The sequence below is a fragment of the Neopelma chrysocephalum genome, unplaced genomic scaffold (genome assembly GCF_003984885.1).
Source record: "Neopelma chrysocephalum unplaced genomic scaffold, ASM398488v2 Primary Assembly neopelma1_66, whole genome shotgun sequence".
Lineage (NCBI taxonomy): Eukaryota > Metazoa > Chordata > Aves > Passeriformes > Pipridae > Neopelma > Neopelma chrysocephalum.
The window spans coordinates 4,807,279-4,951,457 of NW_020897725.1; the positions used below are offsets into that span (position 1 = coordinate 4,807,279).

A 144,179-nucleotide genomic window follows, 5' to 3' on the forward strand; every position below is an offset into this window, starting at 1 on the left:
TTTGATAAGTGCATGCATGAAATTGCACCAGTGTAATGATTACCCCGTATGGCTCACATTTCTTCGCATTCAACACAGAAAACAAGAAATTAATCAAGACATTAATCTTCCTTAACATCTTTTAGTGAATAAAGGAAGTCTCTACTTCCTTATCTCTTCACCCTGAATGCTGATACTTTTGTCTGAATACTAAAGCAAGCCACTGAAAGTTGTATTTTCTACTTAATTTTGAGAGGTTTATATATGTGTAATTACAAAAACTTTGTAGTTAATAAATTATGCCTAAGTCAATAAGCAAAAGTACAGGAACTCTACATTTCATAAAATCCTCGAGGCTAGCTGCCATAAGCAAAGAAAACACCTTTCAGAAAAGTAATTAATACTCCTGAACTGGTTTTATTCTAGTTCAAGTAGAGCCCGAAAGTTATTGTTTTAATTAATTCTGCAGACTCAAAGGCTGGCCTGAAATAATAAGCAGGAAAGCAGTTAGGGAAACATAAGCATTTTGATGTATTGTTTGTTTGCATGATTCCCAGTCCTGAACTAATAATACACTGCTCCCATGTCTCATTTGCTCTTTATCTTGGTGGTTTTTAAGGGTACGTGGCAGCTGGTTTGTTACTGTGGCTTAGTAACACTGTGCCCCATTTGAGCTGTGATAACTGTCCTTGTCCAAGCACTTAACCTATAAAAAAACATGCAAAATAATTTGACCTGGTCTACTGTAACAGCACTGCAGCAAATTATAACTGCAACATACTTGTAGTTCAAAAAACCTCACACCAAGAGTTCCCACTCAGCTGATGTGTTTCAACTTACGTGATGCAGAACATCTTGCCTCTGAACTTCAGATTATTTTCGTGTTTGGGGCTGCTAAACCCAAAATCCAGTTTGCCCTATGTATCCTCTGGATGCTTGCTTTCATGTTTTTGCAAATCAGGATGTAAGTCATATTCACCAGTGTACATTTATAGTTTACCCATTATCCATCCATACTATAGAATAAGCACATAACATAACATACCATAATAACATTATGTATTATAAGCATATAATCCATCCATTTTATGTGCTTATATTACCCACAGGATTGGGGTAAGACAACACTGATGTGGTTGCAATTCCTTGGTGATAGAACTGCTTGTAGTATTACAGCATTTGCATGATGGATATCCCTGGGCTACCACAGAACTTAGCTTGGGTACAAATGCTTGTCCAAATTCACAAACTCCCTTTTCCAAATTCACAGTTCTCCCTTCGGATTTGTCTTCTAAATTTGTTTTCTAATGCCTCCCATTACTTACATGTGCACAGAAATTCTGATGAAGGAAAAAAGCTAATCCCACGTGGGAAAAAGGTTATCACCTTTGTTAAAATGTTTTCCCCGTCAAGCTTTTAAATTAAACTTTTGCCCTAGTTAATCTAGGGGTCATTTATATCAAGCAGGCTCAGTTTCTCAAAATTTTGCTAGCATATTATTAATATCTGCTCTTTAAAATCAAAGTCATCACTGAATTCAAAAGTGTCCATTTTAGATACAATTCTCAATTACTTTATAGTAATAATATACACAGTGTGTATATATTACTATGTAATATTATATAAGGGCGCGGGGTCTTCTGCCCCCCCGGCGTGCAGTGCGGGCGGGCATGGGCAGATTTTGGAACGCTTAGGTTGTCCCCCCAAGTTCCTTAAAATGATCATCTCACTCCATGAGGACCAACACGGCCAAGTCAGATATGGCAATGCACTTTCTGAGCCCTTTCTAATAACTAATGGTGTGAAACAAGGCTGCGTTCTTGCACCAACTCTATTCACAGTCTTTTTCAGCATGATGCTCCAAAGGGCCACAGCAGACCTCGATGATCAGGACGGTATCTATATTCGATACCGTACTGATGGAAGCCTATTCAACCTAAGGTGACTGAAGACCCACACCAAGACTTTAAACCATCTTGTCCGGGAGTTGCTCTATGCTGATGACGCCGCCCTTGTTGCCCACACAGAAGCGGCTCTGCAGCGTTTAACATCCTGCTTTGCAGATGCTGCTGAGCTCTTTGGGCTGGAAGTCAGCTTGAAGAAGACAGAAGTTCTCTATCAACCTGCACCTCAGGAAGTCTTCCATCATCCCCACATCACCATCGGCCAATCAGACCTCAAATCAGTTCAGCAGTTTAATTACCTAGGCAGCCTCATCTCCTTGGATGGTAAGATTGACAGAGAGATAGACAACAGGTTAGCAAAGGCATATAGTGCTTTCGGAAAGCTTCATAAAAGAGTTTGGCGAAACTAACACTTGAAGGAAAGTACAAAGATCAGTGTTTACAGAGCCATAGTGCTGTCTACGCTCTTATATGGTTCCGAATCATGGGTCATCTACCGCCACCACCTGCGCCTCCTAGAGCGCTTCCATCAGCGCTGCCTCCGTACAATCCTTAACATCCACTGGTCAGATTATGTGACCAATACATCTGTTCTAGAACAAGCAGCAATCACAAGTATTGAGGCCATGTTGCTCAGAACACAGCTGCGCTGGGCAGGACACATCTCAAGGATGAAGGACCACCGCCTCCCTAAGATCCTGCTTTATGGTGAACTTGCCACTGGCTGCCGCATGAGAGGAACCCCGAAGAAAAGATACAAGGACTCTCTGAAACAACATCTCAGCCTTGGCCATATTGATCATCATAACTGGTCTACTCTGGCTTCCAGTCGGGAGGTCTGGAGACACACTATCTTCAACGCTGCTGATGCTTTTGAGAAAGCACGCAGGATCACCCTTGAGGAGAAAAGACAGCGCAGAAAGAACCGTGCCTTGCAGAATATACCTCCTACGGAGGCCTTCTGCTGTGCCTTTTGCAACCAGACGTGCCTGTCTCATATTGGCCTTTTTAGCCACCAGCGCGCTTGTAACAAACATGGGTAGAGCCCTCCTCAAATCTTCGTTCGCAAAGCCTAGCCATGATGATTATATATATATCACACACTCTATTAATGGTCTCTATAGTAAATAGCCTCGCTAAACATCAAATTATAAACCTGCCAGTTCGACTTCTATGAAAAATAAGATAAATTTGGAAATCAGTGACAGTCTAATGATCTGGAGCACATAATTTGTTTAGGCTCTGATTTTGCTTCCACTGAAGAAAAAGAAACTCCCAATTAACTTTTAAACATGGGTAAGAGGACAATGAGAACTCCTCCAGATGGAATCAGATCAACCTCTCCTTCCAATCAGCAGTGCTTCCAAATGCAAAGAGCTGGATGGAGTGTGCTCCCATGTCCTGTGGGAAGAAGGAATACTAATCTTCTGCAGAGAGAAAACACTTGTTTCGTTATTTGCAAAAGACCAATTCTAATGATGTTCACGGTAGTGATTTACTTGGTAGCACATGAAGAGTTGTGTTCTGATTTATAAAGTGCTTCAAGTGAGATGCTAATTCCATTTGAAGAGCAGGACTGTTAGGAAACACCAGTATGCTTCCCTGAACGCAATCAAATCAGCTTTATTTTCCTTTTTCTTTTTAACAAACACTTTATATCACATTTTTCCAATGACATTTATGTTCCAATACGTATCCAGATCTCTCTAATGGTGAAGCTGCTATACAAACTTTCTGATCTGACTGTTCAATTTATAGTCAGTATTTTGTGAAAAGAGTGAGACTGGAATATTCCTTTTTTGGATTTCCATGAAGCTGGTCTGTTATACCTCAGGTCAGACTGAAAGAACAGGCTTAAATTTCCAGTTAGGTTTTCTATTTAGGCCACTAAATTAAGAGTTTAAGTCAAAAGGAAGGAAACCATCTTTTTTTCTATAACTGTTCATAAGAGAAACACGGCACATGTTGACCTCAGTCCTTGAATGCAGAAGCTTGAGCAGAAATTTCTTTTATTTTTTATGACTTCTGTAACTGCCTAGTGCAGTATAAGCAACAGAGAAAGTACTGTAACTTCAGCAGAGGAGTCTGAATGACCTGCCCTGGAACATCCCTGTGAGCTTTCAGTTTTTTTTTTAATTTCAAATTTTTAAAAGTCATTCCATCAATGCAATGAACAGTTCTCTCAAGTAACGGAACTCTTAACAAAAGAACTGAAGTTTAAATGTATTTTTCCCCAGCCCAAAACCAAAGAACAGCCTTCCAAATAGTTTGTCTGGGTACAAAGTAAGCTCACCTCACAAAAATCCAATAAATGACTTTATTAAATATATTCTTTTCCTCTAAAATATAAATATTCACTATACTCTTATAAATGTGGAGTAGGTCCATATTTAATTTGTCTATCCCATCCAAATATGAATCAGTTCAAAATCTGAAAATGAAGAAATAGCATCTGTAATTATCATTTATTTTTTCTATAAATATATATATGAATCTTCTTTGCAAACTGCTTAGTTATTCACTTAGACTTCATATAGTACTGAGCACCTTAGATTACATTTTGTGTCATTTATTTGTTGGTACTAATATAGGAATTTGTAATATTTACAATGCACATACGTGTTAAGGAAAACATTCCAGTGATTTTTAAGTGTTAAAGGAGTAAGGAAATAGTGCAGTATAGTTTACAGATGTATTTAACCTACCCCACAGAATGCAAGTTTTCACTTTAACCTCTGGAACTTTTATAGGAGCCCAGGTCCAGATTTTTAAATCATACTTTGGAACAGTGATCAAAATGTTCTGAATCGCTTTTTAAAACCTTCACTGTTTTAAAACCTACACAACTGTTGTAACAGTTTATTTGATCATGTGACATGAGTTCCTACCCGAGGACCCGTCCCCCTGCGTACCGACTGCTCTCAGCTTCTGAGATGCTCTTCTAGGAGCCTCCAAGCCAAAGGAGGCCCACGTAACTGCCCACAGAACGTTGTGTGAATGGCAGTGGTCACTAAGTGAGAAATGTCCATCTGGAAATTATTGGTAAGTTACGTAACATGTTACTTTCTTGTAACATGTAACATTCACTACCTTGTGAATTTACATGAGGAATATATTTTTAAGTGTAAGTACCGTGACTGTAAAAACAAAGTTCACAGCAAGGTGAATCCCCTCCCAGGTGTGCTTGTGAGTGGTGAGAGGTGCTGGCAGAGGGGCTGCTCTTTCAAAGGGGCATTTGGGTGTTCTTCAATGACTGTTTTCTGTATTTATGAATTCAGCCTATCATCCTAAATTTTTAGTTAGTTTTTATGATTAAGATACCTATGGAAACCAAAATGAACTAATTCTTACGCTGTGAATAAACAGCATGACTTACACTTAACTCTCAAACTTAGCTTAAAAACAATATGGAGCCAAACTGTGTTTTTAATTTTCCTCTTTGCCAGCCAAGTGATGCTAAGTTGAAATTTACGTGCTTTCTCAGGAATAAAAGAAATGTTGTAATATGACAACTGAACGCCCACAAACTTTGGATTTATTACTTCCTGTACACGTCTTTCAAAGTGTGAATTTAGGGCAAAACTCTAAAAGCAGACAAAACCTCGCCCCTGTGTGAAGCAGTTCTGTTTATAAAGGAAGAGCAACATAAGTGCCATCCCTGTTCTGCTTCTTCCTATTTCTATTACTTCCAGGTGCAAGCTGTGTCTGCATCATTTCTGATGATGAAGGTCAGCGTTCCTGCCTGCTTTGTGCTGCCCAAGGTAATTGAATAAGGCTCAAACTCAATGAATTGCATACTTTGACTAGAAGCAGTAAGTTGTGGTGCAAAACAAGAACTAGTAAGTCAGGGACATGGAGGTGAACGTCTTACGTTTCACCAGCAAGAAACCTGGACTTGCCAAGTCATGCCCATAGGAGCAGTTCCATGTTAAGGAGTACAGCTAATGTTCCACCCTGGTGCATTTTTCCTCACTGTTGTGGAGCTGCTTGAATAACTTTTCTGAAAACTCTCATAAAATCAAGTCCTCTTCCTTCACCACATTTGTTCTTCTATGAAGACCACACCACCACACCACTATGAAAACACCACACATCTTGTCTGAGCAGAGAGGGTGACACAGTAGGGGTAGGACAGGAAGCTTAGCATGGCCTTCTTTTGGAAAACTGCTATGGAAATACGCTGGCAGAAGCTTCCATCATGCTTCAACATGGATTCAGGTACCTTTTACCTGAGCTGGGAATCACAGATAACTGAAACTCATTAAGCTATTCTGGGAGGTCACTATAAAAATGCATCTCTAATGTTCATTCATACAGGACAGTCCTACCTGTGCCCACTGACAGCCGGCTCTCAATACATCCTAGAGTTGGTCTTACTTTGGCTCCATCGCTAGGAATGTACATGTAGCACGTCTTTATTGTTTAATTTGAAACTGCCCTGGGCAGGGGCCCTCCAGGTGTTCCCTGACCACAGCTGTATTGCTTTAGAGAGTCCAACCAAAGGTGTGTATTTGAATGCTCTGCTGGGCATTCATGCAACGGGTTCTGACAGAGCTCCAAAATAAAAATTTTCTGTAAGTGGTACACAGGTTACAACCAAAAGAATCTTTTACTTTTGGGTGCTGGGACAATCTTGTTCGGAGAACTTCTCCTCAGCCAATCTTGAGTTTGCATTACAGCCAACATGCTCTTGTCTGCTTAGCCCTTTACTTATTCTATATAAACAAGTACATTGAAATAGGCACAATTTATGATTCTGAAACATTTACACGTACGGTACTACACGCTTTTACGGTCTCATATGGGATTTTAAAATCTCATTATTTACAATGAAATCCCCTGTCTTCCTTGTCATGCCATCTCTTTAGCTGATCAAAATGAAACCTGGGCCTTGGAAGACTGCAGAAATGACCTAGGCCCAGTGCTGAACCCCAGGCTGGTGTCTGCTGCTAGCTGGGATGGGCTCCTTCTGTTGACTGTACTTCAGATGAGCATGGTTGCTCCGTCTCTCTTTGAAGAAACAGATGGATCCCACTTATGCCACCAAGCCCAGTCTCGTGATCTTTGCTGACAGGAAGGAATGAATGATGAAAACAATTGGTTTTGGACAGGAATGGAGGTCCAGTTGCTGAAAGTACAGAAAACAAAAAATCAAGTTGAGAATTATTAAGATTAGATTACAGCTCAAAGAAGGAATAATTTATGAAGTACTTGATGAACTGCTGTCTGGTATTTTGAACAGGCTTCTATTAATAACAGCCCTTCTCTACAACATATTGCTTTTCTTTTGCATACAGCTGCAAATATTTAGGTTATTCAAAGCAAGTAATAAGCATCTTGAGAGCAGATGAGATCCTGGTGCCTCTGGCCTTGCATCCACCTGGGTGAGCAGCAGAAAACTGAGACAGATGCTGCAAGCAGTTTTCCAAGAGGCTCAACCCCTCCTGTCTTTTCAGGCTCTGTTTCTGACCAGGGATGGTGGTGGGACTGCACTGTCTGATACCCAGTGCATCTGCTGTTGTTCACAGCTGAAGCACCTTCAGCTGGTCCTGCAGAGTTGCTCCTCTGTTCTCACAGCCAGCAGTGACACTGTACTGAGTCTTTTTTATTACACAGTTGTGGTTCAGATGATCTCACCACACCCTTGCTAAGCATGACAAGCTTGTCAGTGTAGACAGCAGGTTCAACAATAGGGTCACATCAAAAGAAAACAAATTTGCCTTTCCACCGGTATCAACTTTACTGAGAGCTTGTAACAAACTCCTTTCTGAAAGCCTGACAATAAGCAGTTTGCAAAGTGTTAACAGAAATTATGTGAAGAATTAAGCACCCAACATGACCAGGAACTGCTGAAAAAATTTGTGAGGGAAGACCATGTTTACATTCATAATTTATGATATTTAAACTGCTAATTGGAATATGTGCCTTATATTTAGGCACTGTGACAGCTCAGAGGCCTAAGCAGACAGTTTGCACTATATCTGTAGCCTTAATTGTTTTTTTCAACAACTACATGTTCAAAAATGTTTAAACACAGCTTGTTGTCATAACATGAAGTCCCTAAGGGACACTGGAATTAATAAGATCTCATTTTTACGTTCCTTCACCCTTGATCATTTAAAAAGTGAAGTGCATACATATAAAAATTCTAATATCTGGCTATTTAGAGGTACAATTTGTTCTTGAATGTAACAAATCTTTCATCCCTCTTTGCATGGTTTTATGATTTTAACTGTCTTTTTAGTTCATCTCCTTCTATAACCAGATTGTCATGCTGTACTTGAAAGCATAGCATCTAAATACTGGTACTGGAACCTGGCACTGGCCAACTGTTGTGAATAGAACAGAACAGAATAAAGTATTTCAGTTGCAAGGGACCTACAGTGATCATCTAGTCCAACTTTCATTAGTGTTTCTCCATGCCCAGAGCCTTTAGGACCACAAAAGAGATGGTAACATGCATCCCTCTTCTAAAAGTAGTACTTACAATTTCTCCATCTTTTCCTCCAAAGTCTAAATAAAGCATCCTTATCCCATCATCTGAAGACATTTTCAGTTTTTCGTAGGGATATTGTGCAATTTTCTTGGAGAAGGCACCATCTTGTGGTTCAGTTGTAAGAGAGAATCCATGTTCATAATGGATGGTCAGGCGGCACTCCTGGCTTTTGTATGTGCAAGCTGCAGAAGAAATCAAAATTTAGTCTGTAATGTTCCTAAAAGCGCCAAATTCCATTTGGCTGCAGATACCTGCATTTGGCATTTGATCTCAATGCTATCTTGTGGAAAACTAACCTTTCCTGAAACTGGGCTAATCATGCTCTAACTGTCAACCTCTATCAACCTGCAGGTTTGGAAAAACAACAGAAATCCTGTTGTGCAAGGTCCAAGCAAAGTTATGGTGTAAACATAACAGACTAAAACTGCTCAGCAGTAGCAGGACTGATGTCATCCTTTCAGTTACTCACTTCATTCTTCATGTTGCAGCAAACATCTACCTGCTGACAAAAAAACAGTGCACTGAAATTTAAGAAGGCTTAGATTGGTGTTTCCTCCCTTCAAACCTTGACAAAGTCACAGCTACTCTTCTTCTTGTGCCTGACAGACACAGCCAAAATCAATAAATGCGGCGCACAATGCACGAGAGAATTAGAAGCTGTAAAGGGTTTCCCTAAAGTATTTTGGCAAAGATGAAGGCACTCCTGAGTCCTCATTAGTGTCGTGGTAATTGAAAAAGGGCCCAGATAATTGTATATAATAGCTATTGCAGCAGAAAGTCTGCATCTTCCTCTCAGCTCAGAAACAGAGGCCATGATCCAAATTAGAAAATGAAGAGTTTTGGTGTTCACATCCCAAATTCTCTATTCCATCACTTTCCTGTGACCAATTCTGTCAAGAAGGTCACTGGCACTGAGATAAAAGCACTGTGATAAAAGAAGGGGCTGATGCTCTCCTTCTGCTTTTGGAAAGACTGGCATCCATGTCACTGTGCTGAGGAGACGGACGTGTCCCCCTGAGCACTCTGGTTGGTTTCTCTGTCAGGGGCCCTCCCAAAGCAGCCTGAGCTCCCTGTGCCTATGGGCCCGAATCCCTGTGCTCAGCAGCACGTGGCTGTACCTGATGCTTCAAGAAACCAGAACTGCCCCCTGTTGTGGGTGGATTTGTGCTTTGGCTCCTGCTCTGACATTTTTAGGAAACGAGTGGAGATAACGTTCAATATTAACGGCCCTGCCAGCTGTAGAGTGAGCAGGGAAAGGATTGCAAATCCTGGGGGCATTCAGGAGAAGGGCACAGCCTCAAAGCCACAGAGCCACCCTAGGCCAGCAGATACCCGGCCAGACAGGGCATCACTCCAGAGCATCTGCAGCTGATTACTTTTATTCCAGTCGATTTTGCATGTACAAAGTACTGAGAAATGACATCCTGATGTTCAGGGAGGGAAATGACTACCCATCAAAATGTGGCTATTGAGCTGGTGTTTTTTTTTTACTCAAGTGTACAGAGCTGGGTGAATAAATGACCAATTCACACTTGTGAATGTGCCAGTCCTCCTCTGCCTCCTCCCTCTGAAGGAGAAACTCCTGCCAGACTTGCAGGAGTCTCCTGAATCTCAGAAAAATGCTCTTTTTTGTGGTTTCTAGACAAACCTCTGACCATCATTCCTCCGTGACATGAAAGCCTACATGGCTGACTACAGACTTTTGTCTAAAACAACATGCTGAAAACAAAACCATAAGTCAGCACCATAGTGACTGGCCACAGGTAGCACACCAGCTGGGACTCACTCAGAAACCAAGGGGACAGTATTTTAAACATGCACATTTTTAAATTAATCACATCAAGCAGAAGAAGCTCCAACTGCCACGAGTGTCACGAGAAGGGTGTGGGGACAGCGCTGCAGGTGTTACTCACATGTGGTGATTTCTGTGATGAGCTCTGCAGAATTGTGGCAGCCCTGCACCACACTCCTCGTCCACAGTGAGAGGTCTCGACTAGTCTCCGTCCTGAACAGATGAGTTTCAATCCCTTGCCTTGTGCCGGTACGGGTTGCAAAAGACAAATCCATCCCTGACTGTGGTGAGCCTTTTCCTGGGCCAGAATGAACCAACCTGCAATTGGATTTAATACACATCAGGGAATTCTAACAATGACACAGAGCACTACCCCAAAATACCCACCTGAGCACAGCTCTGCTCTGCACATTCCTAAATGCACATGGTTGGGAGCATGGGAACTCACATCTCTTCTGTATTCACTCAGAAGAGTGAAGGTCCAAGCCAGTGAGCACAGAAGCACCTGGACATGCAGGTGATGACATGGATGTCCCAAAATTTCCTAATAAATTGTACAAAACACCCCTTTGGATGAGGAACTGAGAGAAATCACTGACTGGTCTGTGATGATGGAGTTTGGTCCACAGATACAAGTGCTCACTCAGATGAGGCAGCTGAATCCATCTTTCACTGTGAAGCAACATTTGCCCTAAACCTTAAACATCTGCAGACAAACTCAACGATAAATACTGTTGGATAAAATATGTGTATGTATATGCATATGTAAAATATGCAGATGCCAAGTACTGTCTTGTACTTACTTTTCCCATAAGAAACCTGTAAAATGCAAAATGTTGCAGCTACTTGTAATCTCAAATTCTCTCACATTTGTCTGCAATTAACATTTTTTTGCCCAGCTGATCTCCTGTGACCAGGAAAGGTTTGTTCATCTGGGCAAACACAAATCACACAGAATAGTTTTGAGTGAGAAAATCAATACTTCATAATTATTAATTTTTCTTTAAGACTGCCCTTTTGTGTTGGGTTTTTTTCCCTGCAGAAGCGTGGACCATCAATATAGAATTCACTCAGAAACATAACGCTGATTCTTCTGGAACGAATAATCCAGAGGAACTCATCACTCTTTGAGATTCAGAGACTAACCCTCTGAGGAAATCACAAAATGAAATTCTTCTGAAAAGCTTTCTTCTGTCTTGTGTCTCCTATTTTCCTTTCTATAGGCAAACAATATACTTCATATGACACTATAAAGTATGTAACATGGTAGTAGAACACTTGTGCTGAAGGATAAAACATTAGATTATACTAATCATCTACTGAATGCTAATTTACCCTCCAATTACTGTTTTGCGTCTACAAGAATAGTTGCCTGTTAGCTGACACTGTAGGAGTATGCCATCAAACAGGGATGTTTTAATAGGAAAAGAAAAAGCAGAAAGGAAAGAACAAACAAAGCACAACTTTAGCTTTTCAGCTGCTGAAACACTAATCACAGGGTAACTGAAATTTTCCTCAGTTCCCTGACGGTCTGTGCTGGCATTTGGGATGCACACGGTGCCAAACAGATGTGCCCCTTTTACATACCCTGCTGGAAGGTTTGCAAGATTTGTTCATGCTCAGGTTCATGGAAACTTTCTTTGGATTTTGAGCATCCCCCTTGATTTTATGGTCCCAGGAGCTCCTGGGAAGCGAAATGCAGAGCATCCTGGTCAGAGCTGCCCTGCCCTCTGTCTGGGCAGGCTGGCAAGGCTGTTTTCCCTCTAGAAGGGCTGAGTTAATGCCCCACTCAGCTTTGATATTCAGGGCCTCCCAAGTGCACTCTGGGCAGATTTTGCAGTCGGGGAGTGAGTTGCAAGCCAACAACCCAAAAACTTGAATTCCCTTTCATTTGGCGTGAGAGGGTGCAAGCTCTGAGCAGAAGCTGCATCTTGATAATTAAGGCAGGAGCCAAGGAACTGAAATCTCTAGTGACATCTGCTTGCTGCCTGTCCCCAGCCAGTCACCCAGCCACAGGCATGGCCACCACTTTTATGCTGCCTTCTGCTACCAGGCTGTGGGAAAGAAGCCTAGAAAATCACATCAAGTTTGTCAGTAGAAATAAAACTATTCCAACTTTTCCCTGGGTCATTCCTTCTCTTGTACGCAGTACTCATCAGCTGTGCTAAAAATTTTCCTCATACTTACGACACTGAATGCAAGACAAACAGATGATACCAATGTTTAATTTCCTCTAAAAATACACACCACCCCCATACCTTCATGCTTTATCCATACCACTGGCATTGTAGGTTTTTCAGCATATGGATAGAATGAAGATATACTTTACAAATTAAAGTATGTAGACATCCAACATGAACATTTGTTCTTGCCAGCCTTCTCTTACTATCCCCTCATTATTAAAAATCGAGTCTCAGTATTTAAAAAACCTTTTCTATCGTACAACTACAGATAGTGCTTTGTAAAGTCATGCACTTAAGCATGAACTAGACAACCATGCAGGGGAACATTTGATAGTATTTATGTACCAGGTGTCAGTACTAATGTATTTGGGCACAGATCAAAGGATTCCCAAGCTTTAATAAAGTTGCATTCGTGTGAGATGTTTCGTTTACAGGGAAGACATTTTATCCTAAAGACCACAAAACTACCTTAAAAGGCAAAAAATATCCTTAGAAACCTCACAGAAGGCTTCCCCTCGCCCCCGCCTCCCATCACCGAGCACTGAGCGCTGATCGCTCCTCCCGGCACAGCGAGAGCCGCGAGAGGGCAGGAGAAGGCTGGTCACGACCGAGGCTCCGCACAGAGCACAGGGAACTGGAGCGGCTGTGAATGCCACTCTTGGTGCGCTCCAGGGAGCCAGGGAGACACTTCTGATCTTCTCTCGTTTCTACTTCTAATATCCTCTCATTTCTCCCTTGTCTCTCTACGTTCCGGGGACCTTTTAAGCATTATTTGTTGTGAATGTGTGATAGCAAGATGGATAGGATCCAACATGAAGCGCTGGTGTAGGCTGAGATGCACTGGGACCTGCTTCTCATCCTAATGCTATGGAAAGAGCTTCAACAATGTAGTGCAACAACCAGATCTAGAGGCCTCTTCAGAAAGGACAGTGAAACCAGCACTGACATTCAAAGGAAGCCTTCAGCTGCTCACTCACTCAAGATTTATCTCAGAAGAGACCATGCTACACGTGCAGACGCTCACGCAGCTCTGCTGGTTAGAACACCACTATCACTGATCTTTCTTATGTGACCCTGACTTAGCATTTGAAACCTGCTCTGGAATGGCTGTACTCTTTGGAAACCTATGCACATGCTCTCAATTCATCTGCGTGGAGGGAGCCACAACCACCCTCACTGCCTCTGGAAGACAAGCAGAGAACTTGCAGGGCACCTCATACACCTTCTCAGCGTTCTCAGGAAACCCAATGCTCTCTGCCTGTCCCTTTGCCCGCTTTCCCAGATAACTAATCAGTGCCCAAATCCCTTCCCCAAGTTTTTATGTCATTAGCTATCAAACTGCTTTAATAATTTCTGATTACAGACCTCAGCTGTACACAAAAGCTACTTACCTGATCTTTAATCAGAGCCCAACATGGACTGCACTTTTTTCCCCTTTCATTTCATATCTGGCTATGATAGATAACGGAATTTGATGGCAAACATTTAAGATGTAATTACTTAAGCCCCATTCCCATGCTAGAGGGAGGCACTGTTATTCAGGCATAAGGAAACACTGAAACAGAGATTATGACAAAAAGGTCCTTGGAGTCAGGGCTGTGTGCCAGCTTCTGTGCCTCCTGGTGCAGAGATTTAAAGGAACAACTTAAATCTGATCTCAGTTTTATTTGAGCTATTACTTATATTCCACACAAAGCTGGAAAAGACTGTCTGGAAAATATTTTTAGGTCTTAATAGCATCCAGAGGTTGAAGGCAAACTTATCAACAAACAAAAAGGGCATGCTGAAATTCTGCTGTTAAAGGACTGTAAGAAGATTGTAATCCTTCTACCACTTTCCAATTTTCTCTGCTCATTATGTCTTGGGTAGATTAAGCATGACTCTGTACAGTATCTGGCACTGAAGTTTTCCAGTTTCAGCAGCTTTTCAAATATGCATTAGCTAAGCAAAAATGTTTTTCCAAGGACTCATAAAAATCTGAAAGATGGAAGCAGCCAAGATTACAACATGGACTCTGCAAACTTTCCAGGTGAAAAGTTCTAAATTGCACTGATCAATGCACAGAGGGGATTAAAAAACTTGTCACGAAGAGGGTAATCACTGACTGAGAATGAACACAGCAGTCAATACCAACAGCAAACCCACTCTATTTTTTTGGTATAACTGTACTCAGTGTGACAGGTCATAAAAGCAGGACCCTGCAGGGTTTTAATCAGAATCATCCAAAACAATAGGGGTAATAATTTAGGGAATCTGTCCATTTATGTAATCTGCTCACCTTGAGGATTCATGTATTTATATGTATTTATCACATTGTGACTCCATTCTGAATGCCAGTTTCTGTATAGTTGCTGCCTTTTTACCTGAGTGTTAAATTCACAGTGATATTAGTAAAAAATCACAGAAATGGGGCTGGAGTGGTTCTCAGGAGGTCACCCAGCAAATCCCCCTTCACAGAGCAGGGCTAACTGTACTGACACACTGCTGTGTCACTCATCCTTCAAAGTCCCCAGTGATGAGAACTGTGCACCTTTCCTAGGGAATCTAATCCAGTACCTCACCTGCACACAAGTTTTTCCCCAGGACCTACTCTAAACCTCTTCTGCCACAAGTGCAGTCAACGACGTCCTGTTGTATCCAGGACGGATGTAGAGAAGATGCTCCCCTGTAGGGAACATGTCCCGAGGTGCAACAGGTAGGCACCGAAGCTAGGGGACATGCGCAGAGCCAGACCCTCCTATTGGTTAAGAGTCACGTGGGATCAAGGTATAAAGGACCGCGAGCTGTTTAAATAAATCTCTTTGTTTACCACCTCACAGAGAGTGTGCCATGATTTCTTTATTATATAAAGGCAGTGCCACATGCACGCTACACTCCCCTGTCCTACTTGTGTCTCATCTTCATACCTGAAAACTATTGACATGTTTTCCATGGACTTCTCTAGATTAAACAACTAAGGTTTCTTAAGAATTCCCCTACTGAAAGTGTTTCTATATATTTGCATTGATTTCTTCTAGACCTGCCACAGTTAACTGGCACTCTTTGGAAGTGCAATGCCTGACATGAAGGTGGTGTATCACCTCAGGTTTTACTCATGGTCTCTAGTTAGGTATGATTATTACGTCTGCCCAACATGCAACATTTCTGCTATAACCCAAGATGATTGTCTTTATTATCCCCTCTCAAAAACATAATACCTTAGATTTAAGTAGTTTTGCCACACTGTCCAGGTGCTTCCTGGCAGAGCAACTACTTTGTCACTCATACTCCACCCCACAAAGGTGCAGCAGATTATTCCCCAGCACTGAACTTTACACTTGCCCTTTCTGAACCGCATACTGGTTTTCTTACAGATCATTTCCCCAACCTGTGAAGACCCTTCATCAGCCTGACACACATGTGCTGTGCAACTTCTCATTCTCCTCCATCCTGAAGACCAGTGTTTCTCAGGCAGGTATCCCACCGTACAGGGAGATGACTATTCCCAGCCAAGGCAATGTTATCAAATCAAGGTCTGTTATCAAATGTGACCTCTTGAGGAAAAATAATCAACTAACGGGCCCTCCAAGATGAGGACTTAGATTGTTGAATGCAGTAATCTGGAGGTCACTGATGATGAGGGCTGGCAATACTCACCAAAGAGTCATCTTTACACATGACAGCATGTGGGCAGAAAGGGACAGGATGCACTACAGGATCTCCAGTCACTTTAAGGAGGACTTGAGTCCATATAAAAATGAAACCCCAAAACAGTGGGGAGGAAATGCATCATCTTCTGCTGGGGTACTCTTGCTTCTCAAATTGTAAGGCTTAGTGACACACCTGGACACAGCCTCTAGCTCCAACACTACCCAGTTTTCACTGGGACTTGTCACCTGGAATTGTCAACATTCATCACCACACCACGCAGCAGGCTGCAAGCTGCAAAGCTTGTGTCTCTTGCCTCATGTTACAGTAACAAAGGGTGAGTCAGAAGCTGGATTCTCAGGAAGTCTGAAAACTCCATCATGGGTAGGTAGACTGGGACAAACAACCATCAGTGTAATTCACTGAGTCTCATTTCATTTTTTTAATATAATGACTAAGTAGCAAAGTTTCAGTTCATTTGAGGAGACAACTAAGAGACAGAGAACAAAAATTAACTAATGAGAGTGCAGTGAGAGACCCACTGCTTTTGGCCATGTGCAACCAGCCCTTCTGAATGAGAACTCATTGAAAATGGTATAATAGAGGCCTGTAGCAAGGCCAAAACAATGGAACAAGAGCTCTTTCTTAAGCCCTTTGACTATACTGGCAGAGAAACGTGATTAAGATTCACATCAAGAAGCACAGACAGTTTCCACTGCATAACGATGACCATGGGAAAGCTCTCTCTGAATTAGTGTTGATGGATACCTTCGAAATAATGCAAATGGTTATTTCCAACCTCACTTCAAGAATGTGTCTTCCAAGCTTACCATTTTAAGCTAAAAAAAGCCAGGAATTCATTTGTTAGAACAGGAAGAGAAGCTGTGCTGAAAGTGTCTCCAAAAGCCCCATACTGGTGGTGCAGAACTGCCACACCAGCACGTTCAACTTAGGGCCAATTTCACTTTGCTTCAGTCTGGAGGAGCAACTAGAAATCGAAGTGCTTCTGCTAAGCCCTAAGGTCTGCACACTGAGATAGAAATCTCAGGAGATCAAGCTCTCAGCTTTTTCAGCACTCCCGCCTCTGTATCCAGGCCAAGTGGTCACATCATAATCCTGGTGTGCTCCTGGCCACCAGCCTCGGCCAGAACTTGAAATGGAGGAGAAGAGGGGAGTTAAGCTCAGCCCATCGGCCCATTGAAGAACCTGCTTCTCAAACCACAACATTTCAAATGTGAAATACAGCTGTGCACCAGCTCTACCTGTTCCTGCCTGACTCAGCTGTTCCCACTGCTCTTGAAGTGGTCATAATAAAAAGGCACAGGTACCTGGTGGCTAGCAGGGGGTAGGTATGCAGAGGGCTGAACCAAGCTTCCTTCATCCGGGGCATGCTCTCATATATTAAGAGGTCTTTCTCTGTCAAAACCACTAACACTGGCTTCCAGCGCTTCTCGTTGTCTCCTGGCACCTGAAAAAGAGAAAAGTCTCTATGAAGCAACAAGAAAAAAAGCTACCATCATGCAAAGCCTGACCAAAGGACATGTTGAGTCCTGGGTGAGAAAATTAAGAAAAGGGAGTTTGACTTCTTTGGCTTTTTGACATCTCCCCCATGGATTTATAACCAGATGCAGCAGCAATGGAGTAAAGTGCAATGTCATGTGCTGCTCCCATTAGCACTGCCATTTCCAGCCTTCCCTTACCATGGGTTACTTGATAAATGCAGTAGTGGAAGAACACTGAGGTGGAGCTGGCTGTTACTTAGCTGCGGTATGCATGAAAGGACGTTTAATGTATATTTATAATGTGCACCATTCACATGTATCTGGCACATTAATCTGAATGCTGGACGTTGCTGCTGCTGTTTGTATTTTCATGAGTGAAAAAAAGCTGCAACGTCATCACTATTAAAGAGTGACAGGTAGTAAAACCTAGTGCTTTGGGAGCAGATCTTTTTTCCTCAAGAGTTCATGTTTGCGTTGCTTCTCCTTTTTTCATACCATTCTTCCAGTTTCACAAGTGCCTATTTGTAAGAGATCCAACCTAAACACGGGGATGATCTCAAGCATTGACTCAGTGATGGATCTGCTCCGCGTTTCAAACCCATATGTCGAAGATGTCTAAAGACTGAGACATCAGAGCCCTTTACTCGCTGCAGAATCCAGCTGTGGAATTACATTTTGCAGGTTAGACGTGTGATAGTCCACATGGCTACACAATTACTGCTATGAGGACCAAGTATGGATTCTGGTTTCTACTTATTCTACTCTGGCAGCATAGAAGTGTCTTAAAATAGATGAGAATATGAAAGAACCTTAGTTTCAAGTAAGAATGAAGCTCTTTCACAGACAATCACTTTCCATTTGGTAAACATAAAGAAAAAGAAGCCTGAGCCCACAGTAACACAGCCGTGCTTTCAAACTCAAACGTCTTGGCTGGGTACTAAAGGGAATGAAACAAATTCTGAGATTCACCAGAGAATCTGGTTGTCTACATGACTCCTCCATTAAACCCTCCCTGAGACACAGAAGCAGCTGTCTGTGTGGGTTTATGGTTGATGCCAGCCTACTTGCCATGGGTATGTGTCACTGGGCACATTGTTGGGTGGAGAAACATATAAAAGGGATCAAAGTTTGGGCAGAATGGGAGTGGCACAGCCAGGAATGGTAGTTCAGATCCTTAAGTATGATGTGCTTTATGTAATAGATTCAGATTGAGAACCACATTTGAAACACGTGTATTTTATACAAAGACAAGGTCCCACAAATTTCTAAACTTTTAAGGGCTTTCAAGACCGTATAAGATAACTTCATACCAGAACACCAATGCCCAAAGCAGATCTTAAACTAAGATTTTTATCTTACATAATTTTCAAGATGTATTTTTCCCTCTGAATGATGCTTTTCCAATAATCATTTTCCTGTTTACAGCATTACTTGCCCATTGGCTGGTCACGAATCAACTTAAAGTCATCAACATAATTGAAATTGAAATCTCTTCAATTTCTTCAGAACCCTCAATACTTATTTACAATTTTCTTGTGGTGACAGTTTCTTAAAACACAACCTTTCATTTTCAAATAGGGCTGAACAGAGAAGCCAAATAATTTACACACCTATTAAGACACTCCAGAAAGAATGCAAAATCCAGAGTTCTCAGAGCCCATGTAGTATGGAAATATTCACATTAGCAAAAAGCATCCTCGGTTTCCTAATGCCACAGCTATTAACTACAGTTAACACTCTAGTTCCTAGCATGGGAATATAGAAATGAGTGTTACAGTTAATGTTAACACTAAATAAATGTTATGGTTAATGTTAACATTTAATTTTGGAGCACCTGCCTGTGCTCTTTAAATAGAAAGTAGTACATACTTTTGAAAATTTCCAGAAAACAAAAAGGAAGATAAATATGAAATCTCTCACAGGATAAAACAGCAGGATGTTCAGATCCACTCTCTGGAAAAGTAAGCAGGCAGTCTACTGGGGTCTTACTTCTTATTTTTTAATTCTCTGACCACAAGCAATCCAAAGACTATGGGAAGCTGCTCACAGCTTTTCTGCAGAACCACTCTGCCTGTGTAGTATTTTCAATCACAAGCTTTGCTATCAAGTGGCTGGTCAGTCAACTGTGAGTGCAGAAACTTTGGCAAACACTGTTCCCTGTAAAGCAACCACAAGAAAGAGCCCAAAACTCATTTTGCCAGCTGGTCCCACAACTGTTTGCTGGACAGCTGTAAACATTAGGAGGCAGAATTTTCAGCGTGTATCCTGAGGTTACCACCTGCACAGTGAATCCCACAGCTTTGCTCCAGTTCTTCCCCATACCAGGGTGACTGTGGAGAAAATGTGGCTTGGTCATAAGGTATTGAAGATTTTTTCTCAAGAAAAGTGACCTTTTATTACCTCTCCTTCTAAGGTGTATTCCATGTTTGTAGGATGTGTACTGGAAAGAGGAGAGGAGGAGAATTATGTTTGTCTGTGCCCTGCTGTGAAGCCCACCTCAGCGAGAAGGGCCACGCAATACACACACACTTTTAAACACATTTTTTAAACCTTGCTGGGACCATAGCTGCCTCACTGATGAGGAATGCTGGTGTAAGCAATACTGCTGCTATTTCAGACCTGAAGAAGGATTTGTGTGCCTGAAAGCCTGTCTGGTTTTTTTTCCAACTGTAACAGCTGATCTAATAAAAGATACTGCCTTTCCTTAAAAAACCTTGAATTGCATTATTGTTCCCTTATTTCGTTGGGGTTTGGATCAGGCTGTAACAGCTGATGCTGTGCTGTTCAACAGGCAGTTGGCACTTCTGGGAGGTGTGTCAAAAAGAACACGCTGTCCCATAAATGGTAATAGCAGATTTTACAAAGGAAGAAGAGAGGCTGCAAATATATCATTAGCCTACAGGGCACATTCAGCACAAATCAGCATGGGAAATTAATCCAGATCAAGCAAGTGTCATACCAAGCAGGAGTATAATAGCAAATTACAAAACAAAAGCAAAACAACATACTGCTTATGGGCGGCTAAGTGAAGGATTTGCTCAAGTGTTAAAGGTTTTAAAATCTGACATATCATAAAGATAATATGAAATACTTCTGTAAGAATAAATTTATGTATCATCTGAGCTACCTTTTAGAGGCACTCTTTTAGATAACGATTAGGGGCAGCTTCTTAGCCAGAATTTTGCAGAATTCTGGAACTTACACTACAGTTTCTTTGCTCCAGTTCTCACTTGCACATGTAAAATTCCGAGTGCATTGATCTTTGTTGCAGACAAATCACCATCCACTCTAAAAAACCTTTCAAACTCAACCGTTTTTCAAAGTCAAAATTGTTAGGTCAAATCTAGATGAACTATGGAAAAGAAAAATCAGTAGTCCAGAAAAAAATTAATCAGTAAACATTTTGCTGGTCTTCTGGGCACTGTTCAAGTACCTCTAAGCAACAAGTACCAGTGTTTCCTCTCCCTGTGTCACTGAGGTCACTGCTTATATTCCCAGAAGAAATTCCACTTCAAGTCAATGAAGCTGTAAATGTTTATACCAGAAGCAAACTTGATTTCTTTCTTTCCTAGACACATTGTGCCTCTAGATCAAACTCTTCAAGCACCAACCTGAAAAGGGAGAACATATTCTAAGAAAAAAACCCAAGTGCAGTGAAGAATCCTTTTTGCTACTCCAAACCTCTTTGCTGCTCATTTATTTGCCCCATTAAGTGCAAACGCCACTTTTTCCCATATGCACCTCTCTGGTTTACCTTTCCAAATTCAGAAAATATTCCATGTATGGCAGGGATGAAATCTAAGTTTTTGGTGTGTAACAACATGATGGCTGGGCCTGGAATGACTCCAGAGGAGACCTCTGTCCATGACTTGCTCAGCCACAGGTTTCCTCTGCAAAGGCAGCCTAAATGTGTGTGTTTCCGTACGGACACTGCAGTTTCTGCTGGGGTGTCAAGTGCTCCTGTAACGCACACGGTAGGAACAGATGTAAATGTGGAGGCAGACAAAAAGTGTGCAAGAACAGCTGCTGTATTTCAAGCAGCTACATGGAGACTTGGCCATCAGCCTTTGGCTGACACAGGAGCAAACGTGCTCTGATGCAGAAAGCAGGCGGCTCACGCAGGGTTAGGACACACCAGGCCCCACCGAGCAGCTCCTGCTGCCTCTGGATGCCTTTGCAGAGGTGGGGCAGCATTGCTCCAGGCTTTGCTTTAGGGCCAGATCTGTGGTGGGAAGGACTAACTGCACATGATGACACAAGCTCAATGCCACCTGTAGGACTGCTCCTGCTTGTTTTCTGGTAACTGCTCACATGCTTAAGGCCACTGCTCACAATGTACCCTTATAAAGAATAACTCCTCTGATACATAGCAAACAGTATTTCAGAGAAGCCAGCTTGTTTTGCCTGCAGCGATGGGGACCCCTGTCCCCTTCAATGGGGATCACAGCTCCAAACATTTAACAGTTTTCACATATAATTTGTTGCCATAAAGACAATGGGCATCTCAGTGGAGATAAATCCTTTTACAAACTGTTTAGCCCTCTGCTCTTTCATCTGCCAGGTCTCCTTTTCAAAAGGGTTTTCTCTGAATTTCAGTTATTCATCTATTTCGGGCTGCCAGGCATGGATGAAAGAATCTATGAGGCTCACAGATAATTAAATTAGAGGCCTTGGTCTGCTCTGAAAAGCTGTTTTATATTTTCATTACCTCAAAAGGGACATTGCAATTACATTCCTTGTTTAGTAAACAAATGATAAACTGCAGCAAGTGTCCAGAATTTGCCTTTTCAGACACTGTGAAGGTAGCAAGTTTATGTTTATAGTGAGTGGTTTGTTTAAACCCCTTTTCCATCACCTCCTCCCAAATTCCAGACCTACACTATTCCCTTACACAGAGCACAGGAAGAGCAACCAAGAAAGAATTTTCTTGCTACTTTCCCTCCTCCTTTATTTAAAATCTTTCCGTGCTGACAAGCCAGCTTTGACACAGGCTGGGATATGTTCTGCTATGTATTTCTTGCCTTTTCATTGTCTTTTGATGAAGGGTTACATCCATGTTCAGAATAAATTTGATTAATTTACAAAGAGCTACTTGGCAGTTCCTGAAAATAACAGCTGGGACTGAAAAGGATTTTTGCAAGATGAACAGCAGGGATGCAGAAATACATCCTGCAAACCCCAGCATATGCCACAACACTGATATTTCTGTGAGCTCATTTGATGGGAGGCAATTTGCAATGCAGCAGTGGGTGTAAGTGACAGCCGTAGGCAGGGGATATCAACATCTTCCACACCACATGCAGATAAAATGTGTTTTGCTGCTAAACTTTGTAGTTTTAAACAGGAAATAATGTTCACAGTGTTTAGGGATAAAGAAAAAAAAGGCTAATGAAAATGTGTCTGGTTTTGTTCTTCTCTGTCTTTGACCTAAATGATGGGTCAAAGGTGCCATTATCAGATATAGATTAGAGTCAATGCACACATAAAAATCTCCAAAAGGGTACAATATTTGCCTCCTGTAAGCAGTGAGCAGCAAGTGATGCACATGCGGCCATAGTACCACTGCTATGCAAGCAGCCAGAGCCACACAGATCAGGTGGGGATCATGCAGATCCAACTCTTGTGCTATCCTGAGCAGAGCCCAGGGATGCATTGACAGCCTCAGTTACGAGCACTGCTGAGCACAGACAAGACACACATTCTCAAGACAGATCTGTTCAAGTCTGAACTCCTAAATATCCTTCAGAATGACAGGACAAAAGTCAACGTTTCTCAAAGTTAACATAGTCAACCACATCAACATTTTCATGCCAATGTCCTGACTCGCTGGACTAATGGGATTTTCAAACAGCTCGGGCTCATATCCAAATACCTCTAAATGCAAGAGAAGCACCTTAGTACTCTAGACTCACCCACGCAGGAATGGCAGGTGATCTGAGACCTTTCCTGCAGCCAAACAAGAATGCCTGATCCCAGTTTTGCAGTAAAGGTTTGTTCCAGAGTTTGGTGAAGTCAGCTGGAGCTTTTCTAGTAACTCTTTTGTTTCAGACTAGGCACTTGCAAACAAGCCTGGAGGGCTGCATGTCTCCCATGCTACAGAGAATTCTTCTCGGAGGTGCAGAGTGAGAGGATGGCATTCAATATACACAAACTGAAGCAAGGGGAATTTGATTTGATATTCAGAGAAACTTTTTCAGTGTGTCATCGTGGTCGAATACTGGGACAGACTGTGAAATAGCCACCCCTTGAGATACTCACAACACGACTAGGCAAGGCCCTAAGCAAGCTGGTCTAGTTGGCTCTGTTTAGAGCAGAGGGGTCGAAGCCCAAGTACTCCCTTCCAACTGATATTATTCTGTGAGTCTATAAAACAACAGAAAAAATGGAAGAAGTCCAGATTTGGATCAGACTGACATCATTTATGCTGCCCCTGAGTTAAAACTGGTTGTATAATTATTCTGTACACATGCAGTTTTTCATACATGTGTGTTGCACAGATGTTGTGTCAGTATGAATGCAGTAGTCATATAAAACAGTTATTGCACTTAAGGGTTTGCAGGATGATTTGCAGTTACCTTGAACCTTAAATCCTCTAGAACTGTATAAGATGTACATCCTTGATCCTTCTGACTTGACAGAGTCTAACACACTGCATTTCCTTTGCCTTAGATTACTTGCCAAAGATAAAGAATGTAAGGGAGTGAAAAACCCAGCATCATAAAAAGTTTATTCACTTTAAGTAAAAATATATTACACAACAACATGAGAAAATTTTAAAATCCACAGAAACTGTTTAACTAAATACACAGAAATCCAAGTCCAGGGGACTCGAAAAGGGACAAAATGGTAATACACCTATTTTAGATAGCTCTACCATGACCCATGAGCCTTTTGCTATGCATAAAGTTGAGATTTGAAGGTCCATAAGTAAGAGCTATTTTGCTGTGAGACAGGAGACTCTAACTTTTTGATAATGTCAGGAGTCTTTCCAGGGAAGAACAAACAGGCAGGATGCATAGGAGATGGCAAAAGCCCCACACCATTTGTTAAGACACTGATTGCTTTTCATCTTAGAGAAGGTGACTATTGTGTTTTAAGAAGTATGCTGGTGCTTCCTGTGTAAAACACATTTTCTTCTATAGCAGAACCTTCAGACCATGAGAGCACTCTCTGAAATTAGAGTCATGGTCTACTCCTGAAAAGATCCAGTGTTGAATTAAATGATTTCTGTAGAAAAACCTGTGCGCTGCTTTTTTCTTCTCTTTTTTTTTTTTTTTCCTCCCCATTTTTATTGCTTCTCAGAAATTGCCAGGGAGAGCAGAAAAGGGAAGAGGACTTTTCATCACTCATGGGCTGTGGCAAGGAAGACCTGCCCAACCTGTAAGTCACCAGGACAGAAACAAAAGGCAAGTCAGACACAGAGGAAGGTCAGCACAGCCCAGCTCCACTAGCCACTGAGGCTCACCAAGAGATAGTGGACAGCTGAAGTTCAACTGACCTCCAAAGAAAGCTTGACTGGGAACAAACCTGGTCTGGAAGAGGTCATATTTTTAGTACTCAGAGGTCTCTTCCAACCTGGCTGATTCTATGATTGTACTTCCCTTCAAAATGGAGCAGTTCCCTTCCTCCAGAAAGCCAGACTTGCCATGGGAAAAACTAAGAAGGAGAGCAGCATGGTTGTCTGTCTTCCATTTCAGTCCATGGAGCTGTTTTGCACATGAGGATCAGCCACAGAAGAAGAAAGGTCATACCTGTGAGTGGCTTTGTGTAGGAGGCATGACAACAGATGGGGAGCTTTGGAAGCTCTACCACATCTCCTATACAACTGCTCAAGATATTGTTACTCTGTGGTGGGGGAAATGGGTATGTTCCAGAATAGCAAGAACAACCAATAATCATTGCTATGACCTGCAGGTCATATATATGCTGTGCATATACTATGCTATATATATATATATATGCTATATATACTCCAGCATATACTATATGCTGGAGTTCTGCTGTGAGCAGAGTTTTCTGTTCAGGCCAAGGTGAAGCATTTTTTGAGGGAGCTCATCACCATCACTGAGGCATAACAGTAATTGTACAGCAGCAGAATCCATGTACAGACACCATAGTTTAAACTTAGTGTCTCTGAAGAGACTATAATTTACAATTGAGTCTGACCTCTGCTGATCAAATGGGTACCACAATAGAAAAAATGAGTAATAATACCCATTGCCTCAAAAGATACACGCGTGTCATCTTTCAATTCAGTAAAACTCTGTGGATTTCGGAACATCATCTCAAACCCACTTTTCAACAGCTTCCAATCAAATATGAACGCTGGAGGTGGACTTTTGATTTGAAAGCAGTTTGCAGTTTTTAATGATGGCTGAAACATGAAAAATGCAATTTGAAATTATTACAGTGTCTGTTTGGTGAAGGACACATAATCATCGATGTCTACATTAAAACTACAGTGACGGAAATCTGTCCCACGAGATGTTCTGTGCCTTTCTCTATCAAATTGTCTTTCCTAATATTCCACCTCAGAAATAATGGTCCATCATGACTGGTACCTTTTGAAGACTGACAGATATGACTACTTTACTCAAGGGTCATAATAAATCACAAGTGCTTGAAGAAAAATAGTAGGGGAGCAATACAGAGAGAACAAGATGTTTCATTCTCATTGTTATTATGCTGCCTGAAGAACAGTCCAGAATACTGTGTCATTTCAGTCTGTGTGTCATCAATCAATATTCAGTAATACTGATAGACTTCAATGCAACTAATGACCTCAAGCAAATGAGTGAGTTCACTACACGCCTGGCACAAAAACATATTATCTTCAAAAACCACTGTTAAAATCTGTATGCTGTGCTTCATCACCTGGAATTTTGAACTTGCTGAGAAATATTTGGAAGCCTTATTGAAAAAGCAAAAATTCAATTAGAATCCTTAATAATTTGGTTTAATTTTGATAAAAATGTGGAACAGCCACAGATGTCTGAAAAAATTGGTGAAAATCAGTTACAATTTGAAATCCAATTCTACTTATTTAGACGCTTAAGTAAATAATTACCATTAAAAAATTCAATATTTTTTATGATTTATTTACCTGGTTGTCATTTTCAAAGCCATTCAATTATTTGGGACCTCTTTTATTACCTTTTTTAAAAATGGCTAGAAATTCTGTATCTTCACCAGCACAACAGACCTCCACAAGCTATCTAAGATACTCAAGCAACATATCTGCTTTTTGGGGAGGGGCAGGGGGCTTGGAACTTAAACACATAATTTCCATTTTAATTTCTCAAATTCAAAATTTTCTGATGTGCAGAATGATTTTTTTTTCCCCAGAAACCCAGCTGAGCTCCAAGAGACCTCTGCTCACCAAACAGGTTTGCTACACCTTGGCAACAAGCATGGAGAGCTGGGAGACCATCCAGTAGGTCTTCATGGTGGAACTATGCATTAGTGGATCCCAGGGTGCCAGTAAAGGTAGGAAATGAACAGCTATTTCATTTAATGTCCAATTCACTTTCTTTCATTCCTTAACCAAGACAAAACTGAATTTAAAATTTCTGCCTTTTCAGAGAGTTCTGTTTGATTTGGCATCTGTTAGTTTTCTAAGGGATCTGTAAAGAAGACAAATAGTATCTAACGAAAAGTACCACATGCCCCACTGAAAAGCTGAGAATATTGCCTTTCTGCCTTCCAAGATGGCTTAAGCCAATCACTGGTTCAGAAATATGAATGCCTACATTTATAGGAAGAGGGCTGAAGATAGAATCATGGAACCATAGAACTGTTTTAGTTGGAAAAGACCTCTAACATCATTGATTCCAACCATTAACTCAATTCAGGGGGTCAGTACGCAAAAGAACAACTGGCCTTACTATTAAAGACTAAGAGCCACCTCCTCATCCTTTGTCACTATGCTTCCTTACACATCCAATAAAGGCTGGAGATTCTCCTTAGCCCTCCTTTTTTTGCTGATGTATTTATAGGAACATTTTTAATTGTCTTTTACAACAGTACCCAGATTAAGTTCTACGTGGGTTTGGCCCTTGTAATTTTCTCCCTGCATAACCTCAAAACATCCTGGTAGTCCTCCTGAGTTGTCTGCCACTTCTTCCAAAAGCTGTAAACTCTCCTGTTTTTCTTGAGTTCCAGACAAAGCTCCCCATTCAACCAGGCTGGTCTTCATCTCCACCATCTCATCTTTTGGCACATGGCAATGGCCTGCTTCTGCGCCTTTAGGATTCCCTTCTTGAACACTGTCCAGCCTTCCTGTACTCCTCTGCCTTTCAGTCCCATGGGACTCTCTGAACCAGTCTCCCAAAAAGGCCAAAGTCTACTCCCCGGAAGCCCAAGGTATGAGTTCTGCTGACTCCCCTCCTTCTCCAAAAATTTAAAACTCATTTCATGATCACTGTGCCCAGGATGGCCTTCAGCTATCACATCACCGACCAGTTCCCAAATGAAAGGTCCATGAGGTGCCTTCCCGAGTTGGCTCCCTCAACAGCTGGGTCGGGATGTTATCTTCCACACAACTCCAGGAACCTCCTAGATGACTTGAAAGATGAACTCTGCTCAGGAGAGGACAGACTTTATTTCCAAGATTTGCCTAGACTGTTCTGTAAAACCTTCCCTGACAGAAATCCCCAGCTACTCTATCGTAGTCCTTGGCCAGTCTCACCATTAGGAAATTGTTGCCCATCCTAGAGCACACACCACTGTGGTCCTGGGGATACTGTGAGTTTAGGTATCATTACATGCTTTGGGAGACTAACAGAAAACTGAAATCTGTTTTTTTAGCTAAATGTAGTTTTAAGATGGTCATTACTCTAATCCTGCCAAAGTAATTTCAGGAGAGCAGTGGCCACAGAGGAAAGGGGCAAGTGGGAAGAATGCAGGAGAGAAAGTTCAGAGCCAGAGTATAACTCCAGTTTGTCACTGGTCTGTGATTTGCTGGACAGTTGTCATCACTAACTATCTGGTACATGAAGAAACACACACACATACCTAATGTTGCAAAAATAACTGACAAGGCAGCTTTAATAGGAAACCACTATTACCAACTCTAGCCAGACAAAGCTCCCTTGGGGATGTCAAGTGGGGCTTGAAAATCCGTCTGAGGTTTGCTTGGTATTTAAAATACATTTTTAATTCTTGCTGATACATCAAGCCTTTTTGCTTTGCTGACATGCCATAGTTTCACGCTTTTCTCTGTGGCTAGGAACATATAATAAAAATGAGAGCTCAGCTTTCATAAAGCCTCATTATTTCAGAAGATGCAGTAGAAGAAGTATCCCTAAAGTAAAAGCATTCAAGATATGAGGTTTGCACCTACGGTCAGGATGTGAGCTGACACTTCTCAAGAGGCATCATTTTCCCAGATCTGATACTGTTTATATTTTAAGACCTGACAAGATCACAGCCCAGGGATTTATGGTGACAACTCTTTCAGTTAATCTACTATGTACGACAAAAAAAAAAAAAGGCAAATATCGAAGGACATGTGTTAATAGAAACTATGAATACTCAGCAGAGCCACATAAGGAAGACAAATAAAGAATCTTCTACTCGGCAGTTACCTATGCTGAGCTTTAAATTAGCCACACAGGACAAATGGATTTAGTACTGTGCCATGTTATGACATCCAGATTACTAAAAAATACACAATTAGGGCCATCAATCTACAGATCCAAATCCTACAAATATCAGCAAATCACATGCTATAAGCTATGCAATTTTGAAAGCTAATGCTCTTTATCTGGTTCTAACTCTCGGTGCTTCATATTTTTTAAGTAATTAGAGCATTTAACTACTCACAGGAAATTCTACTGAGAACTGAACATTCTTCTAGAAGAAAAACTTCAGAGGAATAAAGTTAATTTCCAAAGTTAGTATAACCAGATTGCATGCTACAGGTTATCTACCTGGGGCCAGGATGGGAAACTAAAATTTCAGATTTAAGAACTATTCCTGGAATACCTAATTTAATAAAATTAAGAACTTCCTGGTAACAGCAAATAGACTTTTAGATCTCTTAACAAACATATCACATATCCAAAGGGAAAGTATTTTTGGCACAAGAGACATACAATCTCATGAACCAACTGATTTGATCAATGGAAGTTTCTTTCCTTCTGTGGGCTAATAAATCACCCTAGCCAGCAAGTGCCAGGCATTTACAAGATGAACTGGCTGAGGATAACACGAACATCATAGAGCTGCTATTACTTCTGCACCTACAAGAAAGTGGAAACTCCAAGAAGACAAATACGTGTGAATATTACCAAGTGACTGCACCTAATTCCACCCCTGGTGTTAGAAATGTACTTGCCCTGAAGTCTCTGGGAAATTTTACAAATTATTTCTCTCAGTTTTATTCCTAAGGTAGAGATAAATATTTATCTTTTCATTGAGACCTCTTTTGTAGTTTGTACTGGCTTAACATCTTACATATACTTGTATAAAAAATTTTAAGTAATTCAGTTGAGTAACACTGCAAAAAGAAAATTAGAAACTGTATTTCATTATATCATCATGGCTAGGTGTCATGGTTTCAGCAAGGTCCAAAATCCAATTCTGATTCCTAGCCCCCCTCCCACATCTCAACCCCATGTGAGATGGGTTTTCCAGACAAAAACACGAGACTCAATATGGGGGAAGGAATATATTACAAAGACTATACACATAAATAAATACTATAATACACTGCATACAATCTTAACTCTATATCTATCTCTACCATGACAGTAATATTTACAATGGGCCAAATCTCTTCTCTCTCCAAATAAAAGTCCAGGAGAGAAGAAGAAGAAAAGACCCCTTCCAGTCTGTCAGCAGCAGGTCTTTCTCTCTCTCTAGGCAGTAGGCTTTCTGTGTCTTCTCTTCTAGGCAGCAGTAGTAGTTGCTGGCTCTCTGCCAGCACACACGAGGGAGGTCTTCCAAGCCTCTCTCGGCCCCCGTCTTCAAACAGGGGGTCTTTCCATGGGCTGCGTAACCCCAGACACGGCCGTTCCACCACGGTCATATCACGAAGCACGGGGGTCTTCGTGACAGTCTGGTATCTTCAGGGGAAATCAAGCCCCTGTGCAGAGCTCCCATGCTCTGCCTCAAAGATGGCTGCCAGCTTCTCTGAAGCTGGAGCAGGGGGGGCCAAGGTCACCCCCCACACACACACATTCCTTCGGCCATCCTGGCTGAGCTCTCAGGAGGCCGGAGCTTCTTAGCTCCTCTCTGTAGTGCATACTGCACTTTAGGACTCCACTCAGTCCACCACCCCCTCCTCTTTCTCAGAGGGGTCTCTGGCGAGTTTTGGGGGTTTTGGTTTGTCCAGTTCTTACCCTCCGAAACTCTCTTCCTGCTGCTGGCTCGGGTCTCTTGTCCTGTTGCTGCTTTTCCTTCTCCTCAGACAACTCTGTGTCTGCTTCAGTTGCATACCGGCATCTGCTGCTTCTCTTGGTTCTTATCAGTTGGCTCTTTGCCACTGCTCTTCGGACACTGCTGTTCTGCTGCTGCTCCGTCGCTGCTCCCAGCGTCTCCTACTTCTATTTACAGGGAAGAAACTCCCCCAGCTCCTAGCTACAGGCACTCAGTCCAGTCTGACACTGTTCCAAGTCCCTGCAGCCCCCCAACTTGGGGCTGGGGGGGGGGCAAAGGCCCCCAAGGGGCCGGAGCCCCTTCTCCTCGTGGCTCACCACAACATGGCCACCTCTTCTTCCCACAAACAAGTACTACTGCCTCTTTTCCGGTCTCCAGAGATATGTTTATATTTTGCAGGAGCACTGATTGGTCAAGCCCCAAGGGTCACCACCCCCTGGGGGTTACCACTTTTCTTAGTTTCAGGGGGAAAACCTGGCTCAAACCACTACTTCGCGAACGAAGATCTGGGAAAGGCTCTATCCACATCTGTTACAAGCACGCTGGTGGCTAATAAGGTCAATACGAGATAGACATGTCTGATTGCAAAAGGCACAGCAGAAGGACTCCTTAGGTGGTATATTCTGCAAGACACAGTTCTTTCTGCGCTGTCTTCTCTCCTCGAGAGTGATCCTGCGTGCTTTCTCAAAGGAAGCAGCAGCGTTATAGATGGTGTGTCTCCAGGCCTCCTGACTGGAGGTCAGAGTAGACCAGTTATGATGATCAATATGGCCGAGGTTGAGATGTTGTTTCAGGGAGTCCTTGTGTCTTTTCTTTGGGGCTCCTCTCTTGTGGCAGTTCACCATAGAGCAGGATCTTAGGGAGGCGGTGATCTTTCATCCTTGAGATGTGCCCTGCCCAGCGCAGCTGTGTTCTCAGTAACATGGCCTCAATACTTGTGACTGCTGCTTGTTCTAGAACAGACTTATTGGTCACATAATCTGACCAGCGGATGTTAAGGATTCTATGGAGGCAGCGCTGATGGAAGCGCTCTAAGAGACGCAGGTGGTGGCAGTAGATGACCCATGATTCGGAACCATATAAAAGAGTAGACAGCACTATGGCTCTGTAAACACTGATCTTGGTACTTTTCTTCAAGTGTTTATTATGCCATACTCTTTTATGAAGCTTTCCGAAAGCACTATATGCCTTTGCTAACCTGTTGTCTATCTCTCTGTCAATCTTACCATCCGAGGAGATGAGGCTGTCTAGGTAATTGAACTGCTGGACTGATTTGAGCTCTGACTGGCCAATGGTGATAAGGGGATGATGGAAGACTTCCTGAGGTGCAGGTTGATAGAGAACTTCTGTCTTCTTCAAGCTGACTTCCAGCTCAAAAAGCTCAGCAGCGTCTGCAAAGCAGGATGTTAAACGCTGCAGGGCTGCTTCTGTGTGGGCAACAAGGGCGGCGTCATCAGCGTAAAGCAGCTCCCGGACACGATGGTTTAGTGTGGGCCTTCAGTCACCTTAGGTTGAATAGGCTTCCATCAGTACGGTATCGAATGTAGATACCATCCTGATCATCGAGGTCTGCTATTTAATAATCCAGAAATTTTGGTATGAAACTGCTGGTATGATATCCAATGCAATCCCATTTGCTATACTTCTAAAATGGGTTATGTGAATATTAGCATATGACCATATAATGAAATATTATGAAATATGAAATGTGACTGGATATCATACCAGCAGTTTCATACCAAAATTTCTGGATTTTTAAATAACATGTCCTCATTGGCTTTTTTATTTCCTTAGCTATATGGAAAACAGTCAGGCACAATTAACTATTCATCAGAAAACAATCTATTAATTAACACCATTCTGGGTGAATAGGTTGAAAATCATGTTCTTTGCTTGCCAAAAAGCTTCCATTCCTGCCTCATGTTTGTGCTCTGAACTAAACATAGTTACAGATACATGGCTTGACACAACTGACCAAGGCAAGAAAGAACAACTGCTGCCACGGTTGTTCAGAACCAGCAGCCAGCAAGGTTTTCTAAAGATAGGTAGGGGGTCAGCAAGGCTTCACCTCTGCATCTCCTAAAATTCCCTACTGACAGATCCTTGATTAAACTCGGCAGAAATAGATGAAATCCCAATTAAGATATTTAAATTTGTGGCAGATCTTGAAAGAGAAAAGAAAGAAAAGTGTGTGGGGGGGGAAGGAAGTTACAGCATTTTTTAGGCTTAACCTTAAAAATATAGGATCTGACTTCAATTATATTTATATCCTTTCAATTCTACTGACGTCAATAGATTTACTCCTAAATTATGCCAGATGGAAATCAGGCTAGCTATTACCACATTTTCATGCATACAACTAGCATCCCTTTAAAAGCACCATTTATTCAAAATCACATCCCTCAGACAGCAGGGATGCTCGCATAACCCAGCTAACATCAGAGGAAGGGGCAGACAAGTGATGGGGAATGCTGAGGCAGAGCTGCGTAGTGATAGAAGGAGAAAAGAAAGAAGAGATCTGGAGCAAACTTCATTTGCTGCTATCTGCTCATGCACATAACCTTCACTGCTGCTGAATCCTGGGCACTACGCTGATAACCTCTGGGGCTGACACAAGGAAACATGGTGGTTATTTGCTTCCCTGGTAGAAAAGCAGTCTGAGATCTGTGTTACTTCTGAGACTGGTATTCTTACATTGCACTTCTTAGCAGAGCAGCTTGTAACGCTATTGTTCCCAAAACTGTGAACCCCTTTTCAGGTCCACACAGGGCTACAGGTGTGTAACCACTATTAGTTAGTGTTTGTCTCCTTGTCACTGTTTTTCAGAATTGTTCACTCACTTGCATGTGATCCTGTACACACAACCCATTCCTTCTGCTTGTATTATATTCTTGCAAATATCCAAGCAGCTGTTTTCAGTTATTTGAAGGGGCTAGAAAATGAAGTTTTACTTGATGTGTCCAGGCTAATGGAAAATGATGAGGTACATGACCTTTGATGAGTGCAGACAGCCCCCTTTATCCAATCTGAAGGGCAAGAAGACAGAGAAGCTAATTCCTCTCTTTGAGATCTCCTTGCAGCTGTGAAGAATTAATCTTACAGAGTTATGAAAGGTACTGTCCCACACTTCCTTTCTCCCAGGCTCTAATTCATCTTTCTGCACTCATCCACTTGGCTTATGTCCCACAAGAACAAAAATCACAGCAGAGACACATCATCTGATATGTGGTTCCATGTCTCCTCTTTCCTCTCCTTGCCTACTCACATGTTTATAGTTTGCAGCAGATTCTGCAAATACCATTTATGCTGCAATCTCACACCATGGCATTCCATGTTTGGCTATTCCCTAGCCATTATTATACTAATGTATTTATTAATATTATATTATTAACCACAACATTCACCCCTAGAATCAGTGATGCTCTCTTCCTTGTTTCAAACTCTTGCAACAAAAAAGAATCCAACAGCAAGTCAGCTTATCCTCAATAGCCGGCTTTCCCAAAACCCACCAAAACAGGGGGCATCCAGACAAAAACATCACATAAAAGGTTCTCACACTACCCCATGCAGCTATGCAACCCCTCACCACACTTCTCTCTGCAATACTTCCAGCTTCTTCCACTTTTTTCCAGTTGCCTTTGCCTTGTAAACACCTGCCTACAGTTTTGGGAAAGCAGATTTAAACCTCTGTTTTGAAATTTTACGTGGGAGAATGTTAATGTAGTCTTTAATCCTGTGATTCAGAGATCCAAAGAACATATCAATAATAAGCATTTTTTAAGTGGAATGAATACACGTGTGTGTTCAAACATGAAGTTTTAATGTATTCCCCAACCTGAAGAGACCAGTGCTAAATCTCTCAGGGTGAAAGAAGCCAGAGACAACACCATAAAACGCTTCTTTTCATAATAATGTACAAGCTTTTTATTTTACAAACCAATAGGTATGCTTTTATTCCCATAGCATAACTTTCTACTCAAAGTGAACCTTTTAGAGCCATTTCCATAAACATCACTGGCATTTCCAGCATGAAGTACAAAAAAGCAGCTATAGCCACACTACATATCGGCAGCTACTCTGGCCAATGTCTGAAACTATTTTCAGCACAAGATCAACAAATGAATGTTTGCACAGCAGCATTTGCTCAGCAGAAATGTATAAACAAAAGAAACTCCAACAATAACACGATGCGTTCACACAGTTTTGGGAATGTTCACTATGGGTAACAGTCATTAGTGATTAAAGCCCAGGTGCTTCCTTCCAGAAGGGCTACTGTTACTGTAAGAGCACCTGAAATGCAGGGAATCCAAATAACATCTGAGGAAAATCTTTGGTAAGTTCATTTGTCTTCAACAGCAGCATCATCACATTGAGAGCAGAAGGCCCAAACTCCCATACAGTCCTTCAGACATACACCAAAAGAAACAGCCACTTTGGCTCCAGACCCCCTTTTCGTACCCTGACTCTTGAACAGGCATGCTGTACAAACCAATATGCCCTTCTAAAGGAGGGAGTGGAAATCCCTGTACTTAAAAAAAGTGTGCCAGGGTATCCACCTCGGTCTCCAAGATGGTCCTCAACAATCCTGCAGATGGAGCTGGTGAGAATGGCTGTGCTTTTGCTGAAGTTGCTGCAGCTGCTGTAAGAGTGTGACATCTAGGTACTACCACCTTTAGCAATGACTCTTCTGATTCCCATCTCAAAAAAGTTTAACTTCTATCGCTTGCTATACCTGTGACTCCACTGCTGTTGTCTGACTTTTCTGAAAAAAAGCTGTTAGAAGAGAAAAATACTTCATGACACTATTAGACCAAAAAAAAAAAAGTGATTTCACGGGATCTTTCAGCAAGCACAGCTCTAAAATCAACCGCAGAGCCTTCTATGGATCCTATTGAGTGGTTATTACGAAGGATGGTGTACCACATAGCTGTTGAAATTTCATGACTTCTGTGTGCCATGCTAGTGTTCGAAAAAATCCAGTATAATTCCAGCAGGTTCTTCCATGAGGTCAGGTGTGACAGGACAGTATCTAATTTCTCTAATCCCCTTGTATGTCTCTCAGAGAAGTCCTCAATGCCTCATGTGAGTGTGAGGCTGCTTCACTACTTTCACATCCACCCTCTCCAGATCACAGAAATGTTTCACGTTTGGGGAGCTCTACCAGGAACAATGCAAGGATGGGGCAGTTTCTCATACCTCTAAAGAACTTTGCTCTTCTAGTAGATTCTGTTTTGGATACTCCTACCCACTGATCCCCTTCTCACCCTGTCCCTTTCATCTGTTTCCTATCTTTCATCCAAAGTCTAATGTGAACACCAAAGATTGCATCTCTCTGTACTTTGGGGTTTTTTCCACTTGATTTCACTGGATTTTCTATTTGAAGCAGTAATGGTCTTTCAGCCTTATTGATCAGTTTTCATTGCACAAAGAGGAGGACACAAAATTGTGTGTGATCTGTAGAAATCAAATTTATTCTGTCTCTATTTCTCTGGGCCCTGCAACTGGTTGTTTAGGGCTTACCCTAAAATTGAAAATGTTGTTTCCTTATGTAGTAACTGACCAACTCTTTTGTCCTTTCCTAATCCTTTAAGTGAGGAAAACAGTCAGGAGAAGGATATTGTGGACATTGGGTCTATGGTCTGTCTCTCCATGAGCATAATTTCTGTCTCTCCCTAGATTTACAATTGTAAAATGAGGTCAAAATCTGGTCCTTCAAGAGAAATGTTACTTTTTGAAATCATTAGAAACAGTGATGCTGGCTGTTTGTGGTAATTCAACCACTGGTCTCAGGAATTTTACTTGTAAAGAAAGGAGAATTTTTCTAAACTATTGCTAAATAAGGGATCTACTAATAAAATAAAAAAATATCAATGCTCCCAAATTCCTTGCAATGCTATGATAGTCAATAGATCGTAAGCTCTGACAAGGTTAAATCTAATGTCATTCAAAGGCTGTTCCCTGAAGTAGATTCCCTTTAGGTAGTAGAATCATTGTCTTACTGTTTAAACATTCAGGCTTTCCTCTCTATTTCACAGTTCATAAAGCACCTTTATGGTGTTGAGGGTGTTTTTTTTCCAAACAGAGAGAAGGCAGTTTGTTTTTCCAGCTTTGATTAAATCCTACATCCCACAAGCAATGAACCTGTGATACTGTTCTACTGTTTTTAATTGTCTCCTTCTATTAAGATGCCAGCACTGTAAGTCTTTCCTGCAGCCCCAGCACAGTTTTGCTCTGTGCCTGGCACAAGCTCTGCCGGGTCTGAGGTTAATGTGTACACAGTACAACTCATTAGCCGTGCATTGCTATCTGAGCCAAAAATCAACATGATTGATCCAACAATATGTTTGGGCTTGGGACTAAGACTCAAATGAGGTCTCACCAAAAGCAAAGGTCAGCAACTTGGCACAAATTTCGCTGTGAACAGAGAAAGCTTTTCTTCCAAACTATTCATCAGGGAAGGTACAAATGACAACTAATACAGGCCTCATTAAAAATGAGTAGAGGAAATCCCTTGGAGAAGGTAAGGAGGCTCCCTCACTATCAATTTTTTTTTTTTTAGCCCTTTCCTAAAGCTTAGAGGTAGCTGTGGGGTTTGGGGTTTAGGAGACTCATTAGACTAATTATCGTGATGTGCACTATCAATTACTGTCCATTTAAGCAGAAGGAATAATTCTGCAGGCAGAAATAAATCTTCAGAACTGAAGAATCTCGGAGAAGGAAATAAATGGAGTTTTTTTTTAATCAGCACTATTATTTCTTTTAGTTAAAACTCCATTGTCAAAACATTTCCCATCTTAAAATAACTAAAATAAAACAATCATTAGTTTAAGAGTGGGAGAGAGGAGAGGAAACCTTTTCAATTGTGGATTTGTTTCAACTACAGTTATTACAAGGATTTTACTCATAACTCAAGCACTTATGCCACAGTCAGGCCCTGAAATCAGAACTTCAAAATATACTATTTTACATATGGTATCAGCATTTTTTTTCTTCCCCAGTAACCAATGGTGTTGAAAATGCTATTGATACAACAATTAGACTGTAAAAGAAATACCTCCCTGCAGTCTACAGAGTTGCTGTGTTGCAATATAATTGTCTAATGGCACATTTTTGTAAGGGCTGTCATGGTATTATGGGTATAATTTTATTTTTACAGGATTTGATAATAAGGTAAAAGGCTGGTATTAATAGCCTTAGGAACTTATTACATAAACAGAGGTTGAGTATTAAAATTGAACTGGATTTGTAGAGGTTGCATTGAGTGAATGTCTTGCCAGGTTGAAAATCATAACACATATAACTTTTCCTCCTTCACTATTTTTTTAAGCTCTCTTATTCTTCCAAAGGTCAATCCCTCTTTCCAACAGAGAACACAACTTCTCCTCAAGATATATTTAGAAAATCTGTTTATTTTTCTCTGTTAAAAGTTGTTCAGCAAAACAGCATACAAGGCATATGCTACTTCTGCTTGTACCAGCAGTGATACTCTGCTCTTCTGCAACACCCCTCGAACATTAATCAGCTCATCTGTCCTAAAAGCACTTGTGGGTAGAGACAGCACATCTCTGATTGCAAGCTGAGTGGGTGAGCAGGATGGGGCAATACTATGCAAAAAGATAGGGAAAAAACCCAAATGTTTCCCTCTAAATTAGAATATTTTTACTAAGAATAGCTCCATTTTTGCCAGAAGTTTTCCCTGGGGAACAGCTTAGGGACCTGGGGAAAGAATGGCTGCAGGGCAGAGAGAAGAGGCTTTTTTATGGCCTATTCTGCTGCTTTCTGATCTATTTATTCATGCCATTAATCAAAAGCTGAAATGGGAGTATTGTTGTGCTAGAAAAAAAACAAAACGATGACTGGGGTGAGAGGAATTCATACTGGGCAAAGCCTGAAGGTCAACACACCCTAATGGGCCCCTCCATTCCCCTGAACGTGATTTTTAACTTCAGGAGACAAAACCAGCAAATGAGAACAAGGTAACTTTGAACACAGAAAATTCAGCTTGATGGGAATGTAATGTTTGGAAAATCTAGGATTTTCTAAGACAGACAATCCCCTTCCTTTCAAGCTTCTTACATGCAGCCTGTAATCACAGAAGTGCAGACAAATGAGCAAATAGACAGAGTGCAAGGGCACAGCTCTTGCAAAACTGTTTCCCAGCACCCCTCATATCGCACTGATACATACTCAGGGTAGATCAGCCCTGGGAATGTAAGAGTAAGTCTGCCTGTTCCATACAAGTGAAGTGGGATGTAGGGGTTGAAGGATGTCCATAGGGCTGCTTGGGTCAGTGCAGTCAGTGGGGTCAAGGCTCAGGGCTTTCCTCTTGCTCAGGCTGTGTTTGCCTTGCTCATTGTTTCAGCTGAGTTTGCCCCAAAGCCTTTACAGAAGCCTCCTCGCCCTGGACAACCACCCCACAGCGTCTCCAAACACCCAGGATGAGCTCCACACCTTCCTCAACTTCATGCTGGTCTGCCTTCTCCCACCCTGCATCCCACAGCTGGGCAAGAACAGGTGCTCCCCTTTTCTGACCCACCACTGCTGACATCCTACTTGCATCAGTGAGAGGAGGCAGAAACACACTGGGGCAGAAGCAGACCAGTTGTTTTGGTACTTAAGTGCTTAAAATAATTGGGAAGGGCACCCTCTGCTCCCCACTGACAGCAGGGCTGGATTTGGGTTCAGTAGAGGTCTCTGCTTCCTTATGCAACAAGTGTTTTATTAAGGGGATCATGTTGCATTTAAATCACATTTGAAAACCAAGGAGCATCACTGTCTCCAATTTCTTCACTGTCTTTCTTGCAATATTTTCTGTCAGAGGCTGAGAGAAAAAAGGAAGCCTTTTCCTGGCTCTGAAGGAAGGGGATCAAAGCCTTCCTTCACATCATACCTATACCTTCGCTGCTTTTTTTTTCCAATGAACTTTACTGCAAATACGTTCGAACACAGACTTTCAAACCTGTGAAGCCCCAGAAGGTGAGCTGACCCAATATGTGAGCGAGGGAAGATGGACCCTTTTGGACAAATCCAATTGCAGCTGCCAAAGCAAAAGATGGAGAGGCCCAACATCCTGAAAATTTAGCAAGATCTAGGAATAAAATTCCTCATCTACCAAAATCTAGAAAGCACCTTGTCCAGCAAAATCCAGCCCAGCCAAACAGCAGTTCCAGTTTGGGTTATCTAGAAGAAAGAGCTAAATATTCATGCCATGGCAGCCACAATGTTAAAACAGCCAGTGCTCAGGACCACATCAGGATGTGTTCTGGACCACACTGGGACGTGGTCCCACCACCTTACCATGCTAAAGAAAGCAAGACAAACAGCTCCCACATCCCAAGGAGGCACTGAACTCCCCATTTCTTTTTGGCATCCTCTCCTCCATCCAAGCTACAGCCTATCATTTCCCCTCTCAAACCCTGCCCTGGGTTTGCTGACCAGACATCTGCAGAGGTCCCTCTCACAGCATAGCCACAGGCCACCATGGGTCCCACGTGTGGTTCATGTCCCCCTGCCTGCACAGGCACATGTGCCAGAGCAGGAGCCACATCTCTGGGCTCAGAATTCCTCCTGATGCAGGAAGGGAGAAGTTAAATAAAGCTTCAGGGCGGGATCACTATAAAAAGGAACTTTCTCATCATTCCTGGGGTTCATAGGAACAGCAATAGCAATACACTGTATTTTATGGAAAAAGTTAAGTCAGCCATAAGGATGGTTAGATTAAAACTGAGGCAGAGGGAGTATGGGAAGGGTGTGATTACCTCTGCTGGGATACAACTAGAACTAATGCAGCCCTCATGGGAAGGGCAAGAGGATAGGGCCCAGTTTAAACTGCAGCTCAGTTTTGCAAGAATAATCTCACACCTGAAGGCTACCACAGGCACAGGAGTGCTCACTTGCTATTTAACTGTGCTCCATAATTATCTAATAGAGGGGTTTTCCTTCACTGTAACAGCCAACTGTACTGCAGAAATACAGACTTTCAAGTTCACGTCTTTCATGCATTTACCATCATTTTCCTATAATTCTTCATTATTTACTTATTCTTCTTTCCAATTCCCTTGCAGCATGTCCATCTGACTTAATTTTATGATTTGCTTGTCAATCACTGGCATGGGAAAAAATAGCATGTATATTATGGATAAAGACTGGCAAAGCCTTTAAAACAATACAGTGAATGAAAAGGCTGTTTTCAGCCTGAGCTTTCCTTAATGTAGCCATTTGCTGAAGGCACCTAAAGCCAAGAAGAGAACGATGTCGCTCCTGATAAAAGTGGCCTGTGGAGGAACCTCGCTGAAGCTGAAGAGGAAATTACTCTTCATGCTATTTCAGGTTTACGTCTTTCCTAAGAACAGGCTGATTGTTATCCCAGATAATGAGACTGTTAATGTAATTAAGAGCTCTGTTCTGGTGTTTTACAAAACAAACAAATAAGTTCCGGTATTAATAGGCTGCAAGGTTAAGTGACATGGGAAAAAAGCAGGATTATTCACTTGGATGTAGGTGCTCCACAGCGAGTCATTAGCTGCTATTTAGAAGTGCAATTTCTAATTTAGGACACAATTTTCCAATTTGAGGTAGGTATAATCTCCAAAAGGTCAGATTAATTTTAAGATTATGACCAGATATATATTATCAATACGAGAAATTGCATCCTTCTTTAACTACTGACAACAGGAGGCCAGGGCCAAATTGCCTTGCTCTTCTTCCTGGGCATTATAGGTGGGTAATACTTTCAAACCTGCCCAGATCATCAGTAAAGAAAACAGGGATTTATAGAAAAGAGAAAAAAAAATCCTGTAGAGACTAGACATTTCAAAGAAGACCACCTTACAGGAATGTGTAATTTATTTGCAAATAAGTTAGGCACTTCAGTAATAAGTTTTTGACCATATACCCATGTTTCTAGCAGGCTATTTATCTGGTTAAATCATACACTGATTTGTACTGGGTTAAGAACAATACAACCCAAAGCTTGCTGCAATCTCAGCCTAAACATGCACAGGTATTTTCCAGGCCCAGAAAAAAGACCTGGGGATTAGTATAACGTGGATTTTATTCCTGAAAATGCTGCTGTTTCAGATTGCGCAGCCTGACGAGGCAGCCACCCCACAGGAAGAGTTACACGCTGCCTAATGAAGCAGCAGTTTCCCGATCCCCTTCTCTGGGCCACAGGTTCTCACGACTTGTCTTGCACTGGGACCTGCCTTTGTCATAAAATCTGCAGAAAGCTAATGGTGTCCCTCCGAAAGTAAGGAGTTTTCTACCAGCACTGCCGGTAGAATGATGGAAGAACTGAGAGTGCTAAGGAGAACCAGCTACAACCACAGACATGGCTCTGCCATGTTTTTCAAAATGCTGCCTAGCAGATGCTGTGCTTCAAGAGAAGGTGGTTGAAGTCAGATATAAATAAACAAAATCGGATAAAATCAGATTCATAATGTTAAATAATGGCAAAATATTTTAACTATGTGGTGGGCTGGTGGTTTTTTCATGCAAAGACATTTTAAGCTCACTTTTACAATTTGGAAATTATATAAAACTTTAAAACTGAAGATCTTCTCCACTTCTTTGAAAAGTCATTTGTCTGTGATGAGAATAACAATGCAGCTCTGTTACTGTCTACTTATTTTGCTAACCAGTGAACATGCTTCCAAAGAAAACGGTAAAACAGAAACATTTTCATTTCACAGTGGGGAAAAAACCAACCTCAAATACACTTCTGTGTCGTTTGCCTAAATCTTGTTTGGACAGCTTGCACGTCTCACAATATTTCTGTTATCACTAACTCCTCTGAATTAGAGTGAGAGCAGGAAGATAAATATAATACTGCAACATACAGCTCGATACAGAAGATCACTCTGCTGTGATGCGCCTGCACTTCAGTGCTAACACAATGATATGGTTATCTAAGATTTGAGGAGACTGAACAGCCTGTAATATATTAACACACTTTTCATTTTGGAGATAGTGTCAGGAGCTGAAAAACAACTCCAATGCACCGTGCTGATTTGCTTATTTCCCCTCCAATATCAGGTCTTTTCTTACCTCTAAAAGCCACACCAGATCTGAGGGAGCAACAACATGCTTGCCCTGCCCAGGCAGAACAACATGAACAGGAACTAAGTGCTGGGGTTAAGATCTAATGAGAAAAGCCCATAAGAGCCTTTTTTCTATAGCTTCAAAAATTAACATTCTAAAAGACAACTTGCAGCATTTCCTATTTTTAAGTTTCTCAAACGAGCTTTGAGATAATTTTTAAAAGTCCACTGCCTGTAACACATTTGACCTCCAGAGAAGAAAAGAGTCTCTGTCTGCAGAAGCACTTTCTCCTTCTTCCAAACCTACATTTAAAGTGTCACTGGCTCAGAGAGGACAGGGAGAGATGCACAGCTCAGTGTTTCATTTAGGGTTTGTTTTTTTTTAACTGACCCAGCTTGAAGCTGGCGCCTGGCTACAGCTTCAGCTGCCCCTGAAGCCAGTAATGCTTTTGCTTGTGTGGCTGACTGCTGAATTGGCAAAAGCTACCTTTGCAAAACCCCTTTTGCCAGAACACCTTTTTGTGTTTGCATTAAAGAGGCAAAAATTTAGATAAGGCTTTTGTCAATGATATCTTGGTCTATTGGAGCAGACGTTAGAGAGTGATAAAATAAACTACAATTTCCTCAGTGTTTTAGCTCTCCTCAGAATTTGCTCCTCGTGAAGGAACTCAGTGGAAGGTGGATAAGCATAAGGAGAAAAGCAGCAATCCTGCTTCAGCTCCTCTATAAGTCATAAGATGTCCAGAAGTATTTTAAAAAGGGGGAAAGAAAGCTGGAGAAGACATTTCTACAAGGCTTGAAAGCATTTCTGGAAAGAAAAGGAACAATTAACATACACATGGAAAAGTTCCTCAATCTGGATGACATTACTAACTTGCTTTTTTTAAATTTAGGTACTAAATGTATCTTTATAGAGAGCAGTAAAAAAAGAGCCTGGAAATATTAAAACCCACATGTAACTGTTCCCTCATGCTTTGCACAACTGTTAATTGCACAGGTCTTGCTGAAATGTAAAAACAAATACAGAAAATATAAGGTGATGAGGAGTGCACACACTTCATTACAAACCAGTACTTGATATTTCTCTTAGTTACAAGAGAAGTTTGAGGACGCTGGTGACTAATACAACTCCCTAGTCCTTGGTCAGCTTTAGAAACCCTCCTCATAAGGTCAAGGTCAGGACAAGGTTACTTCCTTAATAAAAAGAGGGAATATGGCATCTCTAATGATTGCTTCTGGCTGTTTTTCTCCTTATCTATAAGAAGGCCACAGTGAGCATTTGGTTTCTTAAAGTGATGCAGAGCTCTTTGCTTTACCTGCAGACGAACTCTCGCTGCCCACCCCAGGGTACAGCCAGGGACCTGAAAGTGGATCTGCAAGATGAATGTTTCAGGCTGAAGATCACAAATTTAGGGCTGCCTTCACAGGGAAGTTCAGTTAAGGTGGTAGAATCCCGTTAGCATGCAATTACTTAGTACCTTAGATAACCTACTATTTATTTTAATGTTACCCACTGAGGGAGGCTCCCCTAATGAATCTATTTTTGTAGTATCATGAAGGTTGAAGTTTAGAGCTAAGTTTAGAGCAGAGTCATATAAAAAATGTCAAACCAGGAAATAGCTTAATGAAAGAAGAGAGTAATCACAGCAAATTACAGTGAAATATCTATGGGATTACATTTTGCATTCCCTAAACAAGCAGAGGAATTCATCTCACTTACAGTCGTTCCATTTTGCTGAGAATTCACTGTAAGGAATGTATGTCAGTAACATAATATGATGCCATAATAACTGTCTTAAAAGTTGCAGTCTAGGATGCTTTTTTGACTCTGTGGGAAGCCCATGCTGGAGCAGGCTCGTGGCAGGACCACTGGCCCCATGGAGAGAATAGCCCACCCTGGAGCAGGTTTCCTGGCAGGACTTGAGACCCCCATGAGGGATCCACACTGGAGCAGTTTGTGAAGAACTGCAGCCCATGGGAAGGACTCATGTTGGAGAAGATCATGGGGGACTGTCTCCTTGGGGAGGGAGGAGCAGCTGAGGGCACTTGTTCTGTTCAGCCTGGAGAAGAGGAGGCTGAGGGGAGACCTCACTGCAGTTACAACTTCCTTATGAGGGGTAGAAGAGGAGCAGGCACTGATCTCTTCTCTGTGGTGACCAGAGACAGGACCAAGGGAATGCCCTGAAGTTGTGTCAGGGTAAGTTTAGGTTGGATATTAGAAAAAGGGTGGTTGGGCACTGGAACAGGCTCCCCAGGGAAGTGGTCACAGCACCAAGCCTGACAGAGTTCTAAAAGTGCCTGGATGATACTTTCAGGCGCATGGTGTGACTCTCAGGGATGGTCCTGTGCAGGGCCAAGAGCTGGACTCTATGATCCTTGTGGGTTCCTTCCAACTCAGCATATTTTGTGATTTTGTGACCCCATGCTGGAGCAGGGGAGGAGTGTGAGGAGTCCTGCCCCTGAGGAGGAAGGAGCAGAATAGACAATATGTGAAGAAATGACCACAATCCCCATTCTCATCCCCCAGTGCCACAGGGAGGGGAGAAAGATAGAGAAAATCGCACATACAGTTGAGTCTGGGAAGAAGGGCTGGGCAGGGGGAAGGTGTTTTTTTAAGTTTTGGTTTTATTTTCTCATTAGCCTTTTCTGGCTTGTTTGGTAATAAATTCAATTAATTTCTCCCCAAGTCGAGTCTGTTTTGCCCATGATGGCAAGTGGTGAGTGATTTCTCCCTGACCTTATTTCAACTCATGAGCCTTCCTTTTATTTTCTCTTTCCTACTCAGCTGAAGATGGGGAATGGTAGAGCAGCTTTGGTGGGCACCTGGCGTCCCACCAGGGTCAACCAACCACACTGGTATTCATGGTGTGCTCCCAAAAATCACTGCAGAATTTAATCCCTCTCTGCTGACAAACCCAGGTTTCACACAAGGAGCATCTGTAGTCAGCACATCATCTAGCTGCCTTGAACATCTCCTCTGAAACAGTATATAAAGAGTTTTCATATATACAGGATATGCACCTTCTTCTCCCACCCTGCAGGTTATCACTCTTTCATCCAGGCTTTCCAGCCCACAGTCCAGTTGTAGCACTAACAAGAGAAAAGGAATTTCACATTGCTTTTTGCCATATGTAGGAATTTTCTCTACTTTTCAACAGGTGTCCAACATGAGAGAAGGGTGGGAACTTTTGACCCCACTCCATTACTACTGCACAGCTCTGGAGGGTTTTTAGTGAGAAAAACATGTTGGATTTTTAGTAACAATGTCACTGTAAATCTCTCAAGGCTAATTTTTGGTGACAGCCACTGTAAATGCCCTGGAACATGCACAGAGCCACAGCATGACCTTAATAAAGGCAAACCAAGTTTCACCATTAAATTTCATCAAGACCTTGAAATGGTCTATAATGAGTAACATGAAATAAGATTTCAGTCTACAAAATAAAAAAAAAGCAGAAAAAAACATGTGAATGGGATATTGTGTATTAACAGTAAGAAGAGGAAATTCATAAACCAGAAGCATGCCATGTGTCCATTTAAGATGATCTGTGAAAATTATATTTACAAGATCTATGTGATCTGCTACAAAGCAGTTACCCTTTCAGAGGAGAGGATTTTGCAACAGGAAAAGCCTCTTATATTCAGCTTTTCATAAGTTTATAGAAATACAAAAGGGAAAACAAGATTAAAGATTCCATGGCTGTACAGTTCAATACTGTTAAAATTTACTTACCAATTCTTTGGTGCTTTAACACCAAATTATTTCCCCACATTTTTACATTTTTTACAGCACAAAGCCACAGAGTTGTGCTGTCATCCCCATTCTGCAAGCCTGGAGGGAAGGACAGGAAAACATACAAAATCTGCCTGAAAAGTTTTGTAATCTTTGTGTCACTGCAAGTGGCGTGGACTGACCTGTGTTTTGCTAACAATTAATGGTGTGCCTTCTTAAAGGACACTAGATAGAAATACGGCGCCTGTGCCTGTGGCTTCCATATTTTCATCTACAAAATCCAAAATGGAGTTAAAACACACAATAATTTTTTCAGGGCAATTGCAGTCATTTTTCCACATCTGTCCTGGATGCATGGGTTGAAAGGGCAGTGTGTATATAGTGGCCATTTTTCCACACACTCCAGTTGGAGAGGCACAGATGCTCTGAACAGCTGCCCAGGCAGTAGCTGGATGGGAATTATTTCTAGGCACAATTCTAACACTGTTACTGAAGTAATTCCACATTTATCAGTTGGTACAGTGCCTAAAACAAATTCTGAGACTACTGATTTAAAACCAGATCATTTCATACTGATGCATTCATTGGGTGGTCTTTCCACAGCCCTAGAGATCCCAAACTACTTTTGAACTGAACACCAGGTTTTCCCTGTGGCATAAAACATTTTGATACTCAAACTTTGCAAGATGGGTGAAAGTTGCCATTGCAAGCTCAGCCTTCTACAACGCTCAGCTCAAACACAGGATTGCAATTAAAGAACAAGCTCCTAGGCTTAATGGGGACACCATCTCCTGCTCCAGACCACGCCCAGCTCCTGTGGCCAGGCACAGCAGAGGTAGACCATGGACCAAGTAAGTGGGTACTTCCCAAGCTGGGAGCGGGAAGGTGACAACTCATATACATCATGGGACTCATAACAGCAGGTGAGCTTGGGGCTGGTCAGTCTTTGTGACTCATGTCCCATACCTGAACTTGACATGACACTTTCTGATCTCCTGGGAAAGTCTTTGCTAATTGGCATACAGAAGCAAAGACTATGGGGACCTTCTAGTTTTCTATTTGTTTGGGTTTTGTAAAGCACAAAAACTGGAATGTTAAGAAAAGAAAGGTCTTCAAGGAAAGCTAAATCAAACCCCAGAATCTCATTTAGTCTCTCCACTTCCAGACACATCTGAATTCAGGAACAGAGTGCAAGAGACGGAGAATTTAGAAAAGAAAAGAAGAATGTTTTCATTACCTTTTCTGCAAGCCAGCCTAGATGCCTAATCTCTCGACTTCCAGCAATCCCTGTTTTACCCAGCTGGTCTCTGACCTCTGCAATCACCCTGGGGATGAGCTCATTGACACTGGAGTGGATGGCATTGAACCAGGCCTGGGCTGTCGCTGAATCCTTACTCCTGAGCACCACGGTGTGCTTGGCATCAGGTGAATGAACTTCAATAATTCTAGAAAAATGGGGGGGAAAACATTATGTTCATTCATACACTGTTAGGCAGCTAAATTTATTACCTCGCTTAGTGATATCAATGAGTTAAAAAGAACAATACTAATATTGAGACCTAGCACTAAAAACTTACCTTTACAACATCCGAATACAGGAGGATCATCTTAACTGAAGCCAGGTCTGTAGTGGCATTATGATAAAATCCTTGAGAAGGGGATTTGCCAACGCTGATGCAACCCCATATGCAGCATGTCAACAGGAGTTTCAAATATGTAGGCAAGAGCAATATTCACTCACATGGCAGCCACCCAGAAACGCATGGAAGATGATTGGGGAGAAGCCAGGGATAAGTGGCTGCCTTCTGTAGCTGGGCATCATGGCACAATCAGACTTTTCATTTTGTTTACTTTACATCCAGAGAGATAAATGAAAACCATTCCTCCTCCCAAGTAGAGACATTCTCTTAGGATTGCACTGTGGTTTCAGTGACACCACTACGCATTAGCCAGAGGCTACTGCAACTGGCCTTCTCCAGGAGTTGCCAGCATCCTCAGTGCTCCATTTAGATCCTGCTAACAGTGGCAGCAAGAAAGTGCTAACCACAACCATATGACTGCTGCTGGCAGGCATTTTTTGCAGATTTTCAAACTCCCGTGAAAAGAGATGAGTTTTTTTCAAAAAAACTATGCCTACTAGACCATCCTGTGGGTTTCCACCCCACCACCATGGTTTGAAATGCACAAACGAACACAGTTTTCAGGAAAAGGAATCCTGTTCGTTGTGGTTATGGGACATGTGCCAACACCATTGCTAACAACAACAACAAAAATGCTTTGACAGGCAGCTGCAGCTATTTCAGCTTTGTTCTCAGTGAAGTTATTAGTTATTAGTAGGGCTTTGTGTGCTCTTTATAGCTTTGTGGGCCATTTGTTAAATAACCCACAAAGTAATAGTCTTGTTTATCTTTATGTGGCAATTATAAAACCAAACTCTGGTCATTGCCCATCACTCAACTCTGTAGTACATTTGTGCTTTTTCATTATAAAGGTACAGTGACTGCCCCTGAATGTCACCCTCACAAATTCGACCTGGGATCTGAGCCTAAGCACATACTTCTGTCCTGAGTATGGCTGCCCAATCTCTGGAACACACAATGACTCCTTTCTGCAGCAGAAAATTAATTAGTTCAGTGGAATTTATTCAGGTTGAGGTTCAAAACAGTACTGTAATGCAAATATTTGTTATGCAATTACAAAATCCTGCAATTTGGAGCTTAACTAACAATTAAAAGGTTTTAATTAATTGGTTAAACCAGAGCAGAATCTAGAACAGAGGGTGACTCTATCTGCACAGCTCTCTGGGGCTCAGAGAGCAAGGATCACTGGTTTCATGTTTGTCCATTTTGGGAAGGGGAGGTCTCCATGTAGACACTGTTCTAAAGATAGAAAAGGTCATGATTTTCCAAACTCAGCAGCTGAACTGTTCAGGGTCCTAAATCACTGGATAGCTTAAAAAGTGGGCTGATTTTTCAGAAAGCGCTAAGCCAGCACAGTAATGTATGTTTCCTCAGTAAAGCTGCTGCAGCTCAGCACTGTCTGAAAATAAAGGTTCTTATTTAGCTGCTCCAGGATGCACCAAACATTCAACTTCAGGTACCAAAAGTAAAATTCCCTGTCAGATGATGCCAGTCTGGTGAATAAGAAAACTATGTTTATAGATCACACTCACTTTTTCTGAACTGGGAGAAAAAGTCATCTCCCTGATGGTTATGATTTAGCCACCTGTGTTCACTGATTATTACGGTCATGCACAGCCATCACAACTTGGTCTGTCTTCCTATCAGAAACACTGCTCTGTCACTGCCATCTGAACTGGAGTTTCAGCTTGTTCTTGTAGGCAGCCATCAATGAAAACAAACTATGCAGGCTTGGATTTTCAAAGTACATTGTGGTAATCAGTGAAATGTTGCTTATTATCTACAGAGCACTTTTTGGCAGGAGATCTTACAGCATTTTACAAATGAGGTCAGTGACAGCATCCCTGTTTCACCACCAAAAAAAGTGGAAAAGTAAAGAACCCAGACAAGGCCAGGAGCAGCAAACAGGATTTTCAGCACTCTGTCTCCCATTTTAATATTTCTTTTAGAAACAAAAATTATTTGAACATTATTTGACATTTTTTGAACCAGCATTGTGCTGGTTTTGAAAAATGTTAATGCACCATATGGATGGTGCAAAACAATGCTCTTTACAAAGCCTCTGGTTTCTGTACGGGAACTGCCACCTACAAAGTCACTGCACATCAAGCAGTAAACAAAGTGCTGAACACGGACTATAAAGAGTCAGAAGAATGTGCTGCTCTTTCAGTTGCAAAGGAGCAGCAGCAAACTTGTGTGATTTCTTTATAAGTTAGAACTGTAGCAGGATTTGGTTTAAAAATAAATTATCTGGATCTGAAAGAGCTTTCAAATGGCAACTGCTTACCTCCAATTTGTAAATTCTTCCTTAAAGCAAGTGGATTAAAATACAAACAACTATTTTGCTACTTGGGCCTTCATCAAAGTGTATTTCCCTATGGTGACTATTTAAGTATTTGTACAATACTTACAGCAATGAACATTTAGACAGCTGTTAACAATTCTGTTTCAGGGTTCTAAACCATGCATATTCTAATATCTACACGTTCAAATGTGATATCAAAGTATATATTGTAGTTTACATATGCATACACATCTACTGAGCCATGCTTGAAAAAAACCTCTTAAAATGGACCTGTTTTGGGGAATGCTTGTCAGTCATCAAAGTTTACTGGTGATACACTAACAACTGGAGTAAGTCTACCTTGTTCCCTGAGCTGAGTAACAGGACGACTGGACTATACATATTACACTTCTCAAAAGTTAGTTCAACACAGGACTAAATGCTGCTTTGACAGCTCTGAAACTGCATCTTTTATTCACGGCACTTGCCCAGCCCCAGAAATACATCTGCAAGCATCACTCCTGTGCAAGCTGCTAGGTAGGGCACCTTTTATTTATACACCTTAAGGATGACAGTCTAAATCCTCAATTGCCTGATCACTAGAAAACTTTTGGAAACCGAGCTTGCAGATTTCCACTGAAGACCCAGGACTCCGGTCTCCACATTCAACTGGGATGGAGATACTAAAAGAAACTTAAAATCTTCCCAGAAACCCATGGGCTCTGACAGCAATCAGATGCTGAAAGTGCTGCGTCCCTATAAACTCTTCCCTTTTCTGCCTTTCAGCCTACGCTGCTTTGATTCACCAGACCATTTGGATGAGGCTTTCTGTATAGCAGCTGACTGATGGCATTTCCATACTTTTTGAGAAGCAAAAAAATACCAGTGACCTTAGTAAACTGCAAGACTAAAGCACTTAAACATTTCCAGCAGTCCAGCCATTGTAGTTTTGATTTGTTCCCTGGCTAAACTGACCACCGCTTACTGACTTCTGTTTATCTGCAGTTCAGTGATAAAGTTCCCTTAATTCCCCACTGAATTGAAATATTTAGGGCAATGCCACAGCTGTGTTTATTCTCACACTCCACCACAGTTATGTAAATACTGCATATGGAGCTGTTTCTGATAAAGCCCATACCAACCCAAAGGAATTATATGTTAGCTCTAGATGACTGCCAAGATGTGAGGCATCTCTCCAGCTTGGCAACGCATATGAATGATATCACATTTTCTCAGAGATCATTTGGCAAACCTTATAATAAAAGAGTAATTTTCTCTCTCCTTCTCAAAGAGTCTCACTGAGCCAAGGAGTGTTTCCAGCATCCCCTTCTCCACCTGCAAAATACGGAGGTGACACAAAACCCAGTGCCTCGAAATGCTGTAACCTGGCACGTAAGAGGAAAACTCCATCCCTCGCTTCATCATCCAGACTTTTTACTTTAAAGAGGATCAGAAAAAGCTGAAAGCAAATGTTTCATAGACCATACTCATTCCCCATTTGATAAGGCCCCTTTCTGTAGGAGTGTTCATTATTTAAGAAATAACTTTTATCAAAACTCTTGAAAGCGTTTCTCCCACCAGCATTGGCTCAGCACCAAATCAGGCACTGAGTTACACTTCATGCCTCTTCCCGGGTCAGATTATGCATTCAGTGACTGATTAAAGTGTGGAGTAAATCCCTTGAAGTTAATGATAAGCTGAAGCCAGAGTTATTTGAGTCCATCACGCTACTTTGATTTTGCACCGGCATAGCCAGGAATAAAACAGTCTGTCAGTGACTCTGCAAACTTAAAAATGAATCAAAGGCCAAACTGCTCACTCCATCTCCCGCATCATTGTCTGCATATGAAACCACAGTAAGTAATTTTATTTTTGAGTGTACAACAATAGGAGCCTTTCCAGGAAAAAGGGAGACTTAGAGGAACACAATCTGATTTATATTTAAATAGTTGTAAGTTTTGTTATTAAATAAATTTTAAAAACTGTTAAGGTTCTTTAGAATTCCACATGCAGTATCAGGAGATGAACCAGGAACAAAATATATTAAAATTAAGAAATGAAAACTTTGGGTTTAGTCTGCAAGGAAAATATTCCAGAGAGGCTGTTAGGCTCACAATGAATTCCCCAGCATACTCTGAAGAAGCATCTTCCTATGATTAACCTAAATGGAGGTGAAAACAATTTTACCAAGCGAGCCTTATTTGGTAATCAAGTGGAATTTTTCTATGTGAAAGTCCCTCAGTCCCCTCGCTGTCACAGGGGCATTTGTTGTATTAACAGTTACTTGATGACTTTCAACTTACAGTGCTAAAAGTATGTAGTTCCTTCAGAGCTGGACTAGAGGGATGTCCAACCAGAGGGTGTATATATCAGTACTGAGCTGTCACAGTTGATTTCACTTCTATTTGCCACCAGCTGGGCTTTATTAAAAGGGATATCAGCAGACTTGTGCCACATGCAAATAAAGAAAGGATTTGTTTCTGTAATGGACTTGCTCACACCACAGTGTGCTGATGTCGACCGATCTGCAGAGCACATCACACACTGCCTTCTCCACCCAAAACAAGTACAAAAGAAATTGAATAGTTTTTAAATGTATACGTATGTCAAGGAGCAGGACTCTTAGCCCACATTGCCCAAAAGACCTCTTATCTTCTACTTCCTTGAATTTTTCTTTTATAGTCTGGTTGTAATAGTGCTGAGTATTGGTTACCTGGGAATACACAGTCCAGTCTTCTTCGCAGTGGATTCAGCACCAAACAATGGCAAAAGTGCTGTTTCAAGGAGCAGCTGGGGTCAGTTATTTGAGGAGAAAAAAAACCCACCAACAGCATTATTTCACAGGCATGGCAGAAGATGCTGTCTGAAAGTGTAAGGCCAGAAGATGATGTGATCCACGTGGTCAACACACTGACCACAGCTTCCTGAAGCAGCTGTTTTACCTGAAGCAAAGCCAATCGCAAAGCATCTTCTGCAGCAAAGCAAACCTTCTGCAGCTGGAACTGCATCTGGGCTAAACAAAGAACACCTGACAGCAGCTGGTAATAGCGGTAAATGACCCCTTCAAATTGAGATGAGGGTGGAGGGTCTCACACTGCTGCGTAAATAACAGATCATGGTCTTGGAGAAGAACTAGATGTCTTCTGAGAAGGCACGCCACTGTTGCTGTTAGGCAGTGCTGTAGTAGGACCCCGGGGAAAGAAAAGGACATGATTCACAAGCCTGGGTGAAAACTGATACGGAAACAGGAAAAATGAGTAGGGCTGCTGATAGATCAGCTCTGACTTGTGGATGAATTGTCACAGGAGAAAGTCCTGCTGGAAGAGAGAAAGAGCACATCCACCTTATCTAGAAGGATGTGTCTCAATGTCTCATTATTTTAAACACCTACTTTTTGGCTTCCATGATCAAGAATCCCAGGAATCACTGCTTAGTTGCCAAGTGAAGCAAAACAGAAGCCAGACAACCAAGACAACAAAGCCAAAAATTCACTCTGGATCAATTACTGGCCTCTGAGTGGGAAGAAGCACCACCTGGGAGCCAGCCTCCTGAAGATACTGGCAGCTTCCTTGGGGGCCTTCTCTACTGGCAGTGAACTCATCTTCCCATTGAATAGACTCAGGGATTGATGGAAAAGCTGTACATAAGTGATGAGAAGAAGTAACAACTTCACCACAACTCCTACTACAGTAAAACAGGAATCTCCATCAGCAGAAACGGATGTGCAAGAAAGCTAGAAGAGAATGCAGGGTACTAAAATGGCAATGTATCCACAACCTAAGCACTAAAGATCAGCCTCAGCATCTACCAACACTGAGCTAGGGCACTTATGGTGGCAACCCACCACCCAAGGCTCATGCTGAGGATGTAATTTGCTGCCATACCAGTGACTACATAATGTGCAGGAGGGAGCAGCTTTAAATACACCAGCTGAAATTCCTGCTCCTTAATTAATGGCAAGTCAGGCCAGATCAGAGCTGTAAGACTGAAATCCAATTTGCAGACCTGCTGATAAGCAAGGGAAAGCCCAGCACTGAGCACAGGACAACAGCTGGGCAGGATAAAGGGTCTCGAGGTTGTCACTATCTCCAAGTCATAATACAAAGACTGTGGGGACTGGGAGCATGGCAGGAAACTGAAACTCTTGCATATCAACTTACTTTGTTTGGAAGATCTCAGGGGTCTTAAAACTGCTCTTCAACATTATTTAGCAGCAAGCAACGTGGATGTCAGCACTTACATAGCTTTACAAACAGACACACATAAAAACGTGATGAACTATTTGTTCCCTTCTGTCCCGCCCTGCAGCACTCACACTGCTCTTGGGGAAGGGAGAAAGCCCCGTCATTATGTCAGGGGAAAAGATGGGACTTTTTTTTTTCCCCTTCAAGAAAATGAGACAAAACTAATCCCAGATTCACCAGGACCTGCACAAATTGAAGATCAGTCACAACATGCTGTAACTATCCAATTCTACACTGGTATCCCAAATATCCTTCAGGAAAACTCAGCAGTTTCCACTGTATCCCAAATACTGGCACATTCCCCCAGCAATACACTTCTCAAACCGTTGCCCAGAGACTACAGCAGTCTTGAGGACATTAGAAAGCTATTTTAACATAATTTAACAGAACAAGGATTACACCCAAAATAAAAAAAAAAAAAGTAATGAACATCCAAAGTTCAACCTAGTTTGTTAATGTATTTGTGTATACCCTGGATACCCTGGAGGCTGTTCTGTGGAAAATTGCCTTTGGATTGTCTGGTGGATTTTTTTCCTTCTTCCAAAAAGAAGGAAAAAAAGCTGGTGATTTGAACTCAGAAGAGGTAAAAACACTCCTCTCTATGGAAGGGATAATCCTACAGGTGTCTGATCTCAGTGGCCTTTCAAAAAAATAGACAAAATAGAAAAAATAGGTATGACCCAGAGTAAAACCAATAACCTGTTTGGCTGCTGGGGAGTTTCACAAATGATGGAAAACAACTATTCTTAATAATGGGAAAAAAAAGATCACCATTTCTGCCTACAGAGGCTTCAGAGCTCCAGCTCCTACAGGTTTGGAAAACTGCCCCCTTAACAAGCTAGATGACTGCAGCTTCCAAAATGCACCAGCAATCGCACAGCTGCCCAAAAAGCAGCTGATGTAGATGACAGAGGACCATTAGACACCCAATTATTGAACCATTAATTATTAATTCTAGCAGTTAATGATTTGCCCCAAAATTCTGTTATAAGAGAAAAAATAAAATCTTACAGGTCTCTTATCTGACAACTCTAGCCCTAAATGCATTGACCCTGGCTACCAACGAGGGTCCCACAGCCGTGAAACATATCGAGGAGGAAGAGGAGGCCTTCCCCATGGCCTATCCCACAACTCCACTCCTGTTCCTCACACCCCAACTTCTTCCCTCTCCTACCCTCAGGGTATTGAAGGGGACATGGCAAATGCCTTTTTAGCTAAATTGCCTAATGTCTCTCAGCTTGAAAGAGAGAACAGTAGATAAATCTCAAGTGCCACCTACTTGTTCATCCCTTCCAATAAAGAGCGGATTTTGTGAGCAGATTAGCTGTTACAGTACTATAAACAAGAACACAACAAGAGACATCCAACTTCACACAAAAGGTGGATTTGGATCCAATACAGTAAAATAGTTGGGAGCTAAGGTTATAAACCCATGTTCATCTTGACTTTAAATTCACAACCCTTTGTGGGCAAGGATGTATAAGGTATCACAGTGTCCTTCTCAAACAGATTGTGCACACTGTGACAGCCCAGAACAACAGGGTGGTTTAATGATGAGGGGTGAGTCAACCACAGTTTCACCCTGATTATTGTCATTTTTGTTCTTTTGTGGATTTGAATTACACTCTTTCAGGTTGCTTTACTTTACTGTTGGATTGCTGATACAGTAATCTAAATAGATAACAAACACAGCCCACCAGGGGAAAAAAAAAGTAACAAAAATTTCTGATATAAATCAGGACTTTGACTCTAGCAGGCTCAATAACTTCTTCAAAGGACTTATTGATATTCAAATAGTAAAACATGTCTGTACCAATAATGATAATTAAGTGCCTTTCATCCAAGGATCTCAAGCTGTAGCTCACAACAACACTGAATTAAGTACGGTCTCTCCATTTCACAGAGGTTTTGTCTACAGCCAGAGAGCAGCTCAATAACAACACAAGGAGCAATTCCTTGAGGAGGTGTGGAGGGGGATTTTTTAATACTAGTAATGCACCCATTATATATCTTTACCTTTGCTCTACCCCAGGCATACCTAAGTCCTTTATCTTTCCGTTGCCCATATACAACACACAGTAACAGAAAAAAGACCCACTAGGAAAAGGAAATTTTCACCTCCCCAGGAAGCCCTACAGAGCTGCTGATGTCCACCCAGGACTGACACAGCTCCAGCATGCTGCAGCAGTGCCAGCACAGTGATGGAAGCAGTTCATCATCTCCTCAGTTCTGGGTCCAGGTCTCAGCCTTTACCCAGCATCTAACCCCATCTGTGCTTGCTACTGCCAGTGTCATTGACTGTGCCCAGTGTTATCAAACTACCTCTTAAGAGGCAGAAAACAAGATAAATGTGATCTATGCTCTCCAAGAGCAGCTGTAAATCATTCTGGTACTATGGTCACTCTATGGCAGTGCTCTGCCCTCTGCGAGCCCCATACACCCATGACTCAGGGAAACCATTTCCTCAACAGCAAAGAAAAAACCCGGGCTGCAAAGCTGCACACCTAAACCACACAGCTCTTTGAGGAGAATCCAGCATTTGCTTTGTGCACCAGTGGCTGCTCATACCTGGCAGCATCAACATATAGTTCTGTTTACTAAGCAGGAAACAGGCAGGGTGGAGGCATAAGCCAGACCACGTTTTCATTTAGACATCTAGAATCTTTTCCACTTGCCTCCCTGCCCCCTCAGTTGCCCTTAAGTCATATAGGCAGGAGCGTGAAGAGATACAGGAGCTCCTCGGTCTTTCATCCCCTCATAGAATAGAAAAGAATCAGAACAGAACAGAATAGTTCAGTTGCAAGGGACCTAAAATGATCACCTAGTCCAACACCCTGACCAGTTCAGGGCTGACCAAAAGTTAAAGCCTGTTATTAAGAGCACTGTCTAAATGCCTCTTAAACACTGACAGGCTTGGGGCACCAACCACCTCTCTAGGAAGCCTGTTCCAAGGTTTGGCCACCGTCTCAGTTCAGAAATGCTTCCTAATGTCCAGTTTGAACATTTCAAGTCTTGTAATCCTTTTAAAGAAAATTAGCTGTACTTTGTCTCAGTAGTGAAACTGGGAGTGTTGGCAGGTCCTGAACTATGCGTGGTCATGTTTTGTAGAGTTTTACTGAAAAGGCATGGAGTTTCTACTAGTACTCCAGACATCACCTCTATAAACACATACTCAGCCTCACAGATAAAAATGCACCAGAAAAAGATTCTGCAAGTCAATATTTGCTGTCCTAAACTAGCGTCCCAGATTCTTGACTTTTACTTCAAGATGTTTTCTTTTTATTGCATCTTTACAATCTTCTACTAACTTCTTACATTTGTTGTCAGCATTCATGACTTAAGTTTTTTGATGCAAGGACTTGTTTCTACTAAGTCATATTAAATCTGTTCCAAACTCAGTTTTTCCCTTAAAAAAGAAGCTTAACTTTTGTTTTCACGTCTTATTGTAACAAAAGTAAATACATGCAAATTCACCAGAATTTTTTTCTATTTAAGATTTTGAAATGCCATTTCAGAATCACACAGGGCTATTTCATGCTTGCATAAATTACATGTTTATACACCAGTTACATTTCAAAATGTTAAATCTCACTGACCCTGTTACTGTGCATTACTTACATGTTATTAAATAAAGTAAAAAATATTTTTATAAAAGAATGTGTGCAAAAGGAACCACTTTGGGAAGCAACAGCTTTGCAATAAATCTTGCAAATATTTCTTTCTGTGAATCAGTATTTCCTAATGCAAAAACAAAAAATAAAATAATGAAGCTGCTTAACTCTATTGCTGCCTTTGGAGTAAATAGGTCTCAGTCTGTCCTGTCCTGCACCTCCCCGTTGTCTTGGGAAGCTCAGGTAATGCCCAGACACAGCTCTGTGTGCAGAGCCCAAAATGAATGGATACCAGGCAGTTCCTCAGCCACCTTGTAGTCAGTTGTCCCTCGCTGAATACCAGGCACCCCCCAAAGCCACTCTATCATTCCCTGCCACCCATGGACAGGGAGAGAAAATATAACAAAGGGTTCATGGGTTGAGATAAGGACCAGGAGAGATCACTCATCGAATACTGTCACGGATAAAACAGACTTGAACTTGGAGATATTAATCGAATTTATTACTAACAAAATCAGAGCAGGATAATGAACAGTAAAATAAATCTTAAAAACACCTTCCCGCCACTAGTCCCTTCTTCCTGACCGCTACCTCCTTTCCCTCAGCAGCGCAGGGAGATGGGGAATGGGGTTATAGTCAGGTCACCACATGTTGTTTCTACTGCTGCTCAGGGAGAGAGACCTTCCCCTGCTCCCCTCCCATGGGAGACAGTTCTCCATGAACTTCTCCAATGTGAGTCCATCCCATGGGCAACAGTTCTCCATGAACTGCTGATCACTCTGTCATGGAATGCAGTCCTTCAGGCACAGGCTGCTCCAACGTGGGTCCCCTACAGGGTCGCAAGTCCTACCAGGAAACCTGCTCCAGAGTGAGCTTCTCTCTCCACGGATCCACAGGTCCCTGCCAGGAGCCTGCTCCCACATGGGTTTCCACGGGTTCACAGACCTCTCTCAGGCATCCACCTACTCCGGCGTGGGTTCCTCCACGGGCTGCAAGTGGATCTCTGCACCCCCATGGACCTCTATGGGCTGCAGGGGCACTCCTGCCTCATCATGGTCTTCACAACAGGCTGCAGGGGAATCTCAGCTCTGGTACCTGGAGCACCTCCTGCCCTTCCTTCTTCACTGACCTAGGTGTCTGCAGAGTTGTTTTTCTCACAAATTCTCACTCCATTCCTCTCTGGCTGCAATTATTTCTGTGCAGTAACTTTTTTCCCCCTTCTTAAATATGTTATCACAGAGGTGTTACTATCATTCCTGATTGGCTTGGGTTTCACCAGGGATGGGTCCATCCTGGATTTGTCTGTCATTGGCTCTGTCAGACATGGGGGAAGCTTCCAGCAGCTTCTCACAGAAACCACCCCTGTAGCTGCCTCGCTACCAGAACCTGGCCATGCAAACTCAACACACCTATAGAACACACCTGCTCAATTTTACCTTCTGATTGTAATTCTCAGTCCAACCCTGAAATGCACAACAGATAAGGAAAGTTCCTTATCTGGTTCTCCACGTGTCCTTGGTGTGAAGTCTATGAGCTGTAGCCATACTTGCTATGGTGCTGCTACTGTGTGCAGCTGACAGCTGGCACCACACTGCTGGGAATCTGTCTTGGCCCGTTTTAACTTGCTTCCAGACCAAAGCAAACTGTTCCCATTGGAGGGCCAAATCCGGCCAATGAGTAACTCAATCACTAAGACTGGACCCTAGCGAAGTTCCCTGTAAGGATCACACTGCTCTGGGCTCCTAACACTGGAAAAACACAATGTGTGCACATTAAGTGCTGACAGGATCACACCCACACATCCTGGGTTTAGCTGAAAGAAGTGTAAGCAGGATTTTAGGGTGACTTCAAAAACAGGCAAGAAAATCTTTTCAGTCTACAAAGTATGGCCTCATTCCTTCGGAGAATGTCATGTCTCCCATGCCGTGTACTGTATTATGTCCCAAGACTTTAAAAGCACCAATAGAAAAAATTTCACCTCAGAGACCTTTTTTTTTCTCCTACTCCTTAATATCATCACCAGAAATGGATGAAAAGCTTTCTACACTGCAGTAAGATTTACTGCTTACTGGCATTACTATCCATGACCATTCCCACATGTCCCTTCTTTGGGAGAGGATGCTCCTCTGTGAGGCCTGACACTAACTTTTACTGATGTAACCAAGAAGGTCATTTATCAGTGAAAACACAGGCAAACAACTGATTTTGGTAGCAATTATTTTAAGCATTTTTTCCAGCCTAAAATATAACAATGAGCCCTGCATCTAGAGGAGAATGACACAGATGCCACTAAGCAGCTCTGAATCTTTTCTCCTGATGCCATGTCTATATTATTTTAAAAAATTCCTACACACTAAGTATGGCATTAATTTGTATTAAGGATCTTCTCCTTGTTATCTTATGGCTTTTTTAATCAGGTGACATAGAAGACAATTCCCTACCTCCTCCAGAGTGAACCCACAGGTAGCATAGCTGACGGAGACATCTGAGAACCTCTGGCTCTAAAAGCACCAACTTCACTCCTGCTCCAAAATAACAAGTTGACCAAACACCAGCTGAGATTAGACACAGACTTAAGAATCTCTTAACTGGCATGAGTCTTCCAGGAGAAGAACAAATCCTATGCAGGGCTACCAGCTCTAACGGCAAAAACAATTCTCCTCCATGCCCACTAAACCCACATTTCACTGCAGCTTTCTAAGAATTGGAGATAATTCCCTGCCAACAAGCAAATATTTCCTTTTAGGTCTTTTAATATATGTATCTTATGCTGAACATCCAACCAGTCCAGGCTGGTTCCACAATGCTGCTATGACATTATCCTCAGCCTGCACTGAAGAAATAGCTGCACCGGAAAACTCAGGCTTTTCATGCCCATGTTTGTTCTTAGATGAAAATTAGCTCAGTTATACTCCAAAGGAGCCCTTCTATGGCCAGCGTATGCTTTCGCAGTCTGCCAGCAGTGCTCTCCTAAAGTCATCCAGCAAAGTGACACATCAGTTATAAAATCTATGTGTGTCAGGTCACTGGGTTATGAAACAGAAGTGTTGTAAGCACGTAAGAACATGGTTTGGGTGCTGCTGTGAATGAAGATAAAATTATTTTTGTGGAATCAGATTACTGTCTTGGGATGCATTCCAGTGGGAAAGGATTGCTGCATTGTAGTAACATTTCTCCTGGGAAATACGAGTTCCAGTACTCAGAATTGTTAAAAAACCCTGAAACTGGTAAAGATGGTAATCAATGAGGTGCTGCTACTACACTACAGCTACCACAACGGTGAGGTCCTGTGGGCTTTGATGGAAAAATCTAGCTTAGACTGCACTGTGCTGGACCACAGTAACAATCAGAAGTCTATCTTTCCACAGGAAATGACAGCAACACAAAATGAAAACCATGATAACAAGCAAAATGACTCCCACACATTACTTCCTAGTAACACCTAAGAACACACACATTTGTATCATGCTTCAAAAAAGTTAGCTCCATTGCAGAAGTATCATAAGAAATAAGTGTGTGTCTCTCTGAGTCAGCCCTCCTGGCCCCCAAACCAAACTGAGGACCAGGAGAGTGACAGAAGCTGAAAACTACAATATAATCCAAAGAAAAGGGGAAAAATTATGACAAAATGAAGCCAACATATGTAAAGTATCATTACACTGTATCAATTCAAACAATGTGATCTGTACGGGTATTTTTAAAATACACTCCATAGCAGAGAGAACAACAAACTCTCAGACAAGTAAGTGATACAGCTGTCAAACCTCAACATCTTAAACTATACAGATATATGTGAAAAAAAGTGGCCAGTATCAGTAAACATCTTGATTTAAACTGAGAAAGACTGCCAGGGTTATTTCTGTTTTACAATTGCAGTTCTGTAGTTGTCAGTTATCATCGACTATGGTGGTAACCACGTGGTGAGATGAGGAGCAGAAGGAGAGTAAAGCAATACTAAACAATAAAGTATGGAGGGCGAAAATTAAAAGGTCAGACAAATATGAAAAAGATGGAAAATTACACAGATACTAACAAAGTTTCTGATTTGCAGTGCAAGAGATTACAAAGGAACCCGTTCTTCCCAAACCCCTCTGTTCTCCGCTCCTGTCCTTAACCTTCTCTGCAAATGAAAATGTAACTTTTGTTTATGCCTATATGTAAGTGCTGAGAATCAAAGACATTACACCCAGCTTCTGGGTGAGGCAGCACACTGCAGAGAAACAAAAAGGCCATTATTTGGATGGAGAATCAGTCTGCATCCCTGACTTGACTGGTCCCTTTTTTATTAGCAGCTGTTAGAGCAAGGATCAGGGAGCGTGCTGGTGTTGTGCAGCTGTTCCACATATGTTATAAATAAGGGTTGGTAAAAGCTCATCCTATTTTTAACATCATAAAAAAAAAGCCAACCAAGAAGTCACAAAAATTCCCCATTAATACCTTGTAAGTGGAATTTTTCTCTTCTTTTTGAGTTTAATGTCCAGAATGGAATGGACAAAACAGACCATTTTTAAAATAATATTCATTAGAAAAAGGAAAGAAAATGCAATTTAGTGGAATCAGATCTAGCCAGCCTGGAGGATGTAACCAATTAGTGTGTACAGTGTCTTTTCCTTCAAAAGCAGACACTTAATCAGGATGAAAACAAACTCCTGCAATTCTATTTCTAATAAAAATGCTGGATTACCACATTGAAGAGTTTCTTTAGCATATCCAAAAGCTGAACCCAGCACCACATGTCTCAGACACAACCACCCACACTTGCTAAACTGGTGCTTGCTTCTCTTGCTGGGTTGCTACGTGTGGCCAGAGCCCAGCTCCTGCTCACCAATCCCAGCGCTGAAAAGGTCAACAACGATTCAACGTGAACGCAAAATCCCAACCCCGGGCAAATCCCCAGCTCACCTGTTTTCGGGGTCTGACACTGTCATGTTGCGTGTCACATAGCACATCTTGAGTGGTATTGTCTTCTTGTCTCTGTGGATGGAGAGCGAAAGCTGCGACATTGGGTCAGCAGAGGCACAGCCCAAGCGGGGGGACTCGGGGGGAGGCGTCTCCCACCCGATCTCTGACACAGGGGAGCCTTTCTTCACATAGGGGGTTGCTTCTCTCATGTATTTCACTACGGAAAAGAGAAATAAAAAAAAAAAGGAAAGCAATAAATAAATGGACATTCAGTAGTTGCATCCTCATGTGAGTTCTCTGAGCCGGTGTTAACCCCCAGTGCTGTTCATTACTTCTGCTCGCCCAGCATCCCAGCATTGGATGGGATGGAAATCTGACTGCTGCCAGTCTCAGTATGGCGCAATAAGTAAAATGAGAAAGAACAGAATAGGCAAAATAGAACATACAGCTGGTGTAAGGCCAGGAGAGCCATCCCTCCTCTATAGGCAGCCTGTAAGTAGCCATGCAGCAATTCCTACATACAGAAGCCATGGGCTGTCTGAGGTACATGGAATTTTTTAAGAAAGACATTCAACCACGTGACAGTGAACCTATTATACCCCTATCTAAAATGTTCCAGCAATACTTCCAGTGCTGCCAACTCACATCTTGCTTCTGGTTCACGCTTGTCAGTGTCACACCACTGATCTCAACAGCTATTTCTGCTTGCTGGGAAGCAGTTTCAGCTAATCTACTTGTACGTATATATACATGGAGTAAACAAAAACCAATTCACTTCTTAGACTTCTCTTGGGGAAATAAAATTGAATTTCAGCCTTTCGTGAGAGTGCAGGTGTCAGATTAGATCTCTTCTCAGCCTCTTCCAGGCTTTTTTCCAGTATGGATAGGAAAAGGGAATGTAGGATTCTGAAATGATCTTAACGTATTCAAAAATCAATACCTCTTTTACACATGTACTTCATACTCCTCTCTTTATGCAAGCAAATATTGCAACATTTTTCTCTGCTTTTTAATTTGTTTGGTAGTTCAAGATTACTTTCGCTTTTCATATGCTTGGCAAATTTGCCAGTCACAGCCTCCTTCTCCTTCATAAACCTGAGCCAAGAAAAGACCTCACATTTAAGTGCCCTGGTTAAGTCTATCCCCACTGCACACAGCTGTGGCTGTCTAACTGGCTGTGGCCACTTGATTGTACCCAGGACTCAGACAGCAGTGACATGAACTGAAAGGGCAGGAGCACTGTGAAATTATTTGGGGATGTTATTAAAACGCTGTGAGAGAACATTTCAAGGAAATGGTGCAGATCACCGTGTCAGCTCAGCTGAAGAAGCCGTGAAGGACTGAGTAACAAAAGGGCGGGTAAATTACAAAGAGGCATTGTGGTAAAGGACATTAATTAAGAGAAAGCCTAGAGAAGTTTTGAAGTTCAAAAAGAAAGCAAGAAAAGTATTCAGAAGAGTGGAGGAGAAGAACAACAACGGATTTTCTGTCAAAACCAGAGATAATTGCACTATCACTATTTTTAAGGCACTTCATAACAGTTTTACCAAGAGAGAAATCAGTGCAAAACTGGAGTCCAGGCTCTGTTAACATCTATTGCCATCTTTTCTCTAAAACAGCTTAGTGCACATCTCGCTACTGCTCACTCTCTCCTTTTTAAAAAAATTGTTAACTTCAATTAAAAGAACTTCTTTGTTTAGGTATGTTACACAATATTCCTCTGTGAGAAGGATCATTTGTGATTTATCAGAAAAGCTGTCTTACCCAACACTAGTGTTTTGATTTCCTTGTCCCAACCTATTCCGAGCATTTTTTTAAATTAATTTGTTCCCTACTCAGGGAAAAATTGGCACAGAATTCTACAAGGCTTCCAGAAACTATTTGAAACAAAAAGTGTTGTGATTTATTTTTTTAATCTTTTTGTAGACACATACCTGAAGTCCATTATCTAAAAATCTGAGTCACCTAACTCCCAAAACCAGTGCTCATCCTTGGGTACTCCATAAATTACGTGATTTTCAAAGGTGCTGAAAATAAGCAGTTTTAGCCAGTGTCATAGAGATACTGGTTGCAGCAGTTGGCATCTCAGTTTGGATGTACTCATAGCCTCATGTATGTACTCATAAGCAGAGAAACTGAACACATACAGATGTGGTGAATCTATGCCTGTTTACACTGAATGAATATGACTTTGTCATTAACTCAGATGGAAGGAACAGCTGAAGCTGTAAAAATCACGTTTGACTGGAAACAAAATTTTGTTCTCCTTAAAACTAGAGATTAACAATTAATCTGTTGAAAAAAGTAATCCTGTCGGCTTTTGAACCCTGTTACAGTGACATGCCAGCAAATGTAATGCTAAATAAAGGTCCAGGTCTCCATAGTGTAGCTGTTTCGTCTGTGCTATTTTCGTCCTTTTTCAGTTGCAGTTATATGCATTCGACCTTAGCATATTTTAATTAAGGAAAAGAGAGAGGGGCAGGGGGAGGAAGGAAGCTGAAGTAAAAAATTTGGCTGTAAACCTAAGCAGGAACACAAAATGCGAATTTAATTCCCCAGAGATGGGACAGAAGAAAAGAGACGTCCCTTCCAGGTGCCAAGAAGCCAAGTTTCCATGCAACGCACCGGTGAATTCATGGCAGACAGCTGAAATGTTTCAGAAACCCCCATGAAAGAGGAAGCAGGATCAGGCAGAGAGAGCAGAAGCACAACCCTCTTCCCAGAAACTGTCTCAAACACAGCAAAAGTCAAAAAAAACACTTTGAGGAAAAACGTGCTATGAAAATTCCTTTCAACTTCTGAACTACCAGACATCCAGTTTCTCCTACCTCTCAACAAGAGATGGTTGCTCAGCCTCAGAGACTTACAAGGATAAAGACCCATTAACATACTGATAAATTGCTAACACCATCTTCCTGTGAAATTCTACAGGAGAATAAAAAAATGAAGTGATATAGGTTTTCTGCCAAAAAAAAAAAGGATTTTGGTAGTTTCTACTAATTATGTCCTACTAAATATAAGCACAGCTTTAGATTCATGGTTGAATTCTGCTGGGTTTTACAGTCCAGACTTTATGGTTGTTGCATATTGAAATGTGCTTCATATTTTAAAAGCCCCCAAATGGATACACATAAAGGCACAAATGTAATATGGGACTGGAACAGGTGGCAGAACTTGATCCATTTATATTTTTTTTTGTTTTTATTTAAATTTCAGAGCCACTGTTTTCCAGTTGCTTCATCAACATGCATATTAACATGTCCATAACCAAAGTTCAGTTTATGAATTTAGCTGAAATAAGGCACACACTGTTCAGATGACTCATAAGTTTTATGAGCAATTATTTCCTATTTTCTTCTAAATTCTGGATGCAAATACTGCAGAACATGCTGTTTTATAGCAATGGACCAGTAACCCTACTACATACACAGCAATTTAGGGTGACCACATACATGTTATATTTTGCAGCCTGTCCACTAACCAGTTCTTAATCCACACAGAAGAAAACAAGTTTATACCAATCCTATTCCACACTGCACTGAGAATCATGGATACAGCAAAGTTAAAGTGTAACTGAAGTTATACAATTCGCTTCCATCATCAAGTTTTAAAACCAGAAAAATATGATACAAATTATTGGACACTAAAGCAATAATGTGGATAATATTCTGCTTTCAAACCATTACACTCAAGAGCTAGATTTTCCTTTGGATACAGTAGCACAAATTCAGGTACTGACTGAAAAAGAAAGCAACTATCAAGAAAACTGTTTCTACACATTGCCAATGAAACTACCTAACGGATTAAACCCCCAAAACATTTAATAAAACTAAATAAGGCATGCCATTGTATAGCAACTCTGAATTATGTATAACTGGACTATAAGTATGTACATATGTATATGCCTTTGGAATACATATGTCTACTATATATACAAATATTAAATATATATTTATATAAACCTACCAATATCTGTAAGACCACCAGAATGTACTCTGCAAACACAGAAACCAACACGCAGTGACTCATAAAAAAATTTTAATGGTTTCATTATTATAACTCAATTTACTGATAGACTGTAATTTTAGTCAAGAGTTGTCTAAACTCATTTGTTTGATGCTATAGCTCAACCTCAGAGATCCTTATATTTAGTCCTAATTAATGATCCATACCCTTTTGGTGCACCACTAATAAGAAACTGCGGTCAAGCAATTAAAATTCCAATCTCCAGAGTGCCCCTCCCCACAAAGAGAAGAGGAAGGGAAGTGGCAATCAAATGAATTAATCCACTGATACACACTGAAATATTTTGGATATATTTTTTGATCTGCAAGACAGGCAATGTAGCTTGCAAAAAAGCACTTCATTTATATGCACTTCTGCCAAGTCCCAAGACTCCACAATTAATCCTTTGTTACTGTTCACAGATTATTTTTTGGGGGGGAAGAAGCAGGCTTTTAATGAGAGAAATACTACAGACCAACTTGGTCAGGTTCTTGGCCAGACGCCTTTCTGAGGAACTGGGACTCTTCTGACACATTCAAACTGTTTCCTAGGAGGGAAGACAAAGACCACTGAAGAGAAGCCAGCAAGCCGGAGGAAAGCTCTTTTGTTACTCGAGGAATGAGGACAGGATGTGTAGGTTTACAGTACGAAAGTAAAAGGAACAACATCACTGAATCTGCTCGAAGACAGTTGATCAAGGAATTCCCCTTTGCAGGGGAAAAGCACAGTGTGTCCCCTACCACGATACCAGAATTTGCCTGCTAGGCGTTATGTAAGAGATCAAATTTCCACTAAACTCAAGCCAACTGCACACCCTATAGTAAAGACACATGTATAAAAATGGGATATAAAATTGAGATAAGCTGCTGGTGCCATCATCAAAACTAAGACCCGAATACTTGAAGAGTTTATGAATCAGACAATCTATGAAGATATGTCACATGATCCTTACAGGAGCTTTAATGTGGGCATTAACCAAAAAGCAGCCAACAATCCTGCCTGTGAATGTTTCCACTACATTTCCTACAGAAACATCTCTTGCTACGTTCAGACAAGTAACATCCATTAACATCATCTGCTTTCTCCCATGCTGAAAGGGATTTGAAAATAGTAAACCTCTTGATCTGTCAAAAGAATCAAATCTCCACCTCTGGAAGATAACACAAATTAGTTACAATAAACACCTTATGAGAATACAAATCCCCTTTAGGCTTTGGCCATTTCTCATACTGTATAGTGAGACTATACTCAATTTCCCATTTTCTGCTGTCTTTAAAGTAATTCCACTGAATTCAGTATATTCTGTATTCATCTCTTAAAGAGACAGCTTGGACCTAAATTGTAAGGAAATGGCTGTTTTTAAATCCTTTTTAAAAAACATTCAATGTTTGCACTTATTATGCTTTTTATATGGACAACATGAATGAGTGTTTTGAAAGAATAATTTCAGAAAGATCCAGGAGACAAACACATCTTTAAGACAAGGTTTACCTGAAAGGAGAACCTTAGCAATTGGTGCCAAAAGGTGGCTGGTAAGCAATCAGGCTTCAAGTTTGAGCTTTCAGAGGGCTACAAACAGGCTGGATTAATAAGAACAACAATTTTACTTTAAAAATACAAAGAATACTTCACAGTGTAAATTAAAATTAGCAGTTGCTTTTACAGAAGAGGTGAAGCAATGTTAAGTAGGGCTATAAGCACCATCACATGCTTGCACTCAAAAAATGAATGCAGTTCCTCTTCAAAGTGCCTTGCAATATGCAGTTTTGTGTGGTTAAGAGAATTTCTTTGTCAATAAGGCAAGGAGATTTGTGGTCTGGGCCCCATCAAACAGGAGAAAATGGGACAAAATGGGCTGCTCTTGGGACACCATGCAACAGTGCACTTTGTGAAACCTCATGGTTCTGACAACTGAACAGGTCACAGCGACCAGCTACCCTGTGTTATCTATATCAGGTTTCAAAACACAAAACTCACCACCAAAAATGTCTTAGAAGTCAAGAAATTGCAGGGGGAACCCAGTGTGAATCCAGACTGGAGCCATGGGCAGCCCCCATGGATGCTTTCTCCTTCCCACCTGCAGATTTCAGCACTTGTAGAGTTGGAGATTACATTCCCAGGCCATCCCACGCTTCTGTATAACACCAAAAATTCTACAGTTACTTTTTCTCAATTTCCTTTCCTGAGACTTTGCGTACAATATGGGCTGATTCAGTCACCAATTCCCTAGGCCTGATGTTCCCCTTCAGCAAACACTTCTTCAACCCTTTCTGACTTTCCTTAGCACACAAATGTTTTTGAGGGAGAGAAGGCTTTATACATCTTCTTATCTTAGGCAGCATATCAATTTCATTAACTGCAAAGCATATAAGTATTAATCCATTTTCATTCCTCCAACAAAGCTACAGTTTTATACTCCACAGCATTAGTACAGCACACAACTTACTCCCCTCCAGCCTATAACAGACAGCCTGAAAACTTCACCTCCAGTCAGCATTTCCCACCCCCTTCTTCCTGAGGTCACTTGGAGCTGGTCACCGTTAACTATCCCCTTTCAGCTCCCATCTGAGTTACATTTCCATGGTCTAATAATCAACTCCATGTTCCAAGTTAACAGCACAAATGCTCAAGGAAGCACGACGAGTTTCAATGCCGCGGTGAGATTTTTTTGTATTTCTGTTTAAAACAGATTAACAGAAATTAAACAGACACAAACTTGTGTCAGACAGAATCACAATGAAACCAGAGGCTGGATCAAAGCTCTAAATACGTGACATCAGCACTTGAGCTGATGAAGTGATCAAAAGCAGTCACAGGCTGTCAGTAATCTGGTACACAAAAGTTTCAGACTGGTAAAGTAATAATAAACTAAAGGCAGACTCTTTCCAGTTGGTGTTTCTCTATATTTTCCATTATAAGGTCTCCATTACATACCTAGTACACTGAATGTGTTACAGTTTCCTTCAAGTTATTTAGTTGATTTTAAATTTCAAAGTTTCTGTTTCAATCAATTGGATGTATTTAGTTCTGAGTTTTGATATGCAACTAATGATAATTACATGAATTCTAGTGGCAAGGTCCCATAAGCTATTCATGTATCTTTCAAAAACTTTATGTACTTCCCTGAAATAAAAGCAGATATATCTCTCTCTTCATAATGTGAAAAACAAATTTTAGCTTGTACATATCATGTAAATCCCAGAAGTGCAATGTTTGGTTAAAAGGGAGATGCTTGTAGTTTGGTCTAAAAGGAGACACTGATGCTATCTTGAAGAACTTGTTCTCAAAAGAAACACTACTCAGTAGAGAACAGGAAGCAGTTACATTGCACAAGTGTCCCTTCTCAAATAAACTACAAATAGAAAAAGACTACTGTCTAAACCTGCAAGCTGTAGCTATCTAACTTAACTACAGTTTTATGTAAAATGTTACACAGCTCATTTGCCACATTGTTACGTGACACTATGAACTCTACCATTAGAACTACGCAGATCTTTCATAATGGCAGTGGAAAACATCTGAAACTGGCAATTTGGGAGCTGAACATGGAAATTAGCAGTCACATTTTGAGAAAAAGCACTGTGAGTCACTCATTGATAACAAAACTGGAGCTTCTGTTTGTCTCCAAGGGAGAATGTTTCCTAAGTTAAAATAAATAAATAAATAAATAAAAGTGGGTTTAGTCAATTGATATTAGGAGTAGGTCATCATACTCCTTGTAACCCTACTCAAAGTACAACAGAAAAATGTGACTTCATGTAAAGCAGGGAGTGAAATAAATTTCTTCAGTGGAACTAGTACTTAGATTTCTAAGGGCAATGTCCTACCTGAAATTGACATTATACTTTAAAATCTTTTACATAAATCTCAGGAATAACTTGTTTCAGAATTTCTTGTGTGCTGCTCATGCTTGTTTCCCCACCTCTGTTAGTATTTATAGATCCCTCTCCAATCACCCACATGCTCAGATGGAATTCAAGGTGTCTGGGATTGCCAGCATGCTATAATTTTTCTATTTACATGAGTAATTTCAAGTGTCAGAACAAATATTTCAACTGCTACTGATTATGTGAAAAATATGTACGGATATTATGGTTTTAGAGGATGCTGTTATTTCAGCAGTCACACAAATCATTAAGTACTACAGGATAGACTGAAAATGGCACTCACTGAGAGGGAAATTATTATGCTGTGTATGATTGTACCTGTTTTACAGATGGCTAAACTGACACAGGCAAGTTAAAATGCCTTCCTCAAAGTCATGCAGTAAGTCAGTGGCAGAGTTCTCAGCATCAAACTTAATTTCTACCCCTTCATGACTTTTGCTTTTTAAACAAATCAAAGAGATCCCAGTATCAGCGAAAACTGGGTTCACAATGTCCACGGTCTTCTCCCTGTCGGAAAACCCTGAAGACCTTCTAATATTCCCAGGATTTCTTTTAAAGTGCAGGGCTGCAATCACTTGGAAAATTTCAGTTCATCCTTTTCGTTCTTCACTAGACAATGCCAAGAGCTTTGAAAAGAACAAACTCAGGGCACACATTCAACAAAGAACCTGCTGTATCTCCTGTGGCTGGGCTGTGCACCAAAAGGCATCAGATCACCATGCAAGTCCTTATTTTTTGGAATCCTTTAGTTTGTACCCTTACCAACAGGACAGACTAACGGCCATATCCACAACACTCATGTGCGAGAGATTATAAATACTTATCCACAGAGGTACTGCAAGAAGGCAAGAAGGAAGGAAAGCAGGAAGGAAAGAATATGAACACTACTGAAGTTCAATGACAAAGAAATACAAATCCAAGGAGGTCCCTAAATTAATCATGGTGAACTGGGATGAGTGTTTCTGATCAGAGGTGGGCATCACGTAGCAACTCTTATTTTCATTTATTTCTGTGGCATAATGATAGCTGAAGACCACCTTTGCCTGGTTCTGAAGTCCAAGCACAGTCTCACGCTCCCTCTACTCCACCTAAAGTAATTTGCAAGATGACCCAGCATGAGAATGGCAGACCTGGAATGAGGTTTGGCTCTACACCTATCACCTGGAGAAAACCACCTGAAGCAGAGAGAGGCACAGGAAGGGAGACAGAACTCACATGACACTACCCCTTGTATTTCAAGGAATGAAGGAAGCAGGACTGTATTTCCAGCAAGGGTGATGAAAAGAGACTGACAGTGAAACATTTAACACATCCTTGTGCCTCAGTTCTTTGCCTTCCATTTGAATGGAGCTCTTTTCTCCCAGGGATTATGGTTTTCTCTAGGAATAAGCCACCAAAAACCTAACAACAAACTACAACAACTAAAGAATAAGCACAGTAGTCATTAGCAATGGTTAAAAGTTATTCAGAAAGCACCTCCACTTTGAGCACAGGAAATTCTCAGAACTGAAGCACACAAAGAGACTGAGACTGAAACCCAGCTGTGCTGCCACAGGACCGTGGATGGCATCATGTGCTGCTGTTTGCAGTGAAAAGTTCTTACCAACATGACAGCTCTTCTATTCTCATCCCCAAGGAGCTACAGTTACTGTATCTTTAAAAATGCCAGTGATCCCTGATGTAATATGGCCCTCCTGGAACTTAAGTGCATAATGCAGTTTGGGGTGAAAGGAAATACTTAGGGGGAGGGGCAGGTTTATTACTTTTAAACAGCATAATCTAAAACTATTCTGCAGACAAGATCTCAAAAAATGAATCAGTGAACACAGGGAACAAGTGAAGCAGTAAAAATCCTCATAAAAATACTGAATTCAGAATCTGATTTTTTCCATGAAATGGTTTTGTGAGGTGCTCTGAAAAATACATCTTCACTCAAATTCTTTTCTTTCTCTACAAACAAAATAGAACTGTGAATTGACATTTTGATTTAAAATGTCTTTTTAAGATCAAACTCCTTTTCTAATAAATATTGCATAGAGTTTCCCAGCATCCATTTTGTCAGATGGAAAATTTATACAGTTATGATTCTATTAGGTTTCTTGCAGTGCACTGGGCATTTAATCAATGAGAGCAAAGAGCATCTAAATAGGGTTAGGCTTCAAATTCCTTTCAGTGAGAAGTTAAATCCCCATTAGCTTTGAGCCGTAAGCCCCTGTGGGTTTAGCATGCAGCTTAAAAGATAACTCTATGAGGGGTCATGGCTCTTTACTGAGGAACAGAAAGCCTATTTCACAGATCACCCTGCAATAATAATGTAAATATAATCCCGTTTCAGTGGACACTTTATCCTTCCAGAAAACAAGCAATGTTTTCTGTCCTAGAAAAAAATCACATTAATCTTCAATTTAAGGGTAAAGTAATTCCCTGCCTCATTCAAGCCCTATTACAGAGAATTACTGAGACTGTCCTGGTACTGTGCTGATGCTGGGGCCAGCATGGTCCCCCACCTCTCTGTAGGGCAAGAAAGGCACAGGCTGCTCTCAGCAGCTGCTCTCAGCAAGTACAGTTGACTCGGCACATCAAAACACGTTTGCTCACTATGCTAAATGCCAGTGTGGCTGTTCCAGGTTAGGTCAAAGCCAGGCTAAAATAGTACAACCTATTGTTTTTCAGAGTCTGCAAACTGCCTGCCAAGTACATTTTGGTCAACTAGTACAGGAGGCTGATAAGAGAGGCTGGAAAAGAAACTGGCAATTTCAAACTGAGCTTCAAAGGGCTGTATTGAAATGCAACCCCGGTTCAAATCATCACAGAGAAAATAATTTGTTTAATCGGTGAGAAGAATGCTAATTTGTTTGTATCTCAAATTTATTTGCCATTTGTACTAGTGGAGCACTTACCAGGATTAGTGACAAACAGGGGCATGACAGCCTCAGATGCTGTGCAAACACAGAACAAAAAAGCTGTTCCCCTCCCAAAGATCTTAGAAATCAAGTGCAAGGGACAATAGAGACATGACAAGGAAATAAGCAGGCAGAAGAGCCCACGGTAAAAATCATGCATGTATCTCCCAGTGTTGTTACAGTTGTATTGTATTCCCTGTAAGGCAGAAAGAAGGAGCAGGTGCTGTTTGTAAAAACACTGGAAAAACATGGGGAAGAGAAAAGGAAATCCGAGTAGGGTGATACAGTTGCTAGGATGCATTTGCAATTAATAGTAGCAAGAATTTTCCCTGTGTGGTTATCACTGCTGCTTCCCAAGCAGGGATCCATCAAGACAAACTTTCAGCACCACCTCAGGCGTAAAAGGTTTTTGCACTGGAATTGTTGCTTGAATTCTGCTGTTAGATATAGATATAGATATAAAAGCATTTGTCTGAAACGAGGACAGCTCAAGCAAGTAGGAGCAGCTAGCCAGACAAGGATGGCCAGCATTATATGTGCCTTGAGGCACATATAATGAAGAGTCCTCAATACATGTGCAGATTAACTGCAGCTCTGCTAAACTTCGCAATCTCTGTCTTGGCCTCATATGTTCAGGCCAATTCCCACAAAAGGGAAAAAAAAACCCCTTGCCTGTATGAATGTCCTATAAGACCTGGGAATAATCCTGTTGCAAAAGTAAACAAGCTTGCAAGGCTAAGGCAGACTGAAAGCAAAGGATAAGACACGTATTCTTCCATTAGCATAACTGGTTTTCTTTATGCTCCAGTGTGGGAGTACCTTTGAAATGAGGAGTTGAAAGCACAGCTTTTCCATCCAGATCATCTATGCTTTTACAGAGGGTTGGGGATACAAAACAGGGATAACTATCTGTTTGAGGCTTGTTTGCTTTATTTAGCTCAAGGGCAGGTCTCTCTTGCTACTTGCACAGAGCTCAATCAGATTATATCAATGCTGCTGCTTTCCTTTTTTTTCTTTTTTTTTTCTTCTTTAACAGTAGCACTGATGGGCACACAGGGAAAAAAATGTATCAAGAACAGTTTCTCCCCTAAAGAGCTTCTGATCTCAAGGTCACTTACAACTTCTGCCAAAGTCACTGGGTTCATCTTCAGTGGGAATTAGGTCAGGTCCAAGGGTCAAAGTTGAAGATGTGAATAGTCTATAAAGAAGGAAAGAATGGGCAGTGGGAGGAAAACTAACCCTGGCAAGTAGCTGCATGAGTAGCTGTTGAACTCTAGTTCAACAAGAGATATCCCAAACAGAACAACCGGAAAAGAGCTTTGACTTCAGCCTTACACCACGGCTCAGTGCAGATCACAAACACCAGCCTATCTGTGTCCCTACGGTCAGGGTGACTCTTCTCTCATCTTGTACACCAAAGGCTGTCAGAATATTATTGACATATATTTCTAAAGAGATCACTCACTTAAGTAAGCTGACTTCTGGGCTTACTGCCTTTGTAGGTTTGTGCTCCAGTTTTCAAAGGACAGGTCTGAAACCCTAGATTTCAGCATATGTCAGAAACTGATAAACAATTCAATATGTACACTATGCTCATCTCCAACTCTTAATGACCACTTCTGCGATTTCCCCCCTTCCGGAAGCCATAAGAGGCTGAAATAAAGTTGGTGGCAGATTGAGAGCCTAAAGCAAAACTTTTGAGGAACATAAGACCAATCTGCCTGGTCGGTTATTGGAGATAAGAAAAAAAGATGAGGACTTAGGAGAGGATGTTACTCTAGCTGATGACAAATTTATGCCTGTGATATTTCCACCTCTTCCACCACAGGAAGAGTTAGAAACTTATCCGGTGGGTAAATAACGGCCCACTAGATATCCCAAGTTAGGAGCTGAGAATACTGGAGTGCTTTATACACTCTTTGTTTAACCAAAGGTTATTCTGTAACTCTTTTATTAAATGCATGATAGATTAGAGAGTGTACAAGCCTATTAACTGCAAAGAGGGCAGACCAGTTCTGAAGTATGTGCCAGTAAATAGAGTGTTTCTAGGTCACTTCAGCTTCCTCAAGACTGTTTTTCACACTATTTATATTGCACTGCCTTGTTTCAGCCCACTGAAGGGACAAATCATCATCACCTTCAGAGGCAGGACTTGAAGACTCATGGGATTCTTCCAGATTGACAGCACAATCTCTGCACCTCAGTTTAGTTTACAAACACTAGACCTGGCTCACACTTAGAGGTTTACAGGGTTCGTGTTTAGCATGTAGTGACATTAATGATCAATGACCAGAAAGACCTCTTCAACAAAAGTGTTAATGAGATAATTCAGCAGCAACAAATATACAACAGAGCAACTATATATATGCAAGCCAATATAGCAATACACAGACATTTCAAATATATGCAGATACGCATGCATCTCCTCAGCATATGCCATATCCTTGGGTGCTGTTAGACAGCTAGAGATTTCTGGCTCCCCATTCCTCCAGAAGCTGTTACCTGATCACAGTGGTCCTAGCCCCTCAACCCCTGGGACCAAATCTGGATGTGTTCCTCTGCCAGGAACTGGTTGGCAGCAGCAATCTCCCCTTCAGCCAGTATCTACCCCAGCCCCTTCCCTGCCTCCCTCCCATGGGCACACACTGCACACCCCTCTCATTCATCCCAACGAGTACCAATCTTTTCTCTCCCTGCCCCAAAAAATACCTCACCTTTGCTTCTACCCTTTCCCTCTCACAGCAGCAGCCTCTAAATTCTTCTGCAAAGGAGGGAAGGAGGGAAAAGAGGAGGCAGAGATAACCAGTGCTGCTGGGCCAGGCTGTCCTTGCCCTCTCCCCCTTTGCTCTGTGCACAAGGTGCACACAGGGAGCAGCAGCTGATGCTGGACTCCAGTGCCTCCTCCCTCATCCCAGCAGTCTCTTGTGCTGGGGCAGGTGTTGCAAGAAGCCCCTGTGCTGTGTAGCTTCTGTCTCCATGGGAAAGCACAGCAGCACGGGTAGAAGCATCCCATGAGCCACGTGTTGTACTGTGGTGAATGATGCCAACGTGCTCATGTTAGGAATTCTATCTACCATTACAGAGAAATATTGCCTCCCTGACAAAATATCTTTACAATATTCAGAGCATTCTCTATGCATCAGTATTTTGCGATCACTTCACAGCAGTTCAGCACCCACCACAGTCAGATCAAGTTGCAGCAGTAGGTCTGCACTGCTCCACATGAGGGGAAGCCTTGGATAAAACAGGAATGAGGTGTCCGTGCTAGACCATGGCACAGCCCACCACCACCCCCTGTCAGGCATGGGGAGCTAGAAGAAAGTTAAAGATAAAACATATTTAGTATATGTTAGTCAAACTAAGTTTTGAGAAAAGGACTGTGATTTTAACAGAAAAAAAAATTTCATCAAGTCAAGGACACTGTATCCTAAAAAAAAACCAACAAAAAAAACAACAAAAAACCCACCCAAATACAAAACAAACAGAATGGTTATTTGGGCTATTACTGAGATGGTACCTAACAGGATGAGCAAACTCATTACAGCCTGTCTCCTTGAAATTCTCCACTTTCCTATAGTCTACAGTGCACTTCCAGAGCATTAGCTGCAATGGTGAATTCCAGCTATATTCAATACAGGCAGTAATTAAATGGTTATAAAAATGTGAAGCTGGAATGCTGACAAGCTCTACAAGCAGCATTATCAGCAGTGACGGCTGGGGAGTCAATCTGCTGCACTTCTCCAATGGTTTAAATAATGTTTGTCAGGATCCTCCAGTCAACAGTTTCTCCCCCTTTCTCTTTGCATCATGCCGCAGTAATCGTGCAGATGCCTGCTGTGCTCAGGAGATGGAAAGCTCAAGAAGTTCTTCAGGAGAAGTAAAACAACAACAGAAACCCTTGTGTAATTAAGTCATATTTCACTTTCCAGCAAGACTAACCCAATGGGCCACCAACAGCTCCTCTCCCAGACATGCATCCCCCACTCCTATGGCACTCCTGATCCTGCTATTTCTTACTTGAGAACAGAAATAATTGTTTATTAAAATACACACTCAGGAGTCTGTGGCTGACACTTGCCTGTGAGGCTCAAGAACAAGCAGGTGTATATTTACCTCAAAATTTGTGACCAGGATTTTCGTGGTAGAGGAGAATCTCTTGAACAACATGGCTGAGTGAAAAAAGGGACCCACACTTCTTACTAAACAAATCTCCTAAAGTGTTCTTGTAGCACTAGGGTCTCTTCGTCCCACAGGCGAGAGGGGAGGAAGGCAGGTCCAAGCACACAGGGACCAGGTGGCCCCTACTGCTGTCTCCATTCCCCCTCACCCCTGTGCTGGAGCAGACCTCTGCTGTAGCTACAGCTGCCTGAAGTCAAGCATTCGACTCTGCACTGCAATGAAAAGTAGACTCTTCTACATGGGCTATCACTTTTAGAAGAACCACTGTTTTTCTTTAAATTCCACAGTTGCTCCTCCATCAGGAGAAAAGGTAGTGTGTGCACAGACAGCCCCGCTCACAGGCCGTCCCGCTCACTGCCCTGAGCAAGCACAGAGCAAAGGCCCAGCTGCTCACACAGTGCTGCCTGTTCCTGTCATCTTTCAGATACAGAAATACCAGTGCAGAAACAAAGACACATACAGTGATTTTTTTTTCCTACATATTCTCCAACACAACATACTGTTTGCTACTCTACAGTCCCTCAGCAGCCTCACACAGGCATTCAGTTTAAATGACCTTTTCCTAGCATCCTCTGCTTTCGATGTCCTCACTATATTCCTTTGTAAGGATACCTCTTTGTGCTTGTATTCTGTGTCTGACACTAAACCCACAGGACTTCCCCGGCTGGTAACCACTACGGAGAAGAACAGAGATCAACTCTATTTTACTGTCTGATTTGTTTCATATGATCAATCAATTAGGTAGGTCAGGGCTGAGTAATTCCACTGAACTAAGTCTATGTAATTGCTCATCCTCCTTCACTATTATTCTCACCTTTCAGCCCTATTCTATTCTCACCTTAATTGCACAAGGGTTTCTGTTGTTTTTTACTTCTCCTGAATTCTCATCATCTTTAAATGCTGCTCTCTTCAATCAAAGCACTGTCTCCTCTGGCTCCCTTCTGCATTGCCCAGCACTGCAGGGTTATGATCCTGATGTTTGCTAGGATGAAAAAAAAGTCTGTCTTGCTTTTGGGTTGCTACCACTACAGACATCCAAGCAATCCCGCTGAAAGCTGGAGGGTCAGGAGGAAGGAAAACACACCTCAACCTTGGACAATATATTGTACCTCCTTGGAAACATTGATCAAACACAGCAAAGTAGAGAGACTTTATCAGTGGCCTGCTAAAGGAAATAACCAGAGGCAAAACCTCCTTAGACGCCAGAAGATCTACAGAATGAAAATGGTACGAAATATTTTCTTCCCTTGCAGATTTTTTGGTAAAGAGATATAAAAGCTCAGCAAAACTTTTCCTCTGTTAAGATATTACAACTGTCACTCTTGCCACTGGACTCTGATGTTTACAAGACATAGTTCCCACCACAGTCTTATAATATTTCTAGTTGATTAATTAGATTAAGAAGTAAATCAACCATGAAACAGGATTCACTGAAAACCAGGCTCCATTAATTCTGGGGCTGTCAGACTTCAGGTTTTTTGCAAATAACCAGGAAGTCCAATTACACACACAGCAAAAAACACAGAACATTGGATTCCTCAAAGAATTAACAGAGAGAGTCCAAGCCCCAAATAACAGTTTGTCTGAGCAGGAATCTGTTCCCTTGCAATGGGAAGAAACTGACTGGTATAAGACATAGAGATGCCTGCAGCTTTTGTCAAGTCCTTGCCAGAAGTAACCATAAACAGTCATCCCCACTTAGCAATGCTCCAGACCGGGCCAGATGGAGCCCTTGATGGAAGCTGAGGAGAGAACTGAAGAGCCATAAAACCCCTTCTTTCTATAAGCGCCCTTCAGTTCAGAGGCATGGCACTAGCTGGGCACCACAAGCACCCAGCGCAGCAGCTGGCCCTATTCAGGATTCAAGACACCAACATCATCAATCCCCATGCTTAACCAAGCATGGTGACTTGGTCTTTTAAGAGGAAAAATACAAGGAAATCTTGTAGAGCAGAAACCAGGCATTGGCTGAGCTCCCAAGACTTCAGGAGATGATTTAATTGTCTCTGCTGCTTTGGCACAGTTAGCTTTTGGTAGACACATGCTGCTGCTATTCCCTTGGTGATCAAGTTAGCAAAATCAAATGACTAAAAATGAGAAGTCCAGGGGGAAAAGGAGGCCTTTAATGTGATCTAATACAACTTAAAATCCAAAATGAAAACAGCCAACAACGGGGGCATAACGGGAGGCATCCACTGAGTTAAAATTACTATGTCAGAAACTGGCAATCTCTGTAGTTCACAGAGATAAACAGTCCTCTCAAGAGGGCAATTCATGCAGCAGTTATTGTAAAGTAGGAAGAAATCAGCTTTTGGAGCTGCCAGGTTTTCTCTATTTCTCTGTTAACAATCAAGAAGAGTAAGTATCTTGTTTTAGCTAGCTGTCCAGCAGTTAGCTAAAGTTCAGAGGGATGAACTTTACACAGAAGACCAAGAGACTCCACTTGATCAACCTCTATTTGATTTTGCATCAAATCCAGTATTTTAAATCCAAGGTCATATCATTCAATTATAATTTGTAAATGCTGAAGTGATACTGCAAAGACTTGGGAGACAGGAAAATAAGAGTAAATTAAATGCTCTGGAGTTTTCATAAGGTTTTTTTGATTACATTACCATACCCAAATCGCATGCATATACATTATTCTTTTAACTGCAAACCATAATCAGAGATGGCAAGGAAGTTCATTATGTTTCACAAGTCCCAACTAATGGATGTCAAAAAAAAAACCAACCTCAAACCCATCCATCCCTTCTTTCCCCATTCCTTCTCAAACCTATTCCAAATCAAAGGAATGGATTACGCTGTTTCCAACACAAAGCTTGGAAAGGCAGAGATAGGGCAGAGACATTCAGGAATTCTTCCAGGTAGGTTTATTTTGATCGCATCTTGCACAGACAATGAGGGATGGATGATAAAAGAAAGACTTACTTTTCTCAGCAGGTGTGAAATTGAATAAACTTTTAGAGTAATTATCCTTGTCAGACAAAACTAAATAGAAATATTAATTTAAAAGATCACGACCATCAAAAAATAAACTATGCATTGTCCTTTTTCATACAGATTTACACAACTACACATCCCTGTCACCAACCAATATACTACACAACTCAATATGCATCTCGACCGTTCAGGAACCACCTTGTCACATACAGCCCCTCAGAGATGCCTTTTTTTCCTTGGAAATCTCTCATGGGAGCCTGAGGGTTTTCGAATATCCTGCTTTTTGTCTTCACAAATCAAAGATGATAAGTGATGCCCTGGCAATATACTGCTTACACCTGATAACCTAAGGGCTGAACAGGCAAACCCCAACGCTGGGCAGTCTTCTCAGCCCATGAGTGGATGTCAGATTTTCAGCCTCTGACTGCCTACACTCCACTGCTCTGCCCAGTGACACTTCCCAATGAAATTAACAACAGCTAATACTAAAGGCCAAGCTGTCAAAATACAGAGTAGTCACACACAGTCCTGCAAATTCAACTGTTAACTTCTCTTACTATTAACACCAATATTATTGTGAAGATATTTACTGTTGAAATCAATGAACTCATGTGTTTGCACTGAACAGTGAGGACTGTCTGCAGGGAAGAATTAAACTCAGAATCTAGTACTACCAAAATAAAGAAAAAGAAAAAAAGTTTGCAGGAATCAGATAATGTGTTGCCTGTGTTTTAATTGATGTTTTCTTCTGTTTAAAAGAATAAAGAGATTTTACTCATACAACTGAAATCTGAACTGTACTCCAAACCCTCCTCCATCATTGAATCAACTACCTACTTATTCCATTTTTTATGGTAAAATTACAATAATTAGTCTTAGTTGCACAGGAGAACCAGAACCAACTTATTTCAAAATCAAAAATATTTCAGCTACTATAAATTAATTTTCTTTAATGCAAGCACTAGTCTGTAACACCATTATTGCAGCATTTAGTCTGAACTGGTATTCAAGCATAATGACTAGTACCTTCAAAGCACAATCAACTCACTCAACTTGTGAAAATCTCCAGCGTCCGCATGGGCACTTTGTTCTGAACAGCCACTTAAGACAACTGGCACCTGTGCCCAAGGTCTTCATCAAATTAATTCCCAGGGCTCACATGGCTGCATGTTTTCCAGTCTAATATGCACAATTTCAAGGGACAAGTTAAAAGTTAAAGTTATATGCTGAGGTCTTTCAAGACTTGTTTTCTGCAGATAAGGCACATTAATATGGATTGTCAAGCAATAGTTATCTTTGGGATCTTCATTTCCAAACGCTAAGAGGTGTATGTAGAAGGGGAGAGTGTAGAACTTGACTTTTCAAATGTCAGTGACATGAGTGTTTAACAAGTAAGATATTCACAGAATATGCTGAGTTGGAAGGGACCCACAAGGACCATCGAGTCCAGCCCCTAGCCCTGCACAGGACCATCTCCAAGAGTCACATCATGTGCCTGAGAGTATCATCCAAATGCTTCTTGAACTCTGTCAGGCTTGGTGCTGTGACCACTTCCCTGGGCAGCCGGTTCCAGTGCCCAACCACTCTCTGAATGAAGAACCTTTTTCTAAGCCTCCCCTGACACAACTTCAGGCCATTCCCTTGGGTCCTGTCACTGGTCACCACAGAGAAGAGATCAGTGCTGTCATGGTTTGAGCAAGCCCAAAATCCAATTCTTATTCCTAGCCCCCCACCCACATCTCAACCCCATGTGAGATGGGTTTTCCAGACAAAAACACGAGACTCAATATGGGGGAAGGAATATATTACAAAGACTATACACATAAATAAATACTATAATACACTGCATACAATCTTAACTCTATATCTATCTCTACCATGACAATAATATTTACAATGGGCCAAATCTCTTCTCCCTCCAAATAAAAGTCCAGGAGAGAAGAAGAAGAAAAGACCCCTTCCAGTCTCTGAGCAACAGGTGTCTCTCTAGGCAGCAGGCTTTCTTCTTCTCTTCCAGGCAGCAGTAGTAGTTGCTGGCTCTCTGCCAGCACACACGAGGGGGTCTCCAAGCCCCTCGGCCCTCCGTCTTCAAACGGGGGTCTTTCCGTGGACTACGTAACCCCAGACAAGGTCGTTCCACCACGGTCATATCACGAAGCACGGGGGTCTTCGTGACAGTCTGGTATCTTCAGGGGAAATCAAGCCCCTGTGCAGAGCTCCCATGCTCTGCCTCAAAGATGGCTGCCAGCTTCTCTGAAGCTGCAGCAAGGAGGGGGGAAAGCCCAAGGTCACCCCCTCCACACACATTCCTTTGGCCATCCTGGCTGAGCTCTCAGGAGGCCGGAGCTTCTTAGCTCCTCTCTGTAGTGCATACTGCACTTTAGGACTCCTCTCAGTCCACCACCCCCTCCTCTTTCTCATAGGGGTCTCTAGCGAGTTTGGGGGTTTTGGTTTGTCCAGTTCTTACCCTCCGAAACTCTCTTCCTGCTGCTGGCTCGGGTCTCTTGTCCTGCTGCTGCTTTTCTTTCTCCTCAGACATCTCTGTGTCTTCCATGCAGCATACCGGTATCTGCTGCTTCTCTAGTTCTTATCAGTTGGCTCTTTGCCACTGCTCTTCGGACACTGCTGTGTCTACTGCTGCTCCGTCTGCTCCCAGCGTCTCCCACTTCTGCTTACAGGGAAGAAACTCCCCCAGCTCCTAGCTACAGGCACTCAGTCCAGTCTGACACTGTTCCGAGTCCCTGCAGCCCCCAACCGGGGGCTGGGGGGGGCAAAGGCCCCCAAGGGGCCGGAGCCCCTTCTCCTCGTGGCTCACCACAACATGGCCACCTCTTCTTCCCACAAGTACTACTGCTTCTCTTCCGGTCTCCAGAGATATGTTTATATTTTGCAGGAGCACCGATTGGGCCAAGCTCCGAGGGTCACCACCCCCTGGGGGTTACCACTTTCAGCTTCAGGGGGAAAACCTGGCTCAAACCACTACAAGTGCCTGCTCATCCTCTTCCCCTCATAATAAAGTTGTAGACTGCAATGAGGTCTCCCCTCAGTCTCCTCAAAGCCATGGGAAAAAAATACACAGGAAATCAATCTCAAAGCAGGCAAGGTATAAATAAAACCAAAAGAAAATCCAGAATTTTCCAACTCTATATCCAGAACCATATAGAGGTCTAAGCTGACCAGAGCATGAAGGAACATATTTTAGTTTGCATAGAAAACTTTTTTTATTTCCTGGCAATAAAAACAGGGCACTGAACTCTCTGCCACAACCTCAATCAAGGATGGATGGTAAAAATAATGGTCAGAAACGCAGAGCTCCAAGGAATTTATTTCGTAGCTGTAGGGGAGACACTCAGGGGCCAAAAGTTGTTCCAACAATGAAGCAAATCCTCTCTGCGCCCAGACAGACCCTCTATTGAGACAGTCTCTTGGTTACAATAGAAACAAGATCACAGTTAATCTCCTACAGAGAGCTACATGCCTTGGCTAAACCACAACACACACCCCTTCCTGGTGCTCTCTCCGAAAACCCCGCTGGCAACTGCAGAGCTGACCAAGCATTAGTTATGAAGATGCATTACGGCTGCTGAGGTTCAACCAAAATTAATTCATCCTCTCTGTTTTGGTTAGCCTTTTTGCTCACAGACGCAAATCAGACATAATCATTAAAGTCAGAAAAGATCTCCAAGACCATCGAGTCCAAGCTTTGGCCAAATACCACCCTATCAACTAAACCATGGTACTAAGTGCCTCGTCCAGTCATTTCTTGAAGACATCCGGGGATGGTGACTCCACCATCTCCCTGGGCAGCCCATTCCAGTGCTTAACCACCCTTTCAGTGAAGAAATTCTTCCTGAAATTCTTCCAGTCCAACGTGAACTTCCCCTGGCACAACCTGAGGCCATTTCATCTTGTCCTGTTGCTAGTTGCCTGGAGAAGAGGCTGCCTCACCTTGACACAACCTCCTTTCAGGTAGTTGTAGAGGGAGATGAGGCCTTCCCTGAGCCTCTTTTTCTCCAAGCTCCCTCAGCCACTTCTCTTAGGACTCACTTTCTAGCTCCTTCATCATCTACCACCACTCTCTGGGTCTGGCCACTCAGCCAGTTTTTAACCCAGCAAATAGTACAAGCAAAATTTCCCAGGGACATGGTGGAGTGACCATCTCTGGAAGCGTTCAAGAGGCATCTGAATGTGGCACTTGGGGATATGGCTTAGGGGTGATTATGGTGGTTCTGGGTTGATGGTTGGAGTAGATGATCTTGAAGGTCTCTTCTGACCTTGGTAATTCTATGATTCTGAAACACAATAATGTGAAACTGGTGTTCACAGAGAGAAAAAAAAAACACACTAATCCCAGAGAAGGTCACAAAATACCCATATAATTTTCTCTATGAAGAATCTTGTCACAGCCAGAGCTGAAAGGAGAACTCAGCTTAGCTGCCACCAACAAAGAAGCCTTCAGGGAAATGCTGCTGCTGCATGCAGGAATTCTTGGGCATGTGTTTGTAAGCTACTTCTTTACAAGATTAAAGACTTTGAATATCCTCTTGATACAAGCTTTGCTAGCACATACAGTGGGCAGGCTTACCAAAATCAGAGACATAAAGAACAATCTGGATATACAGAATCTAATTACAGAAATACTGCCAATCCCAAGAAAAGGCTGAATAAAGCCAGCAAACACAGGTTCCTCTAGGAGCACAAGTAGTCTTTTTCCCTAGCTTTTCAATATTTGCACTAATATTCTCTGATTACCAGCAAATCACCAAAAGAAAAACTTCGCTTTCTACCAATTTCTGCCTTCTTTATGTTTCATGCATATTTCTTTGAAAACATCTTCTTTAACTGGCAGTAAGATGCTCAATTTTTGATGAAAGTAATGATAAATGAATACAAAGAACCTACATTTACCTTCCTTATCTTGGGCTCATTTTGTCAGCCTTCAGAAAAATTTCATTAATCACTGAACAAAAGTTACAAAGTTGTAGAGGTTGGAAGGGACCTCTGGAGGTTGCCTGGTGCAGCCCCTGCTCACAGTAGGACCAACCTCAGTCAAGAGCCGGCTGCTCAGGGCCTTGCCCAGGCAAGTTCTGAATTCCTCTGGGGACGACGATTAAGACAGACTCGCAGGGCAACTTGTCCCAGTGTTTGACCTCACATTCTGAAGATTTTCTGCCTTATATTGAATCGGAATTTCCCTTGTTTCAACTTGCAAAATTAAAAAATATCAACTACGGCTATTTGAAGCCTTAAGAACTACAAGTGTTGGCAAATCCCAACTCCTCAGCACCCAGACGGGAAAGGAGAACTGGGGAAGAAAAAAAGTCTACATCGACTAAGTTAAATAGTAGAGACACGCACACATGGTCATTCCCACTGTTACCAGAGTTGATCTGTGTATTTTGGCCAAGGGGCCAGGGAGCTTTTGACCGTGGCTCCAACCTATAGCCTGGGTCAGTGCCGTGAGGAGCCTCTGTTTTGTCTGCATTTGTATCCAGTTATACCACTAATCAACTCTTTAGGAAATTTTTAAGTTTCACACGCTGTGGATTTTGGAGATTAAAGGCTCAAAATATGTTGCCTGGATACAATTGGTTAGATAAGATTTCTGAAGAGAAGATTATGCAAAGAATTACCAGATGCAATGAAAACAGCTCAGGAAATGCTTCTGAATAGCTTGCACCATTAAATTCGTCCCTGATGTTTTTCTTTTCAACTGTAGAACTATTTCTTTTTTTAAAAAGTCAAACTTTAAAGGAAACCAAATAAACTCTGGTCAACAGCACAACAGATAGAACAAATGTTTGAGTTGGTCTGAACATTTTCAAAAGTTTTGTTGAATTATACAGGCTGTAAGCCTGCATATCAGAAAGTATCATGTCTACAGTTTGACAGTAATTTCTAATATAATACTGACCCAAGTAAAATATGCCAGTATATTTTCATCTCAAGACAGTGTCAGTTGAGAATTCTATTTCTTAAAAAAAAATTGGAAGATTTTGTCAAGACAACAACATTAAAAGACAATATTAGAAGCTACTTCCCACAGCAGGAAGAATGTCAAATGTATAAACTGCATTTATCAGTTTGTATAAATCAAATGCAGACAGTTTGTCCCTTGCCTCATTTCCATCAGGAAAATCTAGTACAGGTCGTGAATCACATATTTAGGTTGCATGTGATAGGATCTTAATTTTTTTCTTTCAGTTGTCTCTGTTACAGATCAATCAGACCAGATAATCATTTTCAGAAAAAACTTTAAATAGATCAATCAGCTCAAGTCACACTATTTGCTCATTGAAGCAAAAATGACAACTAAATTCACCTACCAAACAAAAAACTAAAACCCAAAAGCTGCCTATCCAGTTCTTACTCAGTTCAGTAGTGAGTAACAGCATAGGGATGTTTCCTCTTCCCCAGGAAAGTCACTTGTTGGTTTTTACACACCCTGTCATTTGTTTCATCAGGCTCCAACAATACCAGCACAACAGTACCAAGTTGGTTTTAGCCTGCAAAGGTATCACTGTCTAAGTCTAGATTCTTACTCTGCTTAAGATGTGTCTGTAAAGAAATGTGATTTTAAATGCTGACAAGTCAAAGAGTTCACTCCTAAGATGAAACTGAAATACAGAAGAATATGCAGAATAAACAGACATACTGAAGACCTTCCTTGAAACTTTTACAGCCAAGACACAAAAGTCTTTCAGAAAACTTCTCAGGCTTTTGATATAAGGCAAATATGAACAGCAAAACACATTCTTTAGGATAAAAAACATGAAAAATGTTGGGTTTTGGTGTTCTAATTCTTGAGATCTCTTGGATTGTTCTTCATAATATCAAACTTCATTACAGTCATGATGAATCTTCACCTCAAGACAGATGAACAACGTGGATTACAAGGAGGACAACTGAATCATTTGAGGTCAAGATTGTTAGGGAACAGGAACCATGGATCTAGGACTTGCTGTACTAATCCTTATGAAAAATTCAGCTTGGGATATCAGGTTATTGAGGTACTTAAGGTACAAAAAGGTTACGGTAGGTCTCGAACAACCATTAGGTGGTAATATGATAAAAGTGCTGAATTTTATCAGCATTAGATTTCCAGAATATGCAATGAATCTATTCAGATAAAGTTCTTCTTTGAACCTACATCTCATTAGCTTGAACAGAAAAGTAGGAAAATGGGAGAAACAAGCATGCCCAGATGATTCAGGTGAAACATGACCTCCATGACTCCTGGATTTCTTTGTCCCTCAGTCACATTAACAACTGCATTTCATCATCCACTAAGACCTACGAATCTGCTGGAATTTTGAAAACCTATGGCCACCACAGACACTTTGACTTTGCAATTACTGTTCATCATGCCATTCTGGCCTCACACTGCTAACAAAACGATGCCTGTAATGCAGCAAGCAGGAATTGGACCATTTCAACAGAGAGCTTGATGCTCTCTTACTATTATCAGCTCACAGAAAACCCTTAGGACTATATACAAAATAGTGATGAAGACCCCAAAATCCAACTCAGTTTAATCTGCAGCCAAGGCATGAGTAGAATCATCTGGTACTTGAGACAGGAAGACTGTGCATAAGAAATGAATAAAACATTAAATACACAGCAGGTAATCAAATGACTAAAGAAGTTTTGAAGGGTTATTATTATTATTATTATTATTATTATTATTATTATTATTGGCAGGTGGTACTAAAGTAGTCTGCCTGCTCCTAAACTTATGTTTCTCAATAGAAAATACAACATGCAGCTCTTGCGCCGCAAGGCTGAATTAAAGCACATTTTAAATTCTATACCCAAACAAAAACTTCCTACAAAACTTTACAGGCAAATGAAAAGAATACTTAGTTCTTATTAATTTTCATATTTCCAGTTTTGTCTCAAAAAGAAAATGCTAAAAAGCCTCTGATCTGTCAACCCACTCCAGTTCTAAGTGGTTCATTTCCAAGTTCGCCAGCAACTGATTTCTGTTTTTTTACATAAAGCCACTGATGAATGCAGCAGAAAGAGCTTGGCCATTTACCTTTTGGGAGGGCAGAACATAATGTTATCAAGGATCCTACCTTTACATATATAAAAGGCCCAGGCAGGAAGACCAAGCAAGCCTGTAATTTTTACTTTTTTTAAAAAACACTTGAAAGACTTTAAGTGCTAGAGGGTGTACTTTCAAAACGCTTATATAACCTGTTACGCTTTGACAGCAGGGTTTTGCTCTAAATAATCCAGTGAGCAGTCTGGGAGCCAGGAGCTGGTATAGGCAGCAGACAGGCTGCATACAGGACTGGAAGAGGAACTGAACATCTTGCTGCCTCCTGGATTCAGAAAGACAGGAAAAAAGCTGCACATGTACAATTGGCAGGACAAAGGGCATGAGATTCAAAATCCAGCGTGGTCCTCTCCAAAAAAAAAAAAAAAAAATAAAAGCCCTCTCTGACAGAGTCCACAACTCCCTCTAAGTCAGTACAGCATATTCTACCATAACTTTAAGCTCTCCTTAGTCTAGGACCTGGGTTTTGGTACTGTCCCACACCCCTCCTGTGTTCAGCGGGATGATAGTTTTGCATTAGCTTTCAAATCTTTAATAAATAACCACATCTCCCTACTAATGTAACCAGCACTTCAGCAAGCCCTTGCTATGGCTCACCTCGTATAGATAAGCCATTCCTAAAACTGGATTCAATGATCATTTCTCTCTAGAAGTGTAAAAGAGGTGAAGTCCTTCAGGGAGAAGAAAGAAAACCCAAACATACACCCCAGCATCCTGAGACAAATCAGAAAAGTATCATAAACAAGCATGCCTTGTAACCTAAGTATCTACTGAGAACTACAAGGAAAGCAAGAAGCTATTAATTTGCAAAGGTCACTGAACAACCATCAGATAAAAGGATTCACTCACTACTGACATGAACTGAATTTCAAACACAAGTGGAAGGCCTTATTTTTGTATTCTCAATTTCATTACTAAACCACCAAACTTTGTCAAGGTTGCTGGCACACCAAGAACTGAACAGGGATACGTTAGGTTAGGGCACAGGAAGTCTGCAGTACGCCAAAGGGAAAGATCTAGAGATTGTACCATAACAGTACAGGGTGAAAGTTTCTTGGGATGAAAGTTTTTGTCTTCTGGGACAGTCAAATCAGCACCGTTTGCCAGCACAGACACTCAAGCACCTTTTAGTCCGAGTTTTCTGCTCAACCAGGCTTTGCATGAAGCCTCACAAGTCTTCTGGAAATGAGGTTGGAGGCAATGCACCATCCTCAGAACCCAAATATCTTTATTTTGACAGACCCTCCCAAAACGCCATGGTCACCAGCACGGTAGAACTCCCGTGAAGAAAACGCTAATTGCCAGTTGTGAGTAAAAGAAAGATTAGATGGATTGGTATAGACAGAAATATAAGTGGAATGGAGCTGTGAGTTTTACCTTATGTAGTGCCTAAGATGCATATGAAATACATATTTAGTTGCAGAAAGACTGGGAGCAGGGATTTGAGTGCTTACTTTCAAGTCACTCTCAACAGCATTTTTCCAAGGAAAAGGGCGGTTTTCAGGTGATGCAATTTTCAAACCATTACTTTGAAATCACTAAAAAGGGAAAAAACAGGAGGAAAAATCAAGCCAGAGATAATTCCAGCACTGGCATTTGGTTTGCCCAGTAATGAGCCCACATACCTCAAACAGAAAAGGAAGCATCTCGTTTTTCTACAAAGTCCTGGGCACTGCGAGCAGAGATGTGCCCATGTATTAGCCCAAAGAGAAGGAGAAGGGTGACTGCCTCCCAGCTTTCAGGCACTGCACCACCTATGGCCTTGCCTGCTCCCATAAAAGCTGCAGCTGGAGTGCCGGCTGCTACGTGTGCTCCTCAAGTCTGTTATTTCAAGGGCAAAGCCATAAATGAGGATTTAAAAAAATAAAACAGAAGCTGTGGAGCTAACACACAGCATATTGGCACATACTGTTTCACTTCCCCTTCCTCTTCTCCCTCACTGGTATTGTTTATTTAGACTATGGGCACTTTGAAGAAGGGACACTCCTCCTCTCTATATTTGGGTGCTGACAACCCAACCTTCACCACGTACCATGACCCAACCAGGGCAGGCTATGCTGTCAAACGGGGTCAGATGTTTGTCAACAGATAAGCTCGTGAGTCTCTCCAATGGGTTAATTACTACTCATTAAGAGATGTTACCAAACAACAAAAACAAACCACTACAGGCCAGCAAGAGCTTGCAAATAAATAAGTAGTACAGTTTTCTCACAAGCTTAAAGATTAGTACACTTAACTGTCTGAGATGATGGGAAGAGGTTGGCTAGTGCAATGAAGGCAGTGAGAAGCCTTGATTTAAATGAACATCATACTTTTATCCTATTCTGCATTGTTTTATAAAGTTAAATCTTCAATTTATAGCTTGCTTTCTTTCTCAAAGAAAGTTACCTAACAGTGAGCATTGAATTATCAAAATATATCAACATGCAGCTATATACTGTGACATTACATTTGGTACATTTCTCTTTGTAAGAAGATAAACAGATACAGCATAAATATTCTAATTACCAAAATTCGTTATTTCTGTCACTCTTGGCTTGGATGACATTGCAGATCCAGAGACAAAATAAGAAAAAATTGTGTTCCAATTAAACAAAGAGCAGTTTCACCTGGGCCCCCACAGAGGTTGTCCTGCTCCTCCCCTTCAAGTCCGGGCCAATATCTCCTCCTCCTCCCTCCACTTGGATTAGGAGTTTAATTAAAAAAACTTAAATTATAGGAGGCTTAAAAGCAAAAAGCCCTCATGACGTGGCCTCCAACTCAGAGGGCTTCTATTTGTCTGCTGAAGGACTTCACCTCATTCAGACCCCTCCAACTCCATCCTTGTCCCTCATGACATTCAGACATAGAGGATGAAATTGTGCCATGCAACTCAATGAATTCAAGAGAAGTTTCCTCTTGGTGTAATTTAGATGCTCAAATACAGCAAAAGATCAAATACACTGCCCCATCACCAGGGAAAGGGTCTGTGTCAGGGTTTAAGGATATGGTCAGAGACAGAAGGGCTGAGTTGGGGAATCACTGACAGAAGTACATCAGGGGGTCACAGAGAACTAATAAAACCTCCCCATGTCCCGTATGCCATGGTCACTGAAGTTATTCCAGGGGTGAAGTGAAAAAATTTATTATTTCTAGCATGTCTATCAAACAGAGCTGGCAGCAGTTCTTCAAAAGACAGCTAAATTCACTCATCAACTCTTAATCCCCCTGCTTTCCCTCTGCCGAGGATGCTGGTGTTTCTGTTCTTCGTGGAGATGCTATCTGTCTCGCAGTCCTATGCCAGACAAAACGTCTTTCAAGGTTATTTTAAACCAATCTGGACAGTCACCAAGATACTCCCATCTGTAATCCCCATAAGGGATTACAGATGTGATGAACATTAGCTCTTACAACTCAGTGAAGAAATCTAAAGGTGACAGTGGAAAAAACTCAGAGAATATCAGAACCAGGGACTGCAAAAAATAGAAACACATCAACAATACACTCACATCTCCAACGCAGTACTCACTCTTGGTCACCCCATTTCAAGGATTTAGAAAAATAAGACAAGACATTGAGAATAATTAAAAGGATGGCTGTAAGTGTGTGCCAGCTTCCAGACATATCATTAGACTGAATATACCAGGACACGTTAAAAAAAAGTGTTTGATGATAGAAATGACAGAGAAAACAATGACTAGTCATCATTTTTTCCTACCAGAGAACTAATGAGCATGGTGTGAAATTATCAGCTAGAAAACTTAAAAGAGAGTATTTTTTCCATGTAATACATGTGCTTGCTATAAGATACTGCAGGCATAGCTTTGGGTATTGCAAAGCTTAAAAAAGGACTTCAAACAAATCCGTGGGGGCTAGGTTGGTGGTGGCTATGACATGCAATGGCTGGGGTACAATGCCTGGCTCCAGCAGTCCCAAGCTGCCAACGGTCCAAAGGCAGGAAGAAGGGGATACAAAGGAAAGGAGCAGCACCTCACCCTCAGGCAGATTTTTATATTTTCCCCCTCCATGGTGGTTTTGGCTGGAATAGAGTTCATTTTCTCCATAGGAGCTGTGGGGGCTGTGTTTCAGATTTGTGCTGAAAGCAGTGTTGATGACACAGGGATGTTTTTGTTACTGCTGAGCACTGCTCACACGGCATCAAAGTCTTTTCTGCCCCTTGTCCCACCACACCAGTGAGGGGGTGCACAAAGAGCTGGAAGGAGACATAGCTGGGACAGCTGACACTAACTGACCCAAGGGACATTCCATACCACACTCAGTATATAAAGCTGGGGGAAAGAAGGAGGAAGAGTGAGACGTTCGGAATGCTAGCACTCGTCTTCCCACATCACCATTATGCATGATGGAGATCTGCTTTCCTTGGGATGGATGAACACCTGCCTGTCCATGGGAAGTGCTGAAGGAATTCCTTCGTTTGTTTTGCTTTCCTTGCATGTGTGGCTTTTGTTTTACCTATTAAAGTGTCTTTACCTCAATCCCTGAGTTTGCTCACTTTTACTCTTCCAGTTCCCTCCCCCGTCCCACAGGGATAAGTGAGTGAGCGCTGTGTGGGGCCGAGTTGCTGGCTGTGATTAAACCACGACACCCCCTAAATACCACCTTATTGGCCAGTATAGGAGAGAATCCTGGGGTGGCAGGCATATAGTCATACTCCTATGGATGTTTATGTCCATGAATGGAATCAAACCTACAACAAGGTTTATCTAAGGGCAGTCCCAGCCCAGGGGGACCTGCAGGACAAGGACATCTTTGCCACAGCTTTGGAAAGTAGCTTGCTCTTGAGCAGGAGCCCTGTGTGCTTCCTACATATTGCCAATACAAATCCTTCAAAGAGCATTCAGTGGCTAGAGGTGTGCTCGCCACCCATCCCAGGCCACAGGTGAAGCCTTCCCTCACTGATGCACTCCAGGGGTGCTCACCAACTGCTGTGCCCCCAGAAAGTTGTGATGCCAACAGCCAGCAAAGTTGCAGGAGATCTCCCTTCCCCCAAGGACCTATGCTTTGGTAGTGGCCTGACCCAGCCATTATTTTCTGGATTCACACCAGGCAAGCTCCTCAATCTCCATCCTCCACCTCCAGGAACAGACACAAAAAAAGCTTTACACACAGCAGGCAAGTCCTCCTCCTTCCCAGCCAAGGTAGGAAGAAAAAGAGTTAAAGGTGGGAGGGCATGGTGAGAGGAGGGACTTAGGAAGCCTGGCTGGAAAAAGAGCAAAGACTTACTGTGATAACTTGGGGAAACAGGATGTTGCAAGGAGGCCAAATGCCCACGCTGTTCCCATACCCTGATGCGATGTTGTCCAGACTCCCCACCCCCCGAGGTTTGTCTTTATTTTTAACAAGTGCAAAAAAATCCCCAAGGCAACACTGTGCTGACAAATATAAATGACTCAGCTGGAGATGGACTGGCTGAGTAAGCCCCAAGACCAATTTTCTCTCTAGCTCTCCTCCTCTCAGAGGTAATCTCGTACCTTCACAATAACGAGATCAAGACAAAATACATCTCTAGTCTATCTGCTGGGCTGGGTCAACAAAACACTTTGCATCTCCCAGAAGCATCGAAAACTATTGCAAGGCAGGACATTTTTCTCTTAGTCCCCCTACAGCTCTAAATAAGCCTTTGTTACTTCAAGTAGTGAAAAAGTACTGACAAAATCAATCAAGTTGGCCCTGACATTAGTGTTCTCCTAGCCACCATAATGGTGATTGAAATACCAATACCCTTAGTAGTCCCACAAAAAATGGGCTAGTTCCAAAAAAACTTTTCTTGAGTAAACAGAGGAAGCTCAGAACTGTTCAAAACTTGCTTCAGTTTAAGAGATGCACAAATAAGGGAAGTCTTATGAGGTCTTTCAGGTTTAAGTTCAGAGCACTGAAACTGCCAAGGATATAGGGTGCCCCATTCCCAACAGTCTATTAGGAGGCCACAAGAAAAAAATGTACAAAATCCTATTCATCAGCAAAGGTACCTACCTGAAGAACATACATGTTTTCACACATGTAAAATCTCATTTCTCAGAATCACAGAATATGCCAAGTTGGAAGGGACCCACAAGGATCATTGAGTCCAACCTCTAGCCCTGCACAGGACCATCACCAAAAGTCACATCATGTGCCTGAGAGTATCATCCAAACACTTCTTGAGTTCTGTCAGGCTTGGTCCTGTGACCACCTTCCCTGGGGAGCCTGTTCCAGCACCCTCTGGGTGAAGAACCTTTTTCTAATATCTAACCTAAACCTACCCTTTGTCTCCTAACCATCCAAACAACAACCAAAATGTTTAAAAATGTGTAGGCACAAATCCAATTCCATATATTAAATAAGTTTGCATACTTGTAACAAGAATGAAACTGTCCAAATGATTTTTTCTTCTGAAGACTCATCCAAAGACACTTGAAGTCAATGAAAAGACTTCTTTCTACTTACCACTTTAAGGCTTTGAATTAGGTTCCAATATGTGACTGAGACCTAAGGAAACACATATACTCTCTTTCATTTTTAATCTCCTACAGACATAGTGCATTCAAAGGAATCTAATTGATCTTCCGCTAATGATGTAACCAAAAAATCATTCTTAGAGCAAATTAAGTACATTAACACTAACCATATTTAAAGATCCCATTGAAGCGAACCATAATATTTATTTCCTTGCCATTTAGGAAAGATTAATTTCATTACTAAAAACAGAGTGGATGCAAGACTTTGCCAGAACAACTTCTGCAGACCTTATTTCTTGCTTTCATTTTCCATCACTGGTTCTCCCCCGATGTACTTTAGTCCCATTAAAATCGACCTCTTTGAAAGTGACTGCTGATTTTAAAATTGGGCACATTTCTGTTGCTCAGCTTTGAAGACATTAAACTTTCGCAGAGAAATGCACAAACACCTGTTTGCACAACTTCAGCCTTCGATTAATACTGACTTCGTAATATGCTGCTTTGATGGAGGCATTCTCCCTGTTTTTTTTCAGCAAGTGAGACACTCGGGGGGAAAAAAAGCAGTAGAAAATACCATTGCTCTGAATAAGAGGACAGTTTTCTTAGCCAGCGTGTAACAGACCCAATCCTTAAACAGGGACTAGGTCTATAAATTGCACTTTCTGTAGGTTTGTGAAGGGCAGATAACTACATGTTTACTGTGAAGTAAATATAGAACAGATGGAGCAAGAATATTCATAACTTAAAGTGTAGGGCCAAAATAACAGGTGTTTTAAGCAGTTTAACTTCTGAGTAAAAAAGCCACAGCCAACAGCTCCAATCCATTTGTGTAAGCAGCTTGCCCAAACTCCAGTAGATGTTTAATCATGTCTGAGTGAGGATGAGGCAATGAGGGCTTGTGCAATGACGCTGCACCAGGTGAAGCGAAGGAGAGGGCACCAGAAAAAAACATCCGAGCAGTGGTGACCCAGAAGACACAAAGGTAGATAGAAAAGGCAAGCAGAGAATTGGTGCGGTCCTCACAGACATGGATGGAGGCTCACTTCATAGAGTACTTCACAGATGCAGACAGACCACGGTGTGCTGGTCTGACCTCATGTCCTTCCCACCAAACTCTACAGGCATCAGCCTCAAATATTTTGCAAGGAACATGCTCTGGCTCCTTTTTGTTTTCAACACTTCTTCACTCTCTCTACCGCTTTGGTTTGTGAAGGCAAAACCTCTGATCAAGCACCCGATTAAGAGAATATACATTACAAAAGCATTCTTTATTCCTGCATTTGAACAAAGCTGACATTTCACATACATTCATAGTAGCCATCAGCTAAAAGGGTTTACAGGACAGACACACTCCCCCCAGGCTATCGTTTCCGTAATGGATTCTTTACTAATTTATATGCCAGTAAAGGATGGATTGTAGATATTTAAACAGCAAAACTAATTAACTAAACATAACTACTTCCTTTGAAGCTTTAATAAATGGTAAAAATTTCCATTTACCTAATTTCATGTGTGAATTGAAAACATTTGTAAAACAGTATTCTTCTGTCATGGAAATTAAGAACGGTATTTTCAAGCTAAATCATCAGAAATCCTGAACTGAAGAGAGGGCTGCTAGCTTCACTGCTGCGCTCTGGCAGGTCCCTGGGATTACATGACAAATGACTCTTCATCTCTAATTTTTACTGGATTTGGAGATGTGCTTTTTACTTTCTCAGAAATGCTTCTCTGTATAAAGGATACATTTACCACCTCTCCACCTGCATCTCCATTTCAGGAGATTTGTAGCTTTATCAACAGGGGTAAACATCAGTACTTACAAAGACTTCAATACTTATATTTATTAGCATTTCTGCTAAGTTTGTTCACTTCAAAATTATAATATTCAAATTGCTATGGCATATACAACCATACTTTCTGAGGTCCATGCTGTTCCTCGAGGAACATTACTGGTACAAAGAAGGCTCACCCTCTTGCCAAAATAACTTAAGGCAGACTAATGTCTTTATTCCTTTCCAGATTCAGCCTGCTTAATTTCAAGATAAAGTAAAAAAATGTTTAAGCCAAGCTCACATTTTGCACCTCTTGCTGCCTTTGTTGTTGCAAGAAAGATGCCAAAGCCTCCCACCTTCTCTGTCTTGTGCAAAACTGATAGGCTCTGAAATGTTGAACTTTCAGTAGCTTTATTCTCTCCAAGGAGCTGAGAAAGGTGCAGCTAGACCTGGCTTTGCCTCCACTAAAGCTGAGACCTGGGTTTGCCTCTCCAGGAAAGGGCACAGACCTCTGTCAGCCCACGTCACATAGAAGGTGCAACTTCAGGAAAGCAAAGATTTTTATTGAAAATTGCTGCTTAGGCACCTTGGTGGTAGCTTAAAGGAAAAAAAAGAAAGAAAAAGTTAAAGGGAGAAGGAGAGATGACATAAACCGTGTGAGTCTAGACAAATTAGCCTGTGGAGCCACATAAAAGAGCTTGGAAGAGCAAGAACAACTACAGGAATATATGCAGAGATGCGGTACGAAAGATTTGATGTTCATATACAGAAGAGAGGGACAGAAAAACATCAAGCACAACTATATAGTCTGGTCCTCTACGTTCGCCCTGTGCCGTGTGCCACCAGCATCAACCCACAGCATCTCTGAACAAAAGGGACCCTGGCAGCTCATACCAGACACTGGGGACTGGGAAAAGTAGGAGAAACAAGGAGAGAGAGGGAAAAACAAGGTGATTCTACTGTATCGACTGTTAAGATAAGCCAACACAGTGCCACTATTTATCCGCTCTACACCTAACGCTCCCTGATGGTTTTCTGACTGCCTCCGCTGTGTATTTTCTTATGGGCACTGTACCTAACACTGTGTAGGGATATTTGAAAGGTAACCTGAACCCAGGAACTCATGTAGCTGGGCTGATCTTCAGGCTTGTTGTCCTCGCTGTTGGCTGTCTTCACACAAAACCTCAGAAAAGGGCTGATGCAGATCAGTCCTCTCCCAGAGGGGAAGCTTTTGTGCACATTCCCCAAAAAACATGATAAAACAGCATGGAAAGGGACATGTGAGTATTGCAGTCTGTCTGCCCACACCATGAGTTTGGAGAGATGCCATTTGGGTTATTGGCAGCAAGGGGTTTCCACGGCCTCCCCATTTCTAATGCTTCTCAGTCATGTCAATTAATTCAAATAACCTCCCAAAAAAAGAGCTAATCACTGTTTCTCGTGCTTTCCCAGAATTTGAAAGTTTCAGATGAACTGATGTTATTGTAAAACATATCAGTTAAGGAGAAAGAAATAAAACACCAAATCAGAACGATGTCTAAGTATGTGAAAAAAGCTGCTGCCTGCAAAAGCACTGCATTTAGTAGCTGCTCACAATACATGCTCTCCTGCTGAAACTGGTTATCGTGATTTCTCTAGCAGGTTTAAGAAGTGCCACATCAAATTCTCAGTCCTACCCATGAATCACTGTTTGCCACCCCATCCACTGTGTGGAGGGCAACATACTGGGGGAGAAACTACACCAGGGCCAGAGCCAGCAAAGGCATCAGAAGAGATGTTCAGGTGGGGAATCTTTTTCACACTTGAAACAACATTGATGAGTGTTGATGAAACAACACGAACACTCCTCATGTTCAGCTGGGTGAACCAACTCCCTGACTGACTGCAAAAACACCAGTATCCATATAAGGGACAGTTCAGGGCTGCATGGCCAGTGCAACAGCCCCAATTTATTGTTGGTTTAATTCTCTGAACCAGACCCCTAGAAACTCAGATAAAGAACTGAGCCATGTAAAGAAGAGTCAGGAACACACAGCTGAGGATGGAAGCAGGTCAATGCCATGGTAGCAACCATTTGAAAAGTTGTAAGTGCAATGCAAGCACACTCCAAGTTCTCCAACTGCATTAACTAAGCCCAGATCAATACAATGAAGTCTCTACATCATGGAAAATTGCATTTCCACACTGCAGCACTCAATCTCCTGGAAGAGCCTTGACCTGTAAATCAGCCTCATGCTAAGAAATATGTTGTAATTCCTGAATAAGAACATGCAAAGCCATCCTGTGGGCATTAGGCATTCAGTCTTGCAACCAAACCTAAGGGTCACTACCCCTTTGCACAATCTAAATAGTGAGTCAAGTTCCCAAGAGCCTTTCAGAGCTTTCCAAGCCTGCTAATCCCATTTTTTTTTCTGGGTTTCTTTTTGTTGTATTTTCTGGCTTTTTGTCTCATATCTTTGGAACTCTATACAATTTTCTAACTTAGCTAATGAAGGTAAGCTTCTTACGGTTCTGGGGATGTTTCTGATTTTTTTGTTTAAAAAATATTTTTTCAAGAAAGGAAGTCTTTAAGCATTCAAAGATCTGGTATTCTGGGTAGCATTGCCAGATTAATTACTATGTTGGAAGAGCATGTAATGGAGCAAACTACTGGTGGAGGTGCAAAGAACCAACACTCTTAGGCTGGAGTCACCAAGACTCAAAAATAAAAAGACATAAACAACAGAAGTGATAAACAACAGGTTTAAAAAAATCAAATTTGTTACTAATAGGATAGGGACTGAATACAGAAGGAAACAGCATTGTTAAAAAATCTTACATAAATAAACTAGAGCATTTGGAAAGGCTGTAGACCTCAGAAAGCAACTCTAACAGCTATGAAATGGGTAGGAGAGTTAATGTATTTAAATGGCCTCAAGGCACAGTAAATACAGCTTGGCTGGGCATAGCACAGGACAAGTCATCCCAATCTGAGAGCCAAGAAAACACAAAAAAACCCACAGGATTTGCACACTTAAAGTGTGACCAGTTGCACAGTGTGAACCAAATTTAGCATGCCCAGGAATACAGTGAATTTGAAGCTTTTAAGACATGTCTATGTATAGTTAGTGACAGCATGAAACTAGGGGACTACTTGCACATTAACCCAATTAATGAATAAGATGCATGTTCCCTAAGCAAGGTGCATACAAGTAAAACTGATGGACTTCAGTCTCCCTTCCTGTCTTGATGCAAATCAACACTTAAGATATGCCCAGCTCAGGAGGTTCAATTCAGTCTGTGCTTTGCTCCTGGGCACCACATGACTCGGTTGTCCCCTGGTTGTCTGAGAGAGTGGGTGGTGTCTAATTTTTTAGCTCTTGCTCCTCACTTCAGCTGTAAGATCATTGCTCTTGCTATCAAATCAACCCAGTCTTTGTTCAGGACAGGTACTTTTAACTTCTGCAGAATTTCCCACTCCCACACACAATCCCAGAGACAGTGTGTATGAAAGATTTATATCCATCCTTTGTACAGCAACACAAGGTTATATAAAAGCTGGGATATGCAGAATACAAAGCAGGTAAGAAGCACACTTTAACTTGTAGGTGACACAATTAACACTGAAAATTCAAGGTTGTCACTCAGAAGTCTAGCGCTTCAAAAAAAAAAGGTGGCTTTTTTCTCAACTGTGGCACAATTTGCAACACTGAGAGAGATCCTGGCTCTGTTGAATCACTGAGCGTTTGAAGTTGGTTTCACTGGGGCCACTGCATGTTGACAATAAGAAGACAAGCTTCAGCATGATGGGTGCAGTTTCACAATGGCTTTACACAGATCTTAAATATGAGCTGTCCTGCAAAAGGGACCCCCAATGACTCAAGCTTCCCATGACCTTGCTGCCACCCAGAGAGCCGACCTGGAGACCTAGAACACACAACACACTGCATGGCCACAAGGGAGCAGGTGTCAGAGCTCGGGTGGAGGAGCTCAGGAATGAGCTGTCGAGGCCAGGAGGAGGGCAGGAAAGTCCCAATCAGCTCAGGCTGCAGTTTCACAACACGCTGGCTTCAATGACAAAACCATCTTGCTGGATTCTTCCTCCAACCTCAGCACTTCTGCCTTGTGCTCAAGTCCTTCTGCTGACACAACTGCTTTCCAGTTTGCTCTGTAAACTCCATCAGGGAAAAGGTAAGCACTTGAGATGACATCTTTTCTGGAGCATACATTTAGCCCATATAAGTTAAAAATAATCTGCCTCTGGCATGTCATCGCATGCAGTTAAGTCAGTGCAACCACAAAGAGGTGCACTGCAGCACAAGGATGGGCTTTTCTCATTGAAGACTCTTGCCAAGGCCAACATACAACACAATTACACAGTAATATTCTCAAACAGTATATGTTTTTTTCATATTACTTGCAACAAAGGTATGTAGCACTTTCTACTCTTTGGATTATATCCTGCCCTACACAAAATCCCAGTTCTGGAGAACCATGTAACTGAGTGAGAACTGAGACATACAGAACTGTCCTTGGGTTGCAAAGAAAAAGCTGGTAAAACACTGTAAGGGAGGGAATCTATATCACACAGCTTTAATCACCTAAGAGGTGTAAGTAGAAGCCAAGCTAGTATCCCTGTGAGGATACTTCCAGTGAGGAAGCAGAATGGCATCGCCCAAGAACACTCAGGCTGTTCCTTTGCTGCCCATCCCGACAGCAGGGATGCTCAGCATAGCCTAAATGCCTAATGTAAAAGGAATCCTCTCTAAAGGTCTGAACACACCTGAGAAAGGGGAAAACAAAACGAAAATCACAAACACCTTTCTCAGTCTATTACCTCTACTGCTCAGAATTAGAAATTAAGATTTTGGGGGTGGCAAAGGTCACTACATAATCAGTGGAAAAGCACAGTATAAAGCCAGCAAAAGGAAGCACTCAAAGATACAAGCAAGCCCATTTTATAAACAAAAGGAATAATAAAAAAAGAGGAAAAGGGAGAATGATTTATCCTTTCAACCAAAAGCCCAAAGCAATTAGATACTGTTTATTTAAAAGCAAAGGCTGTATCCCATACATTACCCCTCAAAACAAAGTTAAATGCTTTTTTACAGCTTGATGGGAGCCTTAATTAAAATTTCATTTCACATGGTCTCTAGCTCTGCATCCTTGTTAAAACGCATTCCCTGTTAGCATATCTCACAATTACTCACGAACATAAAAAATTTAGGAAGTAAAGGGCTCTTTTCTGTACTCTGTGAGTGTTAAAAGAATGACATCTCCTTCAAAGCTCCTTTAAAAGAAATTAAGCCACTAATATGACAGTTCTTGATACCAAACTAAAGTCTACCTAGAAGCCTGGGCTGCAGTCTAGCTGCCCAGCAAGGTCTGAAAGTACTGAGGAGACAGATTTCTCTGGCAGTTGTGCTACAGTGGGGCATTTTCCCTCCTGCCTCACAGGATAAACATCACTGGGTGATGACAGCACACGAGCCACAATCCAGTCTCATACTGTGCCGGCTCACAGATCCTCCACCCCAGAGGGAAGACCATGCCTGGATCGCATAGGCCAAGGCATCATCATTCCATTTTCCCTTTGTTGTTGCCTCTACAGCATGAACAACAAAAAACATGACCCAGAAGTAAAAATACCAAACCAGACCTAAAAAGACAGGTTTCACTTGGCTTTATTTGCTGAAGCCCAGCCCAGCCCACAATCACAGAGAAGCAGAGAAGGTTCAGTCTCTAACAAGGGAGCTAGAGGAACACAGAATGGACTTTGACTCCAGCACAAATCTTCTTCAGCAGCCGATGTTTAATCAGTGTTACTGAACATTAATAATACTGCCTATCCTGGCAGGCAGCAGCTGGGCCCACTTCTCACAGTTCATCACCACTGCTGCAAAGAAAAAGACAGACATTTGAAGGTGATGTACGCATTTTCTTGTAGGCTCCAGCTTCATGGTTGCCCACATTCCAAGCCTGGCTCCATTAACTGAGGCAGAAAGATCTGGAGCACAACCAGCAAACACAGAAATCAGAAGACTTTTCCTACTGTTCAGCACTTAGGGTGTGAAAAGCATTGGCCCTGGTGATGGAAACAGTCCACATTTTGTTACAGATAGGTTGAGCCTGATTAACCACAGCAGCTTAATGTGCCAGGCTGAGGTGCAAGGGCAGGCAGCAGGGATCCCAACTGATGCAGCAGTTGAGCAGTGCTCTGGATAGCAATAGCTTGTAAGCATCTTCCTATTCTCCTCCTCATCTGGTTCATTATTGAAATGAACCCAAAGGAGTCATGCCAGTGACCCTGGTAAAGCTTGAAACTACAGTCCCAGACATGCCATCTCTTTGCTGCTGAAAGTAAAAGGTGCAAGTTACACCATGCTCAGGAAAAATGGTGAGTAGGTTTTGGGCCCTGGGAAGAAATTTAAGTCTGAGTTTACTTAGGAATAGTAAAAAAACTTGAACAGTATCATTGTAAGGCATCATACAAATAAAAAGGGTAGAATTAGACTCTTTACATTATTCCTGATTTCCTCCTAAATTTCACAAGGGCACACCTTTCAAAGTAACAATGGCAGAGGTTATTACTGGCTTTTGTAATTTTTAAGTTGTTCCCACATGAGCTATTCCCACTAAACACTTGAAGATTTAAGTTGCCAAGAAAACAAACAACCTCAGTGGGCACTGATGCACTTCTGCACAGCTCCAAGCCTCTAACCAGAGCAGAAAACCTCTGCAGAGCAACTTGGGTAGTCTCGTGACACAGCTGAAGTACCTTATGGCTGATATTAAACTTTGGCCTGTAAAGATTTGAACTGCTTAACTGCCTGCTTGACAGTTTGCTGTGTAGCAGCATTTTAATGGGGACACAGAGGAGCCACTTGTCTCTCTCCTGCTGACCGACAAGCCGCAAACAGCTGGTCTTGCTGGGTCAGAACCCATTTTGCCCATTCCCTCTGAAAGAAGAGAGATGTTTGTGCTGGGGACACAAAGGCTGATCTGTTCAGAGCTGGCCACAGCCCTCCCGCCTGGCTCCCAGCACTGGCTGACACAGGCTGGCGTCAAAGGGGGAAGGGTAAAAACAGAAGGGTTGTCCCACTTCCCTAAAGACTGTTCTTAGCAAATATCATTATTCAAAAACGTTGCACTTTGAGAATGCTTGTGTGAAGTGCTCATGGACTTATGTATGCAGAGGTCATCCTCATCTATGTAGTTACAGGATTAGGGCATGGACAGAGGAGCCTGCACACACTAAACCTCAGCCTACACACAACACAGAGCAGAACACGGCATTCTGCCTGCCCACCCTGCTTCAGCCTATAAAGTGGAATGTTTTCCCTTTTGCTTTCCCTTACTTTCAGGGAGTGCCTGTGCACAGCAGCCATGGGTCCAGCCACATGGACCCTTTAGCACAAGACAGCTGTGAGGAAGGCTGGTCTGAGGGGGGCTGCCAGTGCCCTGCCAGCTCCATCCCCTCCACCACCTACTATACTAAACAGAGACAGGGTGGTAGGTGCTTCTGGGACAAGAAGCATGTCCAAAGAAGGGCAACAAAGCTGATAAAGGGTCTGGAGAACAAGTGTTATGAGGACCAGCTGAGGGAGCTGGGATTGTTTAGCCTGGAGAAAAGGAGGCTCAGGGGAGACCTTATTTCTCTCTACAACTGCCTGAAAGGAGGTTGTACCAAAGTGGGGGTTGGTCTCTTCTCCCAGTAACAAGCAATGGGACAGGAGGAAATGGCTTCAGGTTGTGTGCCAGGAGAGGTTTAGACTGGATATTAGGAAAAATTTCTTCACAGAAGGGGTTATCAAGCATTGGAACAGGTTTCCCAGACAAGTGGTGGAGTCACTATCCCTGAAGGTATTTAGAGATGTGAAGGCATTTAGGCACATGGTTTAGTGGTGGACTTGGCAGCACTGGGTTAACAATTGGACTTAATGATCTTAAGGGTCTTTTCCAACCTAAACAATTCTGTGATTCTATAAACCCCTCCTGCCTCCAGAGCAAGCTGAGCCTAACAGGCCCTCTACTCCTGCCTCATTGGCCACTGTGGCTAATACACAAATGTCCTTCTGAAGCAGGAGTGTTCAGAGGGCTGAAGCTGCACCACAGGGGTCCTTTAGCCAGAACCGAACCCCAGACGAGTCAATGCCAGGGGCACTGCAGATGAAGTGCTGTTGAATCAGACTTACTTTTTTCTCATCCTAGCATTTATAAAGGAAATAATGTTCAAAGGCATTGAGTTATTATTGCAGAGCTGTGTCTCACTTGACTTTTCAGAATCAGTTATTATGCTTTAACTGGGTACTTTTTATGTAATGCTGAAAAAGCTTTCTTTGCAACGTTCTGCCAAAGCTGTGATTACACGTTTAACATTACAGCTTAGTTTCAACTTACTATATTTTCTAATGATACCTATATTTAAAAGAAAAAAAGAAAACCCCCAAAAGTAATTGGGTTGCATTCCAGGCCTGGAAACCTCAGGCTCCTGAGCTAACCCACATTCTCCCAAGAACTCAGACACAAAATACAGCAGACTTGTTGTACCTTCTTGTGATGATACCATTTTGTCACTTTTCAATCACTCTTAAACTGTGGTCACAACTTTGCACCTCTTTAGAGATAAGGAAAACCATCAGGTTTGGCTGTTAGCCAGGTAGCCATCAGCAGCTGACAGAGCCTGCCCGGAAGCACTGCTCATCCCCAGCAAGGATCTGCCAGCGTTCAGATGCACAAATCAGCCAGCCGGGACAAAGTCAGCAAGCCAACGTTTTGATTATGCAATTACTTGTTCAGCTACAACTGCAGGTTTTCCTGCATAATCAGGCTGATAAACATCAAACTTTTTCTAGTGTTGCCTCAAATCTCAAATGATGTAGTCAGAAGCCAGAAAGGAGGCAAATGATATCCAGAAAAATCCAATGGGAGGAGGAGCATTACGTTGTCGGCTCAGGGGCAAGCCAGGCAGAGACTGTGGGCTTGCTGTACTCTGCAAACCCAGAATATCTCTGATGACTGTCACAGTCAGGCATTATACACTGCAATGGCAGGAAGGTAGTAGCAAACTCAAATTTCTGCTGAAGAATCGTCTATGCATTGACAGTGCTACACCCAGACAAGTGAACACAGACAGCAGGGTCGGGGTGGAGAACACAGACCCTGAGAAAAAACAAAATTACAGGTGCAGCCTCCTGTGAAGCATTCCAGCAAATGAATCAACCCAGAGACTCCTTCAGGGCAGCTATAATCAAGACTTTTCCATTTTCAAATAACAATTAACTTAATCTACACTGCACTAACAACAACAAAAAATTCTGTCTTAGATATGGGCAAATGCATGTACAACATGCACGCAAGCTCTATGTGTGTGCCCACTTGCATCTTGTGGCTATGCAATACTGCTGACAGGCATTTATAGCTGTGCCCACACTAGGGCTAGGTCAGCTCTGCAATTAAACAGCTACATTTTAAGGCGTTCCTAAACCAACATCAGCCAGTGCAATAGAGAAAATAAAGAAATGAAATAACATATTGCACATTCTCCCCATAGAAATAATTTCATACCCTTTATGGTTTCATGAACACTTGATTCCCTCATATATAGAGTTCTACACAAAGTCTTTAATACAGTAAAAGCTAAAAAAGTACTGGGCCAACTTAATTTACAGCTGCATTGAGGAGATATTAAAATCACACCTAGAAGAGCTATTTTATGCAAGTTTTAGAGACTTGAGAAGTTTCTTCCTCATTTCCTTCTGTATTCAAGGTTTCCACTCTGAGTTTCACAGAAACAAGGAAGCGTAGCCCCAGAACTCTGACTAACTGAAAAGATCAAACGTAAACGTCTTACAAGAATTCATATAATATTTCACTTGTGACTTTTCCACTGGAAGCACATCTGTCTTGGCTCATACCAAATATACATCCTTATCCACTTCATACAACGTGCATATTGATAGAAAAGTAATGGAACAAAGTGATTGAGGAACAGCATATCTAAAGTTTCCAAAGAACCGAAAAAAGCCTGCACTTATTGAAGCTAACTACGTATTTTAACAAAAAGGGAGAAAAGTACTACATTGAGTTGCTCAAAACTTTTTGGCTATGAAAATTTCCTGTGATTAATGTGATGCGATTGCAAAGACTTTATATGAGGAGATGGTACATTGGGTAATTCTCTGCTATTCCACACAGAAAATTCTACTTATCACAACGTTTTCAACGCAAGTTCAAATCAGTCTTTTGAAAGCAAATTGCTTTATTCTTAGATACAAAATGCCATTTCAAATTTAAACATCATAAAGAGTCCCACAGAAACTTGCATGTTTTCAAGTCAGCTCTTCTCTCAAAAACCAAAGGGTGTTTGTTCCTCAGTGTTTTAAGAGAGCGAACCTTGAAACCTCTCTAAGGTCTTCATACTATATATGCATATAGACAGAAAGCTCTGGCAGTAGTTGAACAAAATCTCAAGCATTAAATACTAACACTTCAAGGTATGCCTAGCAGATAAGTTCAATATATATAAAACAAGATCAACACAGAATGATCCTAGCAATGCAGTCCTCACACAGGAAAAGTCCAGAATCATTTCAGTTTATTTTTATTGGATGTAATTTATAATATGCCCAGACTCACTACTTATTTCCTCAAGGCTTCACAGTCAAAGTGCTGCTCTTTTAAAAGTCTATCCCACGTGTTTATTAAAGTAGATATAACAGAGTGAAAGGGAAACATAAAACTGACAGAGGATCATTTTTAGTTTCAGGGCAATTTTATATGCCATCTCTTAGAACTTCAATTTATGGCTTTCCTTAATGGAGCCTTTCAGGGTTGATTTTAATGTGTTAAGTGGAAATTCCACTGGTTTGTTACTGCAACGCTTTCTTCATGACCAACCTACTCTCATACATCACCTAGGTCTGACTTACTTATACAGACAGACATTCACTGAATGGACAGGGAACTTCTTAGAACTAGCTGCTTTCACTTGCACTCTTCCTGAATTAAAAAGTGGTTTTCTTTCATTGCCTTTTTGGCCTGACATTTCTCCAGTATTCCACAAACCTGAAGAAGACTGAAGTTACCGTGAGGGGTTTTTTCCCCTTTCTTTAGTTAGGAATACAGATTGCCTCCCAAGAGCCAGATGAGAGCTGTGCCTTACAAACATCACAAGAGCATCAGCCTGCAACCCCAACCTGACTACTCCTTCAAAGAAAAGGGTAACAAAAGCCAGGAGAGCAACAGTGCCTTCAAGCACATTAGCTGTGGCATTTGCAGGACCTTGAGGTCTGTCAGCAGGTTTAAGTGTTGCTTGTTTTTCTCCTCACCAGTGTGGTAAGGACTTCGAGAATTTGGGCTATGTTAACCATTTGACTGACCATTTACCTGAGCTTCTAAAATCTAGATGGGTTTAATTTAGACAGAGCACAGTAATAACACCTGGAGCTCTCAATGAAAGGCCTGCTGTCATCATCCAGGTCATTTCAGCTTGAAGCTTGATCCCCTTCTCTTGCAGTAAGCACATCTTCGTGACTTTATATTACAGAGCTCACAACCAGCCACATCCTCAGCTCTGGAAAAGGCTTCCCAGGGTGAAGTACAGAATCAGAATGACAGAACCACAGAATGGTAAGGTTGGAGAGGACCACCAGTGGGGTCATCTGGTCCAACCTTGCTGCTCAACCAGTGTCAGGTTGAGCATTGCACAGGACTGCATCCAGAGAAGGTTCCTGAATATCTCCAGTGAGGGAGACTCCACAAGCTCTCCATGCAGTCTTGAGCTAGGACAGCCCACCATGCCACCCTCGCATCAGAGACACGATGGGTAACACAGGCATCAGCTCAGCCTCTCCAGACCTGGCAAAGGCCCAGCATTTGGTATAACCATGTTGGCCCTAAGCACATATGAAGGTCAAGCACCAAACAAGAAATGCCTGTTGATGTGACTGTTAATTAGAGAGGTATGTATATAAATACATCTTCCCGTGTGTGTCTCTGGGCCTAAGTATGTACTTATGTGATAGGAATCCTGCTGGTTCTCCGGAGACATTCCTCCATCCCAGCCACACATCACTGATGAAGGAGACTGGGTATCAGGAAAGTCTGGCACTATGTGAGACAGGACAAGTAAGTTAAAAGGTGTAGGTGTTACCAAGAACATGTTCTTTGGAAAACAATTGTAATTTGGAAGCCTTTTTTTTCCTGTCCACAGCATCCTCAACAGAAAAAAAACAAAAAAGAATCACAAAACTAACCAACCAAACAAAAAAAACCCACATAAAATAAATAAAAAAAAAACCTCAAAAAGAATTCAACCAGCAAGTACTGAAGGCAAACCCTGCTCACCTTATTCCTGTAAAATACTTCTGAACATCCAGAAATTAAATACCTCATTTGGCATCATGTCAGCAAGAGAAGGATCCTTCTGGCTCCTACCTGGGAAGAATAAGACCAATGGGAAGCCATCTGCTATGAGGGAAATCATGTCTGCCAGTACATCCTGCCAGCCCTGCTACCACTCTGTCCTTCCAGGCTGTTTTGCAGGGACTAAAGCCTAAAGTCCACATAAACAGATTAAACTTTCACTGTCTGAGTTAAATCTACTACCTTAAGGCAGCCTCATAAGATACATGCTGGATAACACTAAACCTCTCCAGCATCTTCATCTTCACACAGCTGCCTCTTGCTTCCCTTGCAGAATCAGAGCCAGTGGCAGTTAAAACATGTCAGGATGGTAAATCACCCTAGAAACAGCAATTATTGAAATAACTCAGACAAAAGTGGAGATATGTTATTCCCATGGTATAGCTTGCCATACTCTCCCACAACAACTTGATTATGTTGAAAGCCAAACAGGTACTGCACCAGCTGTATATGCCTATGGCAAATGGAACATAAAGCTTAACTAACGGCCCTATTTCCCTGAAAGGACACATGAGGATGATAAATATTCCCAAGAGGTCATGTTATCTGTTGGATCAAATCAGGTAAATTGTGCCTCCTTTGTCAGAAAAGAATGTATATTCTGACACCGGCTTTTAAAAAGAAAATTTTTTACATTTTCTTTTAATGTTATGATATATTTCTAACTTTCTGATGCTTGGAAACTGGATCCTGTTTTTCAGGTACTTACATCAAAGCAGGAATTTACCATTTTTAGCATGCCATTAAAGTGAACAGAAGCTGTTTACACAGACGCACGCACACATACAGAAGTTACCCACCTGCGTGCTGCCCTGAAGCAGCCTCACTGCTCAAATACAGGTCATCTGTAGAAGAAAATATCCCAGAGCAGTGAGGAATAAATGTAACCACAGTTTTCGTTTTGATGACTTCCAGAACTGTGCCAACAAGCACGACTTCCAACAGTTTGTGAAAAAGCTGCACATCATTTTTAGAAGGAGTGTATGTTAATCATTTCTAATCAGAGACAGTTTCTCCACGTCTACTTTTCTGGCTCATTTCCTTACAATTAAAAATTCAATTTTACCCAATAGCTACAATACAGATGTTCTGCTTTGACAGTGACCGACTCTGTTGTGCCCTCAGCATATGCACAACGAAATCTGTAACCAGTTCAGTAGTTCAAATTCTAGACAGACAAAATTAAAGGCAGACTGTAACAGAAGTTCGTGCAGTAGCAGGAGTCGGAAATTCATGTTTGCCAAAGAGTTACGTGGAAATTATGCCCCTTACTTGAATTTATGTGAAGGAACAAACTTAACCCTACAGCAAGGCCATATCTAGTGTTGAAGCAACCTGAAGAACAAGTCACAGTTGTTAAATCTTTTGTAAGCAAGTTTGTTAAGTTATGTTCTCAAGAAAAGTATGTTTTGACAGCTAAGCGGATGGTGAACAAACCAATTCTGTCTTTCCCAACTTCTCCTGCAAGCAAAGCTAGGTAAAAACTTTGGTGTCCTAGTTCATTACTGAGTGTTGCTGGACAATGCTGCAAGATTCTGTATGCCATAATTTCAATGAATGCTCTCTCTCCCAGAAGTGTAAGGCTGAGGTCATCAATCATCTTTTAAAGCACAGAGACATGGTCTCATAGAGCAGCTTTCCTGGTCCTGCAAAATAGCAGCCAACAGATATTTATTTAAGAGCATGAAGAAGGCTCACAACACACCTTCCAACAAGTAGCGTGAGTGGCAAGTAGCACTCCATGCTTTCTACATACCTTGTAGCTTCTCACGGACTTCTCTAGCCCAAATCAGCCATATCTCACCTTGAACATCCTTGCTTGCAGATACACTCCTCAAGGCATGTACCAAATGCTGCCACTCGCCTGATGTTCCTTCCCATCTCTACCAGAAGCTTTGTGCCCCTGCCAAAACAAGACTATTCCTCCTATTCAAAGTCCTAGCTCTTTCCCAATCTGCCATAACAGTACGATGCTCTCCCTGATTGCTCTAAAAAAAGATGTCCTGGTAAAGACCCTCAGAGCAGACACACCTTATGCTGACAGCAGTACTTTTCTCTGCTCAACATAGCTTCTGGTCTGAAGAGGTGACACAGTTGAGCCAAGTGAAGCCTACTTCACACCAGCTACAGTTGCTGTAGTGACACCAGTGGGGGTAGGAGAGCAGAATCTCACCTCCACCCACCATGTCAAGGCCAGCAAAGCTGTGTTCTATGGGCTACTCACAAACTGTACACTATAAATAGTCAAAAGACTTTTCGCATGTTCTAGAAATACCACTACAATCCCTTCTCCACTAACTATTTTTCTGAAATGCTTGAAGAATTGTTTCAGACTTGGAAAGCCAGAGTCTCCCATGCAGTACTGGGACAGCTTTTTTCCCCATCACATTTTGTTCACTGATGCTATTGCTCTCTTGAACTACTGTTTCCTCCAATTTCCCTTCTATTGAAGTAGCTGTACCAATTCTAACAAGTAGCCATGGCAACATAATTTTGCAGAATAAACTACAAAATAATCCTATGATCAGAAATCTGAATTAGAAAAATGGAATGGAAATAACATGTTCTTAAAAACCTGGAATTAGAGTGCCTACTTGAAAGGGTTACAAATAGATGTGGTAAGCTCTCCAACACTTACAAACTCTGAATGAATAAAAGTACATGCTATACTTAAAGCCAAATTTACAGATACGTTACTAACAGGAGAAGTTCCACACCATGTATTATGAAAATAGTGAGATTAAGAGAGCTAAAAAAAAAAAAAAAAATCCTTCCTATCTTACAGCTGAAACCATCAACTTATTTGGATCAGCACCTGTCCCAAACCCAAACTGTTTTGAATTACAGACACTCCTCATCAGCTCTCTCAGGACAGATATGCAGTGATCATTTTTGACCCAAACCCAGTGCACAGCAGGGATGGGGAGAGGCCAGTGCCTCTGGCATCACCTGTGTGAAAATGCCTTCTTGGGAGAGTGGAACTCGTCTCCAGAGAGAAGGCACCTGCCATGGGAAAATGAAGACACAAACACCACTTCATTAACCATAGCAAAAGCCTTCAGCTTTCCATTTTACTCTAATGGTTTAAAGATTCTTCAAAGAGTTATACCAAGATTTCAATTTAATATTCCACAAAGGAATTACTGCTGGGATTTTAAAACAGGCTTTTTTCTTTTCTAATGATACTTAACATGTATAATCTGTATGTGCAATTGAATCCCAGATCTCTAGACATTCAATCTTCTGACATCCTTAAGGAGATGGCAGTAAGTTACTTCTATAGGGCTTAGTATATGATTTCCAAGGTGGGTGAGTTGACAGGGCACTCTGCACTTGGTCCAAATAAATCCAGGAATTGTGTTGCCCACAACTGCCTTATTTTCTTTACAGTAACTGAGAAAGAGGACTCATGTGAGAATTACTGCAAAGAGGATGTACTGATTTTTGTCTGTGAAAGGGGATACCGATTGTCCTGACCGCTAAATTAGCCTGTAATCTAATCTAATCAATGAAAGACACATCAAGTGTTGCCACTCAAGCTTCCCCATCAGCTGCAAGCAGCTAAAACAATCAAAACCGAGATTCTCAGGAATTGCATACACCTGGAACTCTTGAGAATAAGATTGCCTGTTCTTTCCCTTTCAATTTCACTTTTAAACTGATGTGTGCCAAGAGCAGCTACACAGGCTATGAAATATGGTATGGCCTCTAAATACAAAGCATTTCCCTAACTGCATATTTGCTGCACACACACACAAAAAAGACTGTTTTCTCCATTCTTTATATTCAAAGTATAAAGAATAACTACGCACATAATTTGCAATCGCTGAGATTTACAGCCCAGACCTGACTGTAGTAAGTAATGTCATATATGCATTTTGTAAGTGCCCTGTGCCTCATTTTTCCTCTATACTTGCAAGAGACACAGTTTTTGCACTAATATTGTATTTTGTTAACCCTCAGAAATCTCCTGTTGACCCTACTGAAAGAAACACAAAACCACAGATAAGATAGAAAACCACAGATAAGATAGAAAACTAAAGCCAACAAGCCGCCCATGCCTATTTTATATTATTTCAACATGTAATTCACACAGGCAGAATTGCTTTGCTTCACCCGAAAAAAAAAAAATTAAAAGGGTAGGAAGGGGAGAATCCTTACAATTCTTACAGAAGTATTGTCTGGAAAATAATACATATTACTACAGTACAAACTGCATCATGCATATTCTTACATTGCTTTAAAGCTGTGTATTACTCTCAAGAAGGCTACAGAAGATGACTACAGTCTACTGTCCACATGCTAAAATTCACTATGCAGGGGGCAGCGTCCCTGCGGGAAATTTATGCAAACCCAAAAAGGCTGCCAAAGCCACTTCTCCAGGGACCTTGCAACTGCATTAACAGGGAAGCACTGAAAACCAATAAAAACTCTAGCAACATTAAGAAGATGCTCCTTTTCCCACTACATACCTTCCACCACGAACATCACTAGCTCATCCACACACATTAAACAAGTTAGGAAAAAATACCCCGCAGACAGATAACAACACTAATGTGGGTTTTTTTTCTTCACATCTCATTATAGCACAGGCTACTTCAATTTTTAATTTTTTCACCAAACATAGTGAAGACAAGTAAAGCACAACCAGCTTGGTTAGAGAGCATGTCAAGGGACCGCTCTCATCTAGGATGTTTTGATAAAAACAAACACCTTTTGTGTCTTGAGAGTCACTTGAATGTAATGTGCTTTACACAGCACAAGAGGGGCTGCTTGATTTTCCAAAGTGCTTATTTAAGAAGCCCAAATTTAACAGAAGCACAGGGAAATTATATGTACAAACAATACCTGCCACGGTTATTTTAGCTTCCTTCCACACCTGCAAATATGTACTCTACAAGGAGGCTGCTTCTCACATCAAGAAATTCTTTCTGCTCCTGAATGCTGGTGAGAAGCTCCATCCTGCTGTACTGAACACCTGAGAAGCCACCTAGGGCTGACAAGCTCAACACCAGTCCCTGCTCACTCTGCCTGCTTTGCTCCCACACACCCATGCCCAAGCTGTGACAGAAAGCTCACAGGAAATTAAACCTGCAGGCAGAAGCAGTCCATCCCTCCAGATGACGAGACAGCAAGATTTCTAAGGGCTCAAGTCCTTCCTCACCGTCACCTCCCTCCCCTCTTGACCTTTCTGCCTTACAGCTCCTCTTATGGCAGTATCGCCTATTATCTTATTTCCCTTCCTGGCCAACCCCACAGACCACACCTATAAGAAGGAACTTTAGTTTAATAGGTGGACTATACAAGTGAAGACTACAATAGACTGATGTCCTTCAGGGATGGAAAATGAGAAGACAGAACAACCCAGCATGGCTATTAAATTTGTTAGAGTAGGACCTCTCCTACCAGGCTTTGCAGCTGTGCCCCCCCCCCGCCCCCCCCCCCCCCCCCCCCCCAGCACAGATACTGCAGCTATGTCAGCCCTAACCCCTCAGCAAATCTCTATTTCCACCAGCTCAGAGATCAATGCAGCAAAAGGGGCAAGTGTTAAAACGAAGCATTCCCTCATCCCTTCTCTTTGCAGACCTTCCTCCTCCCGCCACCCATCCTGGTGCCAGCCCTGCCTCCCATACAGGGTGCATAGATCTGCGGAGGGATTTTTCCGCTCCCTTCCTCCCTGCACAGGAATGCAGGAGAGACTACAGTTTAGTGCTGAGCTGGTAAATGCCTCATTTCACTGAGCAAGCGATTTTAGGCAGGACACTATATAACAGGCAGACTCTGGCACTCTGATGTTGGGTGTATTGAGCCACACTGACCACATCTTCTCTGCAATAACTTCTAGGAAATTTTCAACCATAAGACCCTTTCCAGGAATGCACAGTGCATTGGGCAATACTCAGAGCCCTGCTATCTGGGAAATATGCCTCTTGTGCTTCACACCTTGCCATGCCTTTGTAAATTCGGCTTTCCTGGGCTGGAAGTCACATGCAAATCTCAGAAACTCCCTACAAATGTAAATGGTGCATTTTGACCCTGTAAACACGTCCTGGCTTTGCTCTGTGAATTGGAGAAAGAGTCTAGAGAGGAGCTGCACACAGATCTTGCCCTGCCCCAGCGCACACTGCTTTTTGCCATATATAACTCTCTAAGAAGTCAGGAAATGGCAAATTCCTATTGTCTGGAAGGAAAGGACAATCAAGTCTTGCCCTCTTGTACTTTAAAGGGTAAAAAGAACTTTTGGATTTCCCTTCCTTTAGTTATAAAAATACCATTTTAGACTGTGCTACTGAAGAATGAGCAACAAATTGGGCAACAGAGTCACAGAGAATTGTTTTAAACTGCCTGTTTACACAAGCCATTCACGTAGAGTGGGTCCCTGCAGAAGGGAGCAGCCAACTCTGTTTGAAATAGCAAGAGAAAAGCAGGACAAAATCCCGAGTTCAGTGTCAAAATATCTTAATTCTACATAAGGATGACTACTGAAATATGCTCTCGATTTACAAATTACAAAATCAATCGTGGAAACAACTACTGAGGCACATCAGCCTTCACGGAGCAAAGAAATGCGAGACAGCTGCGATGTCAAAAGGAGTGAAGGAGAGTGCTAGGAGTACACACTGAAACGGCTTCATCTTCACTCCTTACCAGGAAGAAAACTGATGTGTTTTAAAGGCTCATACAGCAGCAGTGTGCTCAGGTGCTGTTACTGCAGGCACTAACAGAGGGAGGCAGACTTGCAAGCCCTGTATACATTACTCACTATATCACAGCAAAGCTCAAACATTATTACCTGGCCTCCACCCCAGGAAGCCCCTTAAACTGCATAAACAAACCAGTGACAAAATTTAGATGCAACAGCCTCAATTCAAACCCCATAGAGAAGTTCTATTAAGACTTCACAGGTATCTTTGTAAACGATGCAGCTGCAGTGCGGGAGGACGAGAGGCGCTTTGGTCCCGCGGGGAGCGCGGGGCTCTCAAGGAGGAAACACAACTGCCCTCGCCCCTTCCTAAATCCTCACAGGGCACTAACTCCTCCGCAGCTTTCACTATCACGCGGACAACCAAACAGTTTCTCAGCACACACTACTGAAGAATGCGTTTTCTCACCCTCCCTCCCCTTCAAACTTTTCCTGTAACTTTATGCCGTAGTTGGTTGCTCACGGCTGGTCCTCAGCTGCACCTCCCAGCCGCCAGCAGCACCTCCTTTGCTTCTCGGAATAACCACCCAAAAGACACACGTGAAAAAACGTGCGGTACCGAAAGGGCTACAGGCACAGTAAGGTGGGAGTGCCCGTGGCTCCGAGGAAAGCGATGGCACAGGGGAAGGCAACACCGCAGCATGCTTCAAATGCCATTGACCTCCGGTTAAATGAACTTCTGGGCAAATATGTAATCACTTTATCAAACACGCGCCAAGGGCATTTCTGAAGCTGTTCATTCTCTCAGGTGGAGCAAGTAAATTAGTCTTTGTGAGGAGACAGGGATCAAACGCCTGTGCACGCCTCTCTCCTCATGAACTCTCGGTCTTGGGAATGTGGCTCTGCTTCTTCTTACTCCCTCCCCACCATCCGTCCCGTTCTAGAGAGACACCCTCGCTTCACGTCTCCTCCACGCACACCAGCGTTTGCTGCTTTCTCTGGGCTCGGTTTGTAAGGCTACTTCTTACAACTGTTTCAGTCACCCTTGCGAAAGGAAAAGGCACTGCTTTGCAGGGATAGCTGATGTGTCCGTGAGACACCATCAGCTTCATTTAAGCCGCTTTGCAGCCCCCACTGCCCTAGTCGGGAGTGGGGTGGTGGAAGGCGAAACTGGAGAGAGGGAGGTGTCGGGCGTTTCGAGGTGACTACGGAAAAGTCACTCAAGCCCTTCCCTTAATGCCGGGGAGAACGGGTGCCTTTACTTCTTTAACCCCTCCTCTCACAGTACCCAACTCCCCCCACCTTTCCCGGGGTGAAAAGATGCGAAAACGTCCAGACGGCAGATCCTGAAGATCGCTCACCCTGGAGGTGTGGGGGGGGAGTGGTGTTGGCCAGGCTGCCACTGGGAGCTCAGAGCCCGGGAGCCGACCCGCCGCCGCGACCAGACGCGACTGCGGAGGCTCCACCGGGCGCGCCCGGACGGGGCTGTGGGGGCTCTGCTGGAGGATACGAGGGCGGAAAGTTCAAGCCCGGCTCCCTGGCACCTCGCTCGCCCTTTCCCGAGGGGCCGCATCCGTAACTCATGCCGTCGAGGGTCCCGGCGCGGCGCGGGGTAGAGGGTGTGAGCTCTCTCCGCTGGAAAGACGCTCGGAGGAGCAGCAGGAGATGCGCGGCATTACCCCCTAACCCCCGGCTCGACTCCGCCGCCCCTTCGGCAGCCGAGCCGACCCGCCCCAGAGCCTCCCGCTCTGGGGCGCACTGAGCCGGCCCGTCCCCGCTCCCCTTACCTTCCAGCAGCACCTCCTTGCCGGCCCGTTTGAGCGCCTGCACCGCCTCGTCGTGAGTGGCATCCCGCAGGTCCGTGCCGTTGACGGCCAGGATGGCATCGCCCACGTAGAGGGCCTGGGTCTGGTCGGCCGCCAGTCCCTTGAAGATCTTGCTGATGAGGATGGGCATCTTGTTCTCCTTGCCCCCCTTGATGCTGATGCCCAGCCCGCCCATCTCCTGCTTCAGCACCTTCACGCACCGCTTCTTGTTGGAGACGGCCTCGGGCACCTGCTCGGGGGGGTCTGTGAAGGCGGTGCGCACCGCGGCCGCCCCCCCGCCGCCCTCGGCCCCGCGGCACGCCGTCCCATCGCCGCCCAGCCCGTTGTGGGCCGCGCCGTCGGGGCGCTCCTCGCCGCTCAGCACCAGCGCCTCGCCACCCAAGTTGGCCAGCACTTTGTGCCAGCGCTCCCGCACCAAAACTTCCAGCCAGCCGCTGCGCTGCGCCCGGCCGCCCCCGCCGCCGCCCGCCGCCGCTACCGCCATCTTAGGAGCATGCTGGAAGCGCCGAGTGACGGCACCCCCGGCTCGGCACAGCGCGGCGGACCCGGACTTCAGCCGGGGGGGCGGCGAGCTCCCGGCGCGGCGGGGAGGGGCGAGGAGCCGCGGCCGCCCCCCCGGGGCCGCGCCGGGGCGGGCGCACCTGGCGGCACCGCCCGCGGGGTGGGTGGGTGTGCCGGGCGAGGGTGTCCCGCCCCGGCCATGAGTGTCCCGCCCCTCCCGCGGGGACACGTCTCGGGACACCCCTTGCTGAGCCGCGGGTCATTTCGAGCTGAGGGTGTGATGGCACCCAGCGCTGGAGGGGCACCGCCGGAGCGCCGGCAGCTGCCGTCTGCAGTGGGGTGTAGAGAGGAGCTGAAGGAAACCAGTGGCAGGGAAGAGATAAGGAAACCCCCAACTCCTTTTTTTTTGTCACAGGGATTTTTTTTCTATAAAGTGGATTAAAACTAATAGGTAGCCCAAAGGTAGTTGAATTTTACTTCCATACAGTTGAAATTTAAGTTGTTTCACGGCCTTGTGGGATGCAGGTGTTAAATGCTCATGACAGATACTTTTGCACGTTTTGAAACTGTTTTCTATGCCCTTTGACTATGAATTTTAAAGGCCTATGGAGTCCACATTTGTCATTTTGCGGCTTTTCCCATGCACCCTTCTCTCCTAGGAAGCAATAGGTGCCTGACAAGGGATTTGAATATCCAGCTTAGGCACCAGAGAGGACAAAGCTTTCACATTGCCTGTTTGGAGATGTCCCCAGCAGGCCTGGAGGTGCTACCCCACAGCAATGTGACTCGACAGACACGAAGCACTTCCTGGACTGCCTTCGTTTCTGCTCCTTGTACAGCAGCTCTGGCTCCTTCCTAAACTGGAATGAAAACTCTGGCAGTTCTGAACCATTTGGTGTATATAGGAGCAACACTTTGGGAAGGTTGGGATAGCCAGTGAAGTTATTAGTCCCAATAGTTTTGGCCATGTGAGTCATGTGGGTCCCTAAATGCAGCATCTTGCTCTTCTCTGAAGTGATGCCATTAATTTCTGACAGCAAGGTTTTGCTTCCAGGTACTCACGCATGCCCCAGATTAATATGGGCTGGGCAATTTGGGATTCACCTTCTCAGCATGGGGTTGGAACTACATGCAGGATTCTCCCCAGAAAAGCTTGCCTTGGTTTAGTAGAGTCTCTCAGACCACGCTGCTCACACTGAGCTACACAGAACACATTCCCTTCCCTTCAAAGGGCGGCAGAAGGAGGCCCCAATCCTTCTCCATCTGCAGCCTCACCCAGGCTGGGCGCAGGTCCCTCCTCCCAGTAGGAATGCAACCCTGCACCTAGGGAGGGCGGGAATCCACAGGCAATGGGTTATTCAAGGATAATGGGTGGGTGGAGAAAAAGCAGTCTGGAGAGAGGTCTCTTCATTTCTCATGTTAATTAATGCAAGGTGAAAAGCTATAATTAAGTTTTCAGGGCTGTGAATCCAAAGTGAAAAGAAGCATGTCCCGTTAAACCTGAACAAGGCACCTAATCCCTACATAGAAGAAAAACGCAACACATCCTTTTCTCCAGCTAATTCCTCATACCTGATTTAGGTAGCTCATGTATAACACTCTGGATGTTTGGGTTGGTGGGGTTTTTTTAGATATCATTCCTAGGTACCAAACATAGTTAATGAATGTGCTTGCTCAGTTACAGCAGCTTCAGGTAGGTGAGAGAAGGATGGGAGGGAAAAGACAGGCTTGCAAAAATTGAATGTTACAATGCCAGTTGTCATAGCACTCATATTCCTGCATAGCTCCAAGCCCAAGTGACCAGGCCAAGTTATAAAATCAGGCACCTCTGTTTGGTAAATTGGCTCTTACCAATTATTTAATGTTTCTTCTTTATGAATTAGTAAAGGATCAGTGCTGCTTCTAATGGGAATGTATCTTTTTAACATAGTTTCAGAAAATTCATAAGGAAAGGATATTCAGATGTTTCTGTCCTGTTGTGAAAAGGTAATAGAGAAAGGAAAGTTAATGTTTAATGCCTCACACTTCTTCCACACACTGTGTGTTTGGGCCGTGTTTGCTGAGTGTATCTGGTTCTCCAGTGGGGTTCCTGTGGAACTGCCTTGTGTAGACAATTGCACTGCATGTATCCGAGAGCTGTGCTTGTTCCAGCTATTTTCCTTTCCCATTCCAGCAGAGGTAAATAATAGTTTCCTAAGGCCAGCATCTGATATATGGGTCCCCGGTACAAAAAAGGCTTTGTAGCACTTTCCATTGCTTCCTCTTCCTTCTTCCTGCCCACCTTGGAGCTATAAGAAAAGAGAGATGATGTTTTAATCTTGAAAATAGAAGTAGAAAGAAGATAGTATAAGAGATGCTAAGGCACAGATCCAAGGCAGTGTCCCAGATCATCTCCCCTCCTGGAGACAGTGCAATTGATACCTAATGTCTGTGCTTCTCTGTCCTAGGAGTGCAGGCTTGTAATTGTGTTTGTGTACCCTGAGTCTTTGTGTACCCCAAGAGCAACTTCTGGCTGCTGAACTACGGGTGAGAAAGAAAAGGTCCCTTGAGACTTCTCTGCTGGTACCCCTGGCAACATTACTATCCCCAGCCCTGCCTCAGGTTTGCCAGTCACACCTGCAGGGGTAGTTTCTGAAATTCAAGTTCATGCAGCAAGAGCAGAAACAGAAGATAAAAACAGGTGTTTAATTGGGTTTGCAGCTATTAGATGCTCAGGTTTGCAACAAATAAAACTGTTACTCCAAATTCAGCTGCTGGTCCCTAATAGTTTCCAAGGCATAGCAGAGTGCAATCTCTTAATTTCAGCTGCAAGCTTCTCCTGATGATGTTTCTGACATCATCTGTAAATATCCACACTACAATTGCAGTGTTCAGTGAGACTCTTTGCAAGGAAGCTGGGATGCGTGGTGGGATTGGCAGAGTACTCAGTACTTCCAAGCTCCCATCTCTAGTCACCAGGGAGGCTTTCAGCACAAAGCTTAGCAAAAGTCTCTCTCCATCAGTTGTCCTTCTGAAAGGGTCTGCTGTGAAAAGCAGAGCCTCTCAAAAAAGTCAAATAATCATCTTTTGATGTTTGTATTTTAGCAGTATGTAAAAGCTTGAACTAGATTAGTGTCCTTTCTCATATTGTATAAAGAAATTGTTAGGCAAGATAATGCTAATAGCTGCTGTTGACCTGGAGGGGCCTGTGGGCTCAGCTAAAGTCAAGGGGCCAAATGGAAGAAGCGATTCGGTGAACTGGAAGTCAGTGGATTGGAAAACACAGCAGTGGCTTCCTAGGACAAGGAGCACTGGGGCGTGTCCAGGTCATAAAGGTCGGCAGTGATGTCTGAGGTGTCCAAGCAAGGTGAAGGGATTTGGGGTCTGTGCATGCATGCAAGAACAGAAATACAAGAAGAACAATGCAGAAAGGGTTGTGAGTGTGGCACTGAGGATGTTCTGCAGGCTCAGCTTTACTGGAGAGGCTACTGGAGACAGAATGAGGACCCTGCCTGTTCATGGGGTTTTTCCCCCTGTTTTCAGGCAAAGAGGTCAGTGTTCACATCTTATATAAATAAACTGTCCTCCTGATAGCAAAATCATTGCAAACCAACATATGCAAGCTCACCACTCAGACAGTGGTGCAGGGAACACAGCTCCCACTCCCCTCACAGGCAGAGAAGGTAAGGACACAAGAGAGCCTTTCTGTAGCCGTGGGTTCTTTATGACTGTCTGTGCTTTTCTATAGCAGCGATGTAATTTTTGAAGGACTTTTGGGACATGCTCAAACCCTTCTAGTGTCTTTTTTTAATTTCTTTTTGCATTATCAGTGTTGCAACCATAGCTCAAAGCCAGCTCAGCTGAAATTCCTTTACATTGGAAACAACAGGGTTGTGATCCTTGAACATGTTTCAGATGATAGAGGCTGGAAGAAATCAGGTCTGGATAATGACGTTCCCATTTTGTTACCCTGACACCAACCAGCTCAGCAGATGGATCTAGACAGGAAGGAAGTCCAGTGTCAGAAGGCCAGTACTGGAAACCCGACAAAAAATGAGAGAGCTGGAAAGGAGTCCAGTTCCTCCAGTGATCCCAAACACTGTTCAGCAGCCAAGTTTAAGTTCCTTTCTGAGGAACTTGCCTGAACTACTAATTCCCCCATGGCAGCCCCTCCTATGTCTGTGCAGCATGGGGTGCAGCAGGGCAAGCTGCAGCCCTGATGCAGATGTCCCTGTTGCACCGTGGGGGGACCTCTCACTTGGCCAGGGTCATGCCTTCCAAAAGCCATTGCTGATGGAGGGCAAGCAGTCCCCCTAATCCTCATGAGCTATCTGCCCTTCCTCAGTGTTAAGGGAGCCTGTTCACTTTAAAGTCAGCATTCAGCAATCATTGCTCATTGGTGCTGGTGGGGTTATGAAGATGTCAAGAATGCCTGAAGATCTTCATAACCTGGAGGTTGCATTATGGCTTATTTTCCAAATTACAGAAGCATTGTTTTTCTTTTCCTGGTTTGAAGCTATCCAGGTTTTTCCACACATCATGGTATTTAGAAATAAAATTAATGCATAGCTGCTTGCCAGCAAATGCTTTATGCATTCAGTTTTTCAAAGCAGGAACCTACTTGTGTGCACATGAAAGAAGTATCTGTGTGAAATCTGTATGTGCACCTACCTGAGTCACATGTTAACTAGATAAACTGAGAAAATGTTCCCACAGCCAGGGAGTTATGGGCCAGGCTGCAAATGAACATCTCCCTTCTGCAAATACAACTCTGGCACGAGTGAATGCAGAAGCGGGTGCCAGGCAGCGTTCAGGTTTCTTGTGTGCTCAGATCTGGGGCCGTTCCCTGATACAGTTAAAATGACTTTTAAGAAAAACAAGATCAAGCTCAGAACTCTAGAAAGTTTTGCCTTGGCTTCAAGCAATTTTATGAAAGAACTAAAACAAAAAAATTCTGAAAATAAAGGTTCATATAATAATGTTGATACTATAGCAGAGTTTGTCCTGTTTTGGTGTCCTGCACTTGCTTTGCAGATCTCTCTCAGTGCATTAGTTTCTTAACTTTTTCATTCCAAGTTACTTTGATCCTGCAGTTTCTTGAATTGGTTTTTTATCTCTTGCATACCGATCTCCCCCCCACTCCCTAAGCTAAGCCCAAAATGTTTTAAATGCCAAGGTGAGAGGTTTGCATTGCAGCAATTCTTGAACATATAATAAATAACGAAAAAGGTGGTAGAAGCCCAGATATCATCCCACATGTTTCATCTCTGGTTTTCATTTTCATCAGAAGCAGATTAATCTGTTTGGGTGTCAAAGCAACAAAAGCATTTTTTACTATCCTGTTCTTTTTTGGTCTTAACCTATGTTTTTTTAATGTTGTAGGGGTGAGATATGTTGTGCATTACAATATGTGGTCCTGACCCCATGGTCCAATGACTTCATGCCCTTGTCCTCAACCTGTGCATTCCTGCAAGTCTCACTTGGAGGTGTCCTGCCTTCCACTCTGCTGGTGCCATGGTGCCTGTGAAACACACTGTCCACAAGGTCTTTGAGCTTTTCCTGTCCTGGGATCTCCTGCGGTATTTACTGCTCAGGTGTCCCCAGACATCTGTTCCTGCAGCGTGCTGCTGACAGCAGGAGAGAAGCTGGCTGCTGTGCAGGTGCCAGAAGTGTTTGTTTCCTTTGTGCAAAGTAGTTCAGCTAGAAAAGCTAGTTTGCTCCTTCTGTAGCCTGGAGCTCCAGCTGTACCCTGTCACAGGTGAACTAAGGTCATTTTCCCCCTTTCCATGCAATTCCCAGGGTCATAAATCAATCTGTTACAATGGTGAAAAACAGCAATGGATTGCTCGGACAGAAGGGAAATTAAGAGAGGAGTTTGCAATTTGGAAACAGACTATTCTCCAAGATTGGTCCTGCAGAGATGATGCTGAGCTCATGCTATGACTTCAGCACAAGTTTGCCTCCCAAGAGCATCCCCCAGCCCAAGAGAGGGAAGCAGCATGGTCCTGCTGGCTACCAAAGGAGAAGGGCTCTCTAGGACTCCTTCAGGACCTTAGCAAGGCTCCCCTACCTGCCTGCCCTCATGGGAGCAGCAACTTGATACTCCAGGCAGGAGAGATGTCCCAATTCTGTGTTCTCCAGAAGCGCCTTGCTTTCTCATTGCCATCACAAGAGAAGGCAGAGAGGTCAGGAAGCTCCTCAGGAAGCTCTGCACTGTGAATGTGCAGTGAATGTGAGCAAATGTCAGCAAACCAGCAGTTGGGACCTTGCTCCCTCCCATGGCAGGGCAGGACCTCATCAGAGAGGAAGTAGCGGATTTTCCAAGAAATGCCTTGTGATGTACAGAAAGCCTGCTCCATCAAGGAATAAGAGAGTACAGAAGTATTGCTGGAATGCTAGAAATAATAGTGCTCACCTCCAGGTCCTCTATAATACTATTATATTATTTTGCATGTGTACGTGCCATTGCCGCTTTTGTTTGTTTGTTTCACTTTTGAGCTCTGCAACGACTTAGTTCTATCTCTTGCTTTACACAATATCTGTGCTAGTTCTCATAGCATTGTAAATCAAGTGTAAGTCCAGGGAGGGCAATGGAAAACTGATCTCAGAGAAATGAGAATCAGCCTCACTATATTTTTGATTCTTGGATGTTTCTCTTGTGCTATAGAAATAAGACACAAAGTCCTTACAGTTAATTAAGATGGGAACCATCACATTCAGGGGACTAATGACAATGTGCTTCTTTGCCCAGATCAAATTATAAGGCAGGTCTAGGAGGGAAATGTTGAAAGTGTGTTCTTATTTTAGTGTAATCAGTCTGAGTTAGTGTTCCATGGGCGGGAATCTCCTTAAAGAAAAGTAAGGTCAGACCCAAGCAAGGCAGGGAAGACGTGTGAGGCAGGGCAGGAGCAGATCCTGCACACACAATAGATACATTCACTGCTAAGATTGTAAAATGGACCAAAGTTCTTTGCTAAATCAGATATTTCTATTGGAAGTAAAACCACTGTATTTACAAATCATAGACAAAGTTGATTTAAATTTCATTTTGAGAAACTGTGAAAGTATTTGACACTGAAATCCAAGTGAAATTGGTTCTGTGTCATTAAAGTATCCTTTATTAATCCTACCTGTTGCACAATGCATTCTTGGACAGATGTTTGAGCCCTTTGCCCATCTGCCTGAAAGATTCCTTAAGCAAATTTTTTTGGTTGTTGTTTGGTTGTGGATTGCCTTTATGTCAGTATTTTTTCATGTATAAGCCCTGGCCTGCAAGCTCTGAAAGCCAGTGTTGAACTTCCTGGCCATGGACAAATCCTTATTTTGTGTCCTAGTTCCCTATCAACTAATTGATAACAAAATACTGGATTTCTTTTTAAAGTACTTTAATTTTCTTTAATGGAAATTATGATATGAGCTCACAATGACATTTTTCAATATTCAGGGTGAAATTAAGAGTTGAGAAAGTCACAGAGGATGCAGGAGCCTCTAGATGTTATCTCTTCCTCACCACCCTGTACTGCCAAACCACATCCCCATCAACTTTTCCATCCTGTGCACACTCTTGGTTGTGTGATAAGGACACAGGCTGCCCTACCCTACCCTAACCTACCTTACCCTATCCATTCTGTGTACCTCTCACTGCTGCCACTGTCACTGCTTCTGCCCAAAGAGTGTACCTAGATGTAAAGCTCTTGGTCTTGGAGCTTTCTGATACATCACTGATACAGGTAACATACTAACCAGATCTGGTTTTGTATATTTAACTCCGAACTAATATCTAATCCAGAATTAAAAATCATATTTAGTATGGAACCTGCTGACTAATTTTATGACAGGGCGGAATAGACTGAATCCTTTTTAAAATTAATATTATAGTGAAAGTGAATTTTTTGCATCTTATAAGAATTTTGGTCTTTAAGTAGGTGATATTAGTTAGACTGTGCGAAACACACTAAATGGATTAGTGTGTTTCAAAGTTTCAAAGGCTGGGTGGTTTTTGAAATATTAGGGTTTCATTTAGTATTTATATAGTATAAATTAAAAATAGTTAGTTAAAATGAAAGTAGTAATAGAAATTGCATAATGTATTTAACAACTGGTGGGATAGTCACCACAGTTATTTAGCCAAGTATACTTCCTCTGGGAATCTGGTTCTACCACACATAATGAGAAACAACACAGGGGGGAGAAGGGGGTGATTTTAGCAGAATGTGTTTCTTCATGCTAATGCAAATACAGAACAACTTTCTCACTAGATTTGAACTGAGACAAATAAGCATGAGCCTCTGAAATACAACACCAAGAACACACAGGAGGGTAGCTCTGGACCACTTCCCAGTTGCCTACAGCAGTGCTTCTCTTTTTTTTTCTGGGTAGCAATCCATTATTAAAACATAACAATAAAAGCACGATTGATGAACATTTAATATAAGAGTAAAAACGCGTTCATGATAACAGTGATAAACTTGTATAATTGGAGTGTGTGCTTGGCCAGGGAACACAAAATTCCTAAAGATAGTGCTGTTTTGAGCCTGTGGGAATGAGTTTGTTTTTTTTATCCAGACTCTTTAATGTTGTTTCAAGGCTGGGATAGAATAAATGTAGGGAACTGCAACCAGTAGAGCTGGGAGCAGTCTGGAAAAACAACTCTAGCCTCGTGAAAGAGCCTACGTAGTGATCGGTAGCACCAATCCAGGGCAGTGGAGGTTGAGTCATGGAGCACAGATCTGGAGAAGGTCTTGCATGGGGAAATACACCACGTGCTGCAGAATGAAGATCCACTTGTTGGTCGGCAGTGTAATATGTGACTCCTGCTAGTCTTTCACAGCTGTCCCCTGCCCTATCTGAGGCTAGCAGCTACATCTTACTGGAAACCAACATTAGTTGGTGACAGGATTTTTTTTTTTTTTACATTTTTTTCATACAATACTGTATTCCAATTCCATTTACTGCCAGGAAACTCTCTTGGCCCACTGTTGGCAGCAGCTGCAAAATCAGTGTGAAAAGTCATATATCTGAACAACTGTAAATGTTCACCAGGGTTTGTAAGAACCAGACATCCCCAGCCTCAAAAGACCCAAGACTTACAGACTTTTGTGTGCCCTTCTGCAGACAGTCTGGCAGCTCTGAGCATTCATCCCTCCCTGACATTTGCGAGCCTCCCACAATCTCTGGTGCAGTGATGGACAAGAAGGTCTAGATGGGGATAACTGTAGAGCTGTAAGGCTTCAAGCCTTGCACATCTGCACAACAAATGTGAAACATCTGTTGTCTCATGAAGAGTGTTTGTTTCCTTAAGAAAATCCCTTAACTTATTGGGGTCTTGGCTTAGGGTAATGCTCGCGTGGGAAATCACGTCTCTTGGATGTGATGTTTGGCTCACTATCCACATGGCAAGTGGAGTGGCTATTGTGAGGGTCCCTGCAACAGTGTCTTCTGACATATCAGAGACTCCCTGAACCTGCTTAGTTCCTGTAGTCCAGTTGGGTTGGGGTCCTACATGACCTGCTACAGATTATCTTAAACCATGAGCAAAACATCCCCTATCTGTCCTTACTATGTGCAGAAGGCTGTTCTGCATGACCATTTCTGAAACTTCAGGAACAATTTCTACTGAGTATTTAGAAGTAGCTCATCAATGTGTAAGTCTGTCAGTTCTGCAGCTGTTACTTCTTAGTGGAGTCCCCAGCATGGGCAGATTTGTCATCCTATATACTAATGCATTGACACATCAAATAGTGCCTATAAAATGATCTAAGTAAAGCAGGAACTGCATGGAAGAATGTCTGGGCCTGTCAAAAAATTCCCACATGGACTCCCACCTAATTCCTCCTGAAGGAATTAGACGAAGTCTTTGCTGTGAGGGTGTCCGGAAGCTCAGGCAATCGCCCTGCCTGATTAGTCCCTTCTGTCACCTCTACAGAGACTAGTTGAGAGCTTTGGAACCACCCAGGGAACTAATGCCTTAGTGCACAGGGTGTGCACCCAGCTGCAGCCCTGACAACAGCAGCACTGTAGCTGTAACTATAGGTTTGAATGTCTATAACTTAAATTCCATAGCTTACTAACACACAAGGCTTTTGGCTCCATTGCAAAAGGCCTGGAAGTCCTGGCACTGTAAACTGCTTCTGAGTCCCAGGTGCAGCCCTGGTATTAGAGCCAAAGACCCTGGAAGTGAAACATCACCTCTGCACTCTCTTTTAGATCAGTTTTAGTGGCAAATTCAAGGCAAAAACTTCTGTTTCCATCATTTTGCTGCAGGAGTTCCTTGGGGATTGTTTTTAAGACAAGGTGTGTTAAAGAATGAGTTAGGGAAGGGAGGGAGACTATACATATATCTCACCTTCCTTCAGTGGGATGTGCCCTGCTGAACTGTGCCTGGTAGGCCACATGCTTATCTGCCCTTGAAGCAGTATCAGGAGACAAGATAGCAGACAGTCCTTCCCGGGAGGTCTCAAGTTGTCTGTCACAGACAGTAGACATTTGTAGGTAGTCTAAGCCCATGTTTCAAGCTTGTCTTAAGGGTGCAAATTTAATCCGTGTCCTGGTCACTGTACTACTTTTGGATTCTGTTTGAAATCCAGCTTCGGTTGTGGCGAACTGCCATTGCATCTGGACACAGTGCATTGACATGTTTGGATAAAAAATGTGTCAGCTTTTGTTGAGATTCACTTATTGATAAACACAGAGGATTTGTGCTTCTCTTCTGATCCTTGGAATTATTCTCAGAAGGTTTTTCCCAGTAGCAAAAAGAAAATTCAAGGTTCATTGTAATTTTCTTGAAATACTACTTTGGTTTCCCAGGAAGCTTTGAAGGGAACACCAGTGTCCAATAGATGAGTGTAGCAGAAGGGAGTATAAGATCATAAATAAAGCAAATTCCCTTTCTGTGCTTTCCCAGTCTACAACACTCATAATTTTTTCCCCATACATCTTTCTATACATCAGGTTTCCCTGAGTTGCCCATGATCACCTTATCACTGAAATTGCCCGAGTGCTGAGATACAGACTGGATGAGTGGATGACAAGGTGGGTGGAAAATTAGATTGCTAGTGATCTGTGACCTGGAATAACTGTCAGCCAGTTACCAGTGGTGTATCTCAGGGATTAATATTGGAGCCAACGTTGTTTAATGTCTTTATTAATGGGATGATGGGATGATGTGCACCCTCAGTGAGTTTGTGGGTAAGCAATCAATACCCTGGAGGGTAGGGCTGCTATTCAAAGGAACCTGCACAGGCTGGAGAGGTGTGCTGACAGGTACTTGTGAAGTTCAGCAAATGTCAATGCACATTCCTGCAACTGGACCAGAATAACCCACTACACCAAAACAGACTGGAGTATGACTGGCTAGGAAGCACTTTTGCAGAAAGGATCTGGAGGTCTAGTTGAAGTGTGTCCTTGCAACAATGACATACTGGGCTGTATTACCAAAAACGTAGCTAGCAGGAAGGAAGTGATTTTTCCTCCTTTAATTAGCAATTTTAAGAATGCATCTGGAGCAGTGTAATCAGTTTTGGTTACAGATTTCAGCGCAAAAAAACCCATTAACAAACTAGAGTAAGCCCCACAGAGGTTCACTGAGATGGTCAGGGGCTGAAGCACATGTAAGAGGAGAGCCCTGAGTGAGCTGCTCTAGCCCTAACCCTGCTCTGAACAGAAGACTGGACTAGACACCTCCAGCGGTTCTGTGATTTTGTGACTCTGAGTTAGGCAAAGGGAAGATAGAGTCAGGAAAGACCTGTGCTTTCCTAGCTATGTCAGTTGTCCTGTTCTTCACGGACAGCAGGGCAGCAGAGCACACTCCACTGCATGTCAGCTGTGTCTCTCCTATTTTTAGCAAATACTGGAAAATGAGTAAGTGATAGATACAACTATGTTGACTGTCCATCAACACTGTTCAGTGACGTGGATCTAATCCACCTCCTGCTGAAGTACATTGTAAGATTCCCACCCACATAATGGGATTTGATAGAGGTCCCATGAAAACGGTAGGATTAAAAAAATGTGCAGCATTAGAGGCAGAAGTCATAATAGCTCCCTACAGAATTATGCCCTGTCCTTTTCCAGTGCTCCATCAGATACAAGCACACTCATTCCCACACACATGCAACCTCCCTTATGGTATCTGCAATTCTGTACTGTAAATCCTGCAGTGCTAAAATTAATTAAAAGGGAGATGCATATTTACTGTCAATAAGAGAATAAGACTCTGTTCATTATAGATAAAAAAACTGCTTTAAATCTTCAAGAACACCATGGGAAAGCTGGGAGGTTAAGGCTATAAAAGAAATTAAGTGATCAAGGAATATTGGTTTCATCAACCTGTGTTGTTTCGTGATACTCATAATTCAGAACAGAGTTTAGTTAGTCAGATGTGATTAACCTCTTCTGAGATCTGACATGTTACTCTCTTTTGCAGCAAGAACCAAGTAGTCAATTAACAGAAACATGCCATTACCTGAAAGAATATGTTCTTTTGGTTCTCCTCTGCTGCTGCCGAACAAGTGTCTTTTGTTCCTTGAGTAGAAGAGTAATATAAATGGTTTTGCACAGAATAATATAAAGAAGAATTAGACCTTATATAACATTCTCAGCAGGAAAAGGACAATTTGGGGAGGGGTTTCATTAATGCCCTGATCTCTGCTGGAAGCTCAGCGGGAAGGAAGAGCAGCAAACAATCAGACGTTTGTTAGGTGAAACAGGACCTGTGAGTGTATGAGAGTCTGTGCTTTCATTCAGACAATGCAGTAAAATAAACAGAGTGTGAAAGCAAGAGATGAAGGGGAAGTTAATTCTATTCACATTTACAATATTTCAATGGCAATATTTTCTGAACAATGGCCCCTATTGATGCTACAAATGCTTGTACATTGTGCCTGCTACTTGCTGAACAGACATGACACTATTCAAGCAGCTGTATTCTCTAACTGGAAAAAGGAAGTTCCCAAAAATGATGAAAGGCTATATCTCATCCATGATGAAACTGTTTGGAATCTAACTCATTTTGGTGCCTTAATTTTTCTTTTGCTCCTAATTGGGATCTCTTGGAAGATTTGTTCTCTCAAGTGGCAGAGCAGCTAGAGGCCAAACTCTAATAACTTTAAGTCTGATACTTCAGCATTGTGTCACGGGCTAGTGCTTATCAGAATAACAAAATAAACAGTAGTTTTGTCTACATTAGAAAGAGTCTGCTGTTAGGAGCAGGCCATTTAGATATACATCTCCTTTGTCTTTATAAACTGTGTCTCCACTAAGAGGATTTGTATATCTACATGGTTGAACTGATTGGCAAACTTCCTCTGGTGCATACAAGGTCCCTGCACACTTTCTTATTCTAAGAAGGTACTTGGCCATGACAAAATACTTGGGAATTAAGGGGGGAAAAGTAGGGAGAAAAAAAAAGAAAAAAGAAAAGAAGTCCAATTTCCCATGAAATAACTTATTACTCCTGTTATTAAAGGACTTCCTATATACAGATGTACTGTTTAGCAGTATGAATTCTTCATGCTTTCAAACATGATAGTTCTTGCCAGCAAAAACTTTAGCTGTAAACAAGACAAACCCGTCCTAAATTCTGAGCCAAGTTCAACACCATCTGTATGTCTTAAAGGCCAATCTTTTACCCCATTTGGCTACAAAGGCAAATTTACATTACTGCTGTGCATCCTTTGTGTTTGTTTGCTTGCTGTCTGTACACCAAGCTGCCTGATTTTCTCAATGTTTTGTGCTAAAATCAGCCCCTCCCTGTCCGCAGGGACAGCCAGCTGCTGTAAGCAGGCCCAGGTGCTGGCTGACATCTGGAGAACCTCTGGGTCATTTCTAGTTTGGGATCTTAAAATCACTGACCAGAGCTCCAGCATCTTCCCTCATCCCTTCATTTTGATACAGCCCAGCCCTCTTTAATTTTGAAACCAGTTGCCTCTAATGTTTTGGGTCCCTGGGGGCTTACACAAGCTCCCTGGAATCTGGTCCCATGGCAGAGCTGCACTGGTCATTTAACCCTTGAGGGACTCAGCAGGGAAGGACAGGAGAGCTTAGAAAGAATTTTCTTGACTACTGAAACATTGTTTTTGAATTATGTCAAATCAATGGAAATCCTCCGACCATCTCTTCCATTTTATAATCTGATCATCATTTCTTCTGTCTGTATCTTAAAAATTTACCTCATTTTGATGGTTCATTCCTATTCTGAATAACACTTTATCTTTTAAAGTCCTCTCCTCAAGCACAGTCCACTGTGTAGCTCCCCTGGAAAAGCACTATAGCAATAAGAGAGCGGGTGGTAAGGCTTCAGGAGACATGTCATGTTGCTGCAGATGAAAACCTAAAAATTAAGAGGAATAACTGTCATTTTCCACCTTCACTGTGACTTTGTCGTCATCTTTAATCAGTAATATATTTTATACTGCTTTAGATTTTCAACAGAATGAACAGTAGATCCTCACAACAACCATAGGGATTAGTTACAGAGATATTATTATCTCTGAACTAGATGGAAAGAAATGATCTTGTAGCAAGAGGACACCTCTACAAACCAAAAAGATATTGCTTTGATTCAGAGAGGCCTGATTCTGTGGACTAGTAATTTAATTTCCATGCTTCAATTTCTCCATCGTATTGAAACAGGAACACTGATATTCATCTGCCGTGGAGGGGCATTCTGATGAGGATGAGCAGGGTAGTGCAGGGCTTTTACAGTGGGAAGCACGAGCACAAAATAAAATTAAAATTAAAGAGATGAAGAAAAATAGCAGGTGCAGAAAGGCTGAGCAACTTTCTAAGGTCTGTGCAGCGAAGCATCTGTGGAGGCAGGATCAGAAAGTAGGAGCTGCCAGCTGCTGTTTCTATAGCAAGCAGCTTCTGGTTGAAACAATGGACTCTAGAGAATAAAAGTAGAGGGTTTTTTTTCCACCTGGTTTGTTATTTTCTAGTTATTATTACAGATTGTGCCCTACCTAGGAGCACAACCCTGGGCTGCATGGCTGGTGACATTTTGCAGTGGTGGATGCCATGGTTAGTGAAATGCCTTTTAGTGAAGTGAAAGGAATATCGCTACTTGACCTTTTGGTTGAGACTTCTGTCCTAGACTATTGCGTATGTTAGTCAAAAGACAGTCACATGCTTCTTTTCCCCTTTTTCATACTTTTACAGGCCAGAAAACCCTGCAACCTCCAAGTGATAAAAAGTGTAAATGCTCTGAAGGGGTCGTTTCTTGCATGACTAAACAAGAATCAGGAAAGGCTCTAAGTTCCACAAGAAGTTGAAGAGAAGGGAAGGACAGACTGAAAGATGGGACAGAGAAGGTTATTAGTGGTCTTCCACTAGCAGATGTTCTGAGGGAATACGGAGGTGCTGCGCTGGACCCAGTGCCATGTCTCCCCAAAATGCCCTTGCAGCCTGAGCTCTGAGCCTTGGTTTTGCAGCTTGTGCACCGCGTTCAGCATTAAATCTGGTCAAGGCCAACCATATCCTCTGATGCTGAAGGCAGCAGCCTCTGCTTCTGCTGCTTTCAATAGATGAAACTTTTTGGTGAAACTCCCCCTTGTCTTCTCTTTGTTTGTTTGTTTTTTATTTTCTTCCTTTATTTTCTTTTATTTCAGATTCAGATCACTGTTCAGTTCAGTGATATTCCCTTTTTTTTCTCTTCATAAAAAAAGGCATTGGGTACATGTGTCTTCTATAATAAATTCAGAGGGTTTAAGGATATTGGATAAGTTGGAGTTTTGCACAGAGCTTTGTACTGCACTTTGTGCTGCCACAGCCTTAAACTACTCCAGTGTCTGTGCTGAATATGTCCTCATTTTTTGCTCTTAAATCCCAGTCAGCACTGAGATGAACTGCTGCATGTAAAAGGGAGGTGTGTAAGTACCACCATAATTTCCCATCCAAGTTGCCTGTACAGGGATACAAGTTTAATCCCTGGCATTTTTGTGGTTTTGGAAGCCTGTATTTGGCCGGGTTTAATCGGGAGGCTACAGGTGGCTGCTATCACTCAGATCATGTACTTTTCATTACCATGTCTGTGAAGAGATTTTTGTGTGTGGAGGGCATGTGAGAAAGCCTGCAGCCTGAGCTTAGAGGCAGGACGTGTTTAATCGTGGCTCTTATTCACGTTAGTGACAAAAATCAAATCAAAGTTTTCCAGTCAGAAAAGGAATCAATATCATGTATCTTAGGTGATCAAGGGCAGAGCTTGAATTTCAGAAATAAATGTTCTGTCTGCAAGCAGCTCACAGGCTTGAATGCGCTCAAACAAGTTTTCTTAGACAAGCTATTTAAATAGGCTTTGGTAGACAACAAATATAAACACTGCTGCCTGTTTGCAGAAAAGAAACATGTCTAAATTTCCCTGCTTATTTTTTTGCTGTGAGATGATCATCAAGAGGTACTCTTCCTTCATTTCCAGTTTGTTTTCTTTATCAAAAATATATGCTTTATGTGGTCACTTCAAATGTACATCAGATCAGAGATCATTCAAATGACCTTTTAATGCTTCTAGATGATATTCTGAAGATATAATATGACAGCTAAGGAAGCTCATGTCTTCTGTGAAAACTGGGAAAGAATCGGTTTTTCTCCCAAAGGCTTATACACAGCTGATCCTGATTTTTCAAAGGTTTGCTCTGAATTTGTTTGAACTGCGTTTGTTGAGACTGAAGAGTAGAAAGACAGTAATAGGAACAAAATTACACTAGTAATTCAACATGGGTTCTTTTCTTTTTTCTCCTTCACCTCAATAGGCAAAGTCTCGTAGTTTCTGAAATGTATTCAGTCCTGAAGGACAAAATGGGGAGCTGGAAAAGACCTAGGATGCCGAGTGACTACATAGGAATATTGATCGTGGTTGTGGATTTTCCAAACTCTTTTATGTTTCAGAGTTTGCACTTCCAAAGTGAAGACAAATTATTCACCGCTCCACAGGTGTTTCAATAAGTCACTTCACTGATGAAAGGATTTGCAATTAAGCTCATGCTAAAGCACTCATTAACCATAACATCTTTCTCTCTTTAATTATGGGAATGGGAGATGACTATCAACTGTATGAGTTAATCATTGAAAAGTGTCTGTCATTAATTCCTCACTGGGAGCTAAAGCTTGCAGGGGCGGTCTACTCAGCTGAAGCCCTCAGTGAGGACAACGTGAACTTTGCCAGAGAGGGTCGAATGGAAGTGAATGGGTGTTTTGCCTGAGTTAAGAAATAAATGCATTTTGTTGTGGTTCAGACTTTTTGCTTCCCCTTAATGCTGTACAAAATCCCATCAGTCAGACCTTGCTGCTGCTGGGAGCTTTTGCAGCACAGCCATTGAAATTGTCTGAATGAGCACTAGGTTACAACCTTATAGTGTATAGCAATTTCCATGAGCAAAATGTCCTTTCACTCATCTAACCAGCAGCACACTTTCCTGCCTTTTCACACGTCCCAGTGAAGATCCCCTCTGCGTAGGCAACCCCAGCATGGAAAAGGGGTTTGACTTTCAGCTCCTCTTTTCTGTTTATTACCCACTACTGGTTGTCCAGGTTGGCAGTGATGAGGTTGATGAGAGAAGTACTAGGATAGTCAAAAAGGGCTTCAAGGCACTGGGTCACCTGGTTACAGGGAGAGGAGCATAGGTGGTGTTCTCCTTAATTCCACTGGTAGAAGGAATGAATACCGAAAGGAACTGGAAACCCCATGTGAACAACAAGTGGCTTAAATTCCACTGATGCCATTAGTGGAATTTTGGTTTTTTTGGTCATGGAGTGGTTTATATGGCACCAGGCCTGCTGGAGACAGGTGAGGTTTACCCATCTAATAGGGACAAAATGATTCTAGCCTGTGACTTGGCAGGGCTGATTGAGAGGGCTTTAAACTAGGTTTGAAGGGAGGAGGAGATGAGACCCAGCTCTCTAGGGATGAATGTACAGAAGGGGACAGGAACAAAAGCAAAGCTAGGGCTGCTCTGGCTCAAAGAGAGGGATGAATCTTGAACAGGCACCTTATGGTCAGGACTGTGCCCAGCAAGCCTGCAAGCAGCCTGGTTCTTGATCATGCCTGACCATGGCCCCTCCTTGGTTACCCTGGTGACAACATGATTGTCACCAGCTGAGAGGGTGGAGAGTGGTGGAGAGAGCTGGTAGGGCTGCTTCCACAGTTACCCTGAAGAGATTACCCAAATTAATAGTAGGGCTTTTATAACTTCAGCAGAGTAAGATTATGGTTTTGAGCTCTTTAGAAGTTGAGGAAGCAGCTGAGAAACGTGGTATGGGGACACATGGTAGTATTGCTGCTGGACAAGGATAGTGTGATTTTTCATTCCTGTCTCACACAGCACAAGGCCATAATTTTCTATTTAAAGGCAAATGGCAGACACTGTTATTATCACATCAGCAGATTGTTCAGTTATTACTGTTTGCATTGCAGAAGCCTCCTGAGGCCCAAACTGTGTTGGAACACCTATGTGCTATGTACAGGACATACTTTTAGGGAGACTGTCCCTGACTGGAAGAGCTTCTGAACAGACAAAGCTGATCATAATTCACTGCAGCAATGAAAAAATGCTTGGTTTACCCAAAGTTGTAACTCAGGAAGTCCTTGATGGAGCTGTAAATCATTTTAAGGACAGACTCATTACTCAAGCAAGGTGGAGACACAGCAGAGCTGATCAGTTGATGTTTTGGTTTTGAGTCTAGGAAGAAAACATGGTATTTGCCCAAAACAATCTACATTAAATGGGGCAGTAGGAGTGTCAATTCCACGTGTTAAGAAAGCAGACCGCTCATGAGAGGCTTAAGGATTTTTGTACACTTCTTTGCTAATGATCCCTTTAATTACTTACTTAAGTCATCCGGAATGAAAACACCACCAAACTCTCGTAAAGAAGAAAGGTTTTGTAATGCTGTGTGATATGTATGGATTTAGGGCTCTGTGGATTAAATTTGGCAATTTTGAGCATGCAAAGTTACTAATCCACACTTTGCTTATAAAAAATAAAAAGCAACAGTGAGGCAGGCTGATGCCCTGAGGACAGCTGGGGAATTCCACACATGCCTGTCTTCTGCAACTCCCATCCAGGAAGCAAACATTATCATCCATGTTGCAATAGGTATGGGCAGAATAGAGAGACACACTTGCAGCAAAACATAGGTGGTTTTATCAGGTCCTTCTCCATGTTTTCACCTCATGGTTATTTTTCTTGACATTGTTCTTCCAGTTTCCTGGTGTTTTAAAGTATGTATTTGTCACATCTAATTCTATTTTCCTGTAAGAGCTTCATCCACAGAGAATTCTCTTGGAAAACAGCCCAGAGATTTTTCTGTTTCTTCTTATGCCTTCATTTTCCCTTCATCTGTTATTACATCATTTATATGGATTACATCTATATAATTTTAGTTTTTATGTCAAACTTATAATGCCATAGTCAGGCTGTCAAAATGGCTAAGTCCTGAGGATTTTATTCAGGCAGAATTTCCACTGAATTGTCTGTGATTGTGTCAATAAGTTGTAATATTTCTAGTAGGTAGGAAAAAATAATATAAGAATAGGGCATCAATAATAAATAATTTTAGAGGCCAGTAAATTGAATCATATTGTGCAGTTTTCACAAGGTTAGAAATGAACTGTTAGAAATATAGGAATCTTGAATTTAGGTTCAATTATAAACCCTTGCCCACACTTTTTGTTTCTTAATTCTACTGTTTATTGTCAAATTTCATTTAATACTGAATTTAATAAATTCTGTATTTTTTTTCCTGCATCTCAATGGTAGATCCTGGAATCTTGTATCAAATATTTAGTTAGCTTACGTTTCCTGTTTGTACTTCAGTTGCCTTTTGAAGATTGCTGGACTCCACCCTCCTGTACTTATTCTGTCTTTCTGTCTGCCCCGCCCCCCTCCATCCATCACCTGTGGCTTGCTTAGCCCTAAATCCCACCCAGCACTCAGTGTTTGAGATTTGGTAAATTTGTGTACCAAACATAAGAAAGAGGCAGGAGGATTATGCTAGATTTACAGAAGCCTTGTAACTATTGTTGCATATTTGAAGATCCTGCCATTGATCTGCAAGATTTTCCAGTACCTACAGGTAACAAGTCACAGTTTCTATAAATGTGATTTTTTTTCTCCCTCTTTCCCTTGTCTCTCTCTCCCTTCTTCTTCCTCATTCCCAATATTTCTCTGAGTGGGAATTACTTGTTTAACTTAATTCAGTAAATTGAGAACAGATTAGGGATACTCATAGTCCTATACCCCAAAAGTAATTAAATGGAATAAAGGCAATTCCATATTTTATTTTTCTTGCTCAATCTCCAGCTATCTCCCTGTTTTCATGTGTGATTAACTTACCAAACTTTTCAATTTTCTTTTCAGACCCCTCCCCTAGACTTAGCTAGAATAACAATTAGTAGCAAAGTGTGAAGTTTTGTCAGAGGATGAATTATACCAGCGTTGCTGCCAGATTGTCCGCAACACCTTCATTCAAAAGTCACACTTTATAAAACAGGTGAGGTGTCGTGTTAGGGTTTATCTGAAAACCAAGATGTGGGTAGGTTTCATGGTTAACATGACTGTTGTGTGACATCCTATTTTTCTGGTAAGCACTCTGAGTACCTGGCTGCTGAGTGTTACAGGAGACACCATCTCCTCCAGCTTTTAAAAGAGCGTGGTGACCTCCAGTGCTATCTGCATGCAGGCTGGGATATGGGAGAACAACACCCAGTGGGACTTTTTAGGAGAAATTCCTGGTTGATGGACCACAGTGAGAGCAGGTTCTGGGCTGCCTAGGGCAGTGGAATCCCATCCCTGTGCAGATTTAGGAGGAGGTATCAGCTAGGCCTAAGGGACTAGTGCTCTAGATCCCGCCTCTGAATATCTCTCCACATCTCATTCCTGTAGCCTCAGTTAGTTACTGAACTTGGTCCTAGAACGTCCATGAGAAGGTGGATCATTTATAAAAGCAGTTATAAATTACAGGAGATTAGAACAGGTTTATGAACACCTGTAGGAAAGTGCATCACACCAATGGGATTTGAACCAATGAAGAAATGAACATAGGCGTGCTGGGTTGATTGGCTCCTTTTTAATGTCCACATACAAGTAGATGTTAGTGACAACATTGAAAGAACCTGGCTAGGTCAAGATTTGGTGGAGCAAATCCTTTGAGACTTGGGGTCAGATGCAGCTCAGATTGGCACACCGGGTGATCCCACTCCATGTCAATGATATGAAATAGCTGGATTTCACCCTTAATGTATGTGCTGTCAAAAAACTTCTGTGAAGCACTCATCTTCTCAAGAGAGAGGAGCTAAGGAGTGCTCCAAATTTCAGATTTGCCTGCCAGAAACATTTTCCCTAAGCACATGTCCCACAGCAGGCAAATCTCCCACTGCTGGGATGGTGCCGTTCTAGTGACTCCTAAGATAAAACAAAGAAACAGAAAGGAAAAGAAGAAAGGAGAATTACACCAAAAGGCAGAATCGGTATAGCTTTTCCTGTCCTTTTTGGAGAGGAATTGTGAAATGATAGAAAAGACGTGAAAAGGAGAGTTGCCTGCAGTGTCATTGCTCTCAGGACAGTGGCACATGATCCCTTGCAGCTCGATACCACTTCCCTGCTGGGCAGGGGACAAGTTGCAGAACAGGACTAAGTGCTGCAAAGAGCTTTCCTGTCTGGCACTGCAATTAATTGTGTAATTTGTGGCTGTTTGCATAGGCACACTCTATCCACTAGTCTCTGCACGCTCATTTGTTAATGGGGGTCATTGGGCAGGGTTATTTCCCATTGCATGTCATCTTTGCTGTCTCTCTGACTCATATTTCTTCTGCTGTGTTGGCATCCACTGTGTGACACTTCAACATCAAGGGCAGTAATTTCCTTTGGTACCAGAGGAACCCATTCCAATGAGCAGCCAGGATGAATTATCAGTCTGGAGAGCCTCAAATGGATCGTAATCAAGCTTCAAAATCCAGGGCCCTCATTTCTCACAGTTAGACTATTCTGACACTTGTTCAGATGGTCATTTCAGAGAACATCTCTGATCATTTAAGTAAGAACAAGACTGTTACATTCACTTTATACTAATAAATAAAATCCTCCATCAGTAGGTGAGTGAGTTAGAGAAGCAGATGATTAAACACACATCATTCCTATCCATATATGAAATTGAGACTTTGGGGGTTAAAATTGTGACCCATTTAAATACTTTGGTGGTTTGCAGTCTAGACTTTTGGTGTTTATTATTTTGCAGAGTCTAAGACAAAATGGGGGCCAGGATACCATAAGCAGGGATAGATCCCCATCAGGGTCTCGGGTAAAAATGCTACTTCACATTAATATACACAAAGCCCCTTCTTCTGCCTCTTAAAGGTTTGTGTTTATGATTTCTGCCACGTATATTGGTGATAAATTATAACAAAAATAGCCTATGAGTTTATATTTAGTTGCTTCTGTAAGGATCTGCTAGGCTAAATTTGTCTGTGGCGGGTTACTTTATTTGGACATTTGGCCCTGAGAGGCACATCTCTCATACTTTCTCAGCAACTCAATTTTTTAGGTCTTAAAAGAAAGGAAAGAGTTAAAATCTCCTTAGAAGAGGATATAAAGAGAAGTAATTTGCATATTTGCCCCACTTTTCCTGAAAAGCAACAGGAAAGAGTAACAAGTTCTCTTTTTGCTGCAAGTGCTTTGTTGCCCTTGCTAATACTTTTAGACAAGCAACCTTAAGGTATTGTATAACTAGGGACACACCATCAGTGGGTGCTCAACTTTTTTGTATCCAGTTAATAGCCAGGCAAACTGAAGCAGAGCTGGGAGGTAAAAGACAGCCAGCACCCAAGTTTTCTGACTCCTTTGTGTGCTGTCACTATGTTAGTGTTTTCATTTTGAGGAATTAATATATTCTCCATTTGAGGCAATTCATGCCTCAAATGTGTAAACAATTCTATAAAAGGGTCAATTCTTTAAAACTGTAAAGGATCATCTAGGTGAAAAATGAAAGGACATTTAAAAATGCAGATTGATATTAAGAAATACTAGAAAAAATCCATAGAAATTCTTTCTTGTTTTGAAGATTTGGTATCTTTGGGCATGTTACTATGATGTTTACAAAAAACAAGTTTGAAATTAGTGGGCACAAGCTTCATGAAAAATTATCCTGCTCCTAAAGTTTAGGAAAAAAGCCATCCAGCAATATCCCTGCAAAATGTAAGCGTTGCCTGCCACACAGATGAGAAGAGATTGGTGCTGACAGCACAGAAATTACAGCATATGGGTACCTGCTCCAGATGCTCTTCCTTTATTGTTCAACACTGAGTCTTTGTATATTATCATATGCATTGGAGTGGCCCTAAACCAGAGCAAACAACTCACATAACCAGCTGGATGAGTGCAGTAAAGACAATGGTGCACAAGTTAAATTTGCAATAATTAAGCTGAATGTCATCCTTAGACTCGTGTTTCAAACAGGTTGAGTTGCTCTTCCTCCTGTTGAGCTTGGTCTTGGAGTGGCTTTTGAAGGGCTCGGTGAATTTATGGCAAGGAGCCTCCTCAAGGTGCTTAAGGAAGGTCAGCTCTCAGGGTCTGTGTATGTTTTCTATCACCACAAATTACAGAAGTGCAGAATCACAGAATATGCCAAGTTGGAAGGAACTCACAAGGATCATCGAGTCCAGCTCCTGGCCCTGCACAGGACCATCTCCAAGAGTCACACCATGTGCCCAAGAGTATCATCCAAATGCCTCTTGAACTCTGTCAGGCTTGGTGCTGTGACCACTTCTCTGGGGAGCCTGTTCCAGTGCCCAACCACCCTCTGGGGAAAGAGCCTTTTTCTAATATCCAACTTGAAACTCCCCTGACACAACTTCAGGCCATTCCCTTGGTCCTGTCACCGGTCATCACAGAGAAGAGATCAGTGCCTGCCCCTCCTCTTCCCCTCACAAGGAAGTTGTAACTGCAATGAGGTCTCCTCTCAGTTTCCTCTTCTCCAGGTTGAACAGACCAAGTGATCTCAGCTGCTCCTCATATGGCTTCCCCTCAAGGCTTCCCCTTCACCATCTTCGTTGCCCTGCTTTGGACAGTCTCTAAGAGCTTAATATCTTTCTTATATTGTGGTTCCCAAAACTGCCACAATATTCAAGGTGAGGCCGCCCCAGTGCAGAGCAGAGCAGGACAATCCCCTGCCTCGACTGGCTGGCGATGCTTTGCCTGATGCCCCCCAGGACACAGTTGGCACTCCTGTCTGCCAGGGCACTGCTGACTCATATTCAACTTGCCATTGATCAGGACCCCCAGGTCCCTTTCTGTGGCACTGCTTTCTAGCATCTTGTTCCCCAGTCTTTACAAACATCCAGGGTTGCCCCATTCCAGGTGCAGAATCCGGCACTTCCCCTTGTTGAACTTCATATGGCTGGTGATTGTCCAGTCCTCTAATTTGTGGAGGCCTCTCTGCAGGGCCTCTCTGCCTTCAGGGTAGTCAACAGCTCCTCCCAGTTTTGTGTCATCTGCAAACTTGCTCAGTATCCCTTTCGGTCCTGCGTCCAAGTCATTTATGAGGATGTTGAAGAGCACAGGGCCCAAGATGGAGCCCTGTGGAACCCCACTAGTGACAGGTCACCAGTCTGATGTTACCCCAGTCACTATTACCCTCTGTGCTTGACCCATGAGCCAATTGCTCACCCACCACATGATGTGTTTATCCAGCTGTGGGCTGGACATTTTGTCCAGAAGGATCCTGTGACAGACAGTATCAAAAGTTTTGCTGAAATCCAGAAAGATTACACTACCTGACTTCCCTTGATCAACTAGGTGGGTTGCTTTGTCATAAAAAAAAATTAGGTTTCATAAACAGGACTTTCCCCTCATGAAGGCGTGCTGGCTGTGACCAATGACTGAGTTGTCTTTCAGGTGTTTTTCAATACTTCCTAGAATAATCTTCTCCATAACTTTACCAGGCACTGGTGAGACTGATAGGCCTGTAGTTTCCAGGGTCCTCCTTCTTGCCCTTCTTGAAAATTGGGACGTTTACCAGCTTCCAGTCAGCTGGGACCTTTCTGGATTCCCAAGAATGCTCAAAAATCGAGAGAGGTTTTGCAATGACATCAACCAGCTCTTTGAGGTTTCTGGGATGAATCCTGTCAGGCCCCATAGATTTAGGGATCCAGCTGGAGCAGCAGATCCCACACAATTTCAGGCTTGGCACTACTGTGGTTATAGAGAAGAAGCTTTGGATCCTGATTGGGTTTCCTTTGCTGACAGAGCCTTTTCTGGCTGCCTCAGCAAGTGCCTGTGATACAGCCAACAAGGGTGCTGCTTCCTGTCTCTGAGATCACCAAGTTTCAAATGGCT

The 144,179-nt window shown here is 42.3% G+C and overlaps 2 protein-coding genes across 3 annotated transcripts in view; one reads left to right on the plus strand and one right to left on the minus strand.

Annotated features, from left to right (window-relative positions):
* Positions 1-93, plus strand: part of MTBP (MDM2 binding protein) — a 29,532-nt gene extending 29,439 nt beyond the window's left edge. For both annotated transcript variants that reach the window (XM_027684464.1, XM_027684466.1), the window contains exon 22: positions 1-93. This exon is cut by the window's left edge and continues 1,572 nt beyond it. The gene's annotated coding sequence lies outside the window, so the exon portion shown is untranslated.
* A 3,422-nt stretch (positions 94-3,515) lies between these two features.
* Positions 3,516-118,935, minus strand: SNTB1 (syntrophin beta 1). Its single transcript, XM_027684452.1, has 7 exons — positions 118,339-118,935; positions 63,316-63,532; positions 47,872-48,079; positions 17,310-17,449; positions 10,293-10,489; positions 8,371-8,561; positions 3,516-7,011 (listed from the first exon to the last, which is right to left on the minus strand). The coding sequence occupies exons 1-7, from the start codon at positions 118,859-118,861 to the stop codon at positions 6,919-6,921; spliced, it is 1,569 nt and encodes a 522-aa protein (XP_027540253.1). The 5' UTR covers positions 118,862-118,935; the 3' UTR covers positions 3,516-6,918.
* Between the last annotated feature and the right edge of the window lie 25,244 nt (positions 118,936-144,179).

What these genes read in the sequence shown, in the direction of transcription:
- SNTB1 (XM_027684452.1), bottom strand. Translation starts at nt 118,861, where the DNA reads ATGGCGGTAGCGGCGGCGGGCGGCGGCGGGGGCGGCCGGGCGCAGCGC. An exon ending in GTGTCAGACCCCGAAAACAG is followed by an intron (nt 48,080 to 63,315) that starts GTGAGCTGGGGA and finishes CCATTTTTCTAG; the next exon opens with AATTATTGAAGTTCATTCAC. An exon ending in GAGGAAAAGATGGAGAAATT is followed by an intron (nt 7,012 to 8,370) that starts GTAAGTACTACT and finishes CTGTACTTTCAG; the next exon opens with CAACTGGACCTCCATTCCTG.